This window comes from Abramis brama (genome assembly GCF_963993115.1).
Source record: "Abramis brama genome assembly, chromosome: 8".
Taxonomy (NCBI): domain Eukaryota; kingdom Metazoa; phylum Chordata; class Actinopteri; order Cypriniformes; family Leuciscidae; genus Abramis; species Abramis brama.
Genome location: NC_139970.1, coordinates 1,956,196 through 2,100,374, shown reverse-complemented (window position 1 = coordinate 2,100,374; position 144,179 = coordinate 1,956,196). Strand labels below are relative to the sequence as shown.

General features: G+C 40.7%; 3 protein-coding genes across 5 annotated transcripts; 2 read left to right on the top strand and 1 right to left on the bottom strand.

Moving 5' to 3' along the window:
- The first annotated feature begins 20,144 nt into the window (after positions 1–20,144).
- LOC311088046 (uncharacterized protein) lies at positions 20,145–61,136 on the top strand. Its single transcript, XM_084121684.1, has 3 exons — positions 20,145–20,219; positions 20,931–21,017; positions 59,580–61,136. The coding sequence occupies exon 3, from the start codon at positions 59,591–59,593 to the stop codon at positions 60,590–60,592; it is 1,002 nt and encodes a 333-aa protein (XP_083977810.1). The 5' UTR covers positions 20,145–20,219; positions 20,931–21,017; positions 59,580–59,590; the 3' UTR covers positions 60,593–61,136.
- A 15,811-nt stretch (positions 61,137–76,947) lies between these two features.
- On the top strand, positions 76,948–115,317 carry LOC311088738 (uncharacterized protein). Of its 3 annotated transcripts, XM_084123015.1 has the most exons (3): positions 76,948–77,054; positions 78,293–78,364; positions 111,244–115,317. In XM_084123015.1, the coding sequence occupies exon 3, from the start codon at positions 111,255–111,257 to the stop codon at positions 112,347–112,349; it is 1,095 nt and encodes a 364-aa protein (XP_083979141.1). In that variant the 5' UTR covers positions 76,948–77,054; positions 78,293–78,364; positions 111,244–111,254; the 3' UTR covers positions 112,350–115,317. The 3 variants fall into 3 exon arrangements, with proteins under 3 accessions (XP_083979141.1, XP_083979143.1, XP_083979142.1); XM_084123017.1 differs by lacking the exon at positions 78,293–78,364 and having other exon boundaries at positions 76,951–77,054; XM_084123016.1 differs by lacking the exons at positions 76,948–77,054; positions 78,293–78,364 and adding an exon at positions 110,612–110,950.
- A 6,567-nt stretch (positions 115,318–121,884) lies between these two features.
- Positions 121,885–143,464, bottom strand: rrp1 (ribosomal RNA processing 1). Its single transcript, XM_084123010.1, has 17 exons — positions 143,252–143,464; positions 141,968–142,259; positions 141,652–141,734; positions 140,285–140,342; positions 139,842–139,927; positions 139,661–139,722; positions 137,060–137,189; positions 132,700–132,764; positions 132,387–132,595; positions 129,100–129,194; positions 128,756–128,853; positions 128,618–128,637; positions 128,431–128,529; positions 126,522–127,063; positions 126,340–126,444; positions 122,699–122,747; positions 121,885–122,527 (listed from the first exon to the last, which is right to left on the bottom strand). Exons 2-17 carry the CDS (start codon positions 142,092–142,094, stop codon positions 122,373–122,375), a joined length of 1,983 nt encoding a protein of 660 aa, XP_083979136.1. The 5' UTR covers positions 142,095–142,259; positions 143,252–143,464; the 3' UTR covers positions 121,885–122,372.
- Between the last annotated feature and the right edge of the window lie 715 nt (positions 143,465–144,179).

Here is a 144,179-nt window from a genome sequence, read left to right as displayed (position 1 = left end):
GCTGGCCATTTAGACCGACAGCAGCCTGGCCTGTAGGGCGGGAACCTCTAGGTTGTAAAACCTTATAAATGTAGATGGGGAGGCCCAGCCTGCCGCCATACAAATATCTTGCAAGGCAATCCCACTTGACCAGGCCCACGATGAAGCCATGCTTCTCGTGGAGTGCGCTCTGACACCCAACGGGCATTGCATGCCCTTAGAAGTGTACGCCAGCGCAATGGCGTCAACTATCCATCTGGATAGGCTCTGTTTCGATGCGGCTAGCCCCTTAGAACGCCCACTGAACGAAACAAAAAGCTGCTCTGTCTGTCTAAAGACAGATGAGCGAGACACATAAGCTCTTAATGCCCTGACTGGGCAAAGGAAGCTTGCGTCTCCTTCCTCGTCAGAGACCGGTAGGGCTGACAGGGAAATGACCTGAGCCCTAAACAGTGTGTTGAGGGATTTTGGAATATAACCGTGCTTAGGTTTGAGTATAGCTTTCGTGTCATTAGGCCCAAACTCCATGCACGTCGCGCTTATTGAGAGCGCGTGTAAGTCCCCTATGCGCTTCACGGAAGCGAGAGCCAACAGAAACACCATCTTGAAAGACAGGTGTTTGAAGTCAATCGTCTGTAAAGGGTCAAACGGGTGACCTTTCATGGCTTCCAGTACCGTAGAAAGGTCCCAAACGGGGACTGAGGGAGGTCTGGGAGGATTCAGCCTCTTAGCTCCTCTAAGGAAGCGGATGACTAAATCGTTCCTTCCTATGGACTGACCCAGCGTCGTTCTCGAGGACGCTGCTATAGCCGCCACATAGACTTTGAGCGTGGAAGGGGTCCTGCCCTTATCCAACAACTCCTGTAGGAAGGAGAGAACCTCCGTCACCCCATAGTCTGTGGGTGACACGCCATGAGCTGTGCACCAGCCGGAAAACACTGACCATTTTGAGGAGTAGAGACATCTTGTAGACGGAGCTCTGGCCTGCGTGATCGTGTTTAACACTCCCTTTGGGAGGTCAGCGGGTACCCGTTGAAGGCCCAAACATGAAGGGACCACAGCTCTGGGTGAGGATGCCAAATCGAGGCGTTGGCCTGAGAGAGGAGGTCTCTTCTCAATGGCACTGGCCATGGGGCAGTGCTTGCTAGCTGCATCATAACTGGGAACCAAGGTTGGTTTTTCCAGAACGGCGCTACTAGTAGCACTGAGCATCCTTCTTCCCTGATCCGCTCTATCACCTGAGGCAGGAGAGAGACGGGGGGAAAAGCATAGAGCGGGCGGTGGGGCCATATCTGACCCAGCGCGTCCCTGCTCTTGGAGAAAAATTCCAGACAGTGAGCGTTTTCCTGAGACGCGAACAGGTCTACTTCCGCTCTGCCGAATTTCTCCCACAGCAGTTGGACTGTCTGTGGGTGTAAAGACCACTCGCCTGTCGGAACATTGTTCCTGGACAGTCTGTCTGGTCCTACGTTTAGGAGCCCTGGCACGTGCGCTGCTCTCAGCGAGAGCAGGTTGCGCTGAGCCCACACCGGGAGGCGTTTCGCTAGCCTGTACAGGTTCTGGGACCTGAGGCCGCCCTGGCGATTTATGTAGGACACCACAGACACGTTGTCCGAGCGGACCAGGACGTGGTGCCCCTTTATTCAGGGACAAAAACGCGTCAGCGCGTTCTCTACTGCCAGTAATTCGAGGCAATTTATGTGCAGGAGCTTCTCTCGTTCTGACCTCTGGCCAAAGAACGGTCTGCCCTCGAGCAGCGCTCCCCATCCCGAGGTGGATGCGTCCGTAGACACCACCCTCATGCTCGAGGAAGTCCCCAGGCTTACTCCTGATTGGTACCAGTCGTTTGCTTTCCAAGGTTTCAGAGCTGCAATGCATTTCTGATTGACCTTGAGACGAAACAGACCGGAGGTCCACGCTCTGCGTGGAACTCATGCTTTCAGCCAGAACTGCAGTGGGCGCATACGGAGCAAGCCCAGCTGAAGAACTGATGATGCTGCGGCCATCGGATCTAGCATCCTCTGAAAATTCTTGAGCGGGACGGAAGCGCCGCAGCGGAAAGAGTTTGCCGCACGCTGAGTGTCCAGTGTGCGCTGTGGTGATAGCCGCACTATCATAGACAGCGAGTCCAGCTCCGTGCCCAGGAAAGATATTATCTGTCTGGGGGACAGAGAACTCTTCGCCCAATTCACTTTGAGACCCAGATTCTCAAGGTGATCGAGTAAAGTGGTCCTGTGCTCTACGAGCTCTGAGCGAGATGAGCTAGAATCAGCCAATCGTCCAAATAGTTCAATATTCGCATGCCCTGAAGTCTGAGGGGTGCGAGTGCTGCGTCCATGCACATCGTAAATGTACGGGGTGCCAGGGACAAGCCGAACGGCAGGACTGTGTACTGATATGCCTGGCCCTCGAAGGCGAATCTCAAAAATCGCCTGTGACATGACGCTATCTGTATTTGAAAATACGCGTCCTTCAGATCTATTGACATAAACCAATCTCCTCGGCGAATCTGCGCGAGGATTTTTTTGATCATGAGCATTCTGAACTGTCGCTTTGCAAGCACTCTGTTCAGCTGCCTTAGATCTAGTATGGGTCTGAGACCCCCGTCTTTTTTCGGTACCAGGAAGTATCTGCTGTATAGCCCCCTTCGCTTTGAGCTTGAGATAAAGGCTCTATGGCCCCTTTGCTCAACAGTTTCCCGATTTCGGCTCAAAGTAGATGTGCTACTTCTGTTTTTACCGTGGTTTCGATGCGCGTCGTATAGCGATGATGGCGCCGGCGAAACTGTAGCAAATAGCCTCTTTTTATAATGCTTAGCACCCACTTCGAAACCCCGGGTAGCCTTGCCCATGCATCTGCACGAATGGCTAGGGGTTGAATACGAGGCGCGCTCTGCTCGCTCAGCGAGAGAGGGGCTTCGGTGTGCTGTAACATAAGTGTCGCGCTCATGACATTTGAGGCAGGGGGCGCGCTGACAACAGCGGGCAGATTGCCCGCGCTCGACTCCTCCATGGTGGTGAACCGAGAGGGGGAGGGCTGGGCGAGTCCCGTAGGAACTGTCATGTCTATGTGTGTATGTGGGCGCGGGATAGCGGGCACATTTACAACACTGAGAGCATTGCTCACCTGAGTCGAGCGAATGCATGCTCGTTTCGTTTTTACAGAAACCGTGAGACATGGGGAACGTAATGTTTGTGAGCACTGGGTAGTAGGCACGTTTACTACGTTTAGTGCGCAATCGATCTGAGTCGATTTTATGTGCGTGAGCCCTGTGTGAAGGGCTGTGCTTGTGTGTAGGAATGGGCACTGAGCAGTGGGCATTTTGTTTACACACATAACACCATCGGCCGTGGCCGGAACACCAGAAATTACACTCTTTTTGAGATTTATCTGGGTAGCCGTGAAAACGGCATTTGTGTGCAGGCAAGCGGGCAGTGGAACTGGCTTGTTGACTGCGAAATACACTGGACCAGTCACACTTCTTGGAACTGGACGAGCGAAAAGTTTCGGTGGAAGTCCGGCCGCAGCGGGACTTGTACACCGTTGTTTTCATAGGCGTGCTAGGACGACTTCGGGGCCTCGGGCTTCACCACAATCCTAGGCCGCGGACCACGCGGGGCGGGGCGGCGGCTGGATAAGCGAGAGCGCGGTCTCGAGCTTCGGGCCTGTCGGTGCTGTGAAGTGGCGGCGGTGGGCGGAGGCTGAGGCTGTGAGCTCTGAGCAGACGGTTTCGCACGGCCTGCTGCAGAACTGGAGCGCTTCGGCAGGAAGTGCTTCATGGCCTGCAACGCTTTCTGTACCTCTGCGAATCGTTCCACGAAATTCTTGACGGAAGATCCAAAGAGGCCAGCGGGAGAAAGCGGAGCGTCGAGGAACGCGACGCGCTCGGACTCAGACATCTCAGATAGCGTTAGCCACAGGTGCCTCTCAGTCACGGTGAGAGAGGCCATGCTCCGTCCTATGGCCTGTGCAGCGGACTTAGTAGTGCGGAGAGCTAGGTCCGTAGCACTCCGTAAGTCCGGCACGCAGATTGCATCTGGTCCTTTCTCGTCCAGTTTTCGGAGGAGATCGGCCTGGAAAATCTGCAGGGTAGCCATTGTGTGAATCGCTGACGCGGCCTGCCCGGCAGCGGAGAAAGCGCGACGGAGCAGGGTTGACGTCGTGCGGCAGGCTTTTGAGGGTAGAGCCAGCTTAGCGCGCCGTCCAGCGGAGGGCGGGCATAAGTGGACTGCTATCGCCTCTTCGACCGGCGGCAGTGAATGGTATCCTCTGTTTTTAGCATCGTCAACAGCGGAGAATGCTAAAGAAACAGAAGAGCGCATTCTAGCAGAATAGGGGGCGTACCAAGACTTAGCGACTTCTTCGTGTAGCTCAGGAAGAAAAGGCGCTGGTTTGGACGCAGGTGAAACTCGCTCCCCGGGCAGAAAGTACCCATCCAGCCGGTTGTGAGCAGGCTGCTCAGGCGTAGACCACTCGAGGCCGAGGCTCGCCGCGGCCTGTGCGAGTACGCGCATGAGCTCCGCCTCAATGCTCGCTCTTTTACCTGACGAAGTGCGTGCAGGGGGCGCAAGGTCCTCAGAGCTCGCCCAATCCTCACTGCCTGACGCCAGGATAGAGCAGGAATCTTCTTCTCTCAGCAGGGCTTCCTCGTCAGCTTCGTCGACGGAAGCAGCGGCAGACCGCGGCCGCTGTGCGTCAGGAAGAGAAGCTGATGAAGCCGGTGAAGCAGGCGGGCGAACCGGCGAGCTTTGGCGGCTGGGAGAAGGTTCCGGGACCCGCTGAGCACGGCGCTTTTTATGGCGCGGTAACATAGCGGGCGGGGGTGCAGCCTCGGTGAAAAGTGCCAGGCGAGTCCTCAGAGTCGCCAACGGCAGTAGCTCGCAGTGATGGCAGCCGCCATCAGAGAGCGCGAGGTCTGCATTATCCTCACCCAGGCAGGAAGCGCAGATCACGTGGCGGTCCCCGTCGCTGAGTGTGGCTCTGCACGAGCCGCAGGAAGGCATCTTAAAAAAGACGCTATTTACATTAATTCAAAATTAAGGGTAATTTTTTGGCTTCAATATCTCGTGGAAAAGGATTTTCCCCTAGCGTAAGATTTCTTACGCAGTACGAGAGACCTCTTGTAAGAGAACTGAGCGCGCTCTTTGGCCACACTGAGCAGCCAATAGCAGCGTTGCTGATCAATGTTTCTACTATCTATACATATCCCCTTTTAAACTTCGCATGAACGTGCAATTATCTCAGATAACTCAATCCAGCGATACTAATCATATCCGGCAAGTGTGTTCGAAGAACCTAATTAGCCAGATCATGATTAGCACGATGATATCATCTTGGATGTCTCATTTGATCTCGGATGTAATAAGCAACGTACGAAGAACGGGCCCCAGGAAACAGATCAGGAAACACTGAAAAACCAACTCATAATCCAAATCAAACAAAGACCAAATGTGACACTTAGTTTTCTGAAAATTTAACTTTTTTTTTTAAATCCTCAAGTTCAAGAGGTGCAGTTTGGCATAAAAAGTGCTTCTTCTGCTAGATGATTAAACACATTGAAATAAAAATCAAATGTTAGCTTTAATTTTTCCTCCCTCATATATAAAGCTGTTTTGGTAATCAGTGAGCTCAGTCTATAGAAGGACTGAAATAACAGCATTCATTTGGTGTGGAGATTGAATGTTTGGTTTATTCTGTGTTGCAGGTTCAGGCACGATGAACGGCATTATTCCCAGGAGCATAGCAAAGGGCACTGACATCTGTGCAGAGGGCAAATTTCATTATATAATACGCTCTGATCTCGGCTGCTATATGAAGACAATTGATGTAAAAGAAGGTTTAGACATCTCTATTTGGAGTCTGCACCCTGCCTGCCAAGATGGAGACCACTACCTTGGTAGTGGAGATGGCTCCTTTTTCATCATCAAGGGCAATTCATTCCGCAGAGTCAACGACCTGACGACAGACAGAGATGCCAAAGTTTACAGCCTTCATCCCAACTGCCAGGGCGGAGACCACTACTTCTCAACCTTTGGCTATTATTACATCATCTTCAAAGAAAAGGGCACTTACCGAAGAACAAAAGACTTGCATCAATACACGGAAGCTGTAGAATCCAAGCTGCTTCCCAATTACAGAAACGGCCTCTATTACTGGAGCATGCCAAACCATTTCTTCTTCATCAAGCCAGTCTCAGAGTGGGGATACGAGTTCTACACCGGTAACGACATCAGCAAAGATGAGTGCTTCGGTGTCTATTCTGTTCATCCTGATGTTCTTAACTTCCTTCCTGGTGGGCTGTCCGTAACTAAAGGCCCAGCCTTTGGCATGTGGGAAAATATTATAACTATAACTAATGACAGCAATACACCAGTGACATGGCAAAAGAAAATCAATAAAAAGGTTGGATACAATAAGGAGAAGATGACCCAGATCACACACAACTGGAAGATATCCGCGTCAGTCACAGCTGAATCTGGAGATCTTGCCAAGCTAATTGCGAAGGTTCAGTTCTCCTTTTCTGCAGAATATGGAGGTTCACATGTCAGCACTGAGAGCGAAAGCTGGAACGAAGCGAATGAAGAGGAAGAACAACTCACATTTGAGCTGAAGCCAAACGAGTCTGTATATCTGTGGCAGTACAGACTGGGTCTCGGTCAAGAACCAGTGTTGTTCTGCCCTGATTTAAAGATTACAAATGATCCAAACCCTCCGACTGAAGTCCCGCTGCGACTCGCTCAATCATGAAAACATATAACTCCAAGGATAATCAAGTGCTTCAGTTAAATACCTTAATTATAACTTTTCAAGCAATTATTTAGATATCTGCACGCAATATAGCAAAGAGATTTTTCAGTTATAGTCAATGTAACTACAAATTACAACATTATCAAAATGGAAAGGAATAGGCTGCATTGGCTCACTTTATATGAATGAGCAATTTCTGTCATTTAAAGAGCTCCAATCAAAGTATGAGCTACCAAATTCTCACTTTTTTAGATATCTGCAAATTAGAGACTATGTCAGAAAGTATTTCCCCGACTTTGAACAATTTAAAAAGCACAACAAATTAGAGGAAATAAACAGATTTAAAGCCGGAAACTCCAAAGCGGTGTCATATTTCTATAATATATTAATTGATCTGCTGGATAGCGACACAACTACAATTAGGAAAGCATGGGAGGAGGATTTAGGTTACGCCATTGAGGATGCAAAATGGGAGGAATGCCTACAAAACATACGATTGCTCGATTAATACTAGACACAACTTAATCCAATTCAAATCTTAACATATACATGAGTAAAACTAAATTGCATAAGATTTTCCCTGAAGTATCACCAGTATGTAATAAATGCAAGGTTGCAGAAGGTACACTTCTACATTCACTATGGACATGTTGCAACCTTCACAAGTACTGGATTGATATTTTTGACCTACTTTCAAAAGTGTATAAAAAAGAGATAGCTGCAGATCCGATGATTGCCATTTTTGGGGTGATTTCAGTACCTTCTTTCAGTAAATTTGAAAAACAGAGTATTTCTTTATTAATGGTTCTTGCAAAAAGACTGATTCTTCAGAGGTGGAAACTGGATATTGTTCCAACATTTGATGTGCTGCAAAGTGAGCTGGTGAACATTATTCATATTGAGAAGTTACGATTTATCAATAACGACAAGCCAGAAATATTTAGGAAAACATGGAAGCCTGTATTAGATTACTTTGGAATGTGATAAATATATACTGGGTCTTATACTTCATTACATATTTGTAACTCTTAATTTACTCATCTGATGTTACCACTGTGATCTGTCTGGAACTCCTCTATTCTATGTATCAGGAATACTTATCTGTAACTAGAGTTGCTTCACTTTTATGTTGGTATACCGTGCTAATGTTTCCATTTTGGGCCTCTGTTCAGTTAAACAAAATAAAAATAAAAAAAATTGTAAAAAATTGTAAAAAAAAATTACAACACTATCCATTATGATATTATTGAAACGCTGTGTTTATGATCAAAATAAACTGACAGAATCCTACTTTAAATCTCATGAAATTTCCTTCTTCCTCACACATGTAACCTAACCTCAAATCTTTCAGGGTGGTGGCTAAATCATAGCCTGGTTCTACCAGACTCTCGTACATTTCATTTGTACAGAGAGTCTGGCCTCTCTCCATTGACAAGCATTAACTTCCTTGTAGGCGGGTACTCTGTTGAACTATTGGATCTGCCCAGAGTCACTCTGGATCTGCCATAACCAATCGCTAACCTTTGGTCGTGACGTAACCCTACAACTCAAACTAGCGCACGACATCAACGTCATCGTTCTCAGCCACTCCCTCTGTTCGCTGATTGGGCCGCCAGAAATTTGGCCGGAGAAAACCAAAGAATATACCACAATCCCAGACGTAGTACTGAAGGGAAATAAAATTGAGCGGAAGTACACAGGAGGGCGGAGCCAGGCTAGCTAAATCAGGCTTTGGGACATTTTTCCTAGAGTAAAATGGGTGCTCAGTCTACTGTATATTATTGTAGATGTAGTCTAAAGCCCTATTCGGATGGTAATTGTTTCACATGTGGTCGTAAGATATTTACAACATTTACAGGGGTTATTGGAAAATAGGTGTCAGACTGATTGCCAGACGCTTCCGGGTAGTCGTGCTGTGTATTTTTGTACGTTTTACTTTGAGTCATAATGTGGGTGTCATTGTTGGTACATGTTATGCATTTTAATGAGCACATTTGCACATAGGTCTTGGGCAAGGCATCCGCCGGGTAGCTGTACTGTTTAATGTGTTAACACAATGTTTATTGTGTTACGGGGAGAACCAGTGTGTTAGGATCAATAGCCTTGAACACATGCAAAATGAGTCTGATTGTGAAATGTATTTAATGATTATGCTGTGTGTAACAACTGTTATGTAGGATTGTGAAGAATGGTGCAAGGGCTGTTTTTCCACTGTGTCATTTCGTATGTCACATTGAGGTAAACAAATAGAATGTTTGTTATGAAATGTTTGTTATGCTACGTGACTATTATATGTGCATGTGTATATCAAGCACTAATTTTAATGATTTTGTGTCTGCAGGCAGATTGCTCCTGCTGCTTTGCCTTGTCTAAATTAAGTGTATTGATAGTTTTGCCTTTCTTTATATTTTCTTTTCTTTCTTTTGTTTGGTTATAGGGCCCTCCATCTAGTGCCCCCGCCCGACTGATGTGGTATTGGCTGTTCCAGTAGTTTATACAGTCTTGTTAAGATTCTGTCCAGCTGTATACTCTATCCATCTTGCTAGTGATAACGACCTTCTCATCCTTGTCCCCCTTCTCCAGAGTACTAGAGCAGCTGCTCACAGGAGAGGTTCCTGGGTCCGTCTTCGCGCACTGCACCGCGTATTGTAGTGGCAAACTGCACCTCACAATATTGATTGTAGTGGTTGTGCCTACGTGTGTGTGTGTGCGTGGTGTGTGTGTGTGTGTGCATTTGACTGTAGGCACCAGAGTTTGGAGCACGTATGGTGAACTTCACGCTTATCCCGGACAGGTAACCTACCTTCAGTGAATTGTTCTGTTACATTGCTAATTATATTGTCCCTGGTAGCAGCCAATACCAGTCCTGGGGCCGGTTTCACAAAGATAGACTTTGACTATGGCTTAGATATAGTAGATAGTAGGACTTCAGATAGACATCTAAATCAGACCGTTGCACAAAGCACTTAAGACTCTGACTATCATAAGTAGGACTACACTGCAATGCATTCTGGGTAAAATAAGACACTTTTCAAAACAAAAAACATGGCGGATCGAGTAAGCGCATTCAACCAGTTTACCCCAGCGGAAAATATGTGTTTGTTGGAGGAGTATAAATGACGGAGTATGTTTTTATGTTTCCACTGTTCGATCGCGCCCATGCCTCTCTCTCTCTCTGACACACACACATTCCAGCATTGCAATCTTGACATCACAGCCTGTTATTATGCAGCGTTCACACCAAACGCGAATAGAGCGTCAAATTCGCGTCTATTGCGTCTAGTTCGACGGTTGAACATTTTGAATCCATTCGCGCGTCCAAGGCAAATAGGACGCGCGTATAAAGCGAGAGTTTGAAGCGAAATAGACGGGCATTCAGAGCTATGACTCTACTAACGTCACCCCCTGTTTGAGCAGTCACGGTGTATTGCATTTCACGCATCGCCCGTGAGGTGACGCTTGCGTGTGAAAGGGAGCGCGTCGATCGTTGCTCGCTTTTACTATGTAACGGCCCTAACAGTTACAAGGACATTTTACTTGGGAATGTAACAAGAAGAAATGTTTAAATTATGAGCCATTTTCCCTTTTCTTTTGGCAGTTTGTAATGTAACTGATTGTTACTGCTGGTTGCCAAGGTAACATAGAGTCTTAGACCTAAGTTAGCCTGGGGGTTAGGTGTCTAATTTTTTTGGTCTAAATTAAGTCAGTCTTTATTTTTGTGAAACAGTCTAACTTGCATTAGACTAGTCTATGGAGAAGCACCTGGCTGCAGCCTGCAGATTTGGGCGGGGGTGCACCTGGGGCGGGGCTGCACGTGCAGCCCCGCCCACAATGCTTCTCATTGGTTAGTGGCAAGTGATGACGTCGATCGAGGCGGGGCCGCACCTAGGGCGGGGCTGCACGTCTCTTCCCGCCAACATCTCTTCTCATTGGTTAGTAGCGTGAAGTCATGACGTGATTCTAACATGTTTTCATTTCCGATGTTCATCGCTGCATGGTGAGTACAGGCAAGCTATTCTTTTTTTGTTCTAATTTTATTTACATTTTATTTGACCATTTTTAATTCTGAAGTGGCGTTTAGTGTGGTATTAACTGGTGTAAAAATGAGATCGTGTAGTGCTAACTTTACTCATCATATAACACAAATAACTAGGACAGCGTAGGTCTAAGTGTGTGTGTGTGCATGTGTATGTGTGTGTGTGTGTGCGTGTGTGTGTGTGTGTGTGTGTGCGTTTGCGTGGTGTCTGTGGTTTTGGTGGGATTAGATAGTGTTAAAACCATAGGTTAAAACAGAGGTCCTTAAAAAGAAATACAGTGGCAAAACTAAACCAGGAGAAGAAATATAGGATTTAAGAGTAGTAATATACAAAGATATATTGTAGGATATTTTTTTCTATGAATACATTGATTAAATGTATTTTGATATTATTGTTATTAATATATATAAATATAAGGTTATGAAAACCTTCAAGCTTTTAAAACTATTTCAAACTTTTAGGATAGGCTTTCTCAAGCCAAATTAAAGTTTGTGTTGACAAACTTTTTTAACTAGTTTGTTGTTCATAAACAAAGTAAGTCTCTTAAGTACTTTACAGACAAAGCCAATAACACTCAAGCATATCTTGTCTAACATTTTTCTATAATATGTTTAAAATATAACAAATAAATTCCTTGTATGACTCTGTACTATGTTAATGCCTTTAAAATGATTCCATATTGTTTGTTCTGTATTTTATCTAAATTAGGTGTTGTGAACTGGAGTGCATTTTCCAGACAGAAATGACTGTGTCTGTGGGTGATGGCCGAAGGGGAGTCCTGCGGGGACTTTATTCTGAGAAGGAGGTTGAGGGCTATTGCTTGGTTGACTGTTTTTTTTTTTAAGGCTGAGTATATTGTGTGTGTGTGTTTGTGAGTGTACGTACGTGTGTGAGTGTATGTATGTGTTTGAGTGTACGTACGTCTGTGAGTGTATATGCACATATACAGATAATCACGTACATCAACCGTACACACACACGCATACGTACACACACACACACATACACACACGTGTACGTACGGACACACACACACGCGTGTACACACAGGCATACGTATACTATGGAAGCAGATTAGTCTCAAATATAATTCACGCAAAAAACATGATTCACAAATGCGTAGACAATTTCACATGCATGAAACCTAATTCACGTACACACAAAAAAAATCCACGTGCGTGAAAAAAAATATATATTCACAAAAAGCAATTCACATGCGCAAAATAAAATTATATAATCATAAAATACATTTCACAAATGCAAACCACAATTCGTAGATATACAACTGTGCACAAAAACCTTTGAATGTTTAAAATGTACGAGTGTATCCTTGCATTTGAATGTGCAAATCGTCATTCACGTACGAATCGCCTTAGATATGTGTGTGTGTGTGTTTTTGAGACTTTCCTGGCAGCATAACACTCGTAACACAGAGCAGTCGTACTCTTTAGCCAATCAGATTTAAGCTTATCAATCGACCAATCAGTATCACGTGGGGGCGGGCCTACCTGCATGTTATGTCATCAGCTTTCGACCAGTTCATGGCTGAGCAGAGGTAAGTGCAGTTAATCGTTCATTTCTGTGTTAACTGAAGTTAAAGAAGTTTGAGATCAGTTGAAGCAATAGTTTATGAACTATTAACTGATGTAAGCAAGTGTTGTTGTAATCAGATGTCCCATATCGTGTCAAAAATGAAGAAGAATGATGCTTGTTTTGTTGTATTTTAGCTGAAGGTACAGACAGCTCTCACAGCTACAATCACGCTAATGATTGCAAAACAATCATCTGTGGTCAATACCCATCGAGATTGTTCTTTAAATAGTGAATAGACCTATTTTAATGAGCAGCCAGTGTTTTTTGCCATTTGTGTATGATGTTAAATTATTATTAACACTTGTTTCCCTGCATTTTTCAGGATTACTCACCTTTGGTGTGACATCTGGATAGCAGTCACGAACATCTTAATTCATGTTGTTTCTTTATTCTCTTTTATACTTTTTTGTTTGTTTTTGTATTTATGTCTTAATTGGTAACACTTTATTAAAACGTTTCATTAGTTAACATGAACTAATAATGAACTGCACGTGAACAGCCTTTATTATTTTTTGTTAATGTTAACATTTACTAATACTTCATTAAAATCTTGTTAACATTAGTAAATGCACTGTAAACTAACAATGAACAGCTGTATTTTTAACTAACGTTAACAAAGATTAACAAACACAGCAACAAATGTATTGCTCATGGTTATTTAATACATGAACTAATGTTAACTTAGTTATTGTACCTTATTGTAGAGTGTTACCAATATATTCAACATGCATTTCCTTATGCTGTATTGTAATGTCAAGGTTTTTAAATAAGGTTTTTTATTGTCATCTTAACGTCTCACAGGACAATATTGTGAAGCATTAATTTTACTTTGCCTAGTAAAATAGGCAAATCTGATTTTATGCTGATAAGACAAATGTACTTATCATAGAGAGGCAATTAAGATTATGCGACTAAGATTACTCAGTAAACTCTATTCAAATATCATCACTTAATTTCCCACATCCTCTGTCTGCACCTCTTGTACTATAGGGTTTTAGTACTTTAAATATCAGGACAAAATCTTATATGTCCTAACAGAGAGGTCTACTGATGACCGGACTGAACACAATTCATTTTTTAACTTTTCACTTGATGTATTGCACTTATATTTATATACTTTAAAAGCAAAGTACACTCTGACTGGATCTCACAACTCCTGAAGAGACGTATATTTCTCTCTACTGAATATTGTGCTTCACAGTTTAGACTGTCAGTTCATGATCTTCATATGTAACAGGAACATTAATCATGATCAAGTCATTTTATATATTTTATTCCCAAAGGATTCGGAAACTTTCAAATTAATAAAACGTGTACATCAAATTGAACTATGTCTGAATCTTTTAATTCTTACAAGAACATTTAATAATGCATGCATAGCAAGGCTTTATTCCTAAAGCGTGTTCACATAGTCCACAGGAGGCAAATTAATACAGTAACAATGCATCACTTTCAACCACTTGTTGAAACAACTGTCAAAATGGATGGCTTGCAACATGACTGTTTTCAAAGAATTACAGTAGAAATGGTAAGATCACAGTACTGGTTGTCTGCAACTTCATACATCATCTGTCTTGGAAATCTGAAACAATAAAACTACATAATATATGCAGATCAAAACATGTCTCCTATATATGCACGTCATTACATACATTATCATCAGTTGAATGTGTGGTGGACAGGACATGAAAATCCATCAATACTAAAAATAAATGTTTATATTCACATGTGGACTAAACAGCAGTTAATAAACTATTGCTTCAACTGATCTCTAACTTCTAAACACAGAAATGAACGATTAACTGCACTTACCTCTGCTCAGCCATGAACTGGTCGAAAGCTGATGACGTAACATGCAGGTAGGCCCGCCCTCACGTGATACTGATTGGTCGATTGATAAGCTTAAATCTGATTGGCTAAAGAGTACGACTGCTCTGTGTTACGAGTGTTATGCTGCCAGGAAAGTCTCAAAAATACACACACACACATATCTAAGGTGATTCGTACGTGAATGACGATTTGCACATTCAAATGCAAGGATACACTCGTACATTTTAAACATTCAAAGGTTTTTGTGCACAGTTGTATATCTACGAATTGTGGTTTGCATTTGTGAAATGTTTTTTATGAGTATATAATTTTATTTTGCGCATGTGAATTGCTTTTTGTGAATATATTTTTTTTTTTCACGCACGTGGATTTTTTTTGTGTGTACGTGAATTAGGTTTCATGCATGTGAAATTGTCTACGCATTTGTGAATCATGTTTTTTGCGTGATTTATATTTGAGACTAATCTGCCTCCATAGTATACAGACAGACGCGTACGTACACACACACACACACGCACACACACACGAACGTACGCACACTCATGCACGTACGTACGTGTGTGTGAGTGAGTGTACGTACGTGTGTGTGTGTGTGTGTGAGTGTACGTACATGAGTGTACGTGTGTGAGTGAACGTGTGAGTGTACGTACGTGTGTGTTGGTTGTACGTACGTGTGAGTGTACGTACGTGTGTGTGTGTCAGTGTACGTGTGTGTGTGAGTGAGTGTACGTACGTGTGTGAATGTACGTACGTGTGTGAGTGTGTGTGAGTACGTACGTGTGTGAGTTTACGTACGTGTGTGAGTGTACGTACGTGTGTGAGTGTGTGTGAGTACGTACATGTGTGAGTTTACGTACGTGTGTGAGTTTACGTACGTGTGTGAGTGTACGTACGTGTGTGAATGTACGTACGTGTGTGAGTGTGTGTGAGTACGTACGTGTGTGAGTTTACGTACGTGTGTGAGTGTACGTACGTGTGTGTGTTTGTGAGTGTACGTACGTGTGTGAGTGTATGTATGTGTTTGAGTGTACGTACGTGTGTGAGTGTATATGCACATATACAGATAATCACGTACATCAACCATACACACACATGCATACATACACACACACACACATACACACACGTGTACGTACGGACACACACACACGCATGTACACACAGGCATACGTATACAGACAGACGCGTACGTACACACACACACGCACACACACGTACGTACGCACACTCATGCACGTACGTACGTGTGTGCGTGTGTGAGTGTACGTACGTGTGTGAGTGTACGTACATAAGTGTACGTGTGTGAGTGAATGTGTGAGTGTACGTACGTGTGTGTGAGTGTACGTACGTGTGTGTGTGTGTCAGTGTACGTGTGTGTGTGTGAGTGAGTGTACGTACGTACGTGTGTGAGTGTACGTACGTGTGTGAGTTTACGTACGTGTGTGAGTTTACGTACGTGTGTGTGTGTGTGTGTGTGAGTGTACGTACGTGTGTGTGAGTGTATGTACGTGTGTGTGAGTGTACGCGCGCGTGTGTGTCTACGCACATACGTGTGTGTGCGTACGCGTCTGTGTGTGTGTGTGTGTGTGTGTGTGTGAGTAACTCTTTTACACAATTATTTTTGTTTTGAAATAAAAGTTATCACTGGTTTGAGTTTGTTTTTTTGAGTTGGCATGCATAATATGGGATACAGACAGAGACTGACAATGTACTGTATGTAGTTAGTTTAACTTAAAACTTTATTGGCATAAATGTTTTATAATAACCTAATGCACAAAAATAAACAAGAACTATTACAGAGGAATGATTAAAATAAGAAATATATAAGGTGTCATTAATGTTTACAGTAATTTTGTAATTTACACAGTGAAGTGCAACAGAATGTAAAAAACTTTTAAAATACTACACAGATATTGCACAATATATAGCCTATACTTTGTAATTCCTTATGTTTACCTTAGATCAGACATAGTTAAAACTATGGATATATACTCAACTACTTTTTGCTGTTTTCATTATTACTGTAGAATTGTTTTAATACTTTACCATTTTATTAAAGTATTATTTCAAATTTGCGCAAGCGTTTTTAAGACGCGTGACGTTACCACTTAACGCAAATATGACACATGCGCTGTCAGCGCGATATGGCGCATGAGTTTTCAACCACATTTCCTGTTTACCGTGGCGTCGACGTCATTACTGTGCCACTAACCAATGAGAACCAGGTGCGGCCCCGCCTAGATCGACGTCATCACTTTGCCCCAACCAATGAGAAGCGTTATGGGCGGGTGCAGCCCCGCCCCAGGTGCAGCCCCGCCCCGATCTGCAGGCTGCAGCCAGGTGTACTTGAGTCTATGAGCAAATTTTAGACTAGTCTAACACTATAGACCAGTCTAAAATAGCTTTGTGAAACCGGCCCCTGGTCTCTCCCTGTAGGCCAAGCCTGTCCGTTTGTACCTATGGTGCTTCTATCCTGACGGTGTGGCACTTTTAATTATACTATTGACTAATAAAGTACTGTTATTTTTCTACTGAAAGCACGTCTCTGTCTAGTTCATCCTTGGTGTATTTCTAAGAACATGCTTGCCTTAGATTAGGTATCCAGCAGTTAATGTGCAAAGTATATGTTGGTGTGAGAGGCACAAGGTGGCGTAGTCAAGAACCTTTAAGCCTAGATCTGGTCAAAGTTTTATAAAGTCACATATACACACCACACTACATAAAAGACAATGCCCCAAACACATTATTACAATTTCTAAGTAAAATGTTTACACAACTGATTCGTCATGAGCCACTTTTTCAGATGATCTTTAAAAGTGTGATAAGTAGAACTTTATCTTATTGACTGCAGTAAACCATTCCAATATTTGCTCCATATTGCAGATAATACTTTGACCAAAAGATGTTGGCCTATATGGCACTTCACAATCTCCTCTAATGACTGACCTGGTACCAACACCACAATCTGTCCTCTGCTTTATAAACTCATTTAACAGAGGTGAGGCAAGCTTATGCAGGACCTCATGAATAAAATAGGCTTTTTTTATTTTACTTTTTCAAAACTCAAATTGTGTATAAAATGAGAGGGTTTTTTTATCCAACAATTGTTTCGCTTTCTTATACTGTGATTCTATTAACTTTATTAACCTCAACCTTTCTGCAGCCGTGTGGGTTGTATAGTACCCCACTTTCCTCTAAGAGTGCAAGTCACTTTGTTTCTGCATCGCTCAGCCAGCTCTGAGGAAAGCTCAGCTAAACATTCCTCTTGCTCTGCTGTCAGCACATTTACCTTCCTAATATCCTTTAAAGACCTTTTCTCACTGCCACTCATGGATTATCTTCTTGCACAGAGGAAATCATCATCAAGTGCATTTTATTTTCTGTAGTCTATTCATACCCCATATCTATTCATACACAAGATTTATTCATCTGCAGTCGGTGTCACCCTCATGACATCCAAGGCACTTCTCACATGCTCCAATTGTTACGATGCATGCAGAGAAGCTGAAGACAGAAGACTCAGGTTCTCACAAAATATTAACAAGTTTAAATCTTACTCAAAAAGCACACAAACAGATCTAAACATAACAGAGACTAGACAAAGAGAACTTTATTATTAGCATTATCAATCACTAAAAGTAATTTTGCCCATGCATAGCAAAAAACACAATATTGTTTGCCATACAGTCACATCATTTTTGTATAGATTTATGTAAAACCAGAGTATGTAAACCGAATTATATTAATATCTGAAAGAAATTGTAAAGGTGATTTTCAGACACCTGTCATGTGCTGTCCCTGTGTGAGTTGCAGGTGAAGGTGAGAGTGATGCTGCCACATTCCTAAAAAAAAAAAAAAGAAAAAAAGTTGAACAAAGTACTATGCTAGCACATTGATGGGCAATCAGCATGCTAACAACAACAACAACAACAAAACCTTAACTATATTATATTAACATTACCAATCACTAATTCTAATATTGTAAAACTATTGTAACTAATATTTGGTGACACTTTATAATAACTGCACGCTATTAATCATTAGTTAAGCATTGGTAAATAGTTAATTCATCATTTATAAAGCATTAATAGACGTTAATAATCAGTTTATAAGTACAGTTATTAATGCTTTATTCTTGAATTATTGCATTATTTACAAACCGGTTATTTAGGAGTTGTCAGTGGTTCATAAGATCACTTAAAAAGTGTGAGTAAATAATTAATAAACTGTTTAAATGTACATTCATACATATTATTATTCAGACATATAGTAGTTACTTAGTGTGCCAATAAATGCTTTATTAACATGTATTTCTACTGTAACTCATGATTAATTCAGGTAGTTATAAAGCATTTAGTAGTGTTCAGTGAACTATTTTTTTGTGAGCTCATAAAGTGAGGACTAGTTATGCGTCATTAGTTTCCTGGTGGATCCGAGGTTGTTCCTTAAATTCCTTTTCTACGTGCAATCCACACGAGCTCTAAGCGAGTGCGAGACTGCGAATATGCGCTTAGATGGGGGCAATTCTTTCTGCGGGGGCAACACCTCCCTTTGCCCCCCATAGTGCCAGACCTGATCTGACATTTATCTTTTCTTTTTTTTTTTGTCATATGTGACCCTGGACCACAAAACCAGTCACATGGGTCAATTTTATGAAATTGAGATCTATACATCACATGAAAGCTGAATAAATAAGCTTTTAATGGATGTATGGTTTGTCAGGATAGGACAATATTTGGCCGAGATACAACTATTTGAAAATCTGGAATCTGAGGGACCAAAATAATCTAAACATTGAGAAAATCACCTTTAAAGTTGTTCATTTATGTTCTCGATTGTGCTGCATTCACTCACAAAAATAAATGTTTTATATATTTACGGTAAGAAATTTACTAAATATCTTCATGGAACATGATCTTTACTTAATACCCTTATGATTTTTGGCATAAAAGAAAAATCAATAATTTTGACCCATACAAAGTATTGTTGGCTATTGCCACAAATATACCTGTGACTTGTGACTGGTTTTGTGATCCAGGGTCACATATATTCTAGTTTATTTTTAGTAAGTTCATGTGATTAGTATTAATTTAACTGCAGCCACAACTAGATTATTTCCTTTTATAATTTGCATTGCATTGTTATTTTGAGGCAGGCAGATTTTTATTTTTAAAGACCAGTTATTTCTTTATACTGTGCATCCTGATAAAGCTTTGGAATTAAAATAGCCCCACAACATCACACACCCTTCACCATACCTGGAGATTGGCATGGTTTTATTTCAGTTAGCCTAATAGCTGGTTTGATTTGCGTTGAGAGATAATCTTATGGAAAGTACCCCCCAATTTCCAAAAGATGATATTTTATTCCTCTTTTTAGTCAACTTTAGCATGGGTGTGTTCACTTATGCTAAGCACTGTATGCTATCCTGTGGAAAGCTGTGTCATGTTGCAGATGAGATGCTGTTTGCTGCATTGGAGGGGAGGGGAGGGGAGGGGAGGGGAGGGTTGGGTGGTGGAGATGGAGATGGGGATGAGGATGGGGATGATGAGGATGGGGATGATGGGGATGGGGATGGGGATGAGGATGGGGAGGGAGGGGAGGGGGTTTCACTGCACCAGACCAGAACTTTTTATGATTTTGTGGGAGCTATGAATAAAAAAAAATCTCATTTTATTTGTCTTACCCTATCATTTTAAAGGGATAGTTCACCCAAAAATGAAAATTCTGTCATCATTTACTCACCCTCAAGTTGTTTCAAACCTGTATGAATTTCTTTTTTCTGCTGAACACAAAAGAAGATATTTTGAAAAATGTCGGTAACCAAACAGTTGATGGACCCCATTGACTTCCATAGTATTTTATTTTTCCTACTGGGGAAAGAAAAAGTGCTGTGTCATTTGGGACAGGGTAGTGGATACTTGCCAATAGTGATATCATGTCCGCTTTGCAGGTCTACGTGAGACTGCGGCTTCTCTTCTCTAACTGAGTTGGAGCTTTTGTTTAGTCACAGTTCTGTTGGCCTGTGCCAAGGTAAGAAGGGTTATCGCTGTTCTCTGTGATATCTCTTTCATTTCTTTAACTATATTGGCCATCCATGCTGGTTAAAGAAATATATTGTTTATTTATCTGTGATCATTTTTGATGGATGGTATTTGTAATATTATTTAATTTTCTGTAAATTCCACGTGGCAGAGAATGTATTTTCTGAGTATTATATATGTTATATTTGTTTATTCTTTGCATTTTGGATACATCTGACGTTTATCTTTATTTGTCATGTTCTAGTTTATTGTTTAGTGAGTTCCATGTGATTAGTATTAATTTAACTGCTGCCACAACTATATTACTTCCTTTTATAATTTGCATTGCATTGTTATTTTGATTTTGATTTGTAACTTATGCTGCCTTCACATGCTATCGAAAATTTGATAATTCCCACTTCTGAAATGGAAGGGCGTCCATGTGCAATTTTTACCCAGGAAAGTCATATATACAATAATTCCAAGAGCAAGTGAAGGCAGCATGACACAGTTGGGTTACCTGTGGAAAGTTGTGTCATGCTGCTAATGAGATGCTTTTTGCTGCATGGTTTAATGATTTTGTGGGACCCATTTTCTCATTTTTATTTGTCATTATTAATGGGTAGAATGAGTAAACTAAGGCTAATGCTAAATTTAGATTAGGCTTATGCTAAATAGCAGATCTTTATCTATGTTTTTTTCATTTGTTTTATTTTTTAAGTAAACCCACAGCTAAAGGAGAGGGGGCTCTAACTTCCACTATCAACATCTACTCAACTCGGAAAAGAGGCGGCTTCCTCTGCATCAGGTAGGTCTAAGATGTTTTTTACTCTTTGTATTGCAGTTGTTCATTATAAATTTGAAATGTAGAGTATATGAGTACATATGTATCATATCATGTAGATATGATACATATGTATGAAATGTAGAGTATACCACCATAAACTGTCTGTGAGTGGCTGCCACCTTTACTTTCATTGGCAAGGGGAAGGAGGAGGTGGGAACCGGCGAACGTTTAAAGACTTTAATAAATAAACACTAAATGAATGTAAGGTGGCAGCTGCTGTGTTTTGGACCAGCTGCAAATTGTTTATTATGCCTGCAGGGCAACCACCCATAAGAAAGACCATTACAATAATCTACACAAAAAAATTTGGTTCTAAATAGATTATTTACATGTAATAATAGTTCTACTTGTCTAGGGCCAGCCGCAACATAAATGAATATGCGCTAACTCACAAAGATGATGTTCAAACAAATATCAATTTATTAACAAAAATATAGCGAAAAACAGAAATAAAGGGGTTAAATTCAGGAGTGGACAAAGGCCAAAATAATAAACAAAAATAACTTGTTTAGTACCCTCTAAATTCCCTAAGAAAAATTAAATCACATTAAAAGAAAAATACAACACAACTTCCCTAACTCCTTAACCCAAAACATAGAATAAACATATATGCAAAATAAATGGCATCAAACTCCCTACTTCCCCTAAATTGAGTATTTACAAATAATATTTACACAATATAACTGAAGGCCAAAGTAATTCAAAACAACCTAAGAGTTATAAATCAAATGATCAAAAGCAAGTTTCACAAAAGGCACATAACCACAGAGGAAATCAAGTCAGCGCAAAACAAATGGCACGCATTCGTCCTTCATAGAGTGTTTGGGGTGGTCCTTTTCAATGGAACCAGAATTAGACCAATCAGGATCAGACCAATCAGAACCAGACCAATCAGGATCTCTGCTGGCTTGAGTGCAGGCCACACCTTCTCCTGCAACAGAAACACTCAGAAACACAAAGACATACTTTCTAAAAGACATAAGCTGTAACACCCCCATATGGGATCAATTTCCCGCCTAAAGTATTGCAGCCACGGATCAAAAAATAATGATAATGACGTGAATCAAAACTTTAAAAACACATGTAAAAATATATCTAAAATAATGCAAAATGATCAGAATAGCAAACAACGTGGTCACGGATCAAAATATAATAAGTGTGAATCAAGAAATAACAACCATGAATAAAAACTTTAAATGCATTAAAAGTTATTTTACACATAACTTAGCACACCCTCAGCAGTTCCCTGGAGGATGAAACCCTCAGCACCCTGTTCCGGATCGGGATCACATTCCATCGTCCCCTCAACCTCCCAGACACCACCGGACTATCTTGGAGAGAGACTGTGTTCCGGTGTCTGGTGAGTGTTGCGTCCCGGTCCGGAACGCCACCGTCTCCAGCCATCTTCGCCACGCCATCCATCCTCATCCATAGTCCAGCCGAGCCCGCACTTCACGCCAGTCCAGCCGAGCCTGCACTTAACGCCAATCCAGCCGAGCCCGCACTTCACGCCAGATCTGCCGAGCCCAAGGCAGTATGCGTCATGCCCGCCGCCCCTGAGACTGACAGCATCATGCCCGCAGAGCTTTTGTTTTCTTTTATCCCGCCGAGCTTGAAGCTCCCTTCACCGCTGGTCCTGTCCAGCTCAGAGCCCTCTTCATCGCTGGTCCCGTCCAGCTCAGAGCCCTCTTCACCGCTGGTCCCGTCCAGCTCAGAGCCCTCTTCACCGCTGGTCCCGTCCAGCTCAGAGCCCTCTTCACCGCTGGTCCCGTCCAGCTCAGAGCCCTCTTCATCGCTGGTCCCGTCCAGCTCAGAGCCCTCTTCATCGCTGGTCCCGTCCAGCTCAGAGCCTTCTTCATCGCTGGTCCCGCCCAGCTCTAAGCCCTCATCGCCGCTGGTCCTGCCCAGCTCAAGGCCCTCTTCGCTGATCCCACCCAGCCTCCCTCTCCCACCTCCGCTGTTGCTGTCTTCATGCTCTACTGTTTTGCCTCTACTGAGCCCTGTCGACCCTGCTGCCCATCAGCAGCTACCCGCCAGTGTTGCTGTGGAGCCGCCTCCGGGACTCCAGGCCTCAGCATCACCCTGGTCAGTGGATCCCGTCCTCGCCTCAGTCCCCTGAACCTCTGACTCCACCTTGGTCCTCCAACCCTGCAGCTTCTCTTCGGCTCATTGTGCCCTCACCTCCGCCGGGTCTTGTCAGCCCTATAGCTCCACCAGGCTCACTCCTCCTTCCTTCCTCACATTGGTCAGCCGTCACCCTGGTTCCACCTCGGGACTCCGTGCTGCCGGCTGCGCCTCTGCCCTGCATCCCTTCTGCTCCACCGGGCTCCGTCTTCCCTCCTGCTCCTCAGTCGTCCTCCCTTGCACTGGTTACGCCACGGGTTTCCAGAGCCCCTTCTCCGTCTCGGTCCCATGAGCCTGCAGATCCGCCTTGGCCCTCCAGACCTGTGGTGTCGCCTCGGCTCTGGGTCCCTCCGGCTCAGTTGGGAATCCCTGGAACTCCTGCTATGCATGCACCGCCATGGCCACCCGAAGGGTCCTCTCCGCCATGGCCATCTCCTCAGCCTGCTTCACCATGGCCACCACCTCAGCCTGCACCGCCTGGACCGCCCGAGGGGTGGTCTCCTACTCCGCCATGGCCCCCTGACTAGTCTGCTCCGCCATGGTCGGTCGTCTGGACCATCCTGGAGTCCGTCCATCTTCACCCGGTTCACCTCCCCGTCACGGACTCCAGGGTGCCCACCCCCCCTCCCATGTTCTGCCTTCTGCGGCGCGGGTCGCGCCTAGCGGGAGGGGGGAGTAATGTCACATTCACCGTCTGTCATCGTCCTGTCAGCACTACACTACCCAGAATCCTCTGTCATCATCACCTTCACCTGCACATCGTCATGATCATCACCATCACCTGTGTTCCATCATCATCATCTCCTGCACCTGTTATGTCATTTTCTCTGTGTATTTAGTTCCCTCTGTTTCTCTGTTTCACTGCCGGTTATTGTTTGTGTCTGAGTGTTTGTACACCAGCACTCTGTTTCGTGTATTCGCCTGTTTAGTATCTAATGTGAGAATTAAACCTTTGTTATTATTTGTATCTCTGTGTTCTGCCTCCTTCATCTACCTGTGACGTGACACTCTTGCATTTTCTGCTCATATTTTACTCTTTTGTACGCTTGTACTGTTTTTCTCTACGCTCTTCTTTCTATGTTCTGCGCTTGCTTTCCCAAATGTTGCAGTTCCAGTTTCATGTAAATTAGGGCGGGGCTTAAGCGTCACCATTGGTTCACTAGTTCTAGATTGACAGCTCCTCCTCTAGCCAATCAATCAAAGAGGGGAGTTGACGTCACACCAATGCGACTCATGGCTACTGATGCTTACTTATACAGGGGAAGACAACAGTTTAATTTAACTTTACAAAGACTTACTACTGTGCTGCGGGAGTTGTATGGTTGCTCAGTCGCATGTCTCGTTACAGGAGGCATTCTTTGTTATGAAGCAACGGGAGGGGGAGTTAATATTGGAGTTCTCCCGTGTCCTCATAGGCCTCCCGGAGCACGTTTCCTATTGCCCTCTGCTTTCGCTTGTTTCATCCTCAACTGGGGGTGTGCAGCCTGGCCCATCTGCGTTGTCTGCAAACTAGTTCCTGTCGAACCAATGCGCGGGTAGGCAAGTGACCGGTTCGGGTCTTTTAAATATGTCCCGTTTAGTGTTGCATGTTCCCATCTTGTCATATAGATGGGCGGATTTTAAGTACCGTGCGTGGTCGACACTAGCTCTTTGGTATCTACTGTTACTGAGAGTTGTATTCGTAAACTCTTTGAACTATGGGGCCTGGACAGACTTCAGTCGTGTCAATGGTTGTAGCTGCAGGCTGTTTATGGGCCTTTAATTCCTTATATTGGTTATATGGGATTGGACAATATGGCTCTGCTATTTTCAGTCTGTCATTAACCCTTGAATTTCATTGTTTTATTATATAGGCATGAGGTTCTGTTTAGATAATGGCACCTGTAACATGATTTTAAGTACGGTGTCACTATGGTGGCTCCTGGGTCTAATTCTGTCTTTGCCCTCTTTATGCCCTGGCACTAGGTCATTTCTTGGCTGTAGTGGGAGTTGGTCCATCGTCGGGGCGAGATCTAGGGGTAGATTCACCCCCACCACCACATATACAAAGTAGGAAATGTAGCAAATATTAACATTTGAATCATATGGAGAATTGCAAGGTCTTCCCTCAACTGTGAAACTCTTCTATATACAAAATGATAATCGAGAGGAGAATTTCTTTCGTAGAAATCAGCTAAAGCTATCAAATCATCCACAATCCCTCTCCAAACACAGTCAGGTTCACCTGACAGTGTGTGTTCCATTTACAAGTGGGAGACGGTTTGGCGCTTCAAATTGAGGCGAAAGTTGATTGGTTGCTCCAGTGTACTGTCCAATGGCATTTTTTTAACTCAACTGACAAATGGATAAAGAAAAGCATTTGGCAAAACGATAAAGAAAAGCAACTGGCAAATAGAGAGAGAAAAGGTTTGCCAAATGCTTTTTTTTAAAAATGCACATTTAACATGTGCATTTAAAATGATTTATTAATGTACTCTTTATTGTTTTATTAATCTACATTTAAAAAACATGAATTAAATAAACAATTTAAAATGTGTCTATTTATTCATACATTTAAAATGTTTTTTTTTATTTTATTTATGGTTTTATGGTTTTATTAAAATACATTTAAAAACATGAATCAAATAAACAACTTTAAAAATGTCTATTAATTTGTCCATTTGTAATGGGGTGACCCTTTTAGGGTTTTACCGTTCTGTGTGGGTGGATGGAGCTGGGCGGAAGTTAAGCTCAGGCCCCTTTAAAAACGCGGAGATTTCCTTTTACTTCCGTTTTCCCTCCGGCATGGTATGCAGGCTGCATTCTTGTGTGTCGCAAGAGCAATCTATTATGCATCAAGCATTGAGCGCGTATTAAGTGTCGTAGACCTGCATAAGTTGGAAATCCCCTTTTAAACTTTTGCTGTGGGCCTGTGGATGTTCAATTGCATTAACATATTTCAAGGTATGTTACTGCATTGATATGTTGCTGCAATTATTCTTTAATAGCGCCGTTTTTAATGATGAGTCGTTTATATAGTGTGATCGAGGCAGTATTGGTGGTTTGTTCACCGTTCCCACCGAGGCCAGTCAATTGTGCTGCAGGTAAGTTTATATGGTATTTTGTAAGTCGTTTGCTAACCAGAGATGTAATTTTAGATATAGTGTATGCGTGGTTAATGACCAATCTGCCCGCTGTTGTTTTGCTGCTGTGTGGTATGAGGCGCCACGTAGGATTTAAATCAAACTTCGCTTATCAATACATACATAACACACGTGCATATACACCTATAAATTACTCGCATATACATGTATACTATTGGATGTTCAAAATACATATATGAAATAGGGGAGAGCGGGGCACAACCTAACGCTTGTTGACTTTCTCAGTTTGTGTAAATCTACTTATTCAGAGTATTTATTTTTTCCCACATTAATTTCCCACATGTCTAGTACAATTATGTGTTTTTGTTTTATTAATACAGTATATACTTTTTTCTTGATATACCCCGAAAGAATGGAAGTGAAATGTGACAACATGCCCCATAGGTGGGGCACATTGTAACATAACATATGACAGCTTAAAATGTTATCTGATCTAATAAAAAAAATTTACAAAACAAACTAAAATATTTTCTAAATAAAATACAATTAAAAAACTTTTTCATATAAAATAATGGCAATTTTTAATAATTAAATAGAAACTCATTTTTGAGTTTTGACTACGAACACATGAAAACACAGCTATACAACATAGTTCAAAACAAACAAATAATTAGTAATTTCTGAACATTGACTCTCAGTCTTTATTCACCTTTTTCTCACGTTTTCTCAATAAAATTAATAAAAGTATAGAATATAATAGCATATTTCTAATAGGGGCACATTGTAACGCAGTGTTACAACATGCCCCCGCCTGCACAACTGGGATTTAAACCCTGCTAGTGTCTTCTGCTAGTTAGCGAAGCATTAAAGAACTATCTCAACTGTTAAATAACATCTTGGAGATTAAAATAATATCAGATTTGTCTTATTTTAAATAAACACAAAAAATAGAGATGAAAAATTAACTTAAGAAATTTACTTTTGCTATGGTTTAATAAATGTCTATGGATATCTTCCAAAAAAAAAATAATTTTGGCGGATTTTTTTTTTTCTATATAGTGTTGATATGGCAACTAGTAAATAAACAAAGTTCCGTCATCCAAGCATATGCGGAAGTAATTAAAACAAGCGTGTTACAACTAGCCCCGCGTTAGGTTGTGCCCCGCGCTCCCCTACACGTGCACACTAATATGAAATCCATACCAAAACATATTATGTTAGTCATGAATGCATATACACTTGTGAATAACTTGCATATACATATAAACTTGACGCACGCATACACCTATAAATACTCGCATATACATATAAACTTCCATGCATATACACCTATAAATACTCGCATATACATATAAACTTCCATGCATATACACCTATAAACACTCGCATATACATATAAACTTCCATGCATATACACCTATAAACACTCGCACATACATACAAAATAAAACGTGGATGTGTGCTTTAGTTGTGTGTATATTAGGGCTGTCAACGAATATTCTAAATTCGAATATATATTCGAATAGTTTTAAAAAACAGGAATTCGAACGTGAAAATTAATATTCGAATGTGAATTTCGAATATGGAAAAACACGCCCGCGGAAGCAGAGGCGCGGCTGTCTGCTTTGCGAGTGGGCGCGCGCGCTGACATCACACGAGTCGCACTGTCTTGCACAGCGTCACTGCTGAAAGTTGACAGTGCACTAAAAAGACAATGGAATAAATTGCAGTCAGTTTTTCCTTTTTTTAATACAAGCACCAAGAATGTAAGTAGCCTTTTTCTTTTTTAATAGCACTTTATTTTTTATGAACCTCAGGGTAAAATTTCTTTGTTGTCACATTTCTCGGAATTGTTCTCATTTTATTTAACGTTAAACAGAAAAGTTCCATGTTTACCACAGCACAGCTCGCTCAGAGCGTTCAATGTCGGTTATACTGTAAAACTTCAATTAATGTTAATAAATTTGTTTCAATCACTGAATAAATCCTGCTATATTTGGGACAAGAGTCGCGACCTTAAATTGCTTGCACAAAACTCTTGATCAGCACTCAACATGTGCTTATTGTTGTTGTTAATTTAAACCGTTATGCGCAGAGAGAGAGAGAGAGAGAGAGAGAGAGATCTATCTGCGGTCTTGGCCATTAGTTTATTTACTTGGTTTTGTGTTGGTAATACTAATACATTGTCAAATATGTTTAAACTTAAATTTACTACCTATACAAGTAGTTATGTCTCTTTGTATTAATTTGTCCTGTTATTGACGTAATGCGCGTCATTGACAAAATGCGCAACCAGATGTTCGAATAGTTCGAATATTCGTGTGTTTTTTAGAGGGAATATTCGAACGTCATTTTTGAGCAATTTTGACAGCCCTAGTGTATATATGTATATGCGAGTGATTTCATATGTGGATGTGCGTGAACTTTTCAGTGTAACCGGAAGGCATTTCAGTGTAACCGGAAGGCATTTCAGTGTAACCGGAAGGCATTTCAGTGTAACCGGAAGGCATTTCAGTGTAACCGGAAGGCATTTCAGTGTAAAAGTCATTTGTGTCATTTTGATAGTTTGTTTTCCAATTTGAAATGAAATAAGCATAAACGAGAAAACGGCCCCTTTATTCGTTTTTTCGTAAAAAAAAAAAAAAAAAAAAAAACGAAAAAACGAGATTTCGGCTTGATTTTTCGTTTTTTTAGTTGACAGGCAAAAAAACTAATAAATTACTTCAAAATTCGTTTTCCACATGTGGGTGGCCTGACACGCCCCCTTCCGCCGATTGGTCAAGCAAGTCTGAGCATGTGACGTCATCAGTTGTCGCTCGGGTCTGTTCAACAAAATAATAGTCCTCTACTATGGCTACAGATTCTTAAACTGTACAGGGCAGGTCCTATTGGGCTTTCTTCTGTGCAACTTTACGCGTTTCACAGAAATCTTTACATCAGAAATATTAATTATTAGTCTGAGAGGCTCACTGACCAATGTTCAGTCAGCAGTCAGAACTTTTCTTTTAGACGCTCCGTTTTGAATTTTTGTATTTTTTTACAGTCTATGGTTTTGACACGGGATGGTGATTGCAAATACTGTAATGTCAATCGGCTGAGGGTGGGTACCGATGATGGTGAAATACATTTTTACTGAAACTGTAATCATATCCGCAACCCGCGAGAATGAGACAGATGATTGACAAGACGATAGCGAAGGCAATTAAAGGCGCAAGATAACTTCTGTTAACAAAAAAATAAATAAATAAGTGTTTAATATAAGTGACTATGTCTTTGTTTTGTTTTTTTATCAAATAATTGTGAACCACAAACTGAGCCTTCGTTTTAAAGGGCAATTTCCAAATATATTTTATTTATTTGTTATAATATGGGTATTTTATAATACAGCATAAATAAATTTAAAAAACACATGTAATGTGTATGCCTATAGGCTAAACACCCCAGATTTTTGGTTTTGTTTATGTGAACTTTTATCCACAACCATATTTCTTCATGGGCTCTGTGATATCGTCCATAATAATCACCACCACATGTATTGAGTTGAAGTTAATCCTTTACTTTCTGTTTGCAGCAGTTACAGCAAGAGGCATCAAACACTCTATGCCTTCCACATGGCACATCTTCTTCCACCAACATCTTACCAAGATAAAACCCAACAACTCTAATATACAGATGACACCTAGTGAATAATCCAGGATACTACATCCCCTCCTCCTTAAGCTATCAATTGGTTAACTTTTTTTTTTTTTTTAATTGTTAATAGTATTACCACCAATATCACCGACTAAATACTAATAACATTATTTACAAAATATAACACGTTAACAACTATCGGTTAGATTGCATTAATTGTTTTTTTGTTTTTTTTTACTGACTTGACTTATGTAACATAGTCTTTCAAATAAGCTGGAGAACGTCTCTCTCTTGCAGACCTTCTCAGATTTGTAGGTTGGTTAGTCTCTTTTTCTACAACAGTCAATTCTAGCGATTGTTCTTTCTCAAGGGCAGACATCTCCTTGTCTGCAGGTGCATTGACAACATCCGCACTAGGCAATGCAGAAGTGTCACCATCCTGTTCACTCTCTGTGGGTAGTACAATCTCAAGCATCTCATCTGTACTGCGATTTCTTATTTTGTCCACATGTCTTTTCACAGTTTGTCCATGCCCCAGAGCAGTCTTGTATGAAAGAGGTCCTGTACAACATTCCACTACTGCAGGAATCCATGTGGGTCCACCAGCATAGTTCCTCACGTACACTGAATCTCCAACTTCAAAACTTCTGAGTTTGCAACTTTTATCATGGCCTTCTTTTTGTTTCTGCTGTTTTTTCAAAACTTTGGACTTCACATCAGGAATAAGTCAAATGTGGATCTTAACTTCCGTGACATTAGCATTTGAGCAGGTGATAACCCAGTTGTTGCATGAGGAGTGATTCTATAATTAAATAAGAATCTTGCTACTCTTGTCTCCACGGTGTCACCTTTCATCTTTTTCATCCCCTCCTTGAAAGTTTGAACAGCACGTTCAGCTAGGCCGTTTGAAGAAGGATGATAAGGAGCTGAGGTTACATGTTGAATGCCATTTCTCTCCATGAAAGTTTCAAACTCGTTACTGGTAAAACGTGTTCCGTTGTCTGACACTAACATTTTAGGTAATCCATGTGTACTGAAACACATTCTCAGTTTCTCAATTGTAATTTGGGAAGTGGCCTGCGTGACAGGATAAACTTCCATCCACTTGGAATGAGAATCTACCAGAATTAGGAACATTCTTCCCAAGAAGGGCCCTGCGTAGTCTACATGAAGTCTTTCCCAGGGTGAGCCTGGCCACTCCCACGGGTGCAAAGGAGCTTGAGCAGGTGCCTTTCTGAAACTTTGACACACCTCACATTTCTGAACCACTCTCTCTACATCCTGATCCATACCAGGCCACCACATGTATGATTGGGCCAGTCCTTTCATTCTGGACATGCCGGAATGAGTCTGATGTAACTGTTTCAATACAGCCACTCGACCTTGCGATGGTATGACGATTCTCGCTCCCCAAGTCACACATCCATCTTTGACACTCAGAGCATCTCTCCTGTGATGGTACGGTAACACATGTGGCTCTACTTTCTCAGGCCAACCCTTTAAGATGTACTCCTGTACCATGGAGAGTGTTATGTCATGTGATGTCCACTTCCGAATTTGTGCTGCACTTACAGGCGAATCGTCCATTAAGTCCATCATCAGCACTTGATCATTAGTGTCATCAGGTTCTCCCTCACCTGGCACTGGAAGTCTACTCCGTGTATCAGCATTTTGATGGTACTTTCCTGGCTTGTAAACAATGTTGTACTGATATGCTTGTAACATCACAGCCCACCTTTGCACTCTGGGTGATCCCATTTGAGGAACTGCTTTTGTTTCATTAAACAAATGGATCAAGGGCTTATGATCAGTGCAAATTGTAAATGCACGACCATACAAATACTTGTGAAATCTATGGATGCCAAAAATCACAGCCAAGCCTTCTTTGTCCAGTTGTGAATAACGTTTCTCCGCAGGCATTAATGTCCTAGACATGAACCCAAGAGGTTTCTCCACCCTCTCTCCTTTTATACGCTGCGAGAGCACTGCACCAACCCCGTAGGGTGAGGCGTCACAAGCCAAAATCAGTTCTGAATCTGATGAGTAATGCGCTAGCACCTCTGCCGATTTTAGTAAAGCTTTAGATTTTTTAAAAGCTTCTTGCTGTGGCTTTTTCCACATCCACTGAACATCTTTTCTCAGCAGCAGATGTAGGGGGGCCAACAGCATTGCCAGGTTTGGAAGGAACTTGTTATAATAGTTAAGCAGTCCCAGGTATGCTTTAAGCTCTGTGACATTCCTTGGTTCTGGTGGTGCTTCAATGGCTTTCACTTTAATTCCCAGAGGATGTAGACCCTGTGCATCTACTCTGTGGTCTAAATATTCCACCTCATCTGCCAGGAACACACATTTTACTCGTTTCAGTCGCAAACCAGCTTCTTTCAGTCTCGACAGCACTTCATCCAGTGTCTTCAAGTGACTTTCTTGGTTTACGCCAGTCACCAATATATCATCCAGATAAACAACTACTCCAGGAATACCTTGCAACAATCCCTCCATTGTTCTCTGGAAGATAGCAGGAGCTGAAGCCACTACGAAGGGTAGACGATTATATGTGAATAACCCTTTTTGTGTATTCACTGTCAAGTATTTCTTGGAGCTTTCATCCATGATGATTTGTTGGTATGCATGACTCATGTCTAATTTTGTGAACTGCTTTCCTCCATCCAATAGAGCAAAAAGATCTTCCACCCTGGGTATTGGATACTGTTCCAATGTTGACACTCTATTGACTGTGAGTTTGTAGTCACCGCATAATCTTATACTGCCATCTGGTTTCAAGATAGGAACAACAGGAGCTGCCCACTCTGAATACTTAACAGGTGAGATGATCTTGTTCCGTAGCAGTCGATTAATCTCTTCCTCCACCTTTATTTTCAGGGCATATGGCACGGATCTAGGTCTGAAAAACCGTGGTGTGGCATCAGTCGGCACGTGAAGAGTAGCAGTAGTACCCCTTAATGTCCCAAGCTCCTCTTTGAATACTTCCTCATGCTTGGATAGCACCTGTTGCAATGTCATCACCTCCGACTGAACCAACTTTATCTCACTCCAGTGTATGAATTTCTTCAAGCCAGGCTCTGCCTAGTAAGCATGGTCCTGTTCCTTTCACTATGACAAGTGGCATTTTCTTTTCCTGCTGCTGGTATTTTACTTGTACATCAGCCACACCCACTATCTCAACTGGCTCTCCTGTATAAGTTCTCAACTTGATTTTTGTAAGTCTCAATTTGGGAGCTTCTGAATCTTTCCAGATGTCCTTGTACATTCCCTCATTCATAAGACTGACACTACATCCTGTATCAATCTCAAAGTTTACAAGTCTGCCATTAACATGCAACTCAACAGTGAGGGGTTTCACTTTCTTCAATGCCTCAGTTTTTACACATGCCAAAGTGAATGTTTCTTCAGATTCATCACTCTCATTATTTTCACTTACATTGAATGCTCGATGCGGACACACTCCTTTTCCACCTTTTCCAGTTGTTGCGTGTCCACTCTGTTGGCTTTTGTTTCGACAGGCTTTGGCGATATGTCTGATTTTCCCGCACACATAACACTTATCCTTCTTAAATCTACATTCGTTGGCTTTGTGGTTTTTCCCACTGCATCTGTGACATTCTCTAATTTCTTTTTGTTCACCAGATTCTCCTCTTTTCCAGTGATCCGGTTTCCTCTCTTTAAACATGATGCTGTTACATGCCTGTACACCAGATTTATTTTGAAAATGTGATATCGTCCATAATAATCACCACCACATGTATTGAGTTGAAGTTAATCCTTTACTTTCTGTTTGCAGCAGTTACAGCAAGAGGCATCAAACACTCTATGCCTTCCACATGGCACATCTTCTTCCACCAACATCTTACCAAGATAAAACCCAACAACTCTAATATACACCTAGTGGATACTCTAGGATACTACAGGCTCCACTCCAGGGGTCACGCTCAGCACCCCTACTTCCCATGGTACTAACTAATTAACAGTATGCTGACCCAGTTTATATGTAAAATCTTTGGTATATGTAATATCTAAAAACACAGTGTGATGGAAATAAACTTTTCTTAAAGCGTGTTGTAGCCTACATCACCACAGATTTATTGGCAGATCACCTTCTATCACCTTCTATCTGTGTTGTATACTGTAATAGACAATTGTCCTGCAAAATGAGTTTTTTTGTAAGAAAAACATTGCGAGCAAATGTCGAATTGTTGTTTGAAATATAAATCAACAACGTAAGAGGCTTAGGCTTTTTTTTAAAAAAAAAAAAAACGAAAAAACGAATAAAAGGGGCCATTTTCTCGTTTATGCTTATTTCATTTCAAATTGGAAAACAAACTATCAAAACCTACACAAATGCCTTCCTTTTACACTGAAATGCCTTCCGGTTACACTGAAATGCCTTCCGTTTGCACTGAAAAGTTCACGCACATCCACATATGAAATCACTCGCATATACATATATACACAACTAAAGCACACATCCACGTTTTATTTTGTATGTATGCGCGAGTGTTTTATGGATGTGTATGCGCGCATCGAGTTTATATGTATGTGCGAGTGTTTATAGGTGTATATGCATGGAAGTTTATATGTATATGCGAGTATTTATAGGTGTATGCGTGCGTCAAGTTTATATGTATATGCAAGTTATTCACAAGTGTATATGCATTCATGACTAACATAATATGTATTGGTATGGATTTCATATTAGTGTGCACGTGTATTTCATGTATGTATTTTGAACATCCAATAGTATACATGTATATGCAAGTTATTTATAGGTGTATATGCACGTGTGTTATGTATGTATTGATAAGCGAAGTTTGATTTAAATCCTACGTGGCGCCTCATAGTGTGGCGGCTCGTTACTGCGACCCGTGGTGCTGTGCTGTGGAGACTGGAGAGGGTGCGCGCTCAAGTCCCACGGACTACTGTGATTTAGAAGCGCACGGTTGTGTGAGCTGGGTTTTATGTGAGTGCGTGTTGATGCGAGCGCGTGTTTGTGTGAGCACTTTTTATGTGAGGGCATTTCTCAGATTAAGGGCCAAATTGGGTTGCTGCAATTTTTAAAATTAAAATTCCAAATTTGACTAATTGGTATACATCAAATTATCAGTCCTTTAGTCAGGAGCAACGTTATGAGCTTGGTTGAGACCATAAGATAAGGGAATTTATTATTTTTTGCCATTTTCTTAACTATGTCAAGTAAATGTGTCATTACCATCACATCATCGAATATATGTAAAAAATAAAACTTAAAAGATAAATCAGTGATTTTAAAACATTTTGTGGTTTCACATAACAATCTATTTTGTTTTGAACTTAATGGGATTGTTGATTTTTACTTGCAACATGAATTATAGTCATTTAGGTATCTAAATTTCTGATTCATCAATCTACCCTGGCTTGGAATATAAGCTTATTTTAAGTGAATGCCATATATCAAAACTTTTTAATACAGTGATCATTTAGACTGTCCAACATTGTCAGAAATATATAATTGTAGGATGTTTTTGTAATTTATACATAATTTATTGGCAAAAATATGTATGGTGATGGTGATGACATTGCAGTTCTGGTAATGACAGTTTGTTGCGGTGATGACAAATCACTGATCATAAGCTATTGTAATTTAAGAGCCTAAGTGACTTCAGACCAACAACAACAAAAAAAGACCAGCTAGTAATCTGTTTAAACATCAAAACAGTTTAATATGATTATGGAAGACCAAACATGAACTGTGTTCCTTGTATAATTATAGTCTAAACAGACCATTTAATAATTTCATAGCCTAGCCATGTTGAATAATAAAAAAACAAACAAAAAAACAAACAAGAAACAGGAGGGCAGTTAAGAACAGGTAAAATGCTGAAATAACACATTAGTCATATTACGTACCCCAAACAACTAGAATCTAATCTGACACACGGACGAATTGTGTCTCACTTAAACTTTTTGTTCAACAATTGCTTAAAAAATACCACAAACATGTCATTAATAACAAATCTTCCACAAAACAGACAAAAACTTGTCAAACTTCCATCCTCTCATCCATCATGGACGATACTTTATTCCAGACAGAGACATCAAGCATCATATGCCTCTTGGTGACTGGTTTTGGCTCTGGCACGAGCCCCAGGAAATCTTCATGCCTGTACCACAGGATGTCTTCTTTCAGAGGCCAAAAAAAACGGTTAACTCCAATGATAGACATTGTTTTCACCTGGACAGACTCTTCATCGACATCCTGAACAACACCTGGGTAGGCCTCCCCATCGTAACAGACCACACACCATTCTCCCACCAAAGACATGGTTATTTCAGGCGTTGTATTGAGCATCCCTTGGCATGGCTCTGTCTTCATAGTGGTTTTCTGTGCTTTGTTGAGGACCACAGACTCAGGGGAAAAGCAGAGGCAATCTTCAGGAGCTGAGCAGAAACAGCTTAGGATTCTCCAGTTGATGTGGCCGGACTTGGTGGTAAAAATCTACAAACAAAAAGCACAACAGTCATAATTTCACACAACACAAATATAAACTAAACGAAAACCAACACTTTGGACTGTTGTACTGCTTGTGTGGTGTGTGCTCAAGCTTACCTGGTGGATTTTCATTGTACCACATACAGTTTCAAGCTGGTCTGGTATAGATCTGTCATATTCTTCTATCTCACTTTCTGTGATGTAGAAGAGCTTGATTTTTGACTTCTCTTCTATCAGCTTCTCAAAGAACATCCTCCCATCTGGAATGTCTGTTCCACCAGCAACAAGAACATCTGCCCTCCGTTTCAAGGCTGCGCCAACCCCATCAGCTGCACCCTTTCCATGGCCTGCCTCTAGGAAATTCCATGTGACCTTTTTAAATCCTAGCTGAAATGGAACAGAGCTGAGACAGAAGAAGTTCTTCTTTGAACGATACTGCGTCGTTGGTCCATCACTTATCATGTGCAGTGTGTTCAGAGACGGGATGAGCTCTTTGAAGTGAGAGAGTACAGGGCTCAGATGTGTCCATATGGCTGAGGCATCATGTCGCATTGAAGCAGAGACTGAACAGAAGGATTGAGCACCATCAACCGTGTAAGCAACTCCTGTGTGTAGGGATACTTGCTTATGAGAGTCTCCAAAATGTACAGCCTGTATTTCCAAAGAATACTTGCACTGATAATTTTCAGCAAAGTCCACATGGAGAATTAACTCATTTTCTTGAACATTTTCCTTCAGGGCTTTGAGGGTTGAGTACTGATGTGCAATGTTAAAATAATGTTTGCCAAACTTGTTCTTTAGTGCTGCTGTGAAATTTTCCAACAAGTGTTGAATGGTTCCTTGGATTTGCTCCTTTACTGTTAAGTGAGCAGTGAATGTCACCTTATCACCACCTTTCTTTTTCTCCCTGATTTCAGTTTTGCTCCGCCATTCCATCCACTGTGTTTGCTCACCAGGTTCAAATGTAGCAGTTTGTACTTCTTTGTCCTGGCAATGGAAACACTCTCTGTACATGCAGGCTTTAGTTGGACTTTCACAACATAGTGAGTGCATTACATTTTCAATTCTGTTGGTACTAATTACTTTAAGATAAAGCAACTTATCAGCCATGAGTTGGATGTTTGCATGGGTCTTGCATAAACAGGTATCCCTGTCTTGAATGGAGGGTTTGACGATCCAGAAAGGACGGTTCTCACAGAATTTACTGTATGAGATTTTCACCTGGGGATATTCCTCCTTGAAACTGTGATACAGTCTGAAAAGAGAGTCATTGAGGTAACGCTTCTGCTTTTTGAATTTCTGTCTAGTTATGGTGTCTTTCTTTCCTGTAGTAGCTCGCGAATTGTTGTCACGTTCCAAGAATTCTGTAATCTTCTCTTTTGTAGTCTTGCTCACCACATTACTATGTTTTTGTCTGGAATACTGAAGACCAGGTGTCATTATGTTCTTTCTCATTGTTTTGTAGGATATTCCAAGTTCTTTGTGCGCCGCATACACTAACCGGTACTTCTTCAAAATGTTTCCAGCAATGACCCTTGATATGATTTGTTTTCCTTTAATTTTCTTTTGATGGTAGGTTTGTCGCAGCTGTGAGACTAATGTGTTATGGAACACAAGAGTCTTCCTGAGATTACCATGTCCTCCCCTTATCTGTTTTCTTGCTTTAGTTCTTGGGGACTGATCAGTGGTATGCTTCTTAGTCAGCCTATCTAACCTTTTCCTATACTTATCAACCTTTTGCAAGGCATTTTCCAGCTTTTTTTGAGACTTTTGAAGATCATAGTAGACCTTTCTTCTGTTTCTATTGACTTTTTTGCGTCCTCTTTGCTTTGGGGTTTGGACGGAATCCGCCATACCACTTCTTTCATTCCTTGCATTTGGCACATCCCTATTCTGATTCTCTTGTGGATGGATATCAGGAGATTCGGGAGGACTACTCATTGAAAGATAATTCTCTATTTCTCTTTTTTCTCTGTCCTTAGCTCTCTTCCTTTGTTGATTAATTTTCCATCTTTTTTTTTCAGATCTGTGTTCTCGTGTGCTCATTAGGGAAACAGATTTCAGTATTCCTGTTTCTCTTCTTCTACGATATCTTTCTTTCTCAGTCTGCAGATACTGTGCATATTTCTCAGGATCATCTTTTATACGTTTTCTGTAAGATTTGGACCTTTGGGCAGCTGCTTTTGGAGCCATGTCACACCTAAACACAACAATTATAATGAATTAATTTAGTATTTTAAAAACAAATGCATTACTTAATTTAAAATATAGTGAGTTTTGATTGGTAAATGTATATTAATTCATTTGAGATAACGTATTCAACATAAATTCTTTAAAGAACAATATGTTTAATGTATCTGCCGTCATCACCAGCACAACCTGTCATTACCAGCACAAGCTGTAATGTGCTGGTAATGACTGTGCTGGTAATGACACTTTTGTCAAAAAACTAGCCTTACTAGCAAAGATGATGACTTAGCAAGTGTAGCTAGCTTTCTACATGTAATGTACACCATTTTAACTATTAAAGTGATAAAAATAATCCAAAAATGTTTAAAAATACAGAAAAACAACACATATGGTAATGACGCATAATAAGTGTACATGCCCAACACAAAGAATAAAGAGTAGATTTACTTACTTTTCTGGACATCAAGGCATCAGTCTTGCAGCTTGAAATCCATGTGCTCCACTGTGAAATTAGGTTACCATGGCTACCAAATAAACTTTTGATTATTAATTTGAATTAATTTGAGATAAATAATGTTTGATATATGGCATGACATGTGAAAACTCTGGTGGCGGACAACAGCAAAACACAGATAATGTACCACAAAACACCAATAAAATGTGTTAAAATCATTAGTAAGAGCAGCCATAAAAAAAGTCTAGGCTTGTTTTTGTTTATACTAATTAGTGGTGGTAAAATGAATTGGATTTAATTAGTTTTTAATAGAATTACACTCTGTGGACAGAAATAGGCCCAAATTCTGGGACAGCACAGCACCAAATTCTCTCACAGCAATTGGCTGCCGACCGCGTTTTTCGCTTGATATGAGCGTCAAGAGGTTGGGCAGTTCTCGACTTTATGCAAATATCAAGCGAAAAACGCGGTCGGCAGCCAATTGCTGTGAGGTTCGGGATGTGACGTCTGTCTTGAGAGTTTAAAAATATGCAAATTGTGCCGGAGTTTATGCTGGATTTAGTGCGTAAATCATTTTGTTTACAAATTAGACACTTTGCAGTTGTTATATATGTTAAATATTTTAATTTGGATGTGTTCATTGTGATTATATTGGCTGGGTTTATAAAAGTTTATAAAATTGAAAGGATATATTTGCTTGGGGCATTTGGAAACAAAGCTTGTCTATTTCTAAATGTAATCGCGTGCATCGCTGATGATTATACTGTCCGTGTGTTGAAAAAAACTTAGATTAAACACACTCGCAACAGACACACCCCAAAGCGGAGACGTTACAGCGTTGCCAGCGGCACTGAGCGGAGTTTTGCCGCTGTAGTGGACACGCACCGTTAGTGTGTTGAAGTGAGCGCGTGTTTGAGTGAGCTCGGTGTGAACGCGTGTTTGTGTGTATGGAAGTGTGTGCGTGTGCTGAGATTGGGTATTAAATTATGTATTTGTTATAATTGATTTAATTGTATTTTCTTTCATTTGATATTTATTTTTTTGGCTTGTTTATTGTGTTCTTGAGTACTGTGGGTGGTTATTGCCACCGCTCTTATCGATTGTCAATTCCTGTACAACCACCATGGGCTATTAGCTGCTGGGACTGGGAGGATTTATTTAATCCATTTAAACTTTTGTTTGTGTATTGTGTTTTTTTATTTTTATTTTTTATTTTTTTTTTTGTTATAAATTTGCATGAAGGTGTGAATTGAGGTTGTTTGAATTTAATTTATTTGGATTTCTTTGTTTTCATTTTTTTTTTTTTTTCTTTCCCAAATGTGACTTATCCCATGGGATATTGATATTGACTGTCCAAGATCCGATTTTACAGGTGGCCACTTTATGACTTATTATTTTCCTTTTATGTGAATGTTATTGTATCTGTGATTTGTGTAGTTTGTTCTTAATTTTTGTATGATTATACTTTTACTACTTGGGTGTCGAATAAAGATTGTACACATCTCTGCTTGTTTCCATTTATTTGGAAACCCTGTAGTTGGGAGCATTTACAAAACATATTTGATATCTTAGGTGGCAATAGCCTCCGCTCACACATTTAAAAGTTATTTATTTACATTTTTATGTTTGAATTATTGAATTGATAAATTGATTCTTCAATTAATTTTTAAGTGGCACTCCTGGTCCTCCAAAGAAAAGTGCTTGCATTTCACTCTTAAAAATCTGTAGTAGGAACTCTGCATATACTACAGAAAATTGGAACAGGGGCAAAAACATTTTCACATCAGTGCACCGACTGTTAATAAATACAGAGCTGTTTCTGACCGATCTGACTGTGTGTGTTTGTCCAGCCCTCTGAAGAGCTTTATACAAGTTAGAAATCTGTCAGACAAACATCTCAGACTCGATCGAGGAGAAGCTGCTCTTCTGACTCCGGCTACAGTCGAACAGGTTAGTATGTTTCTAGTACTGAGCACTTGTGGACTCATAGTTCAGTTGAACACCTGTATATTGCATAGACAGTATATAAACTGGACACAGCGAGCCCATTGGATTCAACGGAGAAAAGTGAAGTCAATTAGAAGCTCTTCTTCCTGATGGCTGAGCGACTGTGCAGACTCAAACTGAGCTTGACGACGTAGATGTGACGTGAGCAACCCATCTGTCTTCTAGTAGCTGTGCCAAGAGAAATCTGAATCATTCCCTTCCGAATCTTGCAGAGACGGAGAGCGTGAGTAGGAGGTGTCCATGAGCTAGGAGCAGGAGAAACTTTTGCTAAGTATTCTGATTAATTATTTTGTCATTTTGCCTCCACATCCCCCCGATCGCCCGTGAGCTTCTCCTCCTGTCCATACGGTAATCTCTCTACTGTGAGACAGAGAGTCGCGTGGTTATGACGCAATCGTTAGCCTATTTTTACAAAAACTGCTTCTACGGGGCCATAACGTAAGATACAAGGTAATGGAGCCTTTTATATATTTTCGTGTTTCTTTAGAAATAAATAATGGACAAATGGAGTCTTTAAACGCCTCAGATGTAAAGTTATTCGCTGTCAAAGTGACGCCAAAATGAATGGGAGTCAATGGAATGCTAACAGCAGGTGATGGTCCGCTAATCAATGGCGGCGCTCGGGGAAACTTCAAATTTTTACGAAACATTGGCCCCCTGGGTATATTGTAGCCAAGGTTATTTTGTATTACAGTCATAATAAATATGCTAACTAGTAATTAACCAAATACATAGAAATTGAATATTAAAGTCCTGATGAAGTAGATAGACAGAATAGATGAAGTTATTGTTTAAAAATGAATGTTTTTGTTTAAATGACTTCAGGCTAATAGCGCTGTTTTACATTAGCGCGTTATTCACTTGGCTTCTTCATATTTCCATCAGGATCGGTGGATCAGCTCAAACTCGGAAATTTACGCAAATTATGATAATTCACTGTATTAAATGAAGACATCGGACAAACCCGAACACAAGCAGCTGATTTTAAGATTTAAAGCACGACCGTTTTTTGTTGTTGATTTTTTTTTCTTTTTTTCTCCAATGCTTGAAATTTTTGGCGCAAAGTGTAATAAAATATGAGGGCCAGGGCCTATACTGGTTCTGTATAGGCCTATGTTTTAGAAACTAAAACTAAAAATGAAAGTTTCTGAAATAAGGCCACAAAACACATACTAAATATGTGTCCACAAGACTTTTGACTAATGGATGTCGTCGCCTACAGTTTTTTCTTCAAAATGATCTGAAAATCATCCTGCCTTATCATTCACATAAAAAAATACATTGATTTAAATTTTGTAAGACACTTTGTTTGGAAAGGCAATATGCGAGTGGGCGTCAACGATCCAACACCATCATGTATATATGGTGGCTCACACCTGAGGGAGACAATGGCCCCGCATAATGGGGCTGCATACTTAATGAGCCTTTCATTTAGGTGTGTGACTGAGCCACAAGAAAGAATGCAAGGACTATATATATATATATATATATATATATTAGGGCTGTCAAAAGATTAATCGCGATTAATCGCATCCAAAATAAAAGTTTGTGTTTACATAATATATGTGTGTGTACTGTGTATAATTAAATTTGTATATATAAATACACACACATGCTTGTATATATTTAAGAAAAATGTGTAATTTATATATAAAAAAATTATATTTATATATAATATAAATTATATATAAATATATACAGTATATGTATGCAAATATTTCTTAAATATATACATGCATGTATGTGTATTTATATATACAAAATAATTATACATAGTACACACACATATATTATGTAAACACAAACTTTTATTTTGGATGCGATTAATCGCGATTAATCTTTTGACAGCCCTAATATATATATATATATATATAATTGGTACACAGTTGTTGTTTTTTTCACAAATTGTGCTTGCAAATTGTATAATATCCAAGGTAAACATTTCTAGTAATTGTGCAGTTAATTGTTCTCATACTGTATTTTCAGAAAGTTTTGGAATATATTCTCTACCCAAATGTGTCACTAATAAAACACAATAAAAATAATTTAAAGAGAAGGCTTAAGATTTTGTTTACATCTATCCTTGAATATATATTTCCTATTTTATTAAAAAGGTTATACAATTACAACAACAATTAAAGCTGCAAGCAGCGATGAAAGGGCCCTCGCACCCGTGCCATCAACACTCGGTGGCTTTAGGAAGACAGAGCATGGTTGGGAAATGTACATTTAAGGAGGTATATATAGTAAGAGTATGTCAAAGTCAGTTACAAAATGTTTTGTATAATGGTGATAATAGCATGCTTCATGACTCAGCTAAGTGTTGCTAGCATGTTTAGTCTGTTTCTAGCATGCTTAGTACACAATAATTATGTGGTTAGTACTGCATTACTGTGTTAACCATGTCAGTTTCTGTTGCCAGTAGGTGGCGTTATGACTATAACTGAATATGAGCATGGATGTGTGTTCAGGACAGAACTCTTATCAAACGTGTGAAGTTTGGTGCAAATTGGACATTGCCTTCTTGAGTAACAACAAAGTCATGTTTCATTGAATTAGCATTCTTTAGCACTTAGCTAAGCATTGTTAGCATGTTTTAACATGTTTCTAGCATGTTTAGAACTCAATGGCATTTTTAACATGTTGCTAGAACGGCATCAACGTGTTAAACATGTCACTTCCTGTTGCCAGTAGGTGGCGCTATTACTATAACTGAACATTCTCATGTAGATGTGTTCAGGCCATGATTCTTATCAAAAGTGTGAAGTTTGGGGCAGATTGGACATTCCATGCCTGAGTTACAGCAAATTCATATTTAATTGCAGTAATATCATTCTTTAGCACTTAGCTAAGTGTTTGCTAGTATGTTTTAGCATGTCTCTAGTATGTTGGTAGGATGTTTAGCACCTACTGGCATTTTTTTATATGTTATTAGGAGTCAAGAACAGTGTTAAACGTCACTAACTGTTGCCAGCAGGTGGCGCTATGACTATAACTAAATATGAGCATGGACATGTGTTCAAGAGATAACTCTTATCAAACGTGTGAAGTTTGGGGTAGATTGTACATTGCCTTCTTGAGTAACAACAAAGTCCTGTTTCATTGAATTAGCATGCTTTAGCACTTAGCTAAGTATTGCTAGCATGTTTTAACATGTTTCTAGCATGTTTAGAACTCAATGGCATTTTTAACATGTTGCTAGAACGGCATCAACGTGTTAAACATGTCACTTCCTGTTGCCAGTAGGTGGCGCTATTGCTGTAACTGAATTTGAGCATAGACATGTGTTCAGGCCATGATTCTTATCAAACGTGTGAAGTTTGGGGCAGATTGGACATTCCGTGCCTGAGTTACAGCAAATTCCTATTTAATTGCAGTAATAACATGCTTTAGCACTTAGCTAAGTGTTTGCTAGCATGTTTCTAGTATGTTGAGAACCTGTTTAGCACTTGCTGGCTCTTTTTTATATGTTATTAGGAGACCACAACACTGTTAAACATGTCACTTCCTGTTGACAGCAGGTGGCGCTATTACTATAACTGAATATTCTCATGTAGATGTGTTCAGGCCATGACTCTTATCAAACGTGTGAAGTTTGGGGCAGATTGGACATTCCATGCCTGTGTTACAGCAAATTCCTATTAAATTGCAGCAATAGCATGCTTTAGCACTTAGCTAAGTGTTTGCTAGCATGTTTTAGCATTTTTCTAGTATGTTGTTAGCATGTTTAGCACTTGCTGGCACTTTTTTATATGTTTTTATATGTCCACAACAGTGTTTAACATGTCACTTCCTGTTGCCAGCAGGTGGCACTATGACTGTAACTGAATATGAGCATGGTCATGTGTTCAGGACAGAATGTTTATTAAAAGTGTGAAGTTTGGCGCAGATTGGACATTGCCTTCTTGAGTAACAACAACATCCTGTTTCATTGAATTAGCATGCTTTAGCACTTAGCTAAGTATTGCTAGCATGTTTTAACATGTTTCTAGCATGTTTAGAAGTCAATGGCATTTTTAACATGTTGCTAGAATGGCATCAACGTGTTAAACATGACACTTCCTGTTACCAGTAGGTGGCGCTATTACTATAACTGAATATTCTCATGTAGATGTGTTCAGGACAGAACGCTTATCAAAAGTGTGAAGTTTGGGGCAGATTGGACATTCCATGCCTGAGTTACAGCAAATTCCTATTTAATTGCAATAATAGCATGCTTTAGCACTTAGCTAAGAGTTTGCTAGCATGTTTTAGCATGCTTCTAGTATGTTGTTAGCATGTTTAGCACTTGCTGGCACTTTTTTATATGTTATTAGGAGTCCATAACAGTGTTAAACATGTCACTTCCTGTTGCCAGCAGGTGGCGCTATGACTATAACTGAATATGAGCATGGTCATGTGTTCAGGACAGAACTCTTATCAAACGTGTGAAGTTTGGGGCAGATTGGACATTCCATGCCTGAGTTACAGCAACTTCCTGTTTCATGGCGAAACATCGAAATTTGTCAGGCCGCCGAGGACCCGCCCTTCGACGAAAACTCAAGATCTTCGCAATTTAACGTCGCAAAGGCCTTAAGATTACACTCACCAAATTTGAAGATGATCAGATTAAAACTGTAGGAGGAGTTCGTTAAAGTATGAGGCCTGAAAATGGCAAAAACTGCACAAAAATCTGAGAGGAAGTTCAAAATGGCTGACTTCCTGTTGTGTTTAGGGCTACGCTCCAAGAGACTTTTTGGTAGGTATTAGGTCATTACATGTATGTACCGAATTTCGTGCACATACGTGGAACGTTGCGGGAGGCGCACTCCGTTGAACTTTTATAGGTGGCGCTATCGAGCCATTTTGCCCTGTCCAATTCTGAAACCTATATCAGATGTAAATTTTCGCCAGTTCTGACGCGTGTGCAAAGTTTCGTGAGTTTTCGAGCATGTTTAGGCCCTCAAAAATGCAATTTAATGCGGAGAATAATAATAATAATAATAATAATAATAATAATAAACAGAGCAATTCCAAGAGGGTCCTCACACCATCGGTGCTCGGGCCCTAATTAAAATTAACAAATTAATTCATCTTTATTTGTAAAAACTAAAGTATACATTTTATCATATTTATTTTTACTCATCTCAGTATAGCAATAGAGTTTGGTAAAAGCTGTTCGTTCATTCATTCATAGAAACGCGATTCATATTTAAACAGTCGTTTTGCGTGTACAGACACTATTGCGATTAGAACAAAGCAAATATAGAACTGACCTATTCCTCAGCCGGATCTGTTGCTCCTCGAAATGAAACTTACAGCACTTCTGAGGTAAATTTTCCAGGATTATTATTAAGATAGTATTATTCCTCACAGCGTTGTAAAGTACATGACTGATAACTTGCGGTGTTATCCAGCTGATGTGGGCGTTCACAGGTTTGCGTGGATCGCCTCATTTGATCATTTGCCTTTGAATAGCGCGCGCTGTCCGGGGGCGGGGTCACATTAAACTTAATGAGATGAGATGAGAACGACGGACATCTCTCTCTTTTCATACATATTACATGAACTTAGAATATTAGTTTTTTTTTATATAAATTACTTCATTCAAAAGAAGAGAATTCAAGCGTCATGCCTGTGTGTCTGTATGCCTGTTTGACTGAGTATTCGCTGAGTTATTGTTCATTTTCGGACGCGTTTCAGAATTGACTTCACTGACAGAGAGAAAGCAGAACTCGCATCATGTTTATTTTTTTTTATTTGGCAAAAAGCACAACACGTTGTTTTTATTGTGAGTATACACAAAATGAGTCTCGTTTAAACTGATAAGAAAAAAAGCAAGCAGATCACGCCAGCGTGATTGTCGACCTCAGGTGGTTAAAATCTAATTATTTATTAATCCACCCCTGCATTGTGTGTTCATGTTATAATTGTCACATTCACTGTCTGTCTTCGTCTGTCTTCTTAGCACTACACTTCCCAGAATCCTCAGTCATCATCACCTTCACCTGCATATTGTCATCATTGTCAAGTTATTCATAAAAGAGGTTCGTACAACGACGTATTCGGAGCTTGTCTTTATTTAGCAACTCGGTACAGCCGCAATCGGCCAGTGAGCCTGAACATAACTCCCGCTAAAACACACCCCCATACAGACGTCACCTCTCCTCTTACTTCAAAATAAAAGCATTCCTCACACTATTATTCCATAATACCACATCTCCCTTTCTTTGAGAACAAAGGGTGGACTACCTTTGTCTCTGTAGGTCTTAAGGGGTTTATTCTGCCCTTTTGCTGGAAGACCTGTCCCTGATCTGTCCCTGTTTCAAACTTGCAAAACAGAAATAAATAACTTACACATTACCATACTGTGAACTATTACGTTAGCAGGCTGTGTTCTTCAAAACTTAAACTCTAGGTTTCAGGTAAATGTAAACAGTAAAGCAGAACAATTTCACAATCACATTCAACTCTCTCTCTTTTTTCTTTTTCTTTTTTTTCCAGAAAACACCAATAAATCAATAAATCACCAATCAAGTCTCTGTGGCTTTCTAACCTCTCTCACACACCTGGTCCGCACAGTCTCTGTGGTGGGGCCCTCTCTGCTGAGTGATGTTGTCACTGGTGGAGCTGGCTCTGGTGATGTTGTCACTGGTGCATCTTCCCCCATCGGTGGCTCATCAGCGTCGACTACCTCACTATTGGTCTGCAGTGGCACCAAGTGATGCCGGTTCCTCCTCAGTGTGCCCTGAGGCACCTGGACGATATAAGAGCGAGGGGTATTGTGTGTAGATAGCACTGTGCCCTGGACTCGTGCATCGGTGATCTACACATCCTCCCCAGGTACGAGTGGCTCCAGGTTTCTCGTGCCGTGTCTCTTGTTGAAGGATTTTGCGTCGTTCCCCCTCTTCTCCCTTTCTTTGGCCTCCAGCGCGTAGTAGTCAGGCAAAACTGGATTCAGCAGGGTTGGAAGGGCAGGAACTGTAGTGCGGAGGCAGCGCCCCATCAACAGCTCGGCTGGGCTATAGCCGTTCTGTAGAGGGGTTGCTCCGTAGGCCAGCAATGCCAGATATGGGTCTGATGCCTTTGTTAGCAGGTTTTTCACAGTTTGTACAGCGCATTCCGCTTCCCCATTGCTCTGGGGAATCTTGGGGCTGCTCGTGATGTGCACAAAGCCATACTCTGCTGCAAAGCCTTTAAAGTGGCTACCAGAGAACTGGGGCCCATTGTCACTTTTAAGAACTTCACAAATTCCATGACGAGAAAACATGGATTTCAGGTGCACCACCACATCTGTGGACCTTGTGGGTGACAGCAGCGCAATTTCCACATACCGTGAGAAATAATCTACTACTAGTAGATAGGTCTTGCCTTTCAGCATGAACAGGTCAGCTCCCAAAGTTTGCCAAGGCCTGTCTGGCATCTCCGTTGGCATCAGCGGCTCTTTGACGTTCTTTCTCTCTTGAATGCAGGTTCTACATTTCAGTATCATGTCATTCAGCTGGCTGCTGAGCCCTGGCCACCACACTGTCTGTTTGGACCGGCCCCTGCACTTTGTCACCCCCAGGTGTCCCTCATGTAGTCTCTGCAGCACCTCGCCTTGTAAGACGAATGGGATGACGAGCCTTGTGCCCCGTAGCAGCAGTCCATCATGCACAGTCAGCACTGCTCTAATGTCTCAGCTCTCCCTGCATTTGGCTTTTGTCAGGCCAGCCGCCTGTGCAGTACTCCATCAGTGCAGAGCATGTGCTGTCTGCCTTCAGGTCCTCGCGTAAGCTGCTCAGATAATCTCCACTGACAGGAATGTTGCTGATGACATAGATGAGTCTACATAGATGTTGGTGTCCTCTAGTAGGCTTGTATCTGTGTGTGCTCTTGCGGTTCTTAGGGGAGCACGAGATAAGGTGTCGGCTGTCCACAGGCTTTTGCCAGGGACATGATTGACTGTATAGTTGTACCTCATGAGTCGCATCCTAAATCTTTGGATTCTTGGTGGGAGGTCATCCAGAGCCTTCCCGCCCAGCAGACTCACCAATGGCTTATGGTCAGTTTCCAGCTCGAATGGTCTTCCCAAGATGAAACAGCTGAACCTTTCACAAGCCCACGTTGCAGCTAATGCCTCCTTCTCTACTTGAGCATAGCGCTGCTCTGTTGGTGTCATTGACCTGGACGCATATGCAACAGGTGACCACCTGGCATCGCTCTTCTGCAGCAGGACTGCCCCCAGGCCAAAGGAAGAGGCATCAGCAGAGATTTTTAGTGCACAGTTTGGGTTGTATAGTGCGAGCACTGGTGTGGATGACAGCTATGTTTTTAACTGATCAAAGGCGGCCTGCTGCTCTGTCCCCCAGTACCAGTGGTTCTTCTTGGACAGCAGGTCTCTTAGCACCTTGTCTTTTTCAGCCAGGTTAGGCAAGAAGCGGCCCAGCTGATTGACCATGCCCAGAAAACTCCTGAGTTCGCTGACATTTTTGGGTGCGTCCATCTCTTGCACAGCTCTCGTCTTCTCCGGATCTGGCTTCACTCCATCTGCTGAAATCACATGACCCAGGAATCTGACTGTATGGTGTGTGAGCTCACATTTGTCCATGTTGAGCGTAATGCCGGCCTTTTGTGCCTTCTCTAGCACCGCATGTAGCCGTATATCATGCTCGTCCTGTGTCTGTCCCCAGACCTGGATGTCATCCATGTGACACAGTACCCCCTCCAGGCCACCGGTCACTTCTGTCATCATCATCCTTTGAAAGTGCTCGGGGGCTGAAGCTATGCCAAAGGGTAGCCGGTTAAAATAGTAGTGCCCAAAAGGCGTGATGAAGGTGGTGTATTTGGCAGACTCTTTTGTCAATGGTACTTGCCAAAAGCCCATATTGGCATCTAATTTGCTGAATACTGTTGCGCCAGCTAGCATGCCCAGAGTGTGCTCGACAGAAGGCAGGATAAACTTTTCTCTGCATACTGACTCATTCATCCTTGTGAAATCCACACAAATGCGAACAGTACCTGCTTTTTTCGGCACCACCACCACCATCCCGGCACACCAATCAGTCGGCTCCTCAATCTTGGTTATTACGCCCATCTTCTCCATACGGTCTATCTCCTCCTTCACTTTTCCCATAAGCGGCAGAGGGACTCTGCGTGGTGCGTGGAGAGAGAAGGGCACAGCCTCTGGCTTTAATTTAATTGAGTATGGCCTCCGAACAAGACCCAAGCCGCTACACAGCTTCGGATACTGTTGTTTCACAGATTCCATGGTGATGCTGTCAACCCTGCACACAAGCTGAAGCTGTTCTATGGCAGGCCTTCCCAGCAGTGCAGTGTGCAGGTCTTTTACAACATTAATGTCCTCTGTGGTTGTCTTTTTGCCTCTGCGCAGTGTTTCTCTGGCTACACCTAGGACAGAGAGTACATTGCCACCTGGCCCAAACAATAGGCATGTCGACACTGCCAGTCGCTTCACATCAAGTCCCCCAGTAATGTCATAGTACACCTCGGCTGGCAGGGCGGTGACATCAGCACCAGTGTCAATTTTAAAGCACACTTTTTTTTGTCTCACCTGTAGCTGCACTGTCCACGGGTCTTTTCCAGCATCCACGGCTCCCAGGAATAAACTCCCTTCTTCTTCTGTAGTGACAGTATTCAGAGATTTTGCACTGTTTCTGCACACTTTGCCATAATGTCCCGTTTTGCCACAGTTGTGACACGCAGCATCTGTAGCAGGGCATTCTGATTTTCCATGTGAAGGCATTTTCCCACATCTATAACAGGCCTTTGAACCTTGCTGTGGCCGTGCATTAGGTTTATATTTGCCTGGTGTTTGTGCTTGTGGCTGAGGCTTTGAGGGAAATTTGGGTTTTCTGTAACTTTTAGCATGCACAGCATCAACATTGGAGCACTTGCTAGCACCGCCATTTTCTCCTCTTAAGTCACACTGCTGTCGTCTAACTTCTTCAGACTGCCTTGTCTTTGTTATAGCAGTTTCAAGGGTTAGGTCTCTGTCTCTGTAGCTTTTCTGACAATGAGACGTTTCACAGCCCAACCACTAACCTGTCGCGTATCAGCTCATTCTGTAATTGTCCATAATTGCAATGTTCAGCTAATCCGTATAGAGCAGTGATAAAGGAATCCACCGTTTCTCCCGGCAGTTGCACACGCTGATTGAACTTGGCTCTTTCGTATATGACATTCTTTTTAGGCACATCCGTGTACTTCTTTTTCTCATCTGCAGTTAGCGTTAGCCCCTTAAGCACATCTTCGGCTTCATCACCCATACAATACACTAACGTGTTTACCTGGTTTTCTTCCGACGTTGCGTTTAAATTGCTTGCAAACCGAAAGCGGTCAAATCTCCTAATCCAACGCTCCCATTCTTGAGGCTTGGAAAAATCAAATGGCTCTGGAGGTTGTATTGTGAACGTAGCAGTTGGTGTAGGTTGCGCCATATCTGCCGGCTCGTCTCCTATTCCTCCGCCAAAACGATACGCTTTGTTTTTCTTTTTCTTTTTCCTTCTCCGCTTACAAGTCAACCCACTTCTGACACCATGTCAAGTTATTCATAAAAGAGGTTCGTAAAACGACGTATTCGGAGCTTGTCTTTATTTAGCAACTCAGTACAGCCGCAATCGGCCAGTGAGCCTGAACATAACTCCCGCTAAAACACACCCCCATACAGACGTCACCTCTCCTCTTACTTCAAAATAAAAGCATTCCTCACACTATTATTCCATAATACCACAATCATCATCCTCAGAACCTGTGTTCACTCATCATCATCTCCTTCACCTGTTGTCTTGTCATTATCTTCTCTGTATTTAAGTTCCCCTTCTCACCCATGTCTTTGCCGGTTATTGTTTGTGTAGTTAACACTCTGTTTGTGCACGCACACTGTTTCGAGTTTGTTTGGATTCTGCCTATGGAAATAAATATCGAGTATTTTGTATCTTTGCCTACCTTCGTCTTCATCCACCCATTGACGTAACAATAATCTGCGTGTATGGGATAAAAATAGCTTCAAACATGAATATAGCTGTAGCCTAACTATTAAAAAAAATCACTGCTGTAAATCTGTGCAATATAACAGTAGCCTACTTCAAACATTAATTAAAATACCCAGCAGAGAAGGGATATGAATATTTATTACTTAAATACGCTCTTGAGCACATAAATAATAATATTTGCTATAGATCGACATAATATCTGTTTTAGTATAATTTTTCCCCCCACTTTTCAGCACTGCAGGGTTTTTAATTCCCATTGTACAAAAAAAAAAAAAAAAAAAAAAAAAACAATGGCCAGGGCTTGTATTATAGCCTATTATTGTCTTATTTGTCACGTATGGTTTAAAATAAAATAAAAGAGATGTCTTACTGAAATACAGTGAAAGTGAATTATCATCATTTGTGTAAAATCTCGAGTTTGTTTTTATTCACCGACTCTAATGGAAAAATGAAGAAGAAAACACTTACATACAATTAAAGGGAGTAACGTTTATTGTGTATTTGGCATGCTGTCCGGGGGGAGGGACACACACACACACACACACACACACAGGTGAGGATTTATGCTCCTCAGGTGGTAACTCAAACTCCCAGTGAAATCCCTGCAAAATGAATTAATTATTGCAACTTGTTATTTTTTGTTTGTTTTTAGTTGTCTACAGACCTAATAAAGATACCATTATTTAAAGCCACAGTATGGAATTTTTCTCCACTAGGGGTCGCTAACCTCTTTACAATAACAAAGGCGTAGTTTGATGACACAACACATGCTTAGAATTATGGATGTTGTCGTCAACGTCAAGCCGACCGATCTAATAATGTTTATGGTTGACTGAATACATCGATGCTTTTATCATGACTGTGATATGAAGCAGTTCGGGATTGCTAAGAGACAGCTATCAGCTCCAAACGCGACGCGAGTCCCGCGGATATAAAAGGAATGGACATTTCATTCTACCGAACTACACGCAAGTGCAGAATTACAACTCACAGGTCAGTTTATTAGACAAATTAAACTTGTGAGGTAACGCAGCGCTGTTTCACTTGGTCTAACATTACACTATCACACTAAACTGCATTTGAATGTGTTGAAATGTATGTGTTAGTTTGTCTGTATGAGACTAGCAGTGAGCTAGATCAACATTAGAATAACATACTGATCATATTCTGACATTTTATCATTGTTGAACTATATAACATTGGTTAGTTGTATGTAAATGTGCTCACCTGTTTAATAAAGTACATGGTGGAATACACAATATGTAAAGGTATTTAGCTGTGATATTGTCAGGCTTTTCTATTTACAGCTCAGTTAGCTAATCGCCAACACAGAATATGATAGTATTATAATATAACAATGCAACATGTAACGATGAGTTGGCAGTGGCTTCATGAATTAATTAAAAACATAAAAATACAAAGTACACCTGATGCACATTTCTTTGTTCTTCATTTTCTAGAAGAAGAGTTTAAGAACCTTACTGTATTTTTGTGTAATTAATTAAGAGAAAGTACTCCGCCATCTTGCTCCAACGAAAGTGACTTGAACGCACATGCCGTTATAAGCATGACTTTACACCTCCTATGTACGAACGCCCCTGGAGGATTTGAAACTTGACACCATTAAAACATCCTAGATCAAATTACACATCCAAGATGATATCATCGTGCTAATCATGATCTGGCTAATTAGGTTCTTCGAACACACCTGCCGGATATGATTAGTATAGCTGGATTGAGTTATCTGAGATAACTGCGCGTTCATGCGCTTATTTAAAAGGGGATATGCATCGATAGTAGAAACACTGATCAGCAACGCTGCTATTGGCTGCTCAGCGTGGGCAAAGAGCGCGCTCAGTTTTTCTCCTCAGCTGAGCAAGAACTAATAGTCGAAGTTTATTCGGAATTTTAATGTTTAATCAAAACGCCAGGGAACACCTCAAAGTCTGCAAAAGCCAGGAGAGAGGGCTGGCAAAAAGTAGCAGACAATTTAAATCCGTTAGAAGTGGCCATGTTAGATGTTTTTATCACTTATTAGCCTATATATTTGTATTTTAATAATTGCATAATTACTTTGTTCATTGTAATGTCAGAGTCACCACACTAGAACATGGGAACAAATAAAAGTGAAGTACAAAAATATTATACATAATGGTAATTTTTAGTTATATTATAGTCTCTTTTATAAAAGGCACTGTTAAATAAATGGTTGTCTGTTTATAAAAGCAACCAAGAAAAAGGATGAGAAGAAAAGAAAAGAAAAGATCTTAGTAGCCTACACTGTAAAATAATTTTTGCTGCATTAAATTAAGGCCGTATAGTCATTTCAACTGTTAAATCTTGAGTAATGATGAATTGCTTTGACTTGTGAAAGTGAAAACTTTTTTCCCGAGTGTAGTTCATTGTAATGACATTGTGTTTTCCTCTTTTGTGCACTTTTACATAATACACCAACACTTGTATCTGTTCCCAAGAAAGTGGTGGCTGAAATATGTGCAGTAAGTGGACATTTTCTAACTTTCCAAAGGAAAGAAAGTATAAGACTTTGTAATGTCCATTTGTTTCCATTGCACTGGACAGTGAATAAACCCTCTCAGATAACTGTCATATGGAGGAACTAGCCTACCTGCAAGTGCATAAATAACTTTACTCAATTTATACTTGTATGCTTTATGGCTGCAATATAAGTTGCAGGATTCCACATCTACAGAAAGGCCTACAGAAGAGTCTGCACACACAGAGGAGACATAGGCCTACAGGTGGCCAGTGTATAGACAACTTTTCCTTTTTATTTGCTGCATGAGGCATGTGTCTAATATCTCTTGTTGCAGGCACTTCACCACTGGCTTTTCTTTACAAAGAACAACTGAAACTAGAAAAAAAAGTTTGTTGAGACAAACTTTAAGTTGGCTTGAGAAAGCCGGACCAGAGAGTTTGAAGAAGTTTAAAGTAGTTTGAAGTTTAAAGAAAGTTTGATAGATAGATTAGTTATAAAGTAAGAATAGTTAGAAAGAAAGAAAGAAAAAGATTAGTTAGAAAGAAAGATTAGTTAGAAAGAAAGATTAGTTAGAAATAAAGAAAAAAGGTTAGTTAGAAAAAGAAAGATTAGTTAGAAAGAAATAGATTACTTAGAAAGAAAGATTTGTTAGAAAGAAAGATTAGTTAGAAAGAAAGAAACAATGGAAGATTAGTTAGAAAGAAAGATGGATTAGTTAGAAAAAAATAAAGATAGATTGGTTAGAAAGAAAAAAGATTAGTCAGAAAGAAAGAAAGAAAAATTAGTTAGAAAGAAAGAATGAAAGAAACAAAGATTAGTTAGAAAGAAAGATTAGTTAGAAAGAAAGAAAGGAAGATTACTAAGAAAGAAAGATAAATTAGTTAGAAAGAAAGAAAGGTTGATTAGAAAGAAAGAAAGAAAGAAAGAAAGAAAGAAAGAAAGAAAGGTTGATTAGAAAGGAAGAAAGAAAAATTAGTTAGAAAGAAAGAAGGATAGAAAGAAAGATTGATTAGTTAGTTAGAAAGAAAGAAAGAAAGAAAGAAAGAAAGAAAGAAATATTGATTAGTTAGAAAGAAAGAAAGAAAGAAAGAAAGAAAGAAAGGATTAGTTAGAAAGAAAGATTGATTAGTTAGTTAGAAAGAAAGAAAGAAAGAAAGAAAGAAAGAAAGAAATATTGATTAGTTAGAAAGAAAGAAAGAAAGAAAGGATTAGTTAGAAAGAAAGAAAAAATAGTTAGACAGAAAGAAAGAAAGAAAAAAGAAAGAAAGAAAAAGATTAGTTAGAAAGAAAGAAAGAAAGAAAGAAAGAAAGAAAGAAAGAAAGAAAGAAATATTGATTAGTTAGAAAGAAAGAAAGAAAGAAAGAAAGGATTAGTTAGAAAGAAAGATTGATTAGTTAGTTAGAAAGAAAGAAAGAAAGAAAGAAAGAAATATTGATTAGTTAGAAAGAAAGAAAGAAAGGATTAGTTAGAAAGAAAGAAAAAATAGTTAGACAGAAAGAAAGAAAGAAAGAAAAAAGAAAGAAAGAAAAAGATTAGTTAGAAAGAAAGAAAGAAAGAAAGAAAGAAAGAAAGAAAGAAAGAAAGAAATATTGATTAGTTAGAAAGAAAGAAAGAAAGAAATATTGATTAGTTAGAAAGAAAGAAAGAAAGAAAGAAAGGATTAGTTAGAAAGAAAGATTGATTAGTTAGTTAGAAAGAAAGAAAGAAAGAAAGAAAGAAAGAAAGAAAGAAAGAAATATTGATTAGTTAGAAAGAAAGAAAGAAAGAAAGGATTAGTTAGAAAGAAAGAAAAAATAGTTAGAAAGAAAGAAAGAAAGAAAAAAGAAAGAAAGAAAAAGATTAGTTAGAAAGAAAGAAAGGATTAGTTAGAAAGAAAGATAGATAAGTTAGTTAGAAAGATAGATAGATTAGTAAGAAATAAAGAAAGATAGATAAGTTAGTTAGAAAGATAGATAGATTAGTTAGAAAGAAAGATAGATAAGTTAGTTAAAAAGATAGATAGATTAGTAAGAAATAAAGAAAGATAGATAAGTTAGTTAGAAAGATAGATAGATTAGTTAAAAAGAAAGAAAGATAGATAAGTTAGTTAGAAAGATAGATAGATTAGTTAGAAAGAAAGATAGATAAGTTAGTTAGAAAGATAGATAGATTTAGTAAGAAAGAAAAAAGATAGATAGGTTAGTTAGAAAGATAGATTAGTTAAAAAGAAAGAAAGATAGATAAGTTAGTTAGAAAGATAGATAGATTAGTAAGAAAGAAAGATAAGTTAGTTAGAAAGATAGATAGATTAGTAAGAAATAAAGAAAGATAGATAAGTTAGTTAGAAATATAGATAGATTAGTTAAAAAGAAATAAAGATATATAAGTTAGTTAGAAAGATAGATAGATTAGTTAAAAAGAAAGAAAGAAAGAAAGAAAGATAGATAGATAAGTTAGTTAGAAAGATAGATAGATTTAGTAAGAAAGAAAAAAGATAGATAGGTTAGTTAGAAAGATAGATTAGTTAAAAAGAAAGAAAGATAGATAAGTTAGTTAGAAAGATAGATAGATTAGTAAGAAAGAAAGATAAGTTAGTTAGAAAGATAGATAATTAGTTAAAAAGAAAGAAAGATATATTAGTTAGAAAGATAGATAGATTAGTAAGAAAGAAAGAAATATAAGTTAGATAGATAGATAGATAGATAGATAGATAGATAGATAGATAGATAGATAGATAAAGGTTTGAAGATAGATAGATAGATAGATAGATAGATAGATAGATAGATAGATAGATAGATAGATAAAGGTTTGAAGATAGATAGATAGATAGATAGATAGATAGATAGATAGATAGATAGATAGATAGATAGATAGATAGATAAGGTTTGAAGATAGATAGATAGATAGATAGATAGATAGATAGATAGATAGATAGATAGATAGATAGATAGATAGATAGATAGATAGATAGATAGATAAAGGTTTGAAGATAGATAGATAGATAGATAGATAGATAGATAGATAGATAAGGTTTGAAGATAGATAGATAGATAGATAGATAGATAGATAGATAGATAGATAGATAGATAGATAGATAGATAGATAAAGGTTTGAAGATAGATAGATAGATAGATAGATTAGTTATTAGTTAGAAAGAACATAGATAGCTTAAAGCTTAATTGAGTATCAATGGCTTCTAGCAGTTTACATTAAACAGTTCAAACAGACATGGACTTTTGGTCAATGAAAGTCTATGGGATTTTTATGATTTTTAATATTAATTTTTAAGAAAACCATAACTCAAACCAGTCTGAAAAGATATAGCACACTAAGTCAGAACAGTATGAAGGTCTGACCCGAGTTTGGAGTATGTAGCTTGAACGGTCTAGGAGGAGTTAGTGTCCAAAAATTTGCGGTCAGAAAAATAAGAAGAAGAAGAAGAAGAAGAAGAAGAAGAAGAAGAAGTTTAAATAGGATTTCAGTAAGTTGGCTTTCTCAAGCCAACTTAATAAAACTCAAGGCACTAAGCATATTTGTCTTTTATTAAACATTTAATGAAAAGTGTTTTTTTTTTTTTTTGGCAATGTTGTGTAATATGGCACATGCAACAATGCCACAGGCCCTGTCAGGTGTGCAACCCTCAGACTTTTCAGACACTGAAATCTTCCCTTTAGTTAGCCAAAGTTCATTTCATTGTGTGCCCTTGTCCTGGCTAGAGCTGCATTGAAACTGGTTTGGGTCAGGGAATGGGGTCATAAAACACCTGTCTGCAGGCAGGAACATGTCATAATCACCTATGAAAAAATGCAGTTCTGTTAGGATCAGCATAAGTGTATGTAATACAGCGAGCTTGATATTTAATTGTGGAACTTTTCTTACCACTTTCAAATAATGTGCATAAATGTGAATCTCTGAAAATTCTTAAGTCATGCACAGATCCTGGCCATTTTGCTTTCACATTTGTGATATGGAAGATTTTAGTCAACTGCCTTTTTTTTATTTGATATAATATTACTAATCTGGAATATTAAGAATCACAATAGTAACTGGGCTGCACATTTACATTGTGAACCCCCTTTCTGTTCACATAATCCCCTTCATTGAGGCCTTGATGGCAGTCTATGGTCTAGCCTATAGTCTATGGTACCAATCACGTTAGTGAAGCCTGCGTGACATATACTGTAATCGGCATGGTCATGATTGCATGATCTTCATAAATTATGATAGCCTAAAAAAAAAAAAAAACTGCTTTACAACATTGGGTCTTCAGTGGCTTGGAAATGCCACAAAAAAACCTAAAACTGTTTTTTAAACCTAAAAGCGCCAGGTAAACTCCGAATGACACGACAGACAGCACTTTCCATCAAGTTCTCCGCATCTCCAATAGTGTAAAGGAAAGAGCCACTCGCAAATAATCTTAGGGTACAGTTTGTGCTGTAGTTAAAGCCCGACTCCGACAAGTCGAAAATAAATGTGCGTTTCCAACAAATTAATAATGTAAACGACAATCTCACGAGTCACAAGAAAAAAGATATATCTCAGAAAGTGCACTATCATGCACTATCGTGCACTATCACGCTACGCTGGACTTCCCGCATCAGCTCCGCTTATGAAGTCGCAGTCTAATCCTGTTAACATGAAATAAGATGCTCGCTCACGAGCAGGTTTAAGCTTAAGGACCTGTTGCTATGACAGCAAGTCCAGGATGAGCTTCGAAGAACCAAACAATCCAAGATCATGCCAAATCGCCAACAATCAAATCCAGCTAACTGAGTTAGCGACGTACGAAGAACGAGCCCCAGGAAACACTGAAAAAAACAACTCATAGTCCAAATCAAACAAAGATCAAATGTGACAGTTTTCTGAAAATTTTACTTTTTTTTAAATCCTCAAGTTCAAGAGGTGCATTTTGACATAAAAGTGCTTCTTCTCCTAGATGATTAAACACATTGAAATAAAAATCATACGTTAGCTTTCATTTTTCCTCCCTCATATATAAAGCTGTTATGATAATCAGTGAGCTCAATCTATAGAAGGACTAAAATAACCGCATTCATCTGGTGTGGAGATTGAATGTTTGGTTTATTCTGTGTTGCAGGTTCAGGCACGATGAACGGCATTATTCCCAGGAGCATAGCAAGAGGCACTGACATCTGTGGAGCGCATGGCTGCTATTATATAATCCGCTCTGATCTCGGCTGCTTTATGAAGATAGGTGATTTAAATAGAGGTTCAAACATCTCTATTTGGAGTCTGCACCCTTCCTGCCAAAATGGAGACCACTACTTTGGTAGTAGAGATGGCTACATCTACATCATCAAGGGCAATTCCTACCGTAGAGTCAAGAACCTGGAGACAGACAGCAATGCTGAAGTTCACAGCCTTCATCCCAACTGCCGAGGGGGAGACCACTACGTCGCAAACATTGAATATTTTTACATCATCTTCCAAGAAAGGGGCACTTACAGAAGAACAGCAAACATGCATCAAGACTCGGATGGTGTAGAATACAACCTGCATCCCAACTGCGGAAACGGCCTCTATTACTGGGGCAACTGCAACAACAGCTTCTTCCTCAAGCCAGCCTCAGATTGGGGAGTTGAGTTCGGCGGTATCGACTTCAGAAATGATCAGCGCACTGCTGTCTTGTCTGTTCATCCTGATGTTCTTAACTTCCTTCCTGGTGGACTGTCTGTAACTAAAGGCCCATCCTTTGGCATGTGGGAGAATATTAAAACTATAACTAATGACAGCAATACACCACTGACATGGCAAAAGAAAATCAATAAAAAGGTTGGATACGATAAGCAGAAGATGACCCAGATCACACACAACTGGAAGATAGACGCGTCAGTCACAGGTGAACCTGGATGGCTTGCCAAGCTAATTGTGAAGTCGCAGTTCTCCTTGTCTTTAGAATATGGAGGTTCACACGTCAGCACTGAAAGTGAAAGCTGGAACGAACTGACTGAAGTGGAAGAAACACTCACATTTGAGCTGAAGCCAAATGCGTCTTTATATCTGTGGCAGTACAAACTGGGTCTCGGTCAAGAACCAGTGTTGTTCTGTCGGGATTTAAAGATTGCTAGTGATCCAAACCCTCCGACTTAAGTCCCGCTGCGACCCACTCAATCATGAAAACGTATCAGGATGGTTTAACTCCAAGAATAATCAAGTGCTTCAGTTAAATACCTTTATAACTTCTCAAGCAATTATTTAAAGATCTGCATGCTTTGCTTTTTTGTTTAATATAGCAAATAGATTGTTGAATTACAGTCAATTTAACTACAAATTACATCACTATCCATTATGGTATTATTGAAACTTTGTTTTTATGATTAAAAGAAACTGATATAAACATACTTTAAATCTCATGAAATTTCTTCTAAAGAGCTCAAAAATGTAACCCAAATCTTACAATATTGTGGCTAAATCAGGCTTTGAGAAGGTTTTACTAGGAAAAACATGCATGCTTAGTCTATATTAGTGTAAATGTAGTCATAGACATTTCATAGTATAATCAAAGTCTAAAGTGTTTGATTTACAAGTCATGAAAAGTGCTGCATTCTGTAATCATGAATTTGGCGTATACATGTAATTAAAAGCTTTTTATAGCCATTTGGATTTTGCTTTTAATATGCTAAATAAAGCTGGATACTGCTTTTAAAGTTTAGGTGTTTTTATTGTCATTCTTTTTCTTTACCAGAACACTGTATGTTTGACAAATCCACATTCCCAGACAGCACACAGACATCTGTTTGATGTGTGATGTTTTTTTATAAATATGCAGGAGATGCTGGAAAATCAAAGAGTTGCACACACACAACTGTTTGTCGGTTCTTTTGTAGCATTGAATGTACATCGGATCTCGGCTGTCATTAATGTCAGACTGTACAACAATCAGACGTGCTAAATACACATACACGTTCGGTGACAGTGAGCAGCATTACACACGGGCCTGAAATGGTGGCTAACCTGATGGCTAATGATGGCTTCCCTTACGGAACAAAAATATATGGGAATATACTGCAAAATATAATGCGATGTATTACACAATGCATTTCCATATATGAGAAACTTGTGCTTTTTCAATAGTGATTACTAATGATTTTGCAATATACTGCAATATATGCATTGACCATGTATGGCTATATATTAAAACATGCAAAATATTTATAAATGAAGACAAAAATTACATTATATGTAATATTCACAAAGTTTTATTCTATATTGTGTACATGTTCCCATATAAATGTGAATGTAAATTCACACATACACACATATTAACAGAATGAGTTAAAGTGGATTTCTAGTTTCCAGCATGCTTTGCTTCTGACTGTTAAATGAGAGCAAATGTTAAAATTAAGAGTTATGTAATGTGCATTCTCAATATTAATATAGAGGGGTGATCTGTTAGTGTTTAATGTTAATGGTTTTCTGGTATATTTGAGTTTTTGGGGTTACCATTGTGCTGAAGCGTATACTATATAAGAGGAGACTATACAATTAAGACTAGATTTACTATATTTTAAAAGTAATGGCTGTGCACTCCTCAGTACAGTTGTCACAACACAGAAGGAAACAGACAGGTGTTATAGTGATAACAGTGTTTACTGAACACAGTGGTGAGAAACAGCGGGAACCAGACGATGGTGAGATGATGGTGACTTGTTGACTGATGTTGGTGACTTAGCATGTGAAGACTGATGTGGATTCTCTGTGCAGGTGAAGAGTGAACAAGAAGACAGGTGATCTGGGACAGGACGACAGATCAAAGACTGGAAACTGACGAGACAAATCACTAGTAGGTAGACAGGTAAGGAGTCAGGTGATTGTGAAGGAGTGGGCGGGTCCAGGTGATTGTGAAGTAGTGGGCGGGTCCAGGTGATTGTGAAGGAGTGGGCGGGTCCAGGTGATTGTGAAGGAGTGGTGATTGTGAAGGAGTGGGCGGGTCCAGGTGATTGTGAAGGAGTGGGCGAGTCCAGGTGATTGTGAAGGAGTGGTGATTGTGAAGGAGTGGGCGAGTCCAGGTGATTGTGAAGGAGTGGGCGGGTCCAGGTGATTGTGAAGGAGTGGTGATTGTGAAGGAGTGGGCGGGTCCAGGTGATTGTGAAGGAGTGGGCGAGTCCAGGTGATTGTGAAGGAGTGGTGATTGTGAAGGAGTGGGCGAGTCCAGGTGATTGTGAAGGAGTGGGCGGGTCCAGGTGATTGTGAAGGAGTGGGCGGGTCCAGGTGATTGTGAAGGAGTGGGCGGGTCCAGGTGATTGTGAAGGAGTGGTGATTGTGAAGGAGTGGGCGGGTCCAGGTGATTGTGAAGGAGTGGGCGAGTCCAGGTGATTGTGAAGGAGTGGTGATTGTGAAGGAGTGGGCGGGTCCAGGTGATTGTGAAGGAGTGGGCGAGTCCTGGTGATTGTGAAGGAGTGGGCGGGTCCAGGTGATTGTGAAGGAGTGGTGATTGTGAAGGAGTGGGCGGGTCCAGGTGATTGTGAAGGAGTGGGTGGGTCCAGGTGATTGTGAAGGAGTGGGCGGGTCCAGGTGATTGTGAAGGAGTGGGCGGGTCCAGGTGATTGTGAAGGAGTGGGCGGGTCCAGGTGATTGTGAAGGAGTGGGTGGGTCCAGGTGATTGTGAAGGAGTGGGCGGGTCCAGGTGATTGTGAAGGAGTGGGCGGGTCCAGGTGATTGTGAATGAGTGGTGATTGTGAAGGAGTGGGCGGGTCCAGGTGATTGTGAAGGAGTGGGTGGGTCCAGGTGATTGTGAAGGAGCGGGCGGGTCCAGGTGATTGTGAAGGAGTGGTGATTGTGAAGGAGTGGGCGGGTCCAGGTGATTGTGAAGGAGTGGGCGAGTCCAGGTGATTGTGAAGGAGTGGTGATTGTGAAGGAGTGGGCGGGTCCAGGTGATTGTGAAGGAGTGGGCGGGTCCAGGTGATTGTGAAGGAGTGGGCGAGTCCAGGTGATTGTAAAGGAGTGGTGATTGTGAAGGAGTGGGCGGGTCCAGGTGATTGTGAAGGAGTGGGCGAGTCCAGGTGATTGTGAAGGAGTGGGCGGGTCCAGGTGATTGTGAAGGAGTGGTGATTGTGAAGGAGTGGGCGGGTCCAGGTGATTGTGAAGGAGTGGGAGGGTCCAGGTGATTGTGAAGGAGTGGGCGGGTCCAGGTGATTGTGAAGGAGTGGGTGGGTCCAGGTGATTGTGAAGGAGTGGGCGGGTCCAGGTGATTGTGAAGGAGTGGGCGGGTCCAGGTGATTGTGAAGGAGTGGGAGGGTCCAGGTGATTGTGAAGGAGTGGGCGGGTCCAGGTGATTGTGAAGGAGTGGGTGGGTCCAGGTGATTGTGAAGGAGTGGGCGGGTCCAGGTGATTGTGAAGGAGTGGTGATTGTGAAGGAGTGGGTGGGTCCAGGTGATTGTGAAGGAGTGGCCGAGTCCAGGTGATTGTGAAGGAGTGGTGATTGTGAAGGAGTGGGCGGGTCCAGGTGATTGTGAAGGAGTGGTGATTGTGAAGGAGTGGGCGGGTCCAGGTGATTGTGAAGGAGTGGGCGAGTCCAGGTGATTGTGAAGGAGTGGGCGGGTCCAGGTGATTGTGAAGGAGTGGGTGGGTCCAGGTGATTGTGAAGGAGTGGGCGGGTCCAGGTGATTGTGAAGGAGCGGGCGGGTCCAGGTGATTGTGAACGAGTGGTGATTGTGAAGCAGTGGTGATTGTGAAGGAGCGGGCGGGTCCAGGTGATTGTGAAGGAGTGGTGATTGTGAAGGAGCGGGCGGGTCCAGGTAATTGTGAAGGAGTGGTGATTGTGAAGGAGCGGGCAGGTCCAGGTGATTGTGAAGGAGTGGTGATTGTGAAGGAGTGGGCGGGTCCTGGTGATTGTGAAGGAGTGGGCGGGTCCAGGTGATTGTGAACGAGTGGTGATTGTGAAGCAGTGGTGATTGTGAAGGAGTGGGCGGGTCCAGGTGATTGTGAAGGAGTGGGCGAGTCCAGGTGATTGTGAAGGAGTGGTGATTGTGAAGGAGTGGGCGGGTCCAGGTGATTGTGAAGGAGTGGGCGAGTCCAGGTGATTGTGAAGGAGTGGGCGGGTCCAGGTGATTGTGAAGGAGTGGTGATTGTGAAGGAGTGGGCGGGTCCAGGTGATTGTGAAGGAGTGGGAGGGTCCAGGTGATTGTGAAGGAGTGGGCGGGTCCAGGTGATTGTGAAGGAGTGGGTGGGTCCAGGTGATTGTGAAGGAGTGGGCGGGTCCAGGTGATTGTGAATGAGTGGTGATTGTGAAGGAGTGGGCGGGTCCAGGTGATTGTGAAGGAGTGGGTGGGTCCAGGTGATTATGAAGGAGCGGGCGGGTCCAGGTGATTGTGAAGGAGTGGTGATTGTGAAGCAGTGGTGATTGTGAAGGAGCGGGCGGGTCCAGGTGATTGTGAAGGAGTGGTGATTGTGAAGGAGCGGGCGGGTCCAGGTGATTGTGAAGGAGTGGTGATTGTGAAGGAGTGGGCGGGTCCAGGTGATTGTGAAGGAGTGGTGATTGTGAAGGAGCGGGCGGGTCCAGGTGATTGTGAAGGAGTGGTGATTGTGAAGGAGTGGGCGGGTCCAGGTGATTGTGAACGAGTGGTGATTGTGAAGCAGTGGTGATTGTGAAGGAGTGGGCGGGTCCAGGTGATTGTGAAGGAGTGGGCGAGTCCAGGTGATTGTGAAGGAGTGGTGATTGTGAAGGAGTGGGCGGGCCCAGGTGATTGTGAAGGAGTGGGCGAGTCCAGGTGATTGTGAAGGAGTGGGCGGGTCCAGGTGATTGTGAAGGAGTGGTGATTGTGAAGGAGTGGGCGGGTCCAGGTGATTGTGAAGGAGTGGGAGGGTCCAGGTGATTGTGAAGGAGTGGGTGGGTCCAGGTGATTGTGAAGGAGTGGGCGGGTCCAGGTGATTGTGAAGGAGTGGGCGGGTCCAGGTGATTGTGAATGAGTGGTGATTGTGAAGGAGTGGGTGGGTCCAGGTGATTGTGAAGGAGTGGGTGGGTCCAGGTGATTGTGAAGGAGCGGGCGGGTCCAGGTGATTGTGAAGGAGTGGTGATTGTGAAGGAGCGGGCGGGTCCAGGTGATTGTGAAGGAGTGGTGATTGTGAAGGAGCGGGCGGGTCCAGGTGATTGTGAAGGAGTGGTGATTGTGAAGGAGCGGGCGGATCCAGGTGATTGTGAAGGAGTGGTGATTGTGAAGGAGTGGGCGGGTCCAGGTGATTGTGAAGGAGTGGTGATTGTGAAGGAGTGGGCGGGTCCAGGTGATTGTGAACGAGTGGTGATTGTGAAGGAGTGGGCGGGTCCAGGTGATTGTGAAGGAGTGGGCGAGTCCAGGTGATTGTGAAGGAGTGGGCGGGTCCAGGTGATTGTGAAGGAGTGGTGATTGTGAAGGAGTGGGCGGGTCCAGGTGATTGTGAAGGAGTGGGAGGGTCCAGGTGATTGTGAAGGAGTGGGTGGGTCCAGGTGATTGTGAAGGAGTGGGTGGGTCCAGGTGATTGTGAAGGAGTGGGCGGGTCCAGGTGATTGTGAAGGAGTGGGCGGGTCCAGGTGATTGTGAATGAGTGGTGATTGTGAAGGAGTGGGCGGGTCCAGGTGATTGTGAAGGAGTGGGTTGGTCCAGGTGATTGTGAAGGAGCGGGCGGGTCCAGGTGATTGTGAAGGAGTGGTGATTGTGAAGGAGTGGGCGGGTCCAGGTGATTGTGAAGGAGTGGGCGAGTCCAGGTGATTGTGAAGGAGTGGTGATTGTGAAGGAGTGGGCGGGTCCAGGTGATTGTGAACGAGTGGTGATTGTGAAGGAGCGGGCGGGTCCAGGTGATTGTGAAGGAGTGGTGATTGTGATGGAGCGGGCGGGTCCAGGTGATTGTGAAGGAGTGGTGATTGTGAAGGAGTGGGCGGGTCCAGGTGATTGTGAACGAGTGGTGATTGTGAAGGAGCGGGCGGGTCCAGGTGATTGTGAACGAGTGGTGATTGTGAAGGAGCGGGCGGGTCCAGGTGATTGTGAAGGAGTGGGCGGGTCCAGGTGATTGTGAACGAGTGGTGATTGTGAAGGAGTGGGCGGGTCCAGGTGATTGTGAACGAGTGGTGATTGTGAAGGAGTGGGCGGGTCCAGGTGATTGTGAAGGAGTGGTGATTGTGAAGCAGTGGTGATTGTGAAGGAGTTGGCGGGTCCAGGTGATTGTGAAGGAGTGGGCGGGTCCAGGTGATTGTGAACGAGTGGTGATTGTGAAGGAGTGGGCGGGTCCAGGTGATTGTGAAGGAGTGGTGATTGTGAAGGAGTGGGTGGGTCCAGGTGATTGTGAATGAGTGGTGATTGTGAAGCAGTGGTGATTGTGAAGGAGTTGGCGGGTCCAGGTGATTGTGAAGGAGTGGGCGGGTCCAGGTGATTGTGAAGGAGTGGTGATTGTGAAGGAGTGGGCGGGTCCAGGTGATTGTGAATGAGTGGTGATTGTGAAGGAGTGGGCGGGTCCAGGTGATTGTGAACGAGTGGTGATTGTGAAGCAGTGGTGATTGTGAAGGAGTTGGCGGGTCCAGGTGATTGTGAATGAGTGGTGATTGTGAAGGAGTGGGCGGGTCCAGGTGATTGTGAATGAGTGGTGATTGTGAATGAGTGGTGATTGTGAATGAGTGGGCGGGTCCAGGTGATTGTGAATGAGTGGGCGGGTCCAGGTGATTGTGAAGGAGTGGGCGGGTCCAGGTGATTGTGAATGAGTGGGCGGGTCCAGGTGATTTTGAAGGAGTGGGCGGGTCCAGGTGATTGTGAACGAGTGGGCGGGTCCAGGTGATTGTGAAGGAATGGGCGGGTCCAGGTTATTGTAAAAGAGTGGGCGGGTCCAGGTGATTGGGGCTGTGAAGGTGTGGCTGACTCTGTGACAACAGTGATCGTCTCCTTGCTAAATACTTTAGTAAATGCAGGTATGCCTGTGCTTTTGTTAAATAGCTTGAAAGTATGGAACATTTATAATGTACATAATTGTCAAATATAATACATATATATTACATTATGTTTATAATGCTTGAGTAAATATATCTGCAATATATTACACATGCAGTTCCATATCTGATCACATATACATCTATATATTATGAAGTGTAATACTAAACATAAAATTACATACATTATGATATATTAGTAAATATATATTGTCACATATTTTTCAATGTATGATAAGCGGCAATTCCTTATGTGTTATTCAATATATTGTAATAAATTAACACAATATATTATTCTGCATATTTTCAAATATACTGTTATGTCATTTAATATATTGATCATTCATATATTGGGAAATAGGATCAGAGCTAGGATCAGAGGAATCTTTTAGGATTAGCCATGTTTCACTTAAACAAATGTAATTTAAATTTGATTCAGTTAAAAGTATATTAGCTTGATCCAACTTTTGCATCAAACTCCGAATGTTTAAGTGTCATAAGAACATAAGCTGCGGTCATTGTTTTGCTTTCTGAATTACGTACGGACCAGCCTTCGACTTGTTTCCTCCATGTAGTGTTGTGAGTGATAAGGCAAATGGATTTCTTTGTCCTTGCTTCATATATATTATTATTTTTTTTTTCAGATTAGTAAGTTTGTTTTATTGCATGGTGTTTGTTTTTTGTGAGAGCTTGTGTGTTCAGTCTTATCAGGAATTTCAGTCTTTCAGTTCCTTGTCACTCTCGCCTCTGGCTGGAAACAGTTAATATTCACCTAATATTATTGATCTGACTGCACTGACACTGTTGGACGAGACCTGAACTGAGCTGATGATGACATCACTGTTTTCTGTACAATGGCAGGCACTTCATGGTGTATAATGTTCATGCCATGCTCCATTTAACAGATGAAGCAGAAACTTTTGGATGCCTGGATGCATGCAGTGCCTTTTGTATGGTGTACATTTTAGGACATCCTCAGACCTCAGACTGACATAGGAAGACGAGGCATCATGCCTCAGACTAAAAGGCTTAAGTCATTGGACAAAACAGCATCGCGCCTCAGACTGAAAAGCTTCAGGTCTCAGGAAAAACAATGTCAGGTGTCAGGTCTTGTACAATTAGGCATCGAAAAAACAGCCTCAGACAAAAAGGCATCAGACTAAAAGGCATCGGCGAAAACGGACTCAGATGGAGTTTGGAGGTTCGCATTGCCCCGCCCCATGTGACGTCACATGTACGCGGTTCATAGCTCGAAAGAACGCTTTAACTCCACGATAGTTTGCCACCACCTGCATGTACGTTGTTGTTGTTTTTTTTTTGCCATGTGCAAGAAACCTACCATAAATGAACTGACCAATAATCATATCTACTTTTTTTCCGGTCACCCAGAATTGGATGGGTCTATTGTGATGCAGGCTCGGCCTGAAGGTACAGTGGCTTTGAATTTTCCATTTCCAGTTAAATACAATTTCATGACAAGGAACTTGAGAGTAACTTGACTTTTTTGTTGTTGTTGTTAACAGCAGAACTCATCACAAAGAGGGAGGTGGCTCAGCCATAGAGACTAAAATGAGAGGTAAGAAGACTCCCTTAAGTTGTTCACATGCAAGTATATAATGTATAACAACTGAAACTAACACCATTAATTTTTCCATAGCCGTGAGGACATCCATTACCCTCATGGCACAGTGGATGGACGCATTTGAGGAGAAGATGGAGCAGAAGATGGATGAGCTGCTCATGCTCTTAAGGAGCTCCCAGTCACCTCCCTCTGCTCCAGTCGATGACCTGTTGCTGTCGCCCTGCTCAACAGTCACAGAGCTGGAGGAGTTCGACAGGAGTCTCAGTCAACAGGAGAGGAGGGACAAAATGGTAATTAAGTGGCCATAGTCCTGCCCTACCCTGCCTTAAGATTACACTATATAATTGCATAATTTCAAATATCATTATAACTGAACTGATGGCTCTTGCAAAATGAGATTGTACAAGCTCTCCTCTTTGTTCTACATGTATAATTTGTATTTCTATATGTTTTACAGCATCTTCTCCTGACAACCCTTGGAGGTTCGACCGGAGGTATTGCCATCCGTCGCATGCTACGGCGAGTGGCAACCAATGACGTGCTGAAACAGTATAGTCTGCGGGGCAGAAAGGCAAAGAAGGCCTTCCATGACCTGACAATCTGCAGGGTTATAACAGGCATGTGTTATTTTATTGTACACATCAGTATAATGCTTAGCTTGGAGGTTTTAATTTGACTTGTAACTTTGCTTCATTTTGACTTCTACTCTAGCGGCCTTCCAGAAAAACTTCCCTGCGCTGACTGCAGCAGACGAGAGGGAATCTGACTGCAGCAGATGGGAGGACTTGATTGGGCAAGTGCTGAAGTTTGCCCCACACAGACGGTAAATTGAAATTCGTCTATGTGATGTTCATAATAATCAAAGGAATGGGAAAACTATCAATATTTGTGATCATAAAAAAACAGGGTTGTAAGTAAGGCAATTTGTCTTGCTTTTGTCTATGTCTTCATTTTTAGCATGACATATCAAACGTTTATTTCTTTCTTTTTAGGCCAGCTGAGAAGGACTGAGCCTTCAAAACCATGGAGCTCTACTTTTTTTTTATCTTTATGTTTTGTATTTTTTTTATTAAAGCAATTGTATTTTTGCCACTTTGGCCATTCACCTAAACATTACATACTTTATCATTCCAAAATGCATCTTGCACACTACATTTGCACTATTACTTTGCACTCTTCATCCCACTTCATTTGTACTTGTATTGATATTATGTCTTATTTGTATAGTTGTATACTAAAAATGTATAAAATTGATTCTGATTCTTGTATTATATTTTTAAGCCTTTTATAGTTAATTTTATATTGTATATTAAAGTATTATTATATTTAAATCCCATCAAGTTTGCTCATTCATTCCTGCTAATGTATAATAATTCAATCTTGCTCATGCACAGACAGTTTAAAATAATAATAAAGTTATAATAAAGTTTAAAGTTTTTTAAGGTTAGGGGAATGTAAAAAAAGAATGTTAGGGGAGCATTACCTAAAGGTTGCAACGTTAAGAGAACGTTAGGGGAACGTTCCCTAAAGGTTGCAATGTAACTAAAAACTAACATTCCCTGAACGTTAAGAAAACTTTCCATGGGAACCAAAACCTAACCAAACCCTAACCTTAAGGGAACGTTCCCGCAACCAAAAACTAATGTTCCTTTATTTCCTTTATTAATGTACTTTATTTCTCCAAATAATGCTGCCACAACTGAGCAACAATACAATTAAGATGAACAAAGTCTTAAAATGATCTAAAATGACTATTACAATAAACATTTGTTTTGAATTATAGTAAAAGCCAGATAATTATACTTATGAATTTGTAAATCAGGCAGGTTGTATCACTGCACAACACCTTTGAGATATGGACACAGGGCCTAAGTGGGCAAAAGTTGGTATAATATGTAGTTATAATAATATTTGTTAACGTAAGTAATTAATAATTGTTTGCCACTGTTAAACTGTTATTTTGTGTGTGAATCTAGGTGCACCGGATGCAGCAGCTGCAGGAATACAGGATTTGGAAGCTGAAGTCAGACAACTGGAAAGTGGGGTCATGCAGCTGAGAACAGGCCACTCTCTGTCCCAGTTTCAGAGATTCTGTGCTTCAGATGAAGACATATGTTTTTACACCAGGTTTCCATCTGAAGAGGTCTTCCAGGCATTCTGGAAGGCTATTGAGCCCCTCTGCATCCATGCTAGTCTACTGGTCAAAGACCCAGAAGAAAGGACAGGCAACTGCTGTGGAAGCTTCTCACAGTCATCAGCGCAGCTTGCCACTGATTGATGAGGTTGTTTTGTACTCCTGACGTGTTGCTGCAGGACTGAAGGAGAAAGTGTTGGCTGACATTTTCAAAGTAAGTGTCTCCACTGTTAGCCGCATCATCAAAACCTGGGCTAGTTATCTTTACCTTGGATCATTGCCCAAATGGATGAGCAGAGAGCAAGTGAATGCCACCATGCCAGACAAATTTAGGCAGTTTTGTCCAGAGGTGAGGGTCATGATTGACTGCACAGAGATAAGATGCCAGAATCCATCTTCACTCACGCTCCAGTCTGAGGTGTTCTCCTCATATAAAAACACCACTACTTTCAAGGGGTTGATCGGTATGGCAGTTACTTTTGTTTCCAGCCTGTACACAGGTTCCATCTCCGATCAAGAGTTGACGAAACAGTCAGGGATTCTTGACTTGCTGGAGCCTGGTGATGCTTGTATGGCTGACAAAGGATTCGCCATTGAGAAGATGCTGGCAGAACGGGGGGCCAAACTCATCATACCACCTTTTAAAACAGCAGCTCAGTTCAGCAAAGAGGGAGGGTCAGGGAGGTGACCAAGAACCCAATGGTCACTCTGACAGAGCTCCAGCATTTCTCTGTGGAGAGAGGAGAACCTTCCAGAAGAACAACCATCTCTGCAGCTTTCCACCAATCAGGCCTGTATGGTAGAGTGGCCAGACGGAAGCCACTCCTCAGTAAAAGGTTTTGAGTTTTATTCTGTTTTATTCCGCTCAAGTTTTATTCTGTTTTATTCTGCTCAAGTTTTATTCTGTTTTCCAACTGTACGGTTAAGAATTAAATGGCTAGAATTTATTCACATCTCTACTATTGAATCCAACATATCATCAGCGCTCAGATTCGCTTCCATGGTGCTGTCTGTCTGTGAGGGAAACTAAACTCTATTGGCTATTTGAAAAGGGGGAGGAGCCATTCAATATGTCCTGCCTTAGCTTCCAGTTTCAGTGGAAATTACATCAACGCATCAAACAAAGCTACACGTTCCAAGGCACTTCAGTGGGCATTTAAAGATTTAACTGATTAAGGTATGGTTTTATAGTTAATTTTTAGTTGCTGCCACATTCTTTTTTATTTTTATTTTTTGCCCGTGGAATACCATGAAAATGAGTATTAGTTCAATAACTTACCTTTCTGTCAGCTCTCACCTGATAATATAACAGTGATTGAGAATTATACTTGTGTATTGACTTAGTATGCAGAAGTCTTTTTGTCGGGTGCTGTTGTTATGGTGAATCGTAATTTTGGAGCTCCATTGATCATGGCTTTTCATAGTCATGGTGCACGGTCTTAACTCAGAGTCAACCAACTCAGAATTGATTGAACTAACTCAATTCAGCTGTTCTGGAACTGAAGACTCAGAGTTTCCCATCTCAGGATAAATCCACTCAAGAGTTCAAGTCTTAACTCAGAGTTGGTTGAACCTCCTTATTGAAACAGGCCTCTGGTTTTAACAGATATGGTCTAGCTACATGTAATAAAGCCTTCACCAATTCGATCTGTAAGTCAGCATCGGGGAATAACATTATAATCTTGTTCATGGTAGAGAAAGCTGCTTACATGTACAAAACTAACTGTGAAGACTTAAATGTAAACAGCTTTTGTGTCTTTATCAACTTTTCCAAATATAGCTACTACTGGTCCTGATAAACATCACACATACTTTCCGCTTGCTCCATTTCTATAAATCAGTTTTTATGAATGAATGAGTCTCTCACCCTTTGCTCTATATTTTTCTTCGTCAACAGCCGCTTGCGCCCCCTGCTGGTGAGGTGGACTAACAGCTATGAAAATTAATAATCAGTAATCTACTGCTATTCCTGCTGTTCCCAGATGTCAAATGTCGAATTTGCCGTCGAATTTGAACCACTGAATTTAAGGAAGCGAATTTGTAAGGCAAAATAGAATGGACTGTCGAATATTATAGGTTCTATTTTAAACAGAATGAACATTTTGGAAGTGAAATCTGAAAGGTGAATATGAATTATTGAATTTTTAATAATGATAATATGTGTGAAATGTTTTGAATTTAAATATTCACAGCTTAAATATTCAACCATGTTGAATTTCAGCCCAAACAAATGCAAGCCCTAAAAATACAATGCATTTACATGCAACCACGGTTAATGCAATACATTTTTTTTTTTTTTTCAATTAGTGCAATTCAGCAAGTTTTTTGTTTCAAAAACATTTGTCATTATTTTACTTCCATACTAGTTCTTCTGATCTTGATTTGGGTTCGGGTTGTTACACAATGGAGCCTAGCTTATTGTAATAATTATTTGACATAGCCTACTTTTACACTCAGATTTATTCCTTGGCATCCTCAAACTAAACGTAAATATTTTTACTAAACGTAAATATTTTTTAATTGTTTGCATGCTGGAGGTAAGTTGCGCTATTACGTCAAGTGCAGAGTGATGTTAACATTTAAGCTTGTGAGAGAAAATGGCACTATAAAAGAGTCTAAAGAGGAAAGTTGACAGCAAAAATAAAGCATACAAAGAAGAATGGAAAGACAACTATGAGTTCACCCTACCTAGTTTTGTGAATGCAAAGCCGGTGTGTTTTATCTGCAATGAAGTGATCCACACACTCTTTTGAAGGTCTTTCAGAACTTTTCAAATTAAAAGCTCTCAATTCATTTCAAAATAACACATTGGTTTACACTTAATTTTAAGGTGTCATTGTTACAGTGTAATTATACATTTAAGTACTCAGTAATATTAATGAACTACATGTACTTATTATAGGGTTAGGGTAGGATTAGGATTTGGTTGAGGGTTAGTTGCATGTAATTATGCATAATTTACTGTTATTACTATGGTAAGTACATGTAACATATGTAACAAGGACACTGTAAAATAAAGTGTCAACAAACATTGCTGCAGAAACGTTCTCGTACTTTTATTTTTGAGGGCAAAATCACTAAAGACAAAGTGATTGTGAGTAACTGTTGCTGTCATGACAGATCTATTGAGGATTCCGATTGCTCGTGTCTGCCTCGTTGCTTCTGCTGTTTGCGTTGGTGTGCGTCTGAAAAGCTTCGTATAGCCTATCTTTCTGTTTTGATTCATTATTTACTATAATTCCTTGTTGTCTATAGCCTACTGCTAAATATAACTTACTCAACATGAACATCACACATTAACCTGACATAACTAGCTTCAATCTAAATCGTTATTGCTAGCACAACACGCTAATAATTCGCTAGCCTGTTAGCGTGCCATCCGCGCGCTCTTTATTTATTTATTTTTCTCGCGCCTTTTACGAGTCCATCAAACAACTTAAGCCCCGTTCACACCGCCAGCGACACGCAGCGACAAAGCGACATGATCCCATTCATTTCAATGGAGCGCTGGCGACATCCAGCGACACGAGCGACAGTGACCGTTGGCGACAGAATGTGGGCGTGTCAAGCGACACGAGACGCGCGACAAAAGTTCAGAAATTTCAACTTTATGCAAATGAGAAGCGATTTTCGCGAGCGACAACCAATAGGACAGAAGACTTTCAGTGGAGTTCAGCTCACGTCACCGTCTCGAGTGCAGGCAAGAAGAGTTCGAGGGCGATTTCACTGCTTTATATGATTTGACTGTATGGATATAATAAAATGATGCATGGAAAAGAAACTGTCGACATTCTCAGTGAGTTTAATTCACACATTTAGTTCGAGTGTTGTAATTTTATGATGCAAGTTTAGCACTGCTGCAGACAGTTCATTTTACAGTTTCCCCTTATGTGGATTATAAGGGACAAGAAATGGATTATTTGTCAAATTCGAATGACGTTTTAGTAACTATTGACAGAATGAGTGAGTTTAATTTGTTGATTGATCGATCGTTAATGTAGTTAAATATTTAATGCACTGCACTGCTGTGGTTAATATAACAACACTCTCCCAACAGCATTATACTGCTTTTAAATCTTTTAAGACCAATTCCTAGTCAAATTAGAATTATATCTCAGTTTTATATAACACTTGTGATGGTATATGCTCAGACGTGCAGTCTACCAATAACATTAGAGCGACAACACTAGGAACGCCCACAAGCGACTTCACTGTACAGAGACTTGCGACATGCAGCGACAAAATCGCTGGCGGTGTGAACGGGGCTTTAAGCCCCGTTCAGCCCCGTTCACACCGCCAGCGACACGCAGCGACAAAGCGACATGATCCCATTCATTTCAATGGAGCGCTGGCGACTTCCGGCGACACGAGCGACAGTGACCGTTGGCGACAGAATGTGGGCGTGTCAAGCGACACGAGACGCGCGACAAAAGTTTAGAAATTTCAACTTTATGCAAATGTGAAGCGATTTTCGCGAGCGACAACCAATAGGAAAGAAGACTTTCAGTGGAGTTCAGCTCACGTCACCGTCTCGAGTGCAGGCAAGAAGAGTTCGAGGGCGGTTTCACTGCTTTATATGATTTGACTGTATGGATATAATAAAATGATGCATGGAAAAGAAACTGTCGACATTCTCAGTGAGTTTAATTCACACATTTAGTTCGAGTGTTGTAATTTTATGATGCAAGTTTAGCACTGCTGCAGACAGTTCATTTTACAGTTTCCCCTGCATTATGTGGATTATAAGGGACAAGAAATGGATTATTTGTCAAATTCGAATGACGTTTTAGTAACTATTGACAGTATGAGTGAGTTTAATTTGTTGATTGATCGATCGTTAATGTAGTTAAATATTAATGCACTGCACTGCTGGTTAATATAACAACACTCTCCCAACTGCATAATATTGCTTTTAAATCTTTTAAGACCAATTCCTAGTCAAATTAGAATTATATCTCAGTTTTATATAACACTTGATGGTATATGCTCAGACGTGCAGTCTACCAATAACATTAGAGCGACAACACTAGGAACGCCCACAAGCGACTTCACTGTACAGAGACTAGCGACATGCAGCGACAAAATCACTGGCGGTGTGAACGGGGCTTTAGGCGAGTAGAAGTGGTAGTTTACGTGATACGCAGGTACGCCGTATACCCACTAGAAAAGGCCAGGGATTTCCGTATACCCACTTAAAAAAAGCGTGAGGATACGTAACAACTTCGTTTTGTGTCAGAACTTTCACTTTCATTCATAAATTCACCCCGTCTGTGTTTGCGAAGCGATACGGATCGAATCGCGGAATCCAGTCACAAATGGAGCTTGCTGTATAAAGCAGAACGTCACGGAATTTGGTTATTTTTGAATGAATAAATCAAAAGAAGGGCTGTACAATGAATCAAATCTCGATATGGACTAGTGTCTGTGAAAATTAAAGTTAAAAGAGACTGCAATTGTTCTACGTGGCGTCTCTTGGAATGAGCGCTCATGTGTGCTCCACTACACACACACACACACACACACACACACTGAAGCACGCGTGTTGTTTTCAGTGTTTCACTGTATTGAGACGTACGTGATTTAGGCTACACACGTGCACTTCATCGCAGAGTAGCTATGAGAGTCACTTCACGAGAATTTCACCATTTCATTTGATAAAACTATCGTCATTCATTCGTTTCATACACATTGAAACTGTAATGTCTTTACGACAACCTGTCAAAATTAAAGTTCGGCATAACTTGAGCTAGTTTCCGTGTCCAGGGATCGGGTTGTCAACAGCGTCAATCAATGCAATGCGAATGAACTGCTGGAAACATATTTCCGGTTCGTGTCCGTAAGAGGAAGCGCTGGTGTCTGAGAGTGGGGTATATTACAGGGGTATATTACAGTAGGCTATGCTCACTACAAAAAAACTAGACTACATCACGATCAGTCAACAAACAGGGTAAGTCATGTCATCTTCTCCTCTTAGGCCTCGTTTACACTGTCAGTGAAATGTGACCCAATTCCGATTTTTTGGTCATATGCGACACAGATCGGATGTGTTCTATGACCGTATAAACAGGAAAAAAACGCATGCATTCGGATATTTTGAGATCGGTTTCAGGCCTCATTCATATGTGGATATAAATCAGATATTAGATATGTGCCAATGCGACTGTCATATAAACAGGCAGATTGGATTTTCTGAAGCATTAGGCAACGTCTCCACGGTTTAATGACAAGAGAAACCCCGACGCGCAAAGGGACGGATGGCCCGACAAAACGTTGTGTCTGTCGTCGTAGGAGCGGGGCGTGGCACGTGGTGGCAGCTGCAACCCTAAAAATTAGCTTTGCCACCCCAGATGACAGCTCGGATACTGATGGTTTATGGTGGGGCGTCGGCTTAACTTCCCCCCATCGGCTTTTATTCAAAAAAAGTTTATCTTACTTCAATCGATTGGGTTACGAAAAGCACTTATCAAATATGATCTATAATTCTAGTCTGATGTCTCTATAGCCTAGATAAAGTGCATTTCTACCCCTGCAGCAGGCTAATGTACAAGGCAGATCGGTATGAATCCAGCACGGTGCGTCGCTGCAGTAACTGGAGTGTCGGACTCGTCTCGGAAGAAGAACACGCTTGTCTTGTCCAGACTGACGAGTAGCCTATAGTTGTCAGAATCTCCACGAATACGAAAGCAAACTTTTCATTTGAATCGCACATTCTGACAGGTGTAATGGTATTGAAATGGTCATTCAAATCACAGATTTCAGGAGACAAAACTTTACAAAAAAAAGCACATGTAGAAATAGCCAAATCAGCACAATATAAAGATCTTAATTATATAAATGTTTTTAATTAATACATTAAAAGCTTTTTATTTATTTTTTAATTAAACATAATTAAAAGATATAGGCTATTCAACTTTTAACATCTCCGAGATTATCTTAGCCATCTTGATTTGGGATTAATTACTTATTGCTATTAAAATCTAAATGTAGCAGATAGACAAGCCTAAGCAAATAAAAAATTAAAATGGCAGAGCAATAAAATGTCTGCGCCAACGGAATAATATTTATTGGGATAATTTTAATAATAATAATAATCTTTTTTTTACAGTCTATCATTGGGAATGTGTTCGTCATATGTTGTCACTGGCATATCTCAACCCCTCCCCCATTGTTTAATCTTTTCACCAGAGATACCACATGTGGCAGGCCGTGAACAAGCTGAAGCGTCATATTATTTCTCATTTTAATGCACAGAAGCAGGTAAAGTCAATCATGTGTCTATCTCACTCGTTAATCTGAAAAAGTTACCTGAGTGGTTACAATGACTTGTGTATATTTTCAATCAATGCACTGACGTTAGCTCATTAGCCTTCTACTAACGCTTGTATGCGACACAAGTGGATTTTTTGAAGGGGCAAGTGAAAGACATTTACTTGCCTGACCGGACAAGTAGACGGATTAAAACTTAAGTGACTAAAAATATAACTAGGAGAAACACGAGAATGGTTATGATTTTTATTACATTCAGCATAGCAGCAATTGATAATTGATAAGTTAGTGTATTTCTGGTAACGTTAGGCCTAAAGCTAAGGCCAGTGCATATGAGTTAATATCTGCTGCCTTACATGTTTGACTATTTGCCTGACTTGTGTAACTAGATTAATATAATCAGTTACAGTAGTATATTGCATCTTACAGACTAGGCATCATTTCTTTTGAGGCTCAGTATTTCCGTTTTGTAATCAAAATATCCTTAATTCCATATCGTTTTGATCAAAATGAATAAATAAATGCACTTTGTGTACAAATTAAGGAATCAGAGAGAGTATAAAGGGCACCTTGTGTCACTTTTGAGTGATTTATGGCCCTTAAAGGAACACTCCACCGTTTTTTGAAATAGGGCTTATTCACCTTCTTTCCTACATTTAGATAGGTGGGCAAATGCATTTTTGTCTCAGTGCATGCATTGTTTTAGTTTGACAGGGTCGGTGCTAGCTTAGCTTAGCATAATGAATGGAATCCTTTGTTGCCAGCTAGCATGTCCTGAGTAAAAGTGATATAAAAAATTAAAAAAACCCACCTAATTACTTCTTGTGGCCTGCGTATTCACAACAAGTACAAATAGAGATGCAGATTAACACTAGGCGATGTCCTAGGCAGATATTGACTTATATATTAAGGACTATATTAGGGGGAAGCACAGGCGAAGCACTGCTACTTGGGCATGATATCTCTGCGCCCAAGTAGCAGTGCTTCGCCTGTGCTTCCCCCTGCCTAGGTCAAGGCAGTCAATATCTGCCTAGGAAATCGCCTAGTGTTAATCTGCATCTCTATTTGTACTTATTGTGAATACGCAGGCCACAAGAAGTAATTAGGTGGGTTTTTATTTATTTTTTATATCACTTTTACTCAGGACATGCTAGCTGGCAACAAAGGATTCCATTCATTATGCTAAGCTAAGCTAGCACCGACCCTGTCAAACTAAAACAATGCATGCACTGAGACAAAAATGCATTTGCCCACCTATCTAAATGTAGGAAAGAAGGTGAATAAGCCCTATTTCAAAAAATGGTGGAGTGTTCCTTTAAGCCCCGCCCACTTCTTGACGTGGGAAAATTCCCACGCTAGCTCCTCCCACTCATGGGTTGAACATCTGAAGCGTGGGAAAATCTCCCACGCTCAGTAATTTTAAAAGGTAGGTGAAATATTTTATAGATGTTTTGTACACTTTTAAAATAAAATAAAAATCAATAAAACAACATGTATATATTGTTTTAAAAAAGAAGTGTATAATAAAAGACGTATTCAGAGATCCGTGTTTTTTATTTATTAAAGAAGACAGTCGTACTTTTCATCCTCCTCACGCAGGTATACCGGGAGGGCACGAAGGGCTACAGTACGCTTCATATTGACATCGTGCACTTCCTGGAAGAACAAGCAAAAATTAATATTTTTACAGATTTCATTCTTCTTTCAGTATGGATGTGCTGACCACATTTCATGGCATTTGGCAAAGTGTTAGAGAGACAATGACACCCTGAGGCCCTGCTGTCCAGTGGGACCTGAAGCACAAAGTTCATCTTTAACTCACCTGGGGTCTCATTTATAAAGCGTGCGTACGCACAAAACGGAGCTGGAAACGTACGTACGCCAGTTCCCACGCAAAGGTTGTGATCTATAAAAAACAAACTTGACGGGAGAATGTGCGCACCTTTAAGCAAACTTTGAGCCGTGCGTACGCACATTCTGGAGACAAAGGGAATTGGCGACACCGATGGTGAGCTGGAGTTAAGTGTATTTTTGGTCACTTTTAGACAGAAAATCTAAAGAAAATTAAACATATACAGAAAGATAATACAAATATAATTTCACCCACCAAGCCTGTCACTTGAAGCAAATATCCATCCCTTCTTAAATGTCCGCGCCAGCGAGCGCGTTGGGCCGTTTAGTGAAACTGACGCAAATAACAGTTTAAATAAATAAAATAATGATTTAAACTATGTTTTACTTCTGGTATAAACATTTAGATTAAATATGACATTCAAATTAATGGAGTTAAGCACTTAAACATGAAATCATTACTGAGAAGTTACAACATTTTTATATTCAAATTCAATCAATAGAAATATTTGTTGTGGATGCGATGTTTTTAAACACTTTTGCTGTGGCGTGCTGTGTTTTAATGTTTTAACCACAGAGATAATTGCTTATCATGATAATACCAGATTGTCTGAGAAAATAGTTTCGTGCAAATAATGCACAACAAGGCCTATCTGTCTCCATTAAAAATATAAATCAATTAAAAATACAATTCGGCCAGTGGAAAAGATTGAGAAAAACTTTCTCTGAAATGTATTTTACACTATTTGATTTATGTATTCAAAAACAAGGCAAGGATAGGCAACTACTTGATTTTTTATTAATGTGTCTTGCAACTACTTGATTTTTTATTAATGTGTCTTGCAACTACTTGATTTTTTATTAATGTGTCTTGTACCGTTAAACGTTATCACGTGGATGAATAATCATATGCAAATGATATGCAGATGAGGATCTGCATAGTAAAACTAGGCGTTGTAAGCTCCATATATGGTTATTTCGGGGAGGAGACGCATGTGCGCACAATCTTCCGCTGACTGGGATTTATAAAGTGAATTCTGCGCAGGTTCTGGCGTACGAACGGTTTTAGTCTGAATATTTTTTTGCTTACGCCATTTTTGGCTTTAGGGCGCACGTACACTTTTAGTAAGGTTCCTACGCACAGTTTTATAAATGAGACCCCTGGAGTTCATAAATCTTTAAGATGTCACACAGCGCCTCTGATATCTTTCCGGTTCGTGCCGCCTTCTGCCTATACAAGGCCACCAGTGCAGGTGTATGTTGGTCAAGCACAGCGTAGAACTGGTTCCGTAGGTTGACGTTTGTGATGCGTTGGAACTCAGCACAAAGCTACAAAACCAAAAACAAACAAAAATAATTATATAAAAAGACTAATACTCGATTTGCAACAGAAAACACATTTGTGATGCAACATGTTCCGTTAAAATACATTGTTGAGCAACATGGTCACATGCAAAGTGATAGTTCTTACACACAGTGAATAGTGGCATTTGCTGTTCCATTTGAATGTGATACATATTCAAAATTTGGCATAGAAATATGTTGTGAAGAGTGGCAGAAAAGAGAAGTGAGTCTGTTTTACCTGTGATTCAATCTGAAGAGCCGGCCATTTCCCCAAGAAGACCTTCACCTGCACAGATAAAACAATCAATATGAAACCAGTCAAATTATGCATTCAACCTCTTTACAAATGAATGATACAAAATATGATACAAAATTTCAAGTGAATGTAACTTGCCGATAAAGTTGCTCTCTGGTGACAATGTATGTCTGCACATGCACACAAGAACAGACAGCAAGATATTTAATTTTTAAGAGACTTTTGATTGATGCTAATGAATTAGGCTCCAAATAAAAGAAATGGTGAAAAATAGTTACAGCCTAAATTAACATTTGAGTCACCTTGATTTTGGGGGATGCTCACTGCATTCCTTCCACTTCAACCTATAATGAAAAGTACGGTGACCGGGAGGGGACATGTTCGGTTCACTTATTTTTGTCGTGGCCACAACATATAAACTCGTGGGAACGTGATATTAAGTCGTGGGAACGTCATAATATCTCATGGGAACGTCATATTAAGTCGTGGCCACGAGATCATTTTGTTGAGGTAACGACATCATTATGTCGTGGCCACGCGTTGAGGGAGCCACAGCGGCCAATACTGTAACCGTACCATAGACTGGGCTACAGCAGAGATGGAGATGACAGAAGAAATAACATTTTACTTTAAATTAGGAATGTCATAAAGATATAGTGCGGTCTTTGGCATTAAGACATGGGTACGTTATAAAGATAAGCGCATTCTTAGACTTTTTTTGTCGCACGCATATTTAGGGACCGTCTCAAAATTACATGCGACATTGGCATAAACGTTTCTAACTTCAACAGCATTTGAAGACAATGACTTACAGTCATAAAACCAATTGTACATTGTTCACCCAGGTCTCATGTATGATGCACACCTTTAATATTTTTGATATTTATGACAATAAACTGCTAAATCATATGCAAATATTGCTATGTATTTCACTACTGTATGGGATCATATACAGAATATGACAATATTTAAAGCTCAATAGCATTTGAAGACAATGACTTACAGTCATAAAACCAACTGTACATTGTTCATATAGGTCTCATGTATGATGCACACCTTTAATATTTTTGATATGACAGTAAACTGCTAAATCATATGCAAATAATGCTATGTATTTCACTACTGTGTGGGATCATATACAGAATATGACAATATTTAAAGCTCAATAGCATTTGAAGACAATGACTTACAGTCATAAAACCAACTGTACATTGTTCATATAGGTCTCATGTATGATGCACACCTTTAATATTTTTGATATGACAGTAAACTGCTAAATCATATGCAAATAATGCTATGTATTTCACTACTGTGTGGGATCATATACAGAATATGACCACATTTAAAGCTCAATAGCATTTGAAGACAATGACTTACAGTCATAAAACCAACTGTACATTGTTCATCTAGGTGTCAGGTATGTGGCAGTAGTGAAATAGGCCTACAATATTTGCATATGATTTAGCAGTTTATTGTCATATATATCAAAAATCTAAAAGGTGTGCATCATACATGAGACCTGGGTGAACAGTGTACAGTTGGTTTTATGACTGTAAGTCATTGTCTTCAAATGCTATTGAAGTTAGAAATGTTTATGCCAATGTCGCATGTAATTTTGAGACGGTCCCTAAATATGCGTGCGACAAAGTCTAAGAATGCGCTTCATGTGTCTCTCACTTATAACGTACCCATGTCTTAATGCCAAAGACCGCACTATATCTTTATATGACATTCCTAATTTAAAGTAAAATGTTATTTCTTCTGTCATCTCCATCTCTGCTGTAGCCCAGTCTATGGTACGGTTACAGTATTGGCCGCTGTGGCTCCCTCAACGCGTGGCCACGACATAATGATGTCGTTACCTCAACAAAATGATCTTGTGGCCACGAGAAAAATATATCGTTCCCTCAACATATGATCTCGAGGCCACGACTTTGCATCGCGTGGCCACGACATAATGATGTCGTTACCTCAACAAAATGATCTCGTGGCCACGACTTAATATGACGTTCCCACGAGATATTATGACGTTCCCACGACTTAATATCACGTTCCCACGAGTTTATATGTTGTGGCCACGACAAAAATAAGTGAACCGAACATGTCCCCTCCCGGTCACCGTAGAAAAGACGTTTGTAAAGGTTTAATAAAAGTTCATTTGGTAACTATTATGTCCATAACCTTAACTTTGTTTGAGTAAAAGTTACAGCTAACGTTAGCCACTAGCTCATTTGGGTGCATGTATGAATAACATCACATTGAACTTACCAGAGCAGGGCGCTTAACACAAACAGCAGCAACACACTCAAAAACAGAAGGACTATCGCTTACTGAAAAGAGTTACTGACTAACGTTAACATTATTGCCCTGCCACATTAACAGTCACTAGCAGGCGGACTGACGTTAATCGCGCCCACGGCACCGTGAACCGTGGCACCACGCTTGCAACTTAAATACTAAAAATAGCCTCGTCTAGCAGTCAAATATCACGTGTAATATGATATTCTTACAATATTACAACTAGCAAAGTAGTTTTGAAGTGTTTTGGTTTACTTACAAGTTGTTTCATGCTTGATACCCATAGACAGTATATAAACTGGACACAGCGACCCCATTGGATTCAACGGAGACAAGTGAAGTCAATTAGCAGCATTAACTTCCTGATGGCTGAGCGACTGCGCAGACTCAAACTGAGCTTGACGACGTAGATGTGACGTGAGCAACCCGTCTGTCTTCTAGTAGCTGTGCCAAGCGAAATCTGAATCATTCCCTTCCGAATCTTGCAGAGACGGAGAGTGTGAGTAGGAGCTGTCCATGAGCTGGAGCAGGAGCGACTTTTGCTGAGTATTCTGATTAATTATTGTGTCATTTTGCCTCCACGTCCCCCGATCGCCCGCGATCTTCTCCTCCTGTCCATACGGTAATCTCTCTACTACGCGACAGAGAGTCGCGTGGTTATGGCGCAATCGTTAGCCTATTTTCACAAAAACTGCTTCTACAGGGCCATAACGTAAGATACAAGGTAATGGAGCCTTTTATACATTTTCTTGTTTCTTTAGAAATAAATAATGGACAAATGGAGTCTTTAAACGTCTCGGATGTAAAGTTATTCGCTGTCAAAGTGACGCCAAAATGAATGGGAGTCAATGGGATGCTTGTTATGTTGCTAAAAAAATAACGACTAGTTTCACTTTCAATGCATCAAACTCACAGTGTCAGAATGTGCAACGTAAAACAGGCATCTTGAATAACAGAACTAGAACTGTATAGCTATGTGTATACTTTATGTATTACGTGAACACAACATTTCCCCCCCTCTCCGAATGTTCAGACGTGAAAGGTAGCAACAAAGTCTTCAAAGTGCCCAGGGCGTGTACGAACCCTGACAGGGCGGGGCTCAGGAACCAGGGGGCCCGGCAGCGGGGCTGAAGCAGGAGCGATTCCCTGAGCAGCCGGAACAGCTTGGGCAAGAGGTGCCGCAATGGGATCTGGCACGTGAGGGGCCGGCTCAGTTACTGGGATGCTCTGCTCCACCCCTGCCAGATGAGGGTGGTGAAGAGGGGAGGGCACTCTGCGCAGGCAGCTGGCGTGCCAACGGGAACCATCAGTCAGCTGAAATGAAGCTGGGCCGAGCTGCCGACTGACCTGGTACGGAGCCGACCAGAATGATGAGAGCTTGTTAGCTCTGTGGGGCCGGCGGGTTCTGACCCAGTCTGACACTTTGATAGCAGGCTACTTAGCCTTGTGCTTCTCATCGAACCTCCGCTTCATGGAACTCTGTTGTCTCTTGACGTGAGACTTTACTGCTGCTGGGCATGGCCGTGGGCCCGCGGCCATTGGTGGACGGAGTCTTGACAGGGGAAGCACAAGCTCCCTTTTCAGCATGAGTGCAGCAGGGGAGACCCCTGTTGTAGAGTGGGCAGTTGCTCTGTAGTGGAGGAGGGTCTGTGACAGTGCGGCCATCAGGGAGTATCCCTCAGACATGTGAGCACGCAGTCCATTTTTCAGGGATTGGTTGAATCGTTCCACCCCTCCGTTGGCTTGGGGGTGATAAACAGAGGTTCGGATATGAGTAACACCTTTGTTGGCAAGGAAGGTGGTGAACTCCAAGGACAGGAACTGAGGACCATTGTCCGTGGTAATTGCACGAGGCAAGCCCCAGCGGGAAAACAGCTGATCGAGAAAGTTGACCACAGCAGCAGAGGTAACCGTACCCATGGGAGCCACCTCAGGCCACTTGGAGTGCAGGTCGTAGAACACCACGAGAAACCTCTGATGGTGTGGCACATTGTACAGCTCACCACAGATATCAAGCTGCAAGTGGTCCCATGGTGCAGACGGCCAGTCTACCGGCTGTAATGGAGTTGAAGCAGGCGGACCAGTCTTCCCACTGGTGAGGCACGCTGCACAGGAGCGGATAAGTCCCTCAAGGTCACGATCCATGGCGGGCCACCACACAACGTCACGGCACCGTTGTTTGGCTTTGACGATGCCGAGGTGTCCTTGATGTGCCATTTGCAAGACACACCCTCTGAGGGCCACTGGGATAACAGCACAGAGGCCACGAGCGATGCAGGCCTCACCCCAGCATGACAGTTCATGCTTCACTCGATAGTATGGCTCCAGTTCTGGTGGGACGCGGCAGGCCAACCATGTCTGATATAGTCACGAAGCATGCTGAAGACTGGCTCGGCTGCTGAGGCCGACTCCAGGTCACGGAGGGAGACTGTGTCCTTAAGTGGTGAGTGGACCAGGTGTACTACCTCCTCCTCATCCTCTGGAGAGACAGCGGAGCACTGTGTGGCGGCAGGGTGGGATAGAAAATCTGCTACAACATTAGTCTTGCCAGGTGTGAATTGTAACTGAAAATCATACTGCTGCAGGCGGTCTGACCATCTGTAGAGCAGAAGGGGCCTGTGTCCTCCGCCTGAAGTGGACATCAGGGCTGTCAGGGCCTGGTGGTCCGTTCGTAGAGTAAAAGACCGTCCATACAGGTACAAATGCCACCTCTCGCACGCCCAAATGCAGGCGAGGGCCTCCCTTTCACCCACTGAGTATTTCTGCTCAGTGGGGCTGAGCGCCCGGGAGGCGAAGGCTACGGGCCTCTCCACGCCGTCATGGAGCTGTGACAGAACGGCGCCCAGAGCCACAGCAGATGCATCACAGGTCACAAATGTGGGGCAGTCCAGCTGGAAGTGTGCCAGGATCGGAGACGTCGTGAGGAGACGCTTCAGTTCGTCAAAACCTGCCTGGCATTCAGAAGTCCAGGTCCAGGGAGCATCCTGCCTGAGCAGCATCCTCAGCGGGGCCGTGACAGAGGAGTACTGTGTCAGGAAACGCATGTAGTAGGCTGTCATTCCCAGGAACGAAGCCAGCTGCGAGGCTGTCGTGGGGTTGGGGACTGCGCTGATGGCTGCCACATTCGACTGAAGAGGGGAGATAGCATCTGCTGACACACGGAACCCGACAAAATCAATGGCCGGTGCGGAGAACGTACACTTCTCAGTGTTCAAGGTGACATGGAGGCGGCTGAGGGAGTCAAAGACCCGTTCCAGGCGGGCGTTGTGTGTGTCAACATCTGGCCCATGTACCACAATGTCATCCAAATAGGCCACAGTACCGGGGCAGCTGACGAGGATTGTGGACATGATCTTTTGAAAACAGCTTGGTGCTGAACTGAGCCCAAAAGGCATCCTTGTATAGCGGTACAGGTCAGTATGAGTAATAAAAGCGTCTTCCTGGCGATGACGAGGTTGGACACCCACGGAGAGGCATCAATGCGTTCTATGATGCCGTCAGCCTGGAGGCGTTGGAGCTCCTGTGTAACGCCGTCCCTCAGAGCCAGGGGAACACGCCGAAGGGACTGGACCACGGGAGGCACGCTGTGGTCAAGGAGAGGTTTGTGTGTGAATGAGGTGAGACACCCAAGGCCATTGAACAGTTCAGGCCGGCTTTGTAGCCAAGGGGAACCCACTTGTAGTATTCGTGTTCCGTTGTTGTCCTGTAGGGTAAAACCAAGGCTGAGAAAGAGGTCAAGGCCCATGATGTTCTCACCGTGGCGTGTAATGTGGAATGGGAAACGGTCCACAGTTGCGGAGGTGTAGCGAACTGGGAGGTAAAGTAGGCCAATAACGTCAATTTTGCTGTGGCCATAGCCACAGAGAGCAGTGGATGGGGGCTGCAGCTGTCTGTTTGGGAAGAGTAGGTTACAGGTGTCAACATTCAGCAGTGACACCTTGGCCCCAGTGTCAAGGAGAAGAGGGACACAGCATCCATCCAGGTATACGGGGCACCTGGAGAAGGTCCCTGGGTGGGGGCCTATAGTGCGCACTGGCACCACCGGGTCATGTAATTGTTCAGGGTAGTCAGCCGGAGCGGACCGGCACCATTTAGCAAAGTGGTTAGGTTTCTGACATCGTCTGCATGTTTGGCCCCTAGCAGGGCAGTCCTGAGCCCTTGTGGCATGACGGGTGGAGCCACAATTCCCACAGCGTCTCTGCTGCCGTGTTTGCTGGGGGCGCGCGACCTGTATAGCAGCAGGGTCAGCCCGGTTGTCTGAGCTTGATAACTGTTGCACTGGCTGTTCAATAACGGCAGTATGAGACTTGTTTTCTGCTATTTTAGCAGCACATTGAGTTGCCGCCTCCACTTGTAAGGTGAGTGTTAATGCATCCTCAAGTGACAGTGTTGCATCTTTGAGTAATAACTCCTCCTGGACTCTGGGATTAGACGTTTTTTCAATGAGCTCGTCTCGAGTAAGTTCATCCCTCATGACGCCGAAATTACAGCACTGTCCTAAGGCTTTTAAATCTGCTACAAACTGCCTAGCAGACTCACCAGGGCGCTGACATCTTTGTCTGAACTCCAGCCGCTGAAAGAGGATGTTCTGTGACTTCACAAAATGTCCAGTCAAAGCCGTAATTACAGCATTATAAGTGTCCAGAGTACCATCGAGCGTGTTGAAAATCCTGTTCCCCTCCGCTCCCAGCAGGTGCAGTAGAATAGCGCGCTTCCTCGCGCTAGAGGCATTATCCAATCCAATAGCTAAAAGGTATAGTTCAAAAGACATTCTCCACTGATTCCAAGGAACGACAGGTTCGCCAGGGAGGGGAAGAAAAAAATCCGGAGGTGGCAGAGAAAAAACCGGGGCATCAGCCATCCTTGTCGCCAATGTTATGTTGCTAAAAAAATAACGACTAGTTTCACTTTCAATGCATCAAACTCACTCGTTTATTTTCCGGAACCAAAAACAACAGCGCACACCTACGGTGGCCTCATAGTGTCAGAATGTGCAACGTAAAACAGGCATCTTGAATAACAGAACTAGAACTGTATAGCTATGTGTATACTTTATGTATTACGTGAACACAACAATGCTAACAGCAGGTGATGGTCTGCTAGCCAATGGCGGCGCCCGGGGAAGCTTCAAAATAATATGAAACGCTGCCCCCCTGTTGATACCACGTCGCTCAAGAGGGTAGCCATCTTGGATAGATTTTTCAGGTAATGTCAGTTAGGGCCGCACGTCATGACGTCATATCACGTGATCGACAGTACACTTAAAAATAGTGAGTGAACCATCGGTGTTCACTCAGAAATGCTGAGGCACACACACATAAAAATACATATTTGTTCATACATTAATAGTTTAAAGGTGGATTAACTCAGCAAGAGATTTTAACTGTAATGACCTCAGTCTTTATAAGCTAGTAGTACTGTTCGGGCTTACAGGGTGAACATCTATAAACGAGGCCGGAGCCCCGCACAGACTCCACCCACTAACACTCCCACAACATGTTTCACTGTGGGAAAACCATAGACTGTAAAGAAATATGGACGTAGTGTCCGTGACGTCACCCGTAGGTTTCTGAAGAGCATTTTTGAAGCCTAAAGTGGGCGGAGCCGGCCGTCGCCATCTTGGCCTCGCGTCACTCCCGGATAACAGAAAATGGGGAAAGAGGCAAAGTGAGTGGAGCTGAGGAGCCTGGCTATCTGTAATCACGCACATCTAGCTCGACGTGATCGAGTTAGCTCAGGCTGTTAACGGCTCTGGGTAATGCTATAAGGTTATGCTACTGACAGTACCAAGTCTGCGACTGCACAGGCCTCGCGCTAAAGTGACAGTTGATGATGTAAAGCCAATTAAAAGTTCCTATTTTTGCCCTTCGAAATATTATAATAGTAAAACACATGGCTACAAGTGAGACTGTGTATCGTGCTTCTGTACTATTCTGCTAGTTGAAAATGTATTATGCAGTAACTTAATATTACTCTGAGAGTGTGACAGTGATTTATGTGCACATGTCAGTCACTTTTTTATAGTCTATGGTCCGTCAGCGCGGCATCGCTCGTCAAGTTCGTAGAGAGCTTATTCAGTCCATTTTAAATTCTGATTTTGGCCGCCTCTCAAATGGGTTAAACCGTTAAACCATAGATATATTGCCTATGAAGTTGAAGTAAATGCGCTAGAAAATCCGCGCTCATTCAAGGATGTGCATTTATTGCATGGACGGAGAAAGCGCCGACACCTGCAGGATTTCATCTGACAGTACATAAGCATATTATAATCAATCTGTTCCGTGAGAGCAGAACGAACAAGCCTTTATTGACGTTTTTAAATCTGCAATTAAAATTGTCAGACATCCATTAGTGCATGTTCACAGATGAAAACAACTGAAATACAGCGCTGGTTGTTCTCTCGAACGATACTCGACGACAACGACGGAATCCTAAGCCGTGGGCGAAGTAATGGGTGTATTAAATTGTATGAAATAATCCCGAAAAAAAGCACAAAACACTGCAGAGATGGCAAATTCAGCAGCTAACATTTGCTGAGGTGAAGTGACGGCTAGTAACAACAGACAAACGGCTAGCATTGACATCAGCGGCAATCCACCTGTCACTCAAGTGGCCACTGGCCACACCCTTAATTATTATTAATTAATCAACTAAACGGATGAGTTATAAAAAAATTCACTCCCCTCACAGTTGTTATGAAGGGCAAAATTAGCTGTATAGACCAAAGCAACATAGAGATCCAGGCTGTAAACATGTTTTTTTCTGCTGTAAAGTTGGTAATTTTAACATGGGGGAGATACAGATTTGACTCACTTCTGCAGCCAGCCTCAAGCGGCCAGTCAATGAATTGCAGTTTAACTCACTTCCGTGTTGGTTTCAAGAGAGAGACAGGGAGGTTGCTGCTTGGGGAAAACACAAACACAAAGTCCCACGCACACAACGTGATAGTCACATGAGCTGTTTAAAAAGGAGCGCAAACTCGACGTGAGATACTTGTGATTTTTTCAAATCATTTAACCTGCAATGGCTACTGCAGCAATCCCAAAAACTCCTGAAAGAAGGATTACTGAGACTATGGAGGATTTGACTTTAGCTCCTCGAAAAAACATGGACCGTGTTTAACAAGGTTTCTCCATGAACCGGCGGAGCGTGTGGATTATACTTTTCACTTGTCTGGAGGACGTGCATGCACGTATGTTTTTGACAAAAAACAATCGTGAAGTCAGATTGGTTAATGTGGATAACGATGAGAGATTTACAACGAATACAACGGAGGATCCTGATTTGATGTTCACAGAAAGGGATTAGATTTTATTTTACACAAAGGTCTGGCCAGTCCTGAAAGACGGATAGCAGATCTTCATAGCAGAGTGGTCCGGTTTAACAATGGGGGACAGAATACAGACTTCTTGCGGATCATATCACTAAACACCCTGAGGATTATGTTTATATCCTTTGCAGTGATTTTGGAAAGGGAGCTCTTTAAAGGGATAGTTCACTTTAAAATGAAAATTCTGTCATCATATACTCACCCTCATGTTGTTTCAAACCTGTATGAATTTTTTTCTTCTGCTGAACAGAAAGGAAGATATTTAGAAGAATGTCAGTAACCAGACAGTTTCTGGGTCTCACTGACTTCCACAGTAGGAAAAAAATATTTAAAAAATTACTATGGAAGTCAATGAGACCAGAAACTGTCTCCCGGCTGTCGCTCCCGGTTCACAGTCATCGTGACTCGCGCTAACGGCAGATCCATTCTTTCACTGTCCGTGTTTTGATTTCCCAATCAGTTTGGGCGACTACAAACAACGTGATTATTGTTCATGAATCCACATGAGTAACGCAAGAAAACATGCAATCTACCTGAGGGAAGACGTTATCAAAAATCTTTAACTATTAAGTTAATGTTAAATAGAGAAAAACATTTTACATTAAAGTAAATAGTACCAGCCTATAGGCTACTTGGTTGGACCTCGTTATTGAAACACAAAATAACCAATACAATCTCAAGCACCAAAAGCAGCCCATACTAATCATCTAAGTTCTCTTTATCAGGAGATTAGCCTATGCACTTTTCATTTATTTATACATGGTTGCAAAAACATTTAGGCCTAGTTCAAAATTTTAAGTGCCATTGTTTAAATGCTTTTTTTTTGGGCTGTAATTTCAAAGATGTTAAATTATTTGAATATTATGCCATCTATATGTATCTTCCTGACAAAAAAAAACACCTTTTATGTTTATTGTTTTGAATAGAGGTTGATGATACAGTAATATGCGTTGGTGTAGCTATATATTGAAAATGGATAAAATTCAACAATTTGAACATGGAGCCACATCATATCTATGGGATTGAACCATATAGGGCCTTTAAAATGAAGTTTATTAAGAATGAGAATATAGAAGGATATTAAGATAGGCCTATCTTTATTACTTTTAGAGTTACAGGCACACAAACTTTGGAAAATTGCTATTTATGGCACTCAGTAATTTTCAATTGTGTTGATATAAAAAACAAAACAAGATAAATTTCTAGTTTCAACATTATTTGTTCTTCAGAAAATTTGCGACCATTGAAAACGTAAACTAATTTACTCATGGAGCCACATTAACATCCCTATATTGGGACTTAAAATTAACCATATTTGGCCTTAAAAATTAAGAAACCAAAAGAAAAGTTTGTTAAGAATTAGAATCTAAAAGAATATTAAGATATTGTAATATGAGTTGCAGGCATGCAAACTTTGGTTTCTGAAATTTGGTTAATTTTTCCACAAAATGACCCAAATGTGTTTGTCTGAGAACCTTTATACATCTTTTTTACACATATTTAACTGTAGATGCTGAAATGATATGCACTGTGTGGTACAGTACAAATATTTTGAGTGTCCCTTATTCTGTCCCTTATTTTCCTATAAAGAACAACGATTGTCCCTTATTTTCCTTTCCATAAGTTGGCAACCCTATTTGCAAGCTTTTGTGTATTTATTATAAGCAATGCTTTTCAACCCTCTTTTCTTAGTGATTTGGTGACACGTATGTGACACGTATGATTCCTGTATAAATATGATGTTTTAAAGTTAGTCCATAGGCTTTACAAGAGTGTGGTACTTTGCATCACTAAAAGTCTTTGTAAAGTTAAATTAAACTGTCGTCTTCCCCTGTATAAGCATCAGTAGCCACGAGTCGCATTGGTGTGACGTCAACTCCCCTCTTCGATTGATTGGCTAGAGGAGGAGCTGTCAATCTAGAACTAGTGGACCAATGGTAACGCTTAAGCCTGCCCTAATTTACAAGAAATTCGAACTGCAACATTTGGGAAAGCAAGCGCAGAACATAGAAAGAAGAGCGTAGAGAAAAATAGCTCAAGCGTACAAAAGAGTAAAATATGAGCAGAAAATGGAAGAGAGCACAAAGTACAGAGTAATAAAACCAAGGAAAACACTTTTTAAGAAAGCATGAAGGTTAACGTATAAAGTTTTTATTCATGATTATTTCTTGATTCACGCTTATTATATTTTGATCCGTGACCACGTTGTTTGCTATTCTGATCATTTTGCATTATTTTTTTCAGTTTGTGCAATATATTTTTACATGTTTTTAAATTTTTGATTCACGCTTATTATATTTTGATCCGTGGCTGCAATACTTTAGGCGGGAAATTTATCCCATAAGCTATGCCTCTTTTTACTTTCTTTGCCAATGACATCCGACTGAACTACAAACTTTCCACTGACGTCTGTTTAAAGGGATGTGCTCGACCAACTCGCGGGTCTGTGCCGCTGCACGCTCAATCCACTGCGCGTTTTTCAGCTCGCGCACCACAGCTATATAGGCGTTACTACATATCTCGTCATCTCGATTACAATATAATCATCACATTTAAATAATTTCGTTTCACACATTCAACTCATGAACACGGGACGTCGACGACTTCGCTTTACATAAGGCGTGTCTCTAGCGCCGTTACTTGAATAAGCCACACCCACTCATTAACATAGAATTTACATGCAGGTTGGTTTTGAAAATGAAAACGAAAATGAAAACTGTGAAATAAAAGAGGAATTAAAATGAAAACTAAAATTTACATTTGAATTTGAATTGTTTCACTTATTGCTTGTGCGTTAATAAAGAGCATTGTAAAAACTGTATTTGTAGTTTCTTTTTCACATTTGGCTTTTCATTTTAATATGGGCAGTCTTGCCTCGAGACTGTAGTGAAAATGAAATGTGAAATCACCAAATGCATTTTATTTTTCAATTTGACAGGGATGATGCGCTGTCACCGTGAAAATGAAATCATTTAATTTCATTCTCAATTTTGTCACATATTTTGCCTACAGTTTCTTAAATGAAATCGTTAATCTGGTTTTAATTTTAATCATTTAATTTATTCATTTAAATTTGGCAGAAAATGCCTTCCATAATGTAACAAGTGAAACACAAGGGCAATAAATACACAGGGACAAACAAGCTTAACTAAGTAATGAGGAAACAAGATACACCTGGGAACAATCATGAACTAATCAACAGGAAAAACTACAAAGGACTATGAAAACATGGCACAAAACAGGAAATAATAAAACCCACACAAGAAAAGGGGAACACAAAACAGGAATCATGAGACTGTTCTCATCTGCTTCATTACTCTGGGTCTTAAATAATCATAACATGACATTTGTAATTAAAAACTTTTACAGAACTCATGTAGCCCATATTTTGTAGACCACATTACTAAAAATGTATGTTGTTCTAGAACATATTTTGAGTTGATATCCAAACAAATCATTTTTACAGATAGCAAAAACCACAGGCAGGATAAAAAAACGAATCTATAAAATTAAGTGAGAAGGCATTATTATAATATAACTAGTTGATATAATTAACATTACCATTGCTCTCGAAGTCCAATATCGCAGGAAATGGAAACTCTTTGTGCAGAGAGTGACAGCGGAACATCTCGCTTAACTTCATACAACCGGGGAATTGCCGTTTCTGTTAAAAACTGACGTATGGTATTGTGTAGCGTGGCTCACACTCGTGAAGCAATTGTCTGAAGCCGTTATTCTTTACAACGCTGTATAGTCGTAAATCCTGACATGTGAAGCACATTAATGCATTTGCAATCTTTTGAGAGCGCTGAGACGTGGGTGGGAGTTTTGATATAAAAGCATCAGGTAACGTTGGCTGCATTTGAGATGACAGGTGTGTGTTGCTACCTGCTGCGACCAGGGCTGGCTGGTCTGGATGATGTCTTGTCATATGCAGAGAGAGGTTTGTTGTATTTCCGGAGTATTTCACTTTTGTTTTGCAGTTCTTGCATATCGCATGACTCATGTCTAATGTCTGACTCTCCGGTTTAGTGTAAAACCCAAAATTCTCCCATATTTTTGTCGCGGTGGCAAAATCCTTTTAATCATTTTTGAATGTCTCGCGGTGCTGCTCGCGTTGCTAAAATTGGCGCCAATTGACGTCACGTGATAATTGGCTATGTTCAAAAGCATGACAGAATCGATATGGCAGCTGCTGTATCGATACGCGCATCATCAGGAGTTCATGGCGATGTATCGTTGTATCGATATTCTGAGCACAGCTCTAGACGACAGAGAAGTGTTTTCTGGAAGAAAAGTTCATCAGGCGAGTTGGAGTGTTGGCCTTGTTGAGTCCTTCAGTTTAGCGGTGAGGATAATGTATAACGGGTTCTCAAAGTCTACATTCAAAAGTCCAAATCTGAATTTTCATCAATGTCAATGGTTCGGAACAATTGGTTATTACAAAACTTGTTTTTAATAAACATGTATAACATGCATAACAAATCAACACTAGTTTTTAAATAAAGTGCCTTTTGCATTCAAAATACATTAATAACAAGTGTAAAAGTGGCAAAACAAATAATTTAAGTGTCATTTTTTTCTCATTTTTTTTTCTCTGACATCTCCTGTCTCTACTTTCCCTCAAATAAAGACTCTGCTATCTCCACTAAACACTCCTATCTCTGCATCAGAGAATGTCTTCTTGCTTTTGCCTAGTACCCAGGCCACTTGGAAAGATGCTTCTGTAGCTCTCTCATGCTGTGTCAGAGCTCTCACAATCAACTTGTTTGTTGATTCATATGAAGACTTTAGCTGTCGTAGTTCTGTCCTTACCTCTGTATTTTGTGGATATTGCTGTTCAAAATGTCTGTTTTGTTTCAACTGACATCCTCACCCATCCAAATGCTTACTGTGGTGATAAATGTCGCCCGATTACGTCAAACGCCATACGGACACGGAGTCCTGAGCTTTGAAACAATCTGTATTATTGTATATAATTGAAGGTGACTTGACTTGACTTGTATTTTACTAGTGCTATAGATGTATTGCAGTAAAACTGCAGTTGTACTCCAATAAAACTACAGACATCTATTATTATAGGCTATAATATGTTTGTCTAAAAAACAACTGCAGTAATCTTTTGTAAGAGAACTAGTCAAGTCAAGTCAAGTATATTTGTATAGCGCTTTTCACAATACAGATTGTATCAAAGCAGCTTCACAGTATTAAATCAAAATAGCACAACAAGGTTTGTTTCTAGTGGAAAAAAACGTCCACGTTTGGTAAGGATGATCAATAGTATTATTGACTGATTAAATTAAATTAAATATCCCCAACTGAGCAAGCCAAAGGCAACAATGGCAAGGAACCTAAAAACTCCATCAAGTGACCTAATGGTGACCTAAAACTCCATCAGGTGACCTAATGGAGAAAAAAAAAAACCTTGGGAGAACCCAGGCTCAGTCGGGGGCCAGTTCTCCTCTGGCGTTTATGAACTAGAGGCCGAATTTAACTGTAAGATTAAAATATTATATGAATGCCTGGCTGAAGAGATGCGTCTTTAATCTAGTTTTAAACTGGGAGAGTGAGTCCGAGCAACGAACAGTATCAGGAAGGCTATTTCAGAGTTTTGGAGCTAAATGTGAAAATGCTCTCCCTCCTTTGGTGGATCTGGATATCCTAGGTATAACCAAAAGCCTCGAATTTAGTGATCTTAAAGAGCGCAATGGATTGTAGGACGATAGAAGATACGTTAAATAGACTGGAGCTAAGCCGTTTAGGGCTTTAGAAGTAAGTAGCAATACCTTGTAATTAATACGGAACTTTATAGGTAACCAATGCAGTGATGATAAAATCTGTGTTATATGATCATATTTTCTTGATCTAGTGGCTCTAGCGGCTGCATTTTGGACTAACTGTAGCTTGTTTATTGAGGATGCAGGACAACCAGCTAATAAAGCATTACAGTAATCTAGTCTCGAGGTCATGAATGCATGAACTAACTTTTCTGCATCAGAAACTGATAGCATATTACGTAGCTTAGCAATGTTTCTAAGGTGGAAAAAGGCTGTTTTTGTAACATATGAAATATGATTTTCAAAAGACAGGTTGCAGTCTAGTATAACACCCAGGTCTTTTACTGTAGAGCAGGGGTTCTCAAACTATCTGGAGATAGGGACCCCTCATAGGGCAGAAAAAATTCCAAGGACCCCCTCATAACCGCAACACAAATGTAATAGCTAAATGTAATAGCTAAATAGCTAAAGAGAAAGATGGGATAGGGGCAGGGGCGTTTCTCGGTTTTAAAAACATCAGGGGCTGAGCCTGAAACATTAGGGGCTGGGGGTGGGTTACAAGATAACATTATTCGATACAGATAATAATGTATATTGTAGGTCTATATACAGGGGACAGCCACACCAGCCCACATTACCCCACAGACACGCATATTCAAATGTGAGGTAGTTAGGGGGGTTCGGGGGCATGCTCCCCCGAGAAAATTTGGATTTCTCTGAGCTACATATGTGCATTTTAAGGTGTTTGAAGGCCCCCAAAAACTGGATAACAATAGCTTTAAAAGCATGTCAGTGGGCAGCAGCATAAATTATCAAGCAGATAACAGATTCTTAAACATGAGAATGAGAATAAATGTTGAAATGAATGGTCCACACCAGTGATGCGCGGGTTGATCCGAAATGAGCGGGTGCCTGCAGTCACCCGCGGTCACCCGCGGTTACGAGTCATCCAAAAATATTTTTAATGATATTCGGGTCGCGGTCGGTCGGGTCGTTTGAAATAAAGATGCCAATTAAACCTTTGTAATTTATATAGTTCTAGACACAATTTTCTATGAATACGTTTTAAATTTAATTTACACTTTATTGGCTGAATAACTGGCGCGAAGATGACGCACGAGCTCAGTCTGCAGGTAGAGATGGAGGCGGCAAGAGAAAAGGTGAAGACTGGGGAGTGGAAGCTCCGCAAATACACAAATAGAAAGAGCAAAGTGTGGGAGACATTTGCCGAAATAATGAAAGATGATGACCAAAGTGCTGGCTTTGTCATGTGTACTTCTTGCGATGCTATTTACACATTTGATAACCACAAAACTGGCACGACCAACCAGGCACGGCGCCAGGATTCCAGTTTTGGATAAGCCAGAACAATTGTGGGTGGGCCTTAAATTAAAAACGTTAAATAAAAAATAAATAAAAAAAAACGTTATCCAATCACTGCTTAACCTAATAAAAAAAATATTGACTAATATAGCCTACTGTTATATTATCTGTGCGTATACATAATATAGTTTTTAATAGCTTGATGCTCTTTAAATATTGTGTTGCATTGTTAAAGTAAATCCGCGATCGCTCTCCATGGTTCTGACCAAAGAAGAGCGCTTTGGAATCTCCATTATGCATCATACGCATCATACCTGGGCTGCATTTTCCGATAACATTGTCTCTTAGCGCGCTGCGATAACTTAACTAAAGGTATACTACCACTAAAGGTATAGGCCTATCATTGCTAGGCGTCTTCAGGGCTATCATCCACTCGCGAGACAGAGCCGCTGAAAGGCAGAGGCGCTGGCGCCCTCCTAGCAACGGCGCTGTTTTTGGTAAAACATGATTTTGACGACTTCATTAAGTTTTGTTTTATAGAAAACTCTTTTTAAAAGATTTTCGTTTTGTATAAATTGTATCTTAATTTTGATCAATGTTTTATCAATAAATTGCCCGTATTTATTAAATAAGAAGCAAATATATAGCAGACAAAATAAGGCGCCGTACGATCACTGCATGTGAACTGGAGGGCGCCGAAACTCAGCTTGTGCCTCACAGATTTGATAAATATAGGCTATATATTACAGAAAGCTTGAAATGTCTACTTTTAAACGAAAATATTCAAACCAAAATAAATAGGCTAGCCTACTCTCTGATTATGTAGGCTAATCCATATGAAATGTGCATTTCTCTCTTGCGTTCATGGCGAGTCCGCAATCTCCGCATTGTCAACTTCATCTTTGCAGCGACACAGAAAACACCAGTTTATTACTAAACAATTAAATGTCTCCTTGCTAATTTAGACACATTCATAATCATTACTTTAACCGGTTCTTTGTGGCAAGCTTTATGCGTGCGGTCATTACGCTTATAGGCTAGCCTATTTAAGTAATTAATTTAATATAAAGGGGCGATTTGTCCACGAATGGCTTAAATGAACAACTAGTCGACTAGACAAAAAAATTAGTCGGAGGCAGCCCTTATTCCACATATTTTCGAACCAGCAGGACATCTGGGTTGGGGGAGCGACCGTGAGCGGAGCGGAATATTCAGAAATGCGCTCTCCGCTCACGAGCTCTGATCGGAACAAACCCGAACCTCACTGTCAGCTGAACTTGCGCAGAAACATCAAAATAGACATAGCCAGCTTTTTAAAATTGTTTTTAAAACTAAACATTTAGACTATTTTAGTACAAATTATGAGCTTATATTGACGATTTTTTATAATTCTTGACAAAATTAGAATATTAAGTTATATTAAGACGCTACGATGAGCATTATAGCTACTTTTAAAAAAAATGCGGGTCAGGAAGCGGGTCGGGTACAATATTTTCGTTTTCGTTTTTTGCGGTCCGAGTTGCGGGCGGGTTAGTTGAAAACGTCGGTCGGGTGCGGTTTGTTTATACATTGACCCGCGCATCACTGGTCCACACTACAAAATGGAAATTGAGAATGTTTCTGCTTGTTGACAATACACAATCACATATTCCAAACAGGAATGGCCTTAAATGAGAAATCTTTCAAGGATTATTTTGCATATAGATGTTACATTTCAATCAAACACCAGTGCAATCTTTTGTTTGTTTATTTTATAAATATATATCTATACTTATATTTTGCTTATAGTTTATGTAATTAGCAAAGAACATCTGTGTTAAATAGGAATACATTGTAATAATGTTAATCAAGCTGACTAAATCACACGACTGTGCAGCAGTTCCAACACACTCACAATAAAAATACAATATAATTTAAAACAAAGACAAGCTCATTATACAAAGGAAATAATATTACAGATCTAGACAAATTGGGTTGCTTATAGTTAAAAGAATGTCAAGAACGATCATTTAGGCTAGATGTATTTTTCACATTTTTGGTCACAAAATATTTTTTTTATGACACGAGTCAGTTTTGATGACTTTGCAATATTGCTAAAATGTTAGAATATTAATAATGAAAAATTACGCAGTTTTAATCTCCCTTTTGGTTATTTCAATACTTAATTGACGACAGAACACGACGTACATGCTCTTAGTTTCTTTTGCGTGATACAGGGCGCGCTGCATTTGCGCTTGATATTGAAGAGTGCGCGCTGCGAGCACACGGCTGATACGACAGGAAAGCTTTACTGACATATGGCAGCAAAGCAGCAGCAAAGCCAAAGCACAATGAAATAAGGCGACTTATGATTTCGGGGGTTTACATAGGCTATTGTCCAGTTTCATTTTAGTCAGTCAACTTTTCAAAAAACATTCAGGGCTACACTAGTATATATATATATACTATTAATAAATGAGCTAAACTTGGCCACTAAATATTTAATATTCAATTATTTTAATGATCACAATTAAAGTTTCAATTTTATTAAATTGAACAAGCGCAACATTCAGCATTCAGTCAAATATTCTAAAAGATGTATTAATTAATAATAATGTTATAATATGTGTGCGTACAACAAGCAAGATGTGCGTTTGTAAATCCGGTGGCGCGTGCATTGATTTTTATTACAGTGTCGGCTGCAAAGATGAAGTTGACGATCGCCATATTCGTAGTGAACGCGCCTATAGAGAGAAATGCACATCATGGATTACATAATCAGAGAGAGTAGCCTTTTTCTTTTCGTTTTGAATTATTTCGTTTAAAGACATTTCAAGCTTTGTGTATTTGATGTATTTCTCATGTCTGTGTGAGGCATACGCTGAGTTTCGTTAAGTTAGGATGAGATGCGCTCCAGTTCACGTGCAGTGCAAGTGACCGCGCGGCGCCTCCATGATTATTGTCTGTTATATTTGCATCTTATTCATTAAAAACAATCAATTGGTTGATGAAAAATGTATTAAAATTAAGATACAATTTATACAAAACGAAATTCACTTTAAAGAAAGGCTTTCTACAAAACAAAACTTAATGAAGTGGTCAAAATCATATAACCCGCTCCACGTCTCTCGATATATTGCGCATTCTATCTTACTCGTGCTGTTGCACTTTTCATAAATCAACATAAACGAAACAAAATAACATCATAATATTTGAACAAATATGAAACTAAATGCGCTTATTTAATGGCTACAACAGTATAGTAGGCCTACAGACTCTCTGCAAATTGCTGCACATTCATTTAATTCTGAATTTTTCACAAACAAGTTGAAAGGCATTTGATAAAATCAAGTTCACGGATAATTGTGCGTGCATTTATTAATCATTATGATACTAAAATCATAACAAAGTAGGCTATGTAAATCAGATGAGCCCAGAATATGAACGCAACGTTCAACGCAACAAATGCATACACGTTAAGCATTTTCCTCCCATAGAAAACCATTATAAGAACGCTTAATATGGCTTAATGCAGATAAGAATGTCCCCTTATTATGGCGAAATTACGAGATATTATGTCGAAATAACGACTTTGACAGATTGACGTAATACAACAGAGTTTCTATTGGCCCAAAGTTAAAGCGAGGGGAGTGCTGATGAACACAATGCGCCTGTTTAATTTTAATTGTTTATATTTTATAGCGAACTTTCCACGGACCCCCAGGCAGTGCGCCACGGACCCCTAGGGGTCCGCGGACCCCACTTTGAGAACCACTGCTGTAGAGGATAAAGTAACAGGACATCCTACGATGTCAAAGTTGTATTGTGAGAGGTTCTGTGGGCGGTTTTTTGAACCGATAAGTATTACCTCTGTCTTGTCTGGATTTAATAAAAGAAAATTACGCGTCATCCAATCTTTTATATCTTTAACACACTCTGTCAATTTGGATAATTTAGCGTTTTCATCCGGCCGTGATGAAATATATATTTGAGTGTCTTCAGCATAACAATGGAAACTAATTCCATGTTTCCTTATAATATTTCCAAGTGGCATCATATATATTGAGAATAACAGAGGGCCTAACACAGATCCCTGCGGCACTCCATAGTTTACTGGAGTTATGATCGATTTTTCTCCATTTAAATAGACAAAATGGTAGCGGTCAGATAAGTATGATCTGAACCAGCTTAATGCTTGTCCTTGAACACCAGTATAATTTTGTAGTCGATCTAAGAGTATTGTGTGATCTATAGTATCGAACGCAGCACTAAGATCAAGCAAAACTAGTATTGAGATACAGCCTTGGTCAGAAGCTAAAAGTAAATCATTTGTGATTTTAACGAGCGCAGTTTCAGTGCTATGGTGCGGCCTGAATCCTGACTGAAACTTTTCATAAATGTCATTTTCTTGCAAGAAAGAGCCCAGTTGAGCGGACACAACTTTTTCTAATATTTTAGACATAAATGGAAGATTTGAAATGGGTCTATAATTTGCTAGATTATGTGGGTCAAATTGTGGTTTCTTAATGAGTGGTTTTATAACTGCCAATTTAAATGTTCTTGGTACATGACCTAAAGATAAAGATGAGTTAATAATATTGAGGAGAGGCTCTTCCACTACAGGTAACACTTCTTTCAGTAGTTTAGTTGGTATAGGATCTAATAAACATGTTGTAACCGCACTGGCATTAGTACATTAATATTAATATTAGCTCAAATGATCTATAGGGAATTTTAATAATTAATCATGAATATGATTAATATTTTGCATTTTACAGTTACATTAATTTATTCGAAGTTGAAAATAGATCGATTTGTATATATGAATAATCAATCACAACGAATTATAATTCATCATTCATATATCAAAAATCCTATTTCAGATCGATTATGAGATAACCCTTAATGGAAATGAATAATCATCAAACGGGAAAACTTTGTCCAGCAAAACGGCCGTAAGATTAACTTAACAATTTCCCAACAAAAATTATCTCTTTCTTATAATTTGAAGAAAGCTATTTTCTGGCCATAAAAACAACTCTCCTGTTCTTATAAGATTAGGTTACTTAAAGTAACAAATCAGCTTTGTAGCTTAAGATCGAAAACATCTCATTGACTTTAGTTATGAGCAGGCAGACAGAATCAATCAAGTATATATGGAATTTAATAATTGGACTAATACATCGAACTAAGGAATATATCAAACTACACCATACACACGGATTATATGTCTATGTACATACAATACAGTTAAACAATACAAGATAACGAATAACAGATGAGAGAGGGAGAGGATGAAAGGGAGAAAGTGAAACTAAAGTTCAGGATGAGAGAGATCACCGAGATGATCTCAGCATGGCAAAATCACAGGCAATGTAACCTTTTGAGAGACAGCAAGGAATCAAATCACATTAAAAGTTCAATAAACTTATCTTGCAAAATGGTTCTCTTTGTTGCTGAAGAACGCCGAGTTCGTGCGTGTGTCCTAAGAGCAGCGTGCGTGTGTTTCTTTAAGAAAGCAGGGCTTGCTTCGGTGCGCGCGTGCTGTGTCTTCCATGCGAGCGCGAGCGCGGGAGGTTCAAAGAGTCTCTTTCTTTGAGGTGAAGTTGCCGGGAATGATTCAGGCTAAGTTCATTCAGCTCGTGAATGAACAGAGGCGAATAGGAAAACGAAACTAGACTATAGAAAAACATAAAAGAAATAAAAGAGAAGAAAAGAGAAGCAGGCCGAAGCCGGTCCGGACTTGGGTTTCCAAAGTTTTTGAGGAGGGAGAAGAGAGAGAGGAAACTGAAGGTTTAGGCTTTTATCAGTGTCCCGTGTACCGTCCCCTTTTTCGTGGTCGACGAATCCTCTTAGAGCATTCCGAGCAGAAGATTTTCTTGTGTGTTAATGTAGCCCGACCCTCGTGTGGAATCACGAGGGGGCAAAGTATGATATTATGCTCAGGGAATTAAAAACGCATGGAACCATAACGTTTATCACAGTCTCTTATCAAAAATCTTCTTCGTCATGCAGAGGAGATCAAAACAATACTAAGGACGTATATTGACAAAGATAGCAACATAGAGATACATTCTTTTGTTGAACCAAGGCACTTAAAGATTACATCACTGTAATTCAAAAACACAACTATTCTAATATCACACTGGTGAACATGCAAATCACCTGGAACACTCTTTGTACATTTTTAATAGTTAGTAAAATGAAATTTTACTAGTGGAAGTCCATATATGTCAATGTGTGTGTGTATCTGTGAGGTCGGCATCTGTTGCATCACGTGAGGGGTTGGGGGCTATTTGAGAATGTGTTACTCGGCAAAAACAAAGGTAGTTCTGTGGGCAGACTAACTTGACAGCCTGAGGCGTCATATAATTTTGCTGAGAGAAGCAAGATAGTCCTAGTTGTCCCAAAACAACTGAATGGGGTAAGTCTTGCAATTTTCCTTCAGTACACAAAGAACAAACGTTAGACACAGTAAGGGAATTGTGGTCGCAGCACGTGATAGTATGAGAAACAAACAGGGGCCTGTTCGTTGATTTCATTAGGTCGGGTAAAACATTAACCAGGGCCTGCTTGTAGAGACTTGTGTCAGAAAGCTAGTCAATTAGGGCTTTCTGAATATGAACGTGTAGTGTTCATATTTAGTCAGCATGAGAAGAACAATCATGATTCGCTACTTCAGAACATCTGACCGGACAGACGGTCAGTGTCGTTACAATGTTGTTGTTTTAGATGAAGTGATAAGTTTATTTAACTCTTTTTGTTCTATAGTTGTAAAGCACTGTAATTGTTCTTGCGGGGGGATAATTGAGGCTGAATTATAAGGCGCAATTGAAGATTGAACGTTTACAATTGTGGTTCTGATGTTTTCTACTTTCTCAGTGAAGAAGTTCATGAAATCATTACAACTAAACTGTAACGGGATATTTTGTTCAGGTGACGTCTGTTTATTTGTTAGTCTAGCCACGGTGTTAAATAAAAACCTTGGATTGTTTTGGTTGTTTTCTATTAGTTTGCGGAGGTGCTCAGCCCTGGCCGCTTTTAGGGCCTTTTTATAACGTGACATACTGTCTTTCCACGCGATTCCTCTAAATTAGTTTGTTTCCATTTACGCTCTAAATTATGGGTTTCTCTCTTTAGAACATGCGTAGTATTGTTGTACCATGGTGCTTTACTTTTCTCTCTGACCTTTTTTAATCTAATGGGTGCAACAGTATCCAATGTTCCAGAGAGAATGGAGCTCATAGTGCTAGTTAGTTCTTCTAATTCATCTGTTTGTTTGGGTTCAGGCAGCAGATGAGACAGATCAGATAAGCAATTTGAGAAATTATCTATGGTGGATGGAAGGATTGTTCTGCCTGGTCGATAACGCGGCGCAGCATGACATATTACAGCAGTACGTAATATGCAAGTTACCAAGTAATGGTCAGTGACATCATCACTTTGTGGAATGATATCTACATCGGTTGGATCGGTTCCATGTGATATAATTAAATCTAGTGTATGATTAAGACGATGAGTTGGTCCGGTGACATTTTGCTTGACCCCAAAGGAGTTTAATAAATCTGTAAACGCAGCCCCTAACGCATCATTTGAATTATCTACGTGTATGTTAAAATCTCCAACAATTAATGCTTTATCTACATTGACCAATAGATCTGAGAGAAAATCTGCAAACTCTTTTAGGAAATCAGCGTAAGGCCCTGGCAGTCTATATACAGTAGCCAAGGCTAGAGATAATAGGGATTTTTTTCTTACATCTGAGAGCGTAACATTTAGTACAAGTACGTGAAACGAATTAAACTTGTCACCTGTTTTCTGGGTAACATTAAGAATATCTCTGTAGATTGTTGCAACACCGCCGCCACGACCAATCAGACGGGGCTCATGCTTATAACAGTATCCTGGTGGAGTAGACTCATTTAGACCGAAATAATAATTTGGTTTAAGCCAGGTTTCAGTAAGGCAAAGTACATCGATGCTATTATCTGTGACTATTTCATTTACAATAACTGCCTTAGGTGTGAGTGATCTAATGTTTAGAAGACCTAGCTTTAGAAATTGTTTTTGTTCACTAATAGCGAGATTTTCTGTTTTAATAACAATTAGATTTTTCCTAGATCCTGCAGTAGATTTATTATTTGATCTCACTATACGAGGAATAGACACAGTTTCTATGCAATGTTCTACACTAGTATTTATATCAATTAAATTGGTGCAGCAGAGACTGTGATTTGGACTTTTGGTTACTAGTCAAACGGTGTTTAACATCTTGGAGATGTTATCCGACAGAAGATCCGCTCCGATTCTACTTGGGTGTAAGCCAAGTTTCTGCTCATTGCACCATGACATTAACCATTCATTTAGCGCGAATAATCTACTAAACTTTTCATGCCATTGTCGGTACGTGGGAAGCGGTCCAGACACAATGATCGTTGTTTCAGGCGATGTGCTGTGTACCGTCTCGATCAGGCTCCTGAAGTCTTTCTTCAGAACCTCCGTCTGCCACAGCCTGATATCGTTCACTCCCGCATGCAGCACGACAGCTCCGACGCGCTTGTCACCGTTCAAGATCTCGGGTACCCGCGCAGCGATATCGAAAACACGAGCACCAGGAAAGCAGTGACTGTGCACCTTACTTTTACCTAACGTAGCGTGGACGTGCCGGACGATGGAATCGCCGATGATCACAGCATCGGGTTCCGTTTCGCGAAGAGGGGAGAAGCGGTTCTGTGTGGAGATCTCGAAAACCGGGAGGGGCGGAGAGATTCTTGCTCTGGTCCTGGCTCGTGTCTTCCGGCTTCAGAACCACCCAGGCTTCGTGGTGGTGTGTCGGAGCCGGAGTGAATGAAACCATGGCTGATCGTGACCTGGGCGCTCGGGACCAATGCTGAGAAACGCACGGAGTAGACGAGGTCGGGGTTAGCGGGTTACTAATGTTAATCACTGATTTGTGTGCATCGGCGCGTGATGTTTCAAGATGTCTCTCAACTCAGCTTGTCTCTATAAAAGGTCACAGATCTGCTTCTCTACAGCTTCCAGCTCAGACTGCACCGCGTGCAGCTCGAATGTGTCCTCACCTGCACCAAAAGGTAGACAACATACATCTGATATATTCGCCATTTTAACAGATGGACAGCAACGACGCTACCAGTGATGCTATCAATATTAATACTAATTTATGACTGGAATCTTTGATATAATCCGTCTTTTTAGTGGTACGGGTGTAATGTAGATGCGAGAAAATAGGCGATAGGCGAGAAAATGTTCGTTTGTAAGTGAGTGTAAAGAAGACGCACTCAGCTGACCCACAGGTGAAAACCGGTGTTGGGTCACAAATCGGCTTGAGACGCTTCTGCTCAACAGTCCGCGTTGTAACTAGGAGGTTTGAGCAGCAGTGCTTCTCAGTGAGGAAAAGTAGAAAATGTCCGTTGTAACTACCATGCTAACGCTTATCGCTGTGATTATGAGTAGTGTGAACTTGTATTATTTAGTTGAATGAGGACATCCTGTATATAGGTTGATCAGTGAATTGAGCCATGGCTACAAGATGAATTTGCTTATATCTTCTAAATGTCAAAGCGGTAAGTCCTAAAAACACCAAATTCCCCCCCAAAAAACATTAAATTCCTTCTACTACTAAGGTGCGCTCAAACACACTCACATTTCAACCTAGGTGGCGCTACAATAAACACTTGTGTATTTTCCTACAACTGTACAGGTTTGAATAAAATTCAGAACAAAAATATTTTATTGACCTCTATTGCCTAATTTTAAAAGATTATTGTAAGTGGGTTTGCACAGAGAAAGAAAATAAAGGCTGGATCTATACGCAAGCAATATACTTTAATGAAAACAAACTCAAAATAACACTTCTCAGAATAACAGAATACAAAAAATATAGCGAATAAAACAACCACTATGAAATGATGAGATCAGACAATGAACAGAACAAACACAGAGCTATATATACAAAGGGAGACTAATGAACGGAAACGTCTAGGTTACGATTGTAACCTCTGTTCCCTGAGAACAGAGTACCAGACACTGTGTCAATGACACTATTGGGGAACGCCCTCCATGTGAACCGGTGTCTGAAAGCTTATCCAATCACGGCAATCGTATTGACCGGCGACAGCCTATGACGTCACTACTAGTGAGACCCGGAAGTATAAAAAGGGTGCCTAGAGAACATGTCATCCACTTATCGTCTGAAGGGACTGTTCAGCAGGCATCCCCTAGGCATGGCTAGCGACACAGTGTCTTGTTCCCTGTTCTCAGAGAACATAGGTACAGTCGTAACCTAAACGTTCCCTTTCGAAAGGGAACTCGCACTGCATCGGTGTATTGATATATATAACTCTATTAAGAGGAGGCCTATGGGAAGGGTATGCAGAGCCTACCTATTCACCTTATTCTGCTCTAAACAATGCACGACTATGACGACGTCTCCGGTTGCCTACTTCCGGTTCGTAGCGATCGACCTACTACCTGTACTAGCAGCGAGAGAATGAGTTTAGGCTCCACGTGTGCTGTTGTTGGTTGTTTTAACAATTCAAAGAAGATACAAAAATTTAGAAACTGAGTGCTTCGAGCATAACATAAGAAGGAGAGAATGCCCATGTCCGGTTCCGTATCAGCTACATTCAGTGTCAGAGAGTAGACGTTTAGAGTGGTTAGCTGCGCTAAAACTGAAGCATCCACTGAAAAAGGTGTATGCCTGTTCGCACCATTTCGTTTACAAACGCCCCACGGATGACCATCCCAACCCGGAATTATACCTTGGATATGACAGACCAATGGTGAAGAAGAGACGTGCAATTTTTCGTGTTGAAGCGACAGGTAAGCCACTTTTAATGTTGAATTGTGTAGCTGGTTAGCGATAGCACCACTTCACAGCTAACCTAGTAAGCTACCTCTGGTTGTTTACATTTTTACGAGCTCCACCGGCCTACTACAAATATATTCGAGTTATCTGTGGGCAGTCTAACCTACATTTTTATGAACAATATGCCCATTATGAGTAAATGTGCTAAAAACATGGCCATTAATGGTTTATGCCTTTGTCCACTGAATGTTACTGTAGGTTTAGTGCTATGAACTCCACTGAGGGCTATCGTAGAGCTAGCTGCTATCGTTATGTGGGCCAGGCAGTTGTTAGCATGAGCGAGGAAGAGCTTCCATCACCATTTATCATAAGCTTTTACTGTAATGTTGTCAGTGTGAGAAACATGGACGGAAACTGTAGAGTTTAACATGTAGCCTACATGCTCTTTTTTTACAGCAACAGCAGAAGTGACAGACCAGGAGGATGAGGGCATACCTGAGGTGCCACAACCATCATACAACACTATTTCCACCCAGTGGGAAGATCCATCGCTTTGGGACCACAACTATGGTGAACAGCAGGGTGTTGACGAGACGGCCAAAGATGCCACAACACAAACTGAAGATTTCAGCTACTCCATGCTTCAGAGTGATGCCGATTCCTTCCTCTACACTGGAGTCTCACTGGAAACCTTCAACTCTCAACCCTCTTGACCTTAGATGGATTTGCTGAAAGGGCTTTTGTTTTGTCAGTGTGTGATCAGATACTAATGACACTGATAAAATTGAAATTAAATTGTGTGCTGGGTGACCTTGGTAGGCAGTTTAATGTGTCTCAGAGTGTTGCCAGTAAGGTTATCTCATTCTGTATTGATAAAATGGAGGAAGTCTTGCGTCCTCTTATTATCTGGCTCTCAAAAGAAACCATTAAGGCCACTATGCCAACTGCATTCAAGGAGTGTTTTCCCAAAACTACCTGTGTCATTGACTGCAGCAAAAGTTTGTTACAGAAGGCGAAAAATCTTGACTCTAGAGGGGAGTCCTACAGCCATTACTACTCGCACAACACAGTCAAATACCTTGTTGCTGTTGCCCCATGTGGCTTAATCATGTTTATCTCAACTGGATATGGAGGACGAGCCAGTGACAAATATATCACTATGAACTCTGGTATATTGGACTATTTAAAGCCTGGAGACGAAGTCATGGCAGATTGTGGGTTCTTGATTCGTGATTTACTGTTTGAAAAAAGGGGTTCTTCCTGCTTTCACTAGAGGGGGTGCCCAGCTAACTGAGGAACAAGTCACAGCAACTCACAGGATTGCAAATGCAAGGGGCATGAGAGATAACAACTCTCTCACACTCCTCTGCAAGCTTCCTCTGAAACCCCACAATTCTAGTCTCTGCTCTGCCTCAGCACGAGCAGGACCTGAATCTAGCAGTGATGGGACCGGTTCACGTGGAGGGCGTTCCCCAATAGCGTCATCGATGCAGTGCGAGTTCCCTTTCAAAAGGGAACTAGAAACAAGTGTATGTCATAATCAAACAGTGCGTAAAAAAGGAAACAAATGGCAATGCAGGAAACATATCAGGTAACATTGAAAAACTCAAAGACCAAAAAGGACAGTTAATTTTCTGAAAAATTAACTTTTTTTTTAAATCCTCAAATTCAAGGGATGCATTTTGAAATAAAAAGTGCTTCTTCTGCTAGTTGATTAAACGCATTGAAATAATAGCTCAGGATTATATCATCAGTTAGCTTTAATTTTTCCTCCCTCATATATAAATCTGTTTTGGTAATCAGTGATTTCAATCTATAGAAGGACTAAAATAACAGCATTAATTTGGTGAGGAGATTGAATGTTTGGTTTATTCTGTGTTGCAGGTTCAGGCACAATGAACGGCATTATTCCCAGGAGCAAAGCAAAAGGCACTGACATCTGTGGAATGGCCAGAAACTATTATATAATCCGCTCTGATCTCGGCTGCTATATGCAGTCAAGCAATTTCAATAAAGGTTCAGACATCTCTATTTTAAAACTGCACCCTTCCTGCCGAGATGGAGACCACTACGTTGGTGGAGATAGCTACTTTTTCATCATCAAGGGCAAGTCATTCCGCAGAGTCAAGAACCTGACGACGGACAGCGATGCTGAAGTTTACAGCCTTCATCCCAACTGCCAGGGTGGAGACCACTACTTCTCAACCTATCGCAAGTTTTACATAATCTTCCAAGAAAAGGGCATTTACCGAATAACAACAAACATGAATCGAGACTGGAATGCTGAAGAATACAAACTGCATTCCAACTGCAGGAACGGCCTCTATTACTGGGGCCTGAAAGACGACTGCTTCTTCCTCAAGCCAGTCTCAGATTGGGGAGTTGAATACTACAGAGGTACCGACCTCAGCAAAGATGAGCGCACTGGTGTCTTTTCTGTTCATCCTGATGTTGTTAACTTCCTTCCTGGTGGACTGACAGTAACTATAGGCCCATCCTTTGGCATTTGGGAGAATATTAAAACTATAATTAATGACAGCAATTCAACAGTAACATTGGAAAAGAAAATCAATAAAAAGGTTGGATACAATAAGGAGAAGATTAAGCAGATCACACATAACTGGAACATAGCCTTGTCAAAAGAAAATGACCTTACAGTATCAATTGTGAAGTTGCATTTCTCCTCTTCTATAGAATATGGAGGTTCACACGTCAGCACTGATAACGAAAGCTGGAACGAAGTGACTGAAGAGGAAGAAACACTCACAGTTGAGCTAAAGCCAAACGAGTCTGTATATCTGTGGCAGTACAGACTGGGTCTCGGTCAAGAACCAGTGTTGTTCTGCCGTGATTTGAAGGTTGACAATGAGCCAAACTCTCCGACTGAAGTCCCGCTGCCACGCGCACAACCAACCAACATGACCAGGGTTGTGTTTCCCGTACAACGCCGTAACTCACTGCTTAACTACTATAGTACGATGCATCATTGAAGAAATTAACTAGCTAGTCACGATTGTGTCCCGAAACTGTATTGTCGCAAAGTTGTCGTTCAACCACGTTGGTTTATGACGTCACGCACGTGGTGGAGTAATAACTTCTTTTAATGAATCAGTTTGAATCGAATTAACGGTAGATGTTTTGCTATAAATTACAGACATGACTATTTCTAATTTTTCTCAGTTATTTTGCTTTATTTCCAGATTCAATCATAGACTCGATCTTACATAGTAGAGCTCGTTCACACATGCGCACTCTTCAGAAAAGGTGCTTTAAATCTCTTGACAAACTAAAAGACGCAAATGACATTTGTATGTATTCTAAATAAAAGACACAAAAGAATGTCAGCTTGCTTATTTTGCTCAAGATAAGGATTTATTGAGTCCACATATCATGCAAACAAGACTCTGCTTCTAACCAGAGGTCGAGAGCTGTCGTTCCAACCACACAACTTTACGATGTTGTTTGCGAATGTTCGTTGGAACGATGGTTTCGGGAAACACAGACTCGTTGAACTATGCTGATAACAACAGGAAATTGCGAACATAGTTGACTAACGATGCTTTTGGGAAACGCACCCCTGTGTAGGGTTGTAATGGTATGATATGTAGCGTCTGGACCAATCAGACACACACAAATTATTCATTTATTTAATGAATAATCCAGCAAACTCACTCTCCCAACAAAGGCCTGTGAAACTTCCCCCAAGAACTAACATCCCAAATGAAGCTAACACACTGGCTTGTTACAGGACACATTGAGACTGAGAGATAAGAGTTTACGACCCAAAGGAATTTCTAGAGAGAGCTGTGACTCTCAAATTCTTGCAGAGGAGGAGAAATAAACCATGTTAATCCTATGTATTCTATATATAACCACTTGAGAAATATATATAAACATGTATCTAATTTTTTCATCTCATGATTTTCCTTTTATGTGGTTTGGCCTTTGTATTTTTGTAAACTTTTGGGATTAATGTTATGGTTTACCAAAATCATATGTGTGGCATGTTTAGTCTCTATAAACTCCAATCTTCATCCCCGATTTGTTAATTTACATTACATTTTGCTAACTTTGTGACACATTAGTATTACAAGCATCTTAAAGATTCTTGTGTTAACATCAAATCAAATTACAGGTTCAAAGGCCTGCTTGAACAATAGGTCGTAAAAGAGATTTTCCCTCCAAAGGAGAACACGTCTTATTGGCTCTTACACCTCCAGAGGGTGTGACATCTTCATGCTTTAAAGCTCTCTCTTAGCGCCCTCTTGGCTCTCTTAGCTCTCTCTTACTTTTTTCTGGAATCCTGACGTGAAGATGATGCTGAACTAGAAGCTTCTAAGGACCCACCAAGCTTGTGTCAGGCTGCGGCCTTGTCTTTCCATTCACCAACGATCCTCTGACTCCCACTGGTTCTCTCTCATCAAGACCACATCAGCAAAGATCAACTGGAGCCTCAACAAATTGCATCAGGACAGTTTAATTCAAATGGGCGAGACATGCAAGTATCAAACTTAGTCTCACTATTTGATACATTAAGTATCCTTACCCCTTTTAAAGAAGGGTGTGTTAGAACTAAACTGATGGTTTGCTCAAGGCTATTGATCTGCTGAATTTCAAACAATGCTATAACTTCTTCCTGTATTCTGCTTCAGCTCTCTTTCTCTTGGTAAACTGTGTGTATGTATGTGTGTGTATGTTAGAGTAGTTTAAGTGTTTAGACTAGTTAATAAAATCTTGTTCATGTCACACGTAAAGTTGTCCGTGTCTCAAGCTCATATCTGGAGTCTCTAATCATTTAGATCTTGGTTACTGCTCTTAGTAGTACTGTAAATTAATAAAGACATTTCCCATGCCCCGAAAATGTACATTTCTTAGAGTTAATAAACAATTAATCCTGAGTGTTCACGGGACAAACAGGTTAATTGATTGTAATATTAATTTAATGTTAATGCATTCATGTCCTCATATTGTTTGTGAGACGCTGAAAACACCATGAGCGTCACGCGTACTTGAGCATGTAGTAGACGAAGTGGTGCATCTCATTCACACCGATTCACAGATATGCAGAACATGCAGATTACATATTTGTATAGCAGTGTTTTGCGCTTTGATATTCACTGACCATGTCGCTATTTGATTTATTGTACAGCTCTACTTTAGATTTTTTTCATCCATCCATCAGTTTGCATGTTTTTTTTACGTGACATCTGCATTATACTGTAAATTTTATTTGCATGACTGGATTCCGGGATTCCCTCTGCATTACGGAAATCATTCGGCCTTAAGTTATAAACGGGACATACCTTTATCTGCATGGAGGGATCGTGTTTCATTTTTCCTTCTTTTGCAGCCAATTTGCGTCCACATTTTTTGCAAACTAGATATCTATCCTCGTGGACAACCACGTGTTCATATTTTCTATATCCAAATACTCCAATACTGGCCAGGGGTTCGCTTCATAAGAATTTGATGTCTTTTTGCTTTCAGCTGAGTCTGCATCATGCCGTCTGTATGTTCGTCTCCGTCTTGTCTTGTTATTTTTCAGATGCAATCAATGTAACTACAAATTACAACACTATCCATTATGGTATTATTGAAACCTTGTTTTTATGATTAAAAGAAACCGACAGAATCCTACTTTAAATCTCACACATGCAACCCACTGCAAATCGTTCAATATGGTGGCTAAATCAGGCTTTAGGAAAGTTTTACTAGGAAAAAAAATGCATGCTTAGTGTATATTAGTGAAGATGTAGTCATAGATGTTGCCATAGCATTATCAAAGTCTAAAGTGTTTTATCCACAAGTCATAAAGTAAGTGCTGCATTATGTAATCATGCATTTGGGGTATACATGTAATCAATATTTTTTTTTTTTTTTTTTCACGTATTTATAGCACAAACCATTTGTATTTTGCTTTCAATATGCTAAATAAAGCTGGATACAGCTTTTAAAGTCTTGGTGTTTTGATTGTAATTCTGCTACTTTACCAGAACACTGTATGTTTGACAAATCCACATTCCCAGACAGCACACAGACATCTGTTTGATGTGTGATGTTTTTTATAAATATGCAGACACACAACTGTATGTCTGTTCTCTTGTAGCGTAGAGTGTACATCTGGTAATATTAGAGGGGCTTTATGTAGAATTTAGAAACACTTTGTTAGCAACACCGGTGGTCATCATAGAATCACACTGCAGGACTGAGAGTCTAATCTTCGGACACTGCCAGAATTCTGTTGGAGATAAAAATGTTATCGTAACGGTCATTAATTAGCCTAGGATCAGAGACACATTTTAGGATTAGCCATGTTTCACTTTTATAAAATGTAATCTAAATTTGATTCAGTTAGAAGTATATTAACTTGATCCAACTTTTGCATCAAACTGAATGTTTAAGTGTCATAAGAACACAAGCTGCTGTCATTGTCTTGCTTTCTGAAATATGTACGGACCAGCCTCGACTTGCTTCCTCCATGTAGTGTTGGGAGGGATCAACCTTGACTATTTGGCTTAAATCTTCAACAGATCCTTAGGATTTCTCCCTAACCCTAATGATTTTATTATTATAGTGCTGAGATCTGCTTTCGTGATATTTCAAGAACAGGCTTTGGGCAACCTTCCACTTGGCCATTATCCAAGATCCATTGCTTGGCTTTGTCAAGCCTTTTCTCTGTCGAGGTCATTAGATAAAGCTCATGTTTACTCTCTATTCGAGGGAAGACTTTGTGTTGCCAGGTGATTCCACCAGTTAGTTCATGCACAGCCTGCACCAGCACAACTAATGATGACGTCTCAGTGATAATGACCACAGGACAGAGGTGGAGGAGGAGGAGGAGCAGCAGCAGTAGGGAGATGAGGAAGAGGTGAAGAAAGGGCAAGGGCAAGGAGACAAGCAGTCTCAGATGAAATTCGTGCCACTCTAGTTGACCATGTTCTTGTCCATGGTATGACTACGAGGGAGGCTGGGCAACGGGTACAGCCTAATTTGAGTTGCTTCACTGTTGCTTTATGGAAGTAAAATAATGTCAAATGTTTTTGAAACAAAAAGCCTGTTGAATTGCTCTACTTGAAAAAAATATGCATCGCATTAACCATGCTTGCATTTTAATGCATTGAATTTTTGGGGCTTGCATTTTTATGGGCTTAAATTCAACATGGTTGAATATTTAAGCTGTGAATATTTCAATTAAAAACATTTCAAACACATTTCCATTATTAAAAATTCAATAATCCATATTCACCTTTCATATTTCACTTCCAAAATATTCAAACTGTTTAAAAATACAACCTATAATATTCAACAGGCATTTTTTCGGTCCATTTTATTTCGCTTTGCAAATTCGCTTCCACAAATTCAGTGGTTCAAATTCGACAGTAAATTCAACGGAACTGCAGGAAAAGCAGTAGATTACCGAGCATACTCTCAATCTGCTGTTAGTCAACCCCACCAGCAGATGGTGCAAAAGCGCTTGTTGTTGACGAAGACAGAGCAACAGTTAGAGCAAGTCATTCATTCATAAAACTCATTTACAGCAATGTAAGTGTATTTGTGATCATTATGACGGCGGTTTTATGTTAAATTCAGTGTCTTCACGGTTACTTTCCCTGTGTAGCCTACATGCATCTTTCTCTACCGTGAACAAGATTATAATGTTATTCCCCGATGCGGATATACAGATCCAATGTTACATTTTTGAGGTTGACATATATTTCTCTTGGTTAATTGCCTTAACTTTATATTGTGGCGATGTGCTGCATGCAGGCTATTAGAGTTTCCCTCAATACTTCAGGATTCCCCTGCTGGACATATAAAACGCTTAACGTAGCTTAATGGACTAATTACAGTGATATAAAAGACCAAACTCGCAGGCAAGCAGATGGACTCAGACGCGCAAAGTTTAATGCTGAGCGTTTCCCAGTGATAGACTGGCATAAAGTTGGCTTGACGTTGGACATTCGCACATTTATGGACAGTCTCTAAAGTGTATATGACTTTGGTATACACGTTTCTAACTTCAATAGCATTTGAATAGAACGACTTACAGTCATAAAACCAACTGTAAAGTGTTCATGTAGTGTCAGGCATACTGCGCACCCTTTGGATTTTTGATATTTATTCAAATAAATTTAAGTTTGCTATTGAAGTTAGAAACGTGTATGCCAATGTTGTATGCAACTTTGGAGACGGTCCCTAAATGTGCAAATATCCAATGTCAAGCCAATTTTACATTTAGGCTACATTTAGTCATTTATTTAGCAGACGCTTTTATCCAAAGCGATTTACAGTTAAACTAACAATAGGAGGACAACAATATGCAAGTGCTATGACTCTTCCCAGTTTAAGCTAATGCAATACACCTATACTATACTATACTATACTATATATATATGGCTGTTTCTTCAACTAGGGGCACTTTTAGGCTTGTGAAGTTGAATAAAAAAAGACAGGCACCGCTACCACCAAAGCCTGCGGGCCCAGCTCGCCCTCCCCCTCCTCCTGTGAGAGCTCTTCGGCCTCTGCCACAACGCCAGGGCCCACACCCTCCTCCATCTGCTCGAGGTGAACCAAAAACAACTGATACCAGCTCTCAGTGATATGTGTCGGGTCCCCGTTTTGATAACAGTAACTTTCTCAAATGTTTACAGAACAAACGGGAACCCAGTGTGCCTGTATCTTCCTCTATAGCTGTTCTATTACAAGATAGAAAGTCTAAGGCCTTCAATAGCCGTACAGCAAACCTAACTAATCTGGTGCCTATTACACGTCAAACTAATATTGCTGTGGGGAAAAGTAAGACTGTTAAGTTAGCACTCCTTAACATCCGCTCACTTAAAAATAAATCACTTCTAGTCAACGACTTAATAACCACAAACAATCTGGATTGTATGCTTCTAAATGAAACCTGGCTAGAAGACAGCTGTAGTGCAACAATCCTCAATGAAACAGCCCCTCCTAACTTTACTTTTATGAGTGTCTGCAGAGCTGTCAAGAGAGGTGGGGGTCTAGCTGCTCTTTTTAAAGATATCTATCAATGTAAGCAAATATCATTTGGGAATTACTTGTCTTTTGAATATCTGGGTATTGTGTTAAAAGGTGCTCCACGCATTTTACTTATCATTATTTACAGGCCTCCAAAATACTCTCCAGCCTTTGCTGAGGACTTTACAGAACTGTTATCAACAATTACATCAGAGTTTGACTGTTTTGCCATTGCTGGAGATTTTAACATCCACATAGATAGTGCAGAAACCAATATGGCAAAAGAAATCAGTACTGTTTTAAAAACTTTTGATCTGACTCAGCATGTACATGGACCCACACACAATCGTGGACACACTCTAGATTTACTCATCAGTAAGGGTCTAAACATTTCATCGATTGTTATTAAGGATGTAGCACTGTCTGATCATTTCTGTATTTTCTTTGATATATTGATCTCTCCTGCCATTGAAGCTAGATCTGTGTCTGTCAAGAAGAGATGCTTAAATGAGAACACTAGTGTACTATTTATGAAGGCTATATCCTTAACACCAAGCATATCTGCAGACTCTGTTGATTTTCTCCTTGATTCTTTTAACTCAAAAGTTAAAAGTGTAATTGATGATATTGCTCCTGTTTAAGTCAGGAAGAAGAGTGGCAGACAAAAAGCACCTTGGAGAAACTCAACAGCAGTGCAAAATATGAAAAGACAATGCAGAAAAGCAGAGCGCATGTGGCGGAAGACAAAACTTGTAGTCCATTATAACATCTACAAAGACAGCCTTCATGCTTTCAATATGGAACTAGGCAAAGCTAGACAGACTTTCTTCTCAAATATTATAAACAGTAATTTAAACAACACACGCACTCTTTTTGCTACTGTAGAGAGACTGACAAACCCCCCAAGCCAGATTCCCAGTGAAATGCTCTCAGACAACAAGTGCAGTGAGTTTGCTTCTTTCTTCTCTGAGAAAATCAATAATATCAGAAAGGTGATCAGCACATCCTTGAGTTGCCCTGGGGTCAGACAGATCAGACCACCTGAGAAAGTAGTTACTATGTCTGACTTCAAAGAAATTGATGGCAAAATTTTGGAAGAAACCGTACAGCACCTTAAAACATCAACCTGCGCTCTTGACACACTTCCCACATCATTTTTCAAAAGTGTGTTAAACAGTTTAGAAGCAGATCTTCTAGAAGTGGTAAATGCCTCACTTCTCTCTGGGAGTTTTCCAAACTCCCTGAAAACTGCAGTTGTCAAGCCCCTCCTGAAAAAGAACAATCTGGATAAGACCATATTAAGCAACTATAGGCCGATCTCAAATCTTCCTTTCATAGGCAAGATCATTGAAAAAGTTGTCTTCAATCAGCTGAACAAATTCTTAAGCTCGAATGGATACTTTGACAATTTTCAATCTGGTTTCCGACCGCACCACAGCACAGAGACAGCGCTCATAAAGATAATAAACGATATTCGCTTAAATACTGATTCAGGCAAATTATCAGTGCTGGTACTACTCGACCTCAGTGCTGCATTTGACACTGTCGATCATAACATACTTCTTGACAGGCTGGAAAACTGGGTGGGGCTTTCTGGGATAGTCCTACAATGGTTCAGGTCATACTTAGATGGGAGAGGTTATTATGTGAGTATAGGAGACCATAAGTCTGAGTGGACATCCATGACATGCGGAGTCCCTCAAGGCTCAATTCTTGCGCCACTCCTGTTCAACCTGTATATGCTCCCAATGAGCCAAATAATGAGAAAGAACCAAATTGCTTACCACAGCTATGCAGACGACACACAGCTCTACTTAGCCCTATCGCCTAACGATTACAGCCCCATTGACTCCCTGTGCCAATGCATCGATGAAGTCAACAGTTGGATGTGTCAAAACTTTCTTCAGTTAAACAAAGACAAAACTGAAGTTGTTGCGTTTGGAAACAAAGATGAAGTTCTCAAGGTGAACACATACCTTCACTCTAGGGGTCAAACAACTAAACATCAAGTCAGGAATCTTGGTGTGACACTAGAGTCAGACCTTAGTTCAGTAGTCATGTCAAAGCAATAACTAAATCAGCATACTATCATCTGAAAAATATTGCAAGAATTAGATGCTTTGTTTCCAGACAAGACTTAGAGAAACTTGTTCATGCTTTCATCACCAGCAGGGTGGATTATTGTAATGGACTCCTCACTGGCCTTCCCAAAAAGACCATAAGACAGTTGCAGCTCATACAGAACGCTGCCGCCAGGATTCTGAGCAGAACCAGAAAATACCAGTCCTCAGGTCTTTACACTGGCTCCCAGTTAAATTTAGGATTGATTTTAAAGTATTATTACTGGTATATAAATCACTCAATGGCCTAGGACCTCAATACATTGCAGATATGCTCACTGACTATAAACCCAACAGATCACTCAGATCATTAGGATCATATCAGCTAGAAACACCAAGGGTTCACTCTAAGCATGGCGAGTCTGCTTTAGCTATTATGCTGGAACAGCTTCCAGAGGAGATCAGATGTGCTCCTACTGTAGTCACATTCAAATCCAGACTCAAAACACTTCTGTTCAGCTGTGCATTTACTGAATGAGCAGTGCCACCGTTCGTCCGACTGTTTGTACTGTACTGTATTTTATTTTTCTAAACTGTTTTAATTATTCTTATTTCTTTTTATTATTTTAATTTCTTCTATGTAAAGCACTTTGAATTGCCATTGTGTATGAAATGTGCTATATAAATAAACTTGCCTTGCCTAGCCGGGATACTTCTACCGCTGACTGGTTATTCACCTACAGAAGCTAATGCATTAGAAGCCTCGCAAATTCAGAAATTAGCTCCTCAGATCTGGGTGAATCACATGATTGGCCTATTTTTATATATCAGAACAGTGAATTCTGCTGAAGTTATTACCTTGTATTGAACTAGTGTTTGATTGAGCTGCTATCCAAGTCTTCTGTTTTGGTTCATTTAAAGCATTTTTAAAAACTATTCAATTGTCCACACAGCCTACATGCAATGCTTATTTAAAGAAAAAATCCAGCTTTTAATGTTGTTTATATGTCTTTACATGCGTTAAGACAAAGCATGTGTAAATTCATAAGTTGACAGCATTGCTGAGTATTTCCTCCTTAAAACTGCAGTGAACCAAAGACAGTCTCAAAAACACGCTTTGAAATCGCTGGTGTTTCTGACGTCACAAACTACCTTGTAGCCAATCAGATCAACGTGTGATCGTCAACGAGTGGATCTCTGAGCTGAGTGAGTGAGTGAGTGGAGGCGGGGCTCATTTGCATATTCATAGAACCGCGCATACTAAATGAGACGAGAGTGTCAAGTTACATTCAAGTGTTTTAAGGCATGAAGAATGTATTCATTCAATGAAAAAACGTTTAAATGTGTCATTTTGGTGATCAGAGATGAGTTAAGAAATAAAACTGACTACAGGGGACTTTAACCTGATTTACAAAACAGCACTGCAACTTTTACAAAATCAAGAGCAAGAATGAGAAAGTGATGTTATTATTCACTGAAATAGAAAACAGAGGATCGGTTTATTCAGATTTGTGATATACACGTGAAAACACACTTTCATCATCACTCATCCGGACAGCGCAAGCAAACCTCTGACGCTTCATGTTGTAAAAGCTGCGGTCAGATTTCATGCGTGCGACTGAACTCCATCATCAGGTCATCAGCAGTTTCCCGAGAGACTGGGATTCACTCACTAGAGCAGGGATGAACATCCGGTCCAAGAGGAACAGTTCATCAACTGTAGAAACTAAAACTCTTGTTTCTGACAGTGTTCACTCATCATGAAAACACCTATGACAATCTGAAATGATCCAAACGGTCTAAAAAAGCCAGAGTAAAATATTGCAGCTCTCACTTTACATGTAGGAAGGAGAGCAAAACATGAGCACACTTTAAAAGTGAATATAAAATACATCTTTAGGCAAGTTCTTTTTCTAAAGAGACTTCAGTAGATTAAAGTTCACAGAGAGGAAAGTACGAAGCTTTATTTTAAAAGAAGTCTGCGGCCGTGGCTCTTCTGGGGACGGCGGGCGACGCTGTGGGCGACTTCAACACGCTGGTCTTCGGGGTCCTCTTGGGGTCAAAGGGCACGCGGGCCTGACTGGCCACACCGACCCGCGAGCTGCGGTCGCTCTTCCTGAACTCTGCGACACACACACACACACACACACACACACACACACACACACGGACATTTCTTCAATAATATTACAATGATTTTACAGGTTTATTTGCCAGAAGTGCCTGAGAACCCCTGGAGCTCCACAAACGCTAGTGTTGCGTACTCCATTTACACTAATAAAACACACACATACCCATGGTTTTATTATTCTTGAGGCCAAATCTGACTTTCTTCGGCAAAACCTGGAGGAGAAAACAATTAAAGAAATGTAAGATTAAGAAACAACTTTAGAAAGATCCAGGCAAGTTAAACGCAGAGCTTTTATAATCATCTTTAAGAGCTGCACAGATAACATTAATACCGTGATGAGGGGACGCAAGCCACTGTTTACGTAACATCCCAAACCATAGGACGACTGTAAAAACCATGATTTCCACAACTTCAGCTCAAATACCGTTTTGACAAAAACATTTGTTTAAATGTGAGGTTTATAATTTTATAAGCAAACAGATGAGTCAAAATAAGTGATTATATATTAATAGGGTAACACTTTACAATGTTCATTAGTAAACATTATTGTATTAACTAACATGAACCATGAGAAATACATTTGTTACAGTATTTATTCATCTTTGTTAACGTTATTTAATAAAAATAGTCATTCATTGTTTGTTCATGTTCGTTCACAGTGTATTAAATAATGTTAACGATTTTAATAATGTATTAGTAAATGTTGAAATTAACATTAACACAGATTAATAAATGCTGTATAAGTGGAGTTCATTATTAGTTCATGCTAATTAATGTAGTTAATGTTAACTAATGAACCTTATTGTAAAGTGTTCGCATTCATTTAAAATATGATTATATATATTTATATTCTAGATTCATTATTATTTCTAAATGTATTGAATGCGCATTAGTTTATGGATCCAGCGGTCAACATTTGCAGCACTGCGTGTAAGATTAGGGGTCGATCTTCACAGTAGACTGAAGAAAAGCATCAGACGCTCTGAATGATAATGCAGTCTCTCTCTCTGACAGTAGATGGCGCTTATGAGACCGCAGATATACAGCGTTACCCCGGTAAGCAGAGCAGCGATGCGCTCATAACTACTTTATTAGGCATTATACGGAGGAAATATAAATAAAAAAAAACATGCAATCATAACTTTTTTAGATTTTGCAGGTATGATATAAACACCATAAAGTAAATAGTCATAATTCATCAACAGTAGACATGCAGCGCTCACATGTATTTAATCAAATCATTGCCTTTTGAAGTTTAATAAATCACATCAAGTCATATCGCAATTCCTGTTTTTTCTTCCCCAAATTTAAGATCTTGAAATTACAACTTTTATTTACCATTACCAAGATATTTAAAGTCCCCCTGTGGTGTAAATCCAGCTTTTAATGTTGTTTGTGTGTCTATGTGGTGTTTTTAATCTGCTTTAAGACAAACCATGTGTAAATTCATAAGTCGACACCATTGCTGAGTATTTCCTCCTTAAAACTGCAGTGAACTAGCCTGGCAAGCCTACATCAAGATGTTAGGTCTGGCAACTCTCCATAGACACGGCTCAATCCGAGGGGCGGATAAACGGCTGTCTTTCAGATTCCCTCTGCAGGCAATAGGACAGCGCTTCAACCAACCAGAGCGTTTCCCAACAGCGGAGCTGACGTTAGTTGATAGATTCAACTTTTGAATCTGGCTGGCAAGACTACGAACACATCTTCCTTTTTTAAGAATGACTTCAGTGCCGTTCTTTGCTCTTTTCTCAAAGAAAAACTTAACTCCAAGTCCTCCAGAGTCGCGGCCAAAGCCGATTCGAAAGACTGTTCTCCAGCAGCCGCCATTCTTTGTTTTCAAGTAGCAGGAACCGTCGCAACTCTGTCGTCATTATGTTAAGCCCGCCCCGCCTACTCTATACACGCCGTGATTGGCCTGACCCAATTTAGGTTTTTACAGCTCCGAAAGTCAACGGAGAGTTGCTAGACTGCGCTGGCTGCTGCCGCTAGGGTGCGTCTAGATTTCTAGGCTAGCAGTGAACCAAAGACAGTCTCAAAAACACGCTTTGAAATCGCTGGTGTTTCTGACGTCACAAACTACCTTGTAACCAATCAGATCAACGTGTGATCGTCAACCAGTGGATCTCTGAGCTGAGTGAGTGAGTGGAGGCGGGGCTCATTTGCATATTCACCGCGCATACTAAATGAGGCAAGGGTGTCGAGTTACAGTCAAGATATTTTAAGGCATGAAGAATTTTTTTTCCAAGGAAAAAACTGACTACAGGGGGACTTTAATACATTTTATGGATGTCAGTTTCCTGACGTCAGATGAGCTCATATCTAGGGATGGGTATCGTTAAGGTTTTAACGGTATTACTACTCTTACCGATACTTCTTATCGATCCGGTACTTTAACGGTATTCTTATCGGTTCTTTTTGTTATATTAAAAAAAGGGAAAAAAAATCATTTAGAACATAAATAATATTGCTTTATATTCTGAAATGTTACATATATATAAAAGCAATGCTTTAACAAAACAAATAAAACATATGTTATCCAGAAGGATGCAGGCTTTTGTGTTTTATATACAGAAGACATAGGACACCAAAAACAAAGTACAAACATGGTCAAAAAAAAAACGTATACAATAAAACAAATATACAAATTATATACCCAGTGCTTTAATTTCAGTAATGTCTGACATTACTGTTCAGGAGTAATATGGGCTAAAAATACATCTAATAAAGTCAGTTGTAAAATAACACTGCATAGTTTATCATAGATAGATTAAAGCTTATAAAAGCCAAAATTATTCATTCAAGAGCTGCGACTGATTTTCTCTTTGCCTTTTGTTGTTTGATTCACATTAATGGAGCAATCGTCAGCAGGTTTATTAGACTGATGCCTCTTTAAGACCAAATGCAGATCTAATCATTATTACGCATCATATTTTCTCAAAACTATTTACGCCCATAAGACATAAACTGTGTAAATGAATAAACTGTTTACGTGAATCTCCAAGACGGCCATTTTTACGTATTTGTGTGTATATTTGATCGTTTAGATGCGCACACAAAGCCCAAAATATATGTTGCTTGTCTCGTTGCGGTGTGTTTCGGAGCGCGCGCCGCATTTGGAACAGCGTCTATTGCTCAATTTTGGTGCTTTTAATAGCCTTTTATTATCAAACGTGTCCCACAGTTTAGCAACAGTATAGACTACATTTTACAACAATCACCGATCGTGCAGATTCTGACGTTACGTTTGGGTTTAGGGAGAAATGACAGCGCACCGCTGTGAAGGGAAGGCAGTTGCGCCAGACAGAATGCAGCTTTAGTTTATAATGGTTATACCTCAAATATCTTCTTTTTTATAATCATTGGAAGCCAAAATCTAAAATAAAATTAGTTTAATATCAAAGATCTAAAGTGTAACCGTTTGAATGTTCTGTCCTCATCGTCACTCATTAAGCAGGGCTGTTGTGTTGTGCGCGCCGTGGCTCCGCGTGAAAGATCGCTCTCTCTCTCTCTCTCACACACACACTCTCTCTCTTTAGCAAAAATGCATCACAGACAAATGGTTCAAAATTATTATATATAGAAGTGGCTGGCGAGATTAAATTTGCAAGATAATAATTTCTTAATAGCAATAATAAATGGCACGTGTACTTTCTTAATTTCTCCAGTACCGACAGCAGAACCCATAACGTCCGAGCTTATCGATCCAGCGGTCTTTCATAATTCAGCACCGGGGCCCGTTTAATACCGGGTTTCGGTACCCATCCCTACTCATATCTGTGAGCCGGAAGAGAAGGTTTGTACCTTTTTACTGAGCATGTATCCCGCAGCTTTACAGAAGAGCGGCGCGGGCGCTTTCTTCTGCCGGAGCACGAACTGCTTGGGCTTGATCTGGTGTTCCTCAGCCTCCTAACGAGAGGGAACGCAACCGGTCAGAGACTCACAGATGCTGTAAACATGTGTATCAGAGAGCCTGAAAGACTTACACCGATGAGCTTCTGTCTCTTGCCGCCGGTCTCGCCCGCGTGTCCATTCACCTTCACATCTTCGTCCTTCACCCTCCTCTTCTTCCCTGGTTGGATCTGCTCAGCAGGGCCAGACTTCTGCTTCTTCTTCCTCTTCATTTTCCCAGTCGTCGAGTGCGCTGGAACCTCCTGAACCTCGAGCTCCTGATGAGCGCCTCCATTGGTGCTGGGCTCCGGCTCATCTACGGCTGGGTCCTTCTGCTTCTGCTTCTTCTTCTTGATCAGTGTTTTCCGCGAGGCTTTAGAGGTCTCCCGCTGTTCCTCCACATCGGCTGAGATAGGGTTCACTTCATGCTCTGTGTGTCCGTCTTCGGCCTTCAGCTCGTCAGGCTTGTTTTCCCCGCCTCGTTCTGATAGCTCAGCATTAGACTGGGCTAAATCTGTGGACTCGACCGGCGTCTGCTGATCCGCCTCGCCCTCAACACTCTTCAAACTTCTGTTCTTCCTCTTTTTCTTCTTGCCTTTCTTGTTTTTTTGGCTGGTGTCCTCAGTCTCTGCCTGACCTGTTGGAGATCAATCGGCCACTGACACTTCAGAAACTATTAAATACTGAGCAACTTTAAAGGAATCGTTCACTTCAGAATTAAACCTTATTAATTTACTCTCCTCCACGTCATCCAAGATGTTCATGTCTTTCTTTCTTCAGTGGAAAAGAACTGAAGGTTTCTGAGGAAAACACTCCAGGATGTTTCTCCATATAGTGACTTCAATGGGGTCCAACGGGTCGAAGGTCCAGATGTGAGTTTCAGTGCAGCTTCAGAGTCTCGACACGATCCAGCCGAGGAATAAGAGTCTGATCTAGACAAACCAGCCGACATTTTAGAACAAAATAAACATTTATATACTTTTAACCACTAATGCTGGTCTTGCACTAGCTGTGATGAGACACACATTACGTAATAACACTGAAAGGTCAAGCGTGACGTAGGTGTAAGAACAGATCTAGTGTTTTTCAAAACAAACGTGCAGAGACTGAGTCAAATGCCATTTACAAAAAAACAAATAAATAAAAGGTAAAACAACGATTTCGGACGATTTTGAAGTTGGAGGAGAAAAGAGATGGAGTTTTTCACTCTACATTTCTGACCCGGAACATGCGTGAACTTCAAAATCGTCCGAAATCGTTGTTTTACCTTTTATTTATTTGTTTTTTTGTAAATGGCATTTGACTCAGTCTCTGCACGTTTGTTTTGAAAAACACTAGATCTGTTCTTACACCTACGTCACGCTTGACCTTTCAACCTGATTACATAATGTGTGTCTCATCACAGCTAGAGCAAGACCAGCATTTGTGGTTAAAAGTATATAAATGTTTATTTTGTTCTAAAATGTCGGCTGGTTTGTCTAGATCAGACTCTTATTCCTCGGCTGGATCGTGTCGAGACTTTGAAGCTGCACTGAAACTCACATCTGGACCTTCGACCCGTTGGACCCCATTGAAGACACTATATGGAGAAACATCCTGGAGTGTTTTCCTCAAAAACCTTCAGTTCTTTTCCACTGAAGAAAGAAAGACATGAACATCTTGGATGAGGAGGGGGAGAGTGAACTATCAGGAGATTTTAATTCTGAGGTGAACTTTAATCTGTACTTGCTCTAGGATTAGCTGTTGGTAATTATGAATAAACTTACTGTTATTACAAGTAACAAAAACACTGTGAGTCTCGTACATTTTTCTATAAGTCTAGTCCAAACTAATTGTTTCACTTACACTTTTATTATTTGACGCAATTGTGTCAATGCTTCCTCTATAATTATCATCGTGATTTTAATACTCAACCACACTGCTCAGCTGACACAAGCTGAACACATCTCCATTATACGAAAAGCAAACCTTTGCATTTCTTCAGCGACTCTTGTTCTTTCTGACCTTTTTTTGTTAGTTTCTTTCTGTTTTTCCTCCGTCTGTTTTCGCTATAGTCCTCTTCATCAGTGGACACGTCCTCCACTTTATCCTGAGGGAACAGGCCTAAGCAAACACAGCACAGAAGACAGTGATGCACGTGACGGAGAGACAAACCACTTCACCAAACATGCTTGATATCAAAAGAGTTTACCTTCGCTCAAGTCCCGGAAACTTCATCCCACGGGGAAAGAGATTAAAGAAAGATTTTAAAACAAACATAACTGACAAATGTGATGTTCATTGTTTTTTATGTCTGCATGATTCTCTGTTTCAATGTGAAACTACTTACATTTTGACAAACTTGTAAATCTTGGATCGGTTAAAGCTTGGTACGTTTGAGTTACTGGCCACCTCGAAGAGTTTGTCAGCTATTGCACCGTAGTCGAACTGTACAAGACAAAACATCATCATTATTCACACACACACACACACATCTAACAGTGTTCAGCTAGATCATCTGCTGGGATAAACACATTAATGTGCCACAGAACACCTCTAGTCCTTAAGATAGGTCACTACAGCACAGGAACGCAACACTTTCAACACAAACGCTCTCATTCCTTATACTATCAAATATATTCCTTGTAGAAGAATGTTAAATAAAACGCATCAGAAAAAGCCTGCGAAACACACCTGAAGAACGGGTCCACACGCATAGTCATTTTTACGATCCATGTCGTTTGGAATTGAAAACATGTCTTCATCGCAGTCCTCCTCAGAATCTGACACTGTCAACAAAAACAACACATTTCCATCAAACGACGACTACAAATCATTTGTTTTTTTGTTCATTCATCTTTTCTTTCCCCAAATCCACCCTGAGACCATAAATATGACAGTGGCTGTGTTTACATGCACAACTTTTGTTTCAATCGAACTGAATTTATTCCGATTGGTGAACCTGAATGTAGTGTTTACATGAACGCTGGACATGTGATCTGGTTGATGTGTGTGGTTATATGTCACAAGCTTCAAATCTGAATATATTTTCTGACATGCGCACACTGCACGAATATACAGTGTTTCCCGCTGTCTGCGCATGATAACTGTTCTCCTACATCGGTTCTTTATTGGTTTTAAACAGCAGACTTAATATTAATCCATTTCTGGTCAAAATTTAGAGACAATAAACGTTGTGGCGCTACTTACATTTATCACAGTAAAAATGCCCAAAACCAGTCGTCTGTGGATGACAGTCTGAAACCAGCACTGGAGGGCCGTTGTCCTGCTCCACTTCACACACGCATGGAAAGGAGGATTATAGAATAACGGGAAACTCGTTTATACGACACTATTTAACAGGAGAACAGCTCTTTCAGCGTGCCATACATCATTACGCTATAGGGATGGGACGGTATGAAAATTTAATATCACGATTATAGTGACCAAAATTATCGCGATTATCTATTATCACGGTTTTGTTAAAACGAGATGAAAGTGTTCAAAAAGAGTTGATGCTCACACTTAAGACATTTCAACAAGTTTTATATTTGAAAATCAACAATCAACTAAGACAAGCAGCTCTATGCACTTTTTAAAGCATTTCCTTCCTTGTAATGACGGTCGTCAATAGCAAAGCATTATAACACAGCGCACATCCATTGTAACGGCCACCTAGTGTTAAGTAGTGTTCATGACATGAATGTGGATGTGCCTTTAAGATAACTTCTATGGCGTACGTTATTGTATGCATGCTGTTTTTATGTGAGCGCGCACTCACAGTGAGAGTGAGAATGCTCGCGCAAAGAGTAAGATGACCACTCTACTGCTGACCGTTGTTTTATGTTTACTTCCACTTTGATTTGTCGCGTGTTTTAGAGTGTTTTCTTTTCCCTTTTAACATTCGCTCTTCGTCATGTATGAAGAGTGTGCTTAACAGAGAAAACATCTATAAAAGTCTCGTGGAACTACCAGTTCATTTGCACTGTCTTGTATTCTTCATCTGGGCAGACTTCAGACTCTCTGACAGACGTTACACCATGTATCACAACGGACGCGCTCTCTCGTTTCATTCAAATAGCCTACAACTTGCCGTCTTGCGTCTCCGTTTGTAATTGTATTGAAAATTAAATCAGAGTTGATTTATTGTTTACAGAGTTTGATCATATTGTTGTGATCATCTTGTCTGAACGATTGTTTTGTACGCTGTACATAATGTATTTATAAACAGGTAAGATTTAAAACATTTATCTCAATTCAATGTCCCCGTAATTATGTGGTAAAAATCGGTGTAATAAGTGTATAATGAATATAAATTATTAATCCTTAAATGTCACTCTTAATAGTCTTGTTTGAACTTGTTCGTTCGTCTTTGGCTCAAAGCCACTTGCTGCGAACTTTTCTTTGCGGAAGCTTCACGTTTACTTCAAGTGATTGATATAAAATAATTCAACTTAAAACAACATTTTATGCCCAATTATTATTTCCCAGACGTAGTTTTGGTATTGAGGTCAAAGTTAACTTGCCTTGTGTTCGCTATACAACAGTCGGTGATGGTCACACAAGACGACTCGGCAGATCTGAAGTTTCCCCCTATTGCAGCGACTTTTTCTTGTGCATGTTCTGCAGACAGGGTGACCATCCTCGATTAAGTTTCCCTCAGGACTTTTGTTAAAGCCAAAATATGACCACACCTCAGAATTGGTTCTCTTAAAAGGCTGAAAAATCTCCCGAGCACGGTCACTGCCTTCTGCAATTCCTTCTTGAATAAAAAAAAACATTGCTCGCTGCGCCTGCGTCAGACTGTTGCTGGCTGAACAGGATCTAAAATCGCGATAATCAAACACGGTTTTAATGATAATTCAATTTTAAACGATATTACTAACCGTCAGTACATTTTATCGTGGTTTATACTGAAACGGGTAATCGTCCCATCCCTAGTACGCTATTTCCACGTCATTACGCCATTTCTATGTCATTGCGTTAATTCTACGTCATTACGTTAATTCTACGTCATTACGCTATAACTACGTCATTGCACGTGCGCAGTCTTTCCAGTTTCGATTTTCAATCCAATCAAGTGTTTACATGCTCTCTCAATCGGGTTAGAAAAGGAATAAACTGCCCCTTTCAATCGGATCGAAATTTCATTAGAATTAAGCTCAATCAGATCGATTAAGGTGTTTTACATGAAGGCTTTTCAGTCCGATTGAGCTGTCAGTCCCATTACTAACAGATTATTTGGTTGCATGTAGCCAGAGTAACAATTGGTTTAAGTGCAAAGGGATAAAACTCAGCTTTAAGAAACTGTGAGATGTTGTGCATTAGCGTTGCTTTGAAAACTGAACCTTCACTATGACACTTTTCCTCAGATCAACTTTGATATATTTCTAATCTACACTTCATTGGAGTCCACCTGTGGCAAAATCAACTGACTGGACATTAATTTAGGAAATCACACACCCGAATATATATGTAGGTTTTAAAGCACTTTATGTCGGCAATAAATAAAGCGATCTGATTAGCATTAGCCCTGTTTAGATCCTACTTGTTTGCCTGTCACCATATGTTAATTGAACTGTGAAATCTAACACAAGAGAAGTATGGGATGCCTCAAGGTTCAGTCTTAGGCCCTCTGTTGTTCTCCTTCTACATGTGTCCCTTAAACCCAATATAACTGTACAGTCTTTTGAATCTAAGATAATCTAGACAGATTGTTTGATGTCTTCTCAAAGAGATCGACAAGACAGACTGTGTTACAAGAAAAGGTATTTCATGCCAGACACGTCATTCTGTAACCGCACTCTTAAGTTCAAGGAGGCCATTCAAAACAGTGGATAATATCAATATACAAGCAAACGTTTCATTATTACTGACACCAATGCAACTTTTTTTCTCTCTCAATATAATTTTATATAAACCTGGTGCGAATATTATTAGTTTTGGCTAATGTTTTGGTCGTGTTCAGTCATTCTGCTCACCGTTATCCTGCGTATCTTCAGTTTTCTTCTTAGAGCGGGGTGTAGTCTTCAGCTCTGTGTTGTCCTGTTGGTTGTCAGATCCGTCACTAGCGTCCAGCTCTTCCCCGTTAGTCTGACGCATCTCTCGGAGAAGATCCTCGATGGCGAAAGGAACCTGATCTACAATGATGTCGAACACATTGCTGCCGATGGCCTTCAGCAGGACCCGACTGAACAGCAGGGAAGAAAGAAGATGATTTAACCCAGAGATTTTGATGTCAAACTTGGCATCAAAGTGGTGTATATCAACTCAAGGAGGCACTGAAGGTCGTACTCTTTGGTCTTGGCCATGGACTTGCAGAACGGCTCGATGAAGGTCAGGTTCTGTTCGGCAGTCAGCTGGAGGAGAAGATCAGAGATCAGACACTTATACACAAACATGAGGATAATGAAACGTTTAAATCTCTGGGTTGTTAGACTAAAGACTTCTGATTTGTGGTGACATGAACCGATCATCTTACTCTTTACTACTAGTTACAGCAGCAAATAAACATCAGTGAACATCCGAAGATACAGAACAACTTCCTGAAATCAATCATGTCTCATGTATTGACATCAATATGAGAACAATGTCACGTAACGTCACATTTACCTCAGAAAAGCCATTCAGTGACCATAAACTAGATAGTCAGCTAAAAAAGTAACTTGACCTCTAAATAACTTGGTAAATATTGAATAAATCTGTTAAATTCTTATAACAGGCACCATTTAAATTATATTTCTACAATGAAATGAAACAATTGCATGATTAGAGAGCAGAGCCTTTCTTTCTACAGTTTAGAACTAAAAATGTGTTTGGGTCAAAATCATGAAGCAGGACACTGTTTTTCTTCATCATCAAGTAGGGATGCAACGATATGAAAATATTTGCTGATACCGATACTTCTTTATAATTGAAAGTCGATAACCGATATTTAAAATTTTATATAATTTCGAGAGCCTGATTACGAAATAACGAAGGTCTTACCATTAAAAGCCCTGTCTCAAGCACACAAGTTCTCATTATAATTTTATGTGGCCGATATGAGGCGATGGAAAGGCGTAGCGCCAAACATTAGTCCCAAACTGATGAGTAATAACTCACTGCCTAGATCCAAAAGGAACTCAAATTCAGAAAAAAGAACTGCACACGAATATAGGCCAAAAAAGCTCACAGGATTGTATTGTCCAGAGGCCACAAATAAAGTGCAAGGTGTGCAAAACGTTTTCGGATTTTCGATATGACAGATTTTGTGCTGCACTTCACTGTATTTTCCTTTTTAGGTGATTCCAATCATATTTCAAGCAGTTCAAAACAGTCATGTTGAACAGTGCCTCAGCTGAAGGAAATACAAATGTATCAGCTTTAATATATCGGCCCAATTTTCTTATCGGCCCGATAACGATAACATTAAGAATGAACATATATCGGCTGATACCGATATGGTGGCTGATATATCTTGCATCTCTATTATGGAGTTACTTTGGAAGCTCAAAAGCTGGAGTAACGAGAAGAGACCTCACTGATTCTCTCCTGGATTAAAACATCATGAGGGAAGTTAAAGGTCCCATGACATGCTACTTTTTGTAGGCTTTAATATAGGCCTTAGTGGTCCCTAGTACTGTATCTGAAATCTCTTTCCAAAAATTCAGCCTCGGTGCAGAATTATAGCCACTACAAGCCAGTCCCAGAATGAGCTTCCTTCAGACAGGCCGTTTCGGTGTCTGTAGTAGGGCTGCAGCTATCGATTCTTTTTGTAATCGATTAATCTAGCACTTAATCGATCGATTAATCGAGTAATCGGATAAATAAAAATTAGTGTTTTTAAACAACCCAAACAAATAATGCATAACGAAAATGATGTGGCTGTAAAATGATCAAGCATTTGGCTTTTATTTCTCAAACAAAAAAACAAAAAACAGAGGTATTTATTCCAACTCCAACATTTGACTCCAAAACTAAGCCTATTTATTGTACTTTTTACCCATTTAGTGTTTATAAGTGCCAGTGCCAACAATTATATAACAATACAGTTAAGTCAACTTTATACTGTAAAACATGTATAACATGTAAAACTATGAATACAAACTTAAATAGTAAAGGCCATTTGGCCTTAGTTTTGTACAACATTACAAAAAAAGGATTGCACCTTCTGCAAATTACCCACCGGAGAACAAAAATAAATGAAATGAATATAAAATATCAAGCCCAGCAGGTACACAATGTATACAATTTATAAAAAAAAAAAAATTATAATAAGTGTAGCTTTGAAAAGGGGAATGTTTAATTGCAATTATGCATTTTGTTAAATAGAAAAAGAACAGCATTTTGTTTTTCACTTAGGCTAGTTGAAGTATATTAGCACGTTTTGTAGTATTATATTTTTTTGTTAATTGAAAATGTGCTATGCTCAATTACTTTGGTAGCCGATTATGTCTTCCCCAAAAGTACGAGTGGATTTGGAGAAGCAGGCTGGGGAGTTTCATTTTTTGTTGTTGTCTGTAACTATTTGGCAGACGTGACATAGCCTACAAACAAGGTCTCGCAAAGACTGCAATACAGTATTTATTCCTCATCACGTCCCGGTGTATACAGTGAATGCATGCTGAAATTATTGTTGCGTGGGTACATAAAAGTTTAAGCATATGTGATATTGCCGCAATTGGTCTGACTGGCGCGTGAGAGAGACGAGGGTGCGTGTGCGTGCGTGTGTGTGTGTGTGTGTGTGTGTGTGTGTGTGTGTGAGAAGGGGTTCTTTTTTTAGGCTATACTCTAATTGAACGTGAATACGTTTACTACTTTAAAACATCAAAGCTAAACACCATATCTAGTCAAACCGCATCACGACATCACTACAAATACAGTATGGGATTAAAATCAGCGAACATCAGTGTATAGGCTTCGGCACAGGCAGAAATATTGGCGCTGTGTCAAAAAAATGCGGGGGACAGAATCTTTACCTTGTTTCAGCGACGCTGAAAGGAAGCGATCACGAACTTTAGACATTCTCTGGCGTTTATGGACATCTTTACTCTCTGCCATCGCGCCAACTAAATTCAAAATGTATCACGCGCTATGGTGTGCTTCCCCTGAACATTGAACAACGGTCCGTGTGAAACAATCAGATCCCTGCGCGTATAGTGCGCATCATAGGAATTTAACGAGGCTTCGAGGCAGAGTTTTTGCCTCGAGGAATTTTTGTAATCGAGTAAATCGAGTAACTCGATGAATCATTGCAGCCCTAATCTGTAGCCTTAAATGCTAATGAGGAGAAAGGCGGCGCAAGGTGGAGGGTGGGTGTGGCCTTGACCATCTTGCGCAACGGTACCATGCATGTTTACGTTGGATATAGCAATGGCACGAAGACACGCAGTCGTTCAAGCATTTCAGTTTGACCCAGAATCTGATCCAGATGGAGAAGCAACAGATGAAGAAGTTGCAACTCAGCGGCTCCAGCAGGACGTTTCCGAATGGTTAGTTTAAAATATTATGTCTGGATACGGTACTTTATTCGGATGGTTTACAGTTATTATCATGTAGCTAACGCTAACCTACTGTTGCCTTTTCATGAGAGATCTGTAACGTCTGTAATTTATCTTATTACAATTACATCAAGCTCTGCGATCTTGAAATGCAGATATCTCACGCGCCATATAACCAACAGGAGAACGGTTATCCAAATAACAAAGTGTAACGTTACAACACTCGCGTTACAGTGTGTGTATTCACACACATAAACTGCATAGCTAATGTTACAGCCACATTCTACGTGTAACAATCTAGGTAACCATAAACAGTACATTTACATTTTTACATTTATTCATTTAGCTGACGCTTTTATCCAAAGCGACTTACAATTGCTATATATGTCAGAGGTCGCACGCCTCTGGAGCAACTAGGGGTTAAGTGTCTTGCTCAGGGACACATTGGTGTCTCACAGTGGATTCGAACCCGGGTCTCTCACACCAAAGGCATGTGTCTTATCCATTGCGCCACCACCACCCTACAGTAAACAGTAAACAGTAAAGCAACACACTTATATATCATTAGTTGACTTACTTGTCCGAGGTGTGTAGCTGAGTTAAAGAGAGTGATCCAGACTTTAGTTTCAGACGTTCAGCAAGCCCAGCTCTGTATTGACCCTTCGGTGTTCATTTGTACATCCAATTATTGAGCAATTATTATGCTTCGCTCGCTCAAAAGCCATGATATCTCTCGTGGACAAACTAAAATCGCGCGCGCGTTCTTACTTCCTAGCTAATTTTCTCATGGGCGGAAACTATTCTCTGGGTGGGCAAAGCAGAGAAAGGGGAGGTAACATTTCCTCCTTATGACGTCATAAGGAGGAGATTCAAGATCAGCGCGTATGAGCCTCCATTTTCTCAAAGGCAGAGAAAGATAACAAAAGCTCGATTTACACCGATTGAAATTTCTAGAAACTTGGGGACCATTTACAGGCTAGGGGAACTATTAATGTTAAAAAAACTCAGAAAGTGAAAGTTTCATGTCATGGGACCTTTAAATAATGAATGATAAGGTACTTCTGATGAAGGGGATTACATGCTTTACTATTACAAACAGATATGAAGCCCTATGAAAGATGTGACCAGGAACACTCAGGCTTCCTGTGCCTTATCAGGCCGGCGGGCGTTACCTGTGCGTAGCCGACGTGGGCCAGCTCAGCGGTGTAGAGGTCCAGCACATGCAGGACGAGCCCGGCCGGAGCAGCACTGGAGCCGTGCAGGAGCTGATCCGAGAACAGCTGCAGGAACTCAGACACCACACTGCACACACACACAGACACACACGCGCGCATACGCATATACTTCAATGTTCTGTCATTATGGGCTCCTGAGAGTAGACTGATCTGAACTTACAATATCAGAATCGCAATAATCAAGAAGCATGTTTAATCAATTTAAAGCGGTCCTTGATTATGATTTCACTTTAACTTTAGTTAGTGTGTAATGCTGCTGTTCTGCAATGTTTTTAACACTGTTCCTGAACATTATAACCTCAACGTTTGCGCTGCACATTTTATGGATCTACAAAAAATAAAAACACCCCACACTGAAACGTCCTGTGAAATCAGTTCAGCACGACCCTCTTGTTTGTGAACATTGTCAGGGTCTGAATCGGGCTCAAAATGGTTTGAAATGGACGCCATTAATATTTTCATCTGAGTAGAGCTCACGGTTATGATGGGTCGGGTACAATCTCTAATCTCTGCCAATCACAACACACTGGGCCAGCTAACCAATCCCAGCACACTTCGTATTACAGAAGGAGGGGCTTCAGTGAGAACCAGACTGAGGAGAGAGGAGCTGTAATAATGTCAAATATGTGAAAAATAATGCATATTTTGAACTAGGGCTGTCGCGGTGAAGGAATTTCCCTTGCGGGAATTTTGAGTGGCTCAATAGTGCGGTATGCGATATTATTGCCATTTATCCATCTATTTAGATATATTTATATTTATATTTATTTGTTGCTATAAATAGGTTTTACCATGTGGTCAGCGTGCTCAAAAACGAGCAGCCTACATTTTCAGTAACCAATGTAACAAACTAAACAGCGTCTCTGCGCACTGAGCTGTCAATCAGCACGCATTACGTTGTTACGGCAATGGACTGTCTTTGAGTGAATCATTAAACCGTCCATTCAACGAACATGTTCAAAAATGCTGATTCTTTAAAAGATAGTAGTGAAACAAGTTGTTAAGCTCCACTTTTCAAGGCTGAGCTGACCAGCAATGCGTCGCATGGGTAACGCTGAAGCTGACGCTTAAATGGCATTGATTCAATGCGTGACTCGCTGCTTTTTGATTCCCGCGGCTTCCTCGCGCTGTGGATGCTGACCAGCGCTGTCGCTGATGCCATTCACGGTAAATCCCCTTAAACGTTAAGAGGATGACACGGCAAATATTTCGCTTTCCTTGGACACGGAAAGCTTTTCACGCATATGACTTGACCTCAAAGACAGACGCAGGTCTGTTAAGTCTTACGTGCAAATCAATGAAGCCTCTGTACAAATCACCATGATAAAAACAGTCTCATTATCATTATTAACTTATTTAACATTCAATACACATGCACAAAGTTCAAAACAAGAAGGGTATTGCCTTATGAAAAAAGAAAACATGCGAATATCACGGTTGCTATGGTTACTTGCATTCCTCTGCGGTGGGCTTCTCAGTAGCGCGGTTTTACAGTTTTGCGGTTATCACGGCAGCCCTATTTTGAACAATCAAGCATGAAAACATTCTAGTACACTCCAAACACAAATTCAAGACTTCGCAAAAGGGCATGATAGGGTCCCTTTAACTCATAAAACTAACAAAAGTGTTGTTTTTTTTAATAACAACTAAACTGTTTTTTTTTAACAATAATATGAAAAATTTACAGAGCCAGCGTGCAGACTTCAGATTTACGGTCTTCATTATCACCATTACAGCTGCACAATTCTGGACCAATTGATTTTGGTTTAAAATAGAGATCAAGGCCCCGCCCTCACTCTCGGTGTGAAATAATTATAGAAATTTAGATATTACATTTAAAGCTCCAATCTCCTCAGTCCTCCGAAGATCCCCCAAAAAAGTCTGTTGGTGCTTCAGTGACTACTTCGCTCAGAGAACCTGTCAATCACAGCTGTCAATCATGACGTCACACCACCGTTTTTATAGCATCAAATAACTAACTAAAAATAAACTTACTTTAAAAACAAACACTTGAATTTATATCAGCGTGACAAAAACGACAGTAAATGACAGACACCACCTTCGGAAAAAAGCTATTTAAACTGTAATTAAATTGTTTAGTTGGTCTCACGTCCCGTTGAATAACATGGGGAGGCGGGGCTTATGACCTATACTAGGACCCGCCACCGGGGGGCGATCGAGACGCTTTCAGGGCTTGTGCGGCACGCTTGGTCTGAACTAAACACTTTTATCCAGTACTTCTGTGATAATCTGAGTTATTGTAAGAGAAATAATGATACTGCGTGTTGAACAGACTGTTAGTGAAGCGGTTTCATATTCATGCCAACGGCTCTCTCTGGGTCAGAACACACATCTGAGTCGCTGTCGTGCAGAAATCAGATCGAGTGTGTTTGAGTCGAGATTGTTAATCGTGACGCTCTTGTCATCACTTGATTACGTGTACAGCCCTACTTTTGATTTATTCGACCAAATGTTGCCAAACGTGTGTTATATAGTAGACTTGACTTTAGCCGCTGCACGTCTCAGTGAGAGCATTACCTGGACTCCCACTTCCGTCTCTTCAGCATCTGGAACACCTCCCGGAACATGAAGCGGACCAGCTGATGAGGAGACAGAAGACAGAGGTTGAGATTCACACACACACACACACACACTGACTGGTTAGATGTGAAACACAGGTCCAGCGTGAGCACTGAGCGCTGCGCAGAGGCGGCCTGACCTGGAAGAACTTGTCCATGCGGAGCCGGTCGATGCCGGTCCACTCTCTCTTCACGGTCTGCAGGAACGCCTTGAAGAACAGCAGCTCTGCGGAGAGAGGAGAGCAGGTTCACACACACACACACTCATACACACACATGCCACTGCTACAGGTGAGGATCATCTCACACACACACACACACTCACTCACTCATACACACACATGCCACTGCTACAGGTGAGGATCATCACACACACACACACACAGCACTGGCGTCTCTGAGACACGTCTCCATCAGTCCAGCTCAGAGGTTCAGTAGGGGACGCTGCACTGACTCCAGTGTCGGTCGAACTGACTGAAGATCTGAACTAGCATCATGGGTCACATGACCATCTGTGTTCACAGCTTTATATGTGGCTTTATTCTCACAGGACAGAAGCGAACGAAGGGTTTATTAGACTTACGGCTGTCGAGGGTCTGGAAGCTGTGGAGGAGCCGGGAGATCTTAGAGGACAGCTCCTCCTGAACACATGAACATCAGGTTATGAGAGTGTGTGTGTGTGTGTGTGTGTGTGTGAGAGACAGTTCCTCCTAAACACATGAACATCAGCTTATGAGTGTGTGTGTGTGTGTGTGTGTGATGATCCTCACCTGTTGCAGTGGCATGCGTGTATGAGTGTGTGTGTGTGAGTGTGTGTGTGTGTGTGTGTTGATCCTCACCTGTAGCAGTGGCATGTGTGTATGAGTGAGTGAGTGTGTGTGTGTGATGATCCTCACCTGTAGCAGTGGCATGTGTGTATGAGTGTGTGTGTGTGTGTGTGTGATGATCCTCACCTGTAGCAGTGGCATGTGTGTATGAGTGTGTGTATGAGTGTGTGTGTTGATCCTCACCTGTAGCAGTGGCATGTGTGTATGAGTGTGTGTGTGTGATGATCCTCACCTGTTGCAGTGGCATGTGTGTATGAGTGTGTGTATGAGTGAGTGTGTGTGTTGATCCTCACCTGTAGCAGTGGCATGTGTGTATGAGTGAGTGAGTGTGTGTGTGTGTGTGATGATCCTCACCTGTAGCAGTGGCATGTGTGTATGAGTGTGTGTGTGTGTGTGTGTGTGTGATGATCCTCACCTGTAGCAGTGGCATGTGTGTATGAGTGAGTGAGTGAGTGAGTGAGTGAGTGAGTGTGTGTGTGTGATGATCCTCACCTGTAGCAGTGGCATGTGTGTATGAGTGTGTGTGTGTGTGTGTGTGTGTGTGTTGATCCTCACCTGTAGCAGTGGCATGAGTGAGTGAGTGAGTGAGTAAGTGTGTGTGTGTGTGTGATGATCCTCACCTGTAGCAGTGGCATGTGTGTGTATGAGTGAGTGAGTGTGTGTGTGTGAGATGATCCTCACCTGTAGCAGTGGCATGTGTGTGTATGAGTGAGTGAGTGAGTGTGTGTGTGTGTGTGATGATCCTCACCTGTAGCAGTGGCATGTGTGTGTATGAGTGAGTGAGTGTGTGTGTGTGTGTGAGATGATCCTCACCTGTAGCAGTGGCATGTGTGTATGAGTGAGTGAGTGTGTGTGTGATGATCCTCACCTGTAGCAGTGGCATGTGTGTGTATGAGTGAGTGAGTGAGTGTGTGTGTGTGTGTGAGATGATCCTCACCTGTAGCAGTGGCATGTGTGTGTATGAGTGAGTGAGTGAGTGAGTGTGTGTGTGATGATCCTCACCTGTAGCAGTGGCATGTGTGTGTGTGTGTGTGTGTGTGAGAGAGTGAGTGAGTGAGTGAGATGATCCTCACCTATAGCAGGGGCATGTGTGTGTGTGTGTGTGTGTGCATGATGATCTCACCTGTAGCAGTGGCATGTCCTGCATCCACACACAGTAGAATAAACCCTTCCAGATCTTCATCAGCTCATCCTCACCAAACCCCCCTGAAACAGACCAGACCAGATCACAATCACTCACTCAACACACACTCACTCAACACACACACTCCCTGAAGTGCAGAGAAACACACCACACTGCCGTGTGTGTATATAACGAGTCTGATATAAGAGTGTGTGTTTACCCTGAGTCTGATATAAGTGTGTGTGTGTATAACGAGTGTGATATAAGAGTGTGTGTTTACCCTGAGTCTGATATAAGAGTGTGTGTGTGTGTTTACCCTGGGCTCTCCCCGAGCGCACACTGATGTACTTCCTCAGCTTCAGCAAGGCTTTGCTCCTCTCGGGCTTCTCGTTGGACGCGAGCTTCTGCGCGAAGATGATCTCTGCCGCTTGTATCGGTGCCATTTCTGTGTGTCTGATCTCCCTCACACACGCGTCAACTCTCACACACACATGCGCTCCTCCTCGTGCCCGCGGCGCGCGCTGATGACGTCACGCGGGCGCAGGTCTCGCGAGCGCCACTGGAGGGCAGCGTTTCTTCCACATAGCATTTATTGCAGAAAATGACAACTGATCAAAATAACAAAAACACCGACAGACAAGACAGAGTAATGGTTATTTTTGATATGAAACAAATTATCAGCTCTCAGATTCTGTCAATTTTATTATGAAATTCAAACAATAAATGGCGTTTGTAAATGTGTCGTGATAGATCGATCATCTCTTACTCTTCTTTAGGCTACTAGTACTAAATAAACACGAATGAACAATAGGCATATTGAAAGATATAGTACAACTTACCGAAATGTATGCCTCTGATTAATCCGTGTTTTTCAACCGTGGTAAGAGGTCAATTAAACAGGTAGAGAACAATGTCGCATAACTTTATTTACCTCAGGAAAGCCATTTAATAACCATATAATAGGCTAACAAAATTAGCTATAGAGAGGAGTGTTTATATTTAATTTATTTATATTAACGCATTATATTTAATTTAAGTTGTTATTTTTAACCTTTAACAATAATACCAGCTGACATACGACATACATAGAATACATACAACATACTATCAACATATCACATGCAATATACAATACATACATAAGTTCTAAACCAAGTAAATTACACACTGGCCATTGTGCAACCCACCTATGATCACTATAATAAAGGAAGGAAACATTTTTCCCTAAATGGATAACTTGCCATTTAATGCCTTATTGGACAGAGGGACAAAGGAGATCTTAAAGCGGTTGAGCGACTGAGAGACTCTGAAGCGTCGAGGGAAGAAGCTGGTCCTCAGGGTGGAGGACATGAGCAGGTCAGAAATAACTTTCTGTCTTTGTTTTGTCAAAAAGAGCCTGAAGTGTGGGATGCTGCTTGACTCACATTATTTTCATGGCTCTTTGTGTTATGCTGGGTACACACCAAAAGATAATCGGGCTGATTTTGGGCCGATTTCCCCCCTTCCGACAATCCTAGTTATGTCCCGATTATCTTGATGGTTCAACAGATTATTTTATCAGATTTTCCCTTGGTGTGAGGTGTGTTAAGAGTGTCCTAACCTGCTCGGAAGAACGTCGGAGCCGCTCCGATCGCGAATCGTAAATATTCAACATGTTTAATATTTACGATCAGAAATCCTGATGTGTGAGGGGAACCCCGAGGACAAACGCGCACACGTTCTGGAGATTATCACGTGAAACAAAACAATATCCAATCAGAAAGCGAGCTGATGGAAGACAGACACGGTCATTCTCACACACACACACACACACACAAACACACACACACACACACACACACACACTTGCAGGAAGCTGAGTGTTAAGATTTAATATTCATAAGTGTAAATTTGGAGGAAACAAGCCTTTGTTTTTTATTTTAAGAGCAGACATTTTACAATAACTAAAAACACAATATTGGGTTTGAAAAATAAGAAAGCTGCAAAGTGCATTTCAATCTGTAAACATTTTAAATTTTTTGTTTAACTTTTAAGTTTGTCACTGTTTATGTATATGTCTTTTTATGTTTGTTTATCGGCTTTACTCTTTGTACCCCCCTGACTGTAATTGTAATTCTTAAAATCAATTAAAAAAAAGATTAAAAAAAGAGGGATTATAACTTTTTCTAAAGAGACAATAAATCAAATGAAGAATAAATAAAGACAATAAAGAATGAATATATTTCTGTATAAAAGGTTATATATGGGCTAATGGTGGGTACAATGGGTTTTTTTTCACTTGAATTTTATGTGAAAATCATTCCAAACACTATCGCAATTTCTTCCTGCATATCGTCCGCCGTGCTTATTCTGAAGTCTCGCGTTATTTTGCGAGAATTCCTGTGTTCACAGTTGAGACTCTGGTTGAAAATCTGTTCGTGTGTGGTGTGCTGTCTTGTCTTATCATGGCACACCACACACTATAGGAGCAAAATGCTTAAATCTAGGATTTTTTGTCCTCATGTTTGTGGTCTATCACATTTTGAAAA

Excerpts from the sequence above, each read along its gene's own strand:
- LOC311088046 (XM_084121684.1), top strand. The coding sequence starts at position 59,591 with ATGAACGGCATTATTCCCAGGAGCATAGCAAGAGGCACTGACATCTGT.
- LOC311088738 (XM_084123015.1), top strand. The coding sequence starts at position 111,255 with ATGAACGGCATTATTCCCAGGAGCAAAGCAAAAGGCACTGACATCTGT.
- rrp1 (XM_084123010.1), bottom strand. The coding sequence starts at position 142,094 with ATGGCACCGATACAAGCGGCAGAGATCATCTTCGCGCAGAAGCTCGCG. Across the intron at positions 139,928-140,284 it reads CTTCCAGACCCTCGACAGCC|AGCTGCTGTTCTTCAAGGCG; the intron begins GTAAGTCTAATA and ends CTCTCTCCGCAG. Across the intron at positions 122,748-126,339 it reads GATACATGCTCAGTAAAAAG|GTTTTGCCGAAGAAAGTCAG; the intron begins GTACAAACCTTC and ends TTTCTCCTCCAG.